Below are 121,896 nucleotides of genomic sequence, written 5' to 3'. Positions count from 1 at the left end.
ATGACCTGGCTTTTCTCTGGCTTCGCTGGAAATTGCTTGCATATTGCTCTGAGTTTGGATGGATGGTTGAATGGGTGGCTCTGAAAGCCATTCCCACTATTTCTGTCTGCAGGATGTGTGTGCTTTGTGAAGTTATTCACCCAGTTTGTGCTTCTCTCTGGGTTTATTGACTCAGTTCACTCACACGTGAAAGCAGAGGCAGATTGGAGCCACAGGCTCTGATCCAGGTCAAGGGATTTGTCTGGGCTGTGCAGGATGGGTGCTGCCAGATGACCTGGGATGCTGGTGACCCTCTTGGGGGAACCCATGCTGAAGGTGGAGTGTCCTGGGCTGTGTCTGGTGGGGTCAGCTACCCAAAGCTGCTGGGGCAAGGGGGCAAAGCCTGAGGGCACCTCACCAGGGAGAACAGCCAAGGCCTTCAGCCTCAGTCACCTGCCAGGGACCTACCTCTGTGAGCATGGACATGACCTGAGAAGCCAACAGAGGTGAAGCTGTGTCACTGACCTGCTCAGTGGGTCAGAGAAGGGGGTAAATCCTGCCAGATTGGGACACTCACCTGCTCAGTGGGTCAGAGAAGGGGGTAAATCCTGCCAGATTGGGACACTCACCTGCTCAGTGGGTCAGAGAAGGGGGTAAATCCTGCCAGACTGGGTCACTCACCTGCTCAGTGAATCAGAGAGGGGGTAAATCCTGCCAGATTGTGCTTTGGAGGAGATGGCTCAGGCTGCCTGATGTGTGTTCCTGTCAGGGCACCTCTGTGACCTCCTGCTCCAGCACAGCTGTGCTGCTCTACAAACACCAGAGCATCACAGGGAACTTTCACACAGATAGATGCTTGTTTTCCAGCTCTTGGCTTCCTGCAGGCACATCCCACCCTGCCTGTCCCCAGGGCAGCAGCTCCAGGGTTCTCCTGCCCTGGTACTGTCACGGGCTGGACAATGTTGGGCAGGATGCTCAGCCCCCCACCTGCTCCAGCTCTGGCAGCTCTGTCCCCTCTCCCTGCTCCGTGCCACCACCTGGATCACTGTGCTCTGTCCCCCTGGTCCCTGGGCTTTGCTCACAGCCAGTGCCAGCCCCCTGTGTCCCCAGCTCACAGTGAGGGCAGCTGGGCCACTGGGGGTTGTTGCAGGGCTTGCAAGGGTCTTCAGGGTGAAGAGAGAGGCAAGAATGTTGACCTCATGTTCAGAAGGCTTGATTTATTATTTTATGATATATATTACATTATGACTATACTACAAAGAATAGAAGGAAAGTTCTCAGAAGCTAGCTAAGCTAAGAATGAAAAGGAATTAATAAACAAAGGTCTGTGTCCCGGCAGAAAGCGAGAACAGCTCTGCTGTGAGTGGTCAGTAAATCCAAACATCCACCCGAGACCAATCACAGATCCACCTGTTGGATTCCACAGCAGCAGATAACCATTGTTTACAGTTTGTTGCTGAGGCCACAGCTTCTCAGAAGGGAGAAAAATCTTAAAGCAAAGATTTTTATGAGAAGAAGTCTGTGACAGGGGGTGGCTATCTGCCGTATATACAAACAGCAAAAGGGGAGGCAAGCAGCCTAATCCTGTCTGTGAACAACAGATTCCTCTGCTGGCTAACGGTGCTGGAGGAGCTCGGCTGGAATAAAGGGCGCGGGAGCCGGCGGGGGCTGCCCTGAACTGAGGGAGCGGCGGGAAGCCGGGCAGGAGGAGCAGGAGCAGCAGGAGGATCGGAGGATCGGAGGATCGGAGGATCGGAGGATCGGAGGATCGGAGGATGCCGGCGCTGAGCGCGTTGCCGTTCCTGAAGCCGGCCCAGCTGCGCTCGCCCCGCAGCCCGCCCGGGGGCCAGCGCCGGCACACGCTGCCCGCCAGCGAGTTCCGCTGCCTCGGGCCCGGCGACGCCGCCAGCGTGTTCGAGATCGAGCGCGAAGGTACCGGAGATCCCGTGTGCTGCATCCCCCGGGATCTGCTCCCAGCCTCTTGTGCTCCTTGTAGTGGTGGATTCCCCTGTGGGTGCCCTCGTGGTCCTGGCTTGGGGCCACCACGGGCTCCCCGATGGGGTGGAGGAATTGGGGTTAATGAGCTGGAGAAGCACGGCCCCAGCTCACCCTAGTAGGACCCCAAAACAGCCCTGTGAAAGACGGGATAGCAAAAGGGGAAGTGGGAGGAAGGACACCACGCTCTGCCTCCTCCTGCACAGGGACACTTTGAGGTGCCACTCTGGCAACATTTCCCCATTTCCTCCACCATAGCTTCCCTCACCCAACCCATTTCTCCCTCCTCTCCGAGGGCAGGGGCAGCCAGGGAGATGCTGAGAGATGCTCAATTCATCACCTGCTGCTGTAGCTCTGGAGCCAGCAGAATCAGGAGCTGGTTACTGGGCCATGTGGAATCTCACCTAGCCCATTTCTCCCTCATCTCCAAGCACAGGGGCAGCCAGGAAGATGCTGAGAGGAAGGCTCAATCCAGCACCTGCAGAGTCAGGAGCTGGTCACTGGGCCATGGGGAGCTGCCTCTGGAGAAGCAGAACTGCTCCCTGGGACCATCTGTGTCCCTCAGACCTCCTTTAGACCCAGCAGGCAGCAGGACACATGCCATCTCTCCCCATCACATCCCACTTTCCCTCCCCTACGTCAGTGCTGGGAGTGTTTCTGGGTTGGGTGTGCTTTGTGTCTCTCACTGTGTTCACCACTGCCCCCTCCAGCCTTTATTTCGGTTTCTGGGGACTGTCCCCTGCACCTGGATGAGATCCGACACTTCCTGAACCTGTGCCCGGAGCTGTCCCTCGGCTGGTTTGAGGAAGGGCGGCTCGTGGCGTTCATCATCGGCTCCCTCTGGGACCAGGAGAGGCTCAGCCAGGTATGACCCAGTCCTTCCCCCTTGGGCACCACCAGGGAGGGCACCAGCTGGTGTGAGGGGAGCAATCCAGGGCACCTTGGGGCACCTCAGCCTCAGGGGAGAAGGGGAAAATCCAGCCTCAGGTGATTCAGTGAAGGGTGGGATAAAGGCAGGGGTGACTCTGCCCTCAGGCAGGATCAGGAGGCTCCATGGATCCAAGGGTTTGGCTTCTCCTTCTGCCTGAGACCCTCCAAACCCTGTCTCCTCCCAGAGAGGGTTTGAGTGACCCAGCAGGGCACCAGCCCTGCCAGAGCCTCGGGACCAGAAGAAGCTCTCTGGGGCCCTGAGGCTACTCCCAAAATCTTCTCCCAGATTAACTGCTAAAGGGCTGCTCTGGTAGAAATGAACATTCTCATTAATTAATTTCAACCACGCTGTTAAAAAATATGCTAAGTAATTCCCCTCAACATTCATTTTAAAATTAAAAACTCTCTGAGGACGATGTGGGGAGGTGAACAGGCACGGGGAGGATGAGGACCCTGGTTATTTGGCTATTGGAATAAATACCAATGTAGCTGGACAGGACATGCCTGGGCTTGTCTGGGCCTTGCTGCTTGACCAAAGGCGGCAACTGTGGTGATTTCACCTCAGAGACACTTTTGGCCAGCTGTGTGCTGCAGCTGGGCACTTGGGGACAAGTCCAGGTAAGCAAGAGCTCAGGTTTACCTCTGGTGGAGAAACTTTAAGGCGATGGTGAAGGAAAGGAGTTGGTTCTGATGGAGGGTTTGGATCCAGAGCTTTATTCTGGCCCACAGGCCTCTGAATGCAGCAACAACTCCAACAGAACTCCAACAGAACGATGTGGGGAGGTGAACAGGCTCGGGGAGGATGTTGACCCTGGTTCTTTGGGGTGGGGAATAAGAAGCAGGATGGGACCCCCATGTCCTGCTAAGCTGTGTTTCCCCCGACAGGCAGCCCTGACCCTGCACAAGCCGCAGGGCTCGGCCATACACAGGGCTGCTCTGGTAGAAATGAACTTTCTGGCAGAAATTAAATTAATTTAAACCATGCTGTTAAAACATATGTTAAGCAATTCCCCTCAACATTAATTTTAAAATTGAAAACCCTCCGAGGACGATGTGGGGAGGTGAACAGGCACGGGGAGGATGTTGACCCTGGTTCTTTGGGATGGGAATAAGAAGCAGGATGGGACCCCCATGTCCTGCTAAGCCCTGTTTCTCCCTGCAGGCAGCCCTGACCCTGCACAAGCCGCAGGGCTCGGCCGTGCACATCCACGTGCTGGCCGTGCACCGCACCGTGCGCCAGCAGGGCAAGGGCTCCATCCTGATGTGGCGCTACCTGCAGCACCTGCGCTGCCTGCCCTGCGCCCGCCGCGCCCTGCTCATGTGCCAGCCCTTCCTCGTGCCCTTCTACCAGAAGTGCGGCTTCCAGGCGCTGGGGCCCTGCCAGGTGACCGTGGGGGACCTGGCCTTCGTGGAGATGCAGCACGCCGTGCGCGGCCACGCCTTCATGCGCAGGAACAGCGGCTGCTGAGGGCAGCTGCAGCCCCTCTCCATGCCCACATCCGTCATCCCCAGCTGGCCCTGGATACAGCTGCTCCCTCTGCCACATCTGCCTTGCAGCCACGCCAGCCTGGCCCCATCCCATCCCTGCAGGGCTGGGCACAGGAGCTCCTGCAGGGTCCTGTTGGATCCATCAGCTGCCTGGGCTGGGCACAGGAATTCCTGCAGGGTCCTGCTGGATCCATCAGCTCCCTGGGCTGGGCACAGGAATTCCTGCTGGATCCTGCTGGATCCATCAGCTCCCTGGGCTCTGCTTGAGTCAGGGATGGGCACAGGAATTCCTGCCAGGCCCTGCTGGATCCATCAGCTCCCTGGGCTCTGCTTGAGCTGCCCTGGCCATGAGCCCCCTGGGATGGGAAGGCTTTGCCCTGGGAATGACTGGGGGCTCTACTGGTCTGAGGACACTTGCACCCACCATGGTTTGCTGAGACACCCAGAAGAGCCCCTGCAAACACGTGCCCCAGCCTGGCACCCCTCCCACCATCACCACCACCATGAGTGGAGCACACCATGGCCAAGCCCTCCCTGAGCAGCCCCCAGGCCAGGCAGGGGCCGTGGCAGCCACCCCCTGTCCACACATATCCTTCCAGCCCCCTGAGCTGCACATTGCAGAGCCTCCCCAGGGAACCAGCCCAAACCATTTTGGTCCTCCCCTGTCCCAGACCCACAGGACAAGCCTTTTGCAAACAATTCAGGTTGTTGGAAAGCAGCAAATAAAGATGTGGTGGTGATTTTCTACACAGCCCATGTGTGTTCCTGCCCTGCTTTGATCAGATCTCACCACCATGGCCTGAGGGAGGGCACCAGCTGGTGTGAGGGGAGCAATCCAGGGCACCTTGGGGCACCTCAGCCTCAGGGGAGAAGGGGAAAATCCAGCCTCAGGTGATTCAGTGAAGGGTGGGATAAAGGCAGGGGTGACTCTGCCCTCAGGCAGGATCAGGAGGCTCCATGGATCCAAGGGTTTGGCTTCTCCTTCTGCCTGAGACCCTCCAAACCCTGTCTCCTCCCAGAGAGGGTTTGAGTGACCCAGCAGGGCACCAGCCCAGCTCCCTGCCTGCCACACCAGCCATCACCAGAACAACCAGAACCCCCCAAAAGTGCTGCTTCCCCACGCCCAAGAAGGGAGGAGAGACCTTGTGCATCTCATTAAATACAGGTAGAAATTTATTAAGGATGGGGGAAACCCACAGCTTTTTAAAAAAGTATCAAAAAAGAGACAAATGAGGTGAAGTGTCTGTCTTTGGCTGGAGCAGCAACTGGAGGGACAGAGTGGGGCTGGAAACTGGCCCAGGGTGGAGGGAGGGATGCAGGGATGGATGCAGATGCTCCTGGGCTCACTCAGTGGTTGTGGAGTGGGAACCAGGCTCTCAGCCCTTGAATATTCATCCCAGGACATCCTAACTGGGGCATCCCCCACTTAAAAGCACTGAGGCCTCCAGCACCAAAGCAACACATCTCAGGGGAGAGACAGCCTGGCAGCAGCCTGGGTCCAAACCAGCCCAGAGGGGTCACCTGGACCCCAGGAAGGACCTGCCTTCGTGCCACGGCTGGTGCTGAGGAGGAGGAGGAGATGCTGGGGAGAGCAGCCAGGACTGGGCAGCCTCGGGCAGGGAGAGGGGAGGTGACAGCCCCATCCTGCACTTCCACACCTGAGCAGCACCACTGGAGCAAGGAAGGAAGGGCTGCCTGGGTCCCCATGCTTTGCAAAAGGGAAAGGGGAACCAGCAGGGACTCAAGGCAGACGGTGACAGCTTCCTGAGAGGGCTGTGGGCTCCACAAGCAGCCACAGGAGCCCCCCAGGGGGATTTTCTCCACGTCTGCCTCCCACCATGGCACTATAAATACAGTCCCTGCCACTCCTCCCCTTCCAAAAGGAGAATTTCACTGAAATAAGGGAAGGAAAAGCCCCCTGCCCCAAGTCCTGCCTCTCCATCCAGTGAGGAGCCAGGCGGGAAGGCACAAGCCTCCTTGGGGACCTCAGGGGGAACAGGACTGAAAAATGTCTTTAAAGCTCAGCCCTGAACATCTTGGAGCCACGACAGAGACTCCAGAGAGCTCAAAAGGGGGAAACCCTGGGCCTAAAGAGCTGTGGATAAAAAAAGTGCCCCTGCAAAAAGGGGGTTGTGTTCACAGTATGAGCTGCAGCACTGCAGGGCACCGAGGTGGGACGGGGCCCCAGGCAGGCAGGGACACAGGCTGGAGACTTCAGCAACTTCACCCCAGGACTGGCAGTGCAGCCTGGCCACGGATACACCAAAATCCAGCCTCCCTCAGCCCTTTCCCCACACAGGCAGCAGCCAGAGTCGGTCCCCAGGCCAGTTACGGCTTTCCAGCATCAGGAGGGGATCAAGGCAGGGCTGGCTCAGCCCTACATCCCCAGCATTGAGCAAGGGGTACCCCAAACCCTCCCTCCCTGAGGATGGAGCCATGCCCAGAGTCTGCCCCATCCTGGAGCAGCCACCACCACGTCCCACAGGCTGGGCAGCACCCGCCCCATGGGAACATGGCAGGGTCAGTGCAGGACCTGCTCCAGCTCGTACTTCTCGCAGAACTTGCTGGTGAAGGGCAGGCAGGTGAGGTACTCCACCCAGCGCCAGTTGATGGGGTACACGTAGAGCCACACCACCAGCGAGGCAAAGAGCCCCAGGAAGACCAGCAGGGACACGATGATCATGGCGCGCTTGCGCAGCTTGTCCACCGTGCCGAAGGTGATGTAGGGCAGGAAGGCGAAGGACAGCAGGAGCCCGCTCAGGAAACCAAACAGGTGGGCAATGTTGTCGATCCAGGGCAAGAGGCCGCAGATGAAGAGGAAGAGGACGATGCCGAAGAGGTTGAGGAAGGCTTTCCAGGGTTTCTCCAGCACCTGCCAGCTTTGGAAGAGCTCCACGAAGAGGCAGGCCAGCAAGCCAAACTGGGAGCCGGCAGGGCCCACCTGCAGGGAAATGAGGGCTGGGCTCTGTGTCACCCCAGACACACCCCGTGTCCCCCGTGTCCCCTCTCTGTGTCACCCCAGACACACCCCATGTCCCCCAGGGATCACCTCCACCCCTAGCAAAGAGCATTTGGCTCCAGTGTGCCCATGCAGGATCCTGCATGGGGCTCAGGGGTGGGAGCCTCTCACAGACATGTTTTATGAAAAATCCTTTCCTTAGGATTTTTGCTCCTGAGAAGCTGGAAGGCCTTCAGGAACAAAATGTAAACAATGGTTATCTGCTGCTGTGGAATGCAACAGGTGCATCTGTGATTGGTCTCATAGAGTTGTTTGTAATTAATGGCCAATCACAGTCAGCTGGCTCGGGCTCTCTGTCTGAGTCACAAGCCTTTGTTATCATTCTTTCTTTTTCTATTCTTAGCCAGCCTTCTGATGAAATCCTTTCTTCTATCCTTTTAGTATAGTTTTAATATAATATATATAATAAAATAATAAATCAAGCCTTCTGAAACATGGAGTCAGATCCTCATCTCTTCCCTCAACCTGAGACCCCAGCGAACACGGTCACAGGAGCCCTGGCACAGGAGGATGAGGAGGAGAGCAGGGTGCTGCTGTTTTGGCAGAGCTGACACTTTCTGTGACTCAGCATCACCCCCTGGCAGACCCCAGCCCCATGGTGGCACACCTGTGGGGGGATTAGGGCCCTTGGCATGATCTCATTTAAAGGCTGACAGGGTTTGGCTGGCAGCAGATTAGCCATCTGCCTGCCCAGGGACCCCGCACGCTCACGGACACGTGGTGACATGTGACACACGTGGCATGTGCCAACACCACGCGTGGGGCAGGGACACCCCCTCCTCCTCTCCCTGCAGCAAACCCTGCCAGGGGGTGACAATCTGTGCTCCAGCCCCTTCCCAAAACCTCTGCCCAGGATGGGGATGGAGAGGGGCGTCCTTTGGTCCCTGGGAGCGCGCAAGACTTGGGACAGACCCCCAGACCCTCACCTCTGCCCTGTAGGGTAGGAAGATGGCACTGGCCAGGTTGCCCGTGATGCCACTGAGGATGAAGATGATGGAGATGCGGTGCCAGCCCGCCAGCTTCTCCAGGTCCCGCAGCACTGTCATCTGGAATGTCACCGACACCAGGCAGTGGATGATGCTGGGGGGAGAGGCCCTGGGTTAGAGACCCTGCCCAGCATCCCACCCAGTGCCCCAGGGCACGACACGGCTCACAGAACACCCCTGTCACAGACATCTTTAATGAAAAATCCTTTCCTTAGGATTTTTCCTCCTGAGAAGCTGAGAAGCCTCAGGAACAAAATGTAAACTGATTATCTGCTGCTGTGGAATGCAACAGGTGCATCTGGGATTGGCCCATGTTGGATGTTTCTAATTAATGGCCAATCACAGCCCAGCTGGCTTGGAGAGAGAGTCTGAGACAGCTGCCTTTGTTATCATTTTTTCCTTCCTATTCTATTCTTAGCTTAGCTAGGCTTCTGATGAAACCTTTTCTTCTATTCTTTTAGTATAGTTTTAATGTAATATATATCATAATATAATAAATCAAGCCTTCTGAGACATGGAGTCAGATCTCTGTCTCTTCCCTCATTCAAAAACCCCTGTGAACACGGTCACACACCCCCACTGAAGGCACTGTCACAGTCTGGGAGTGCCCTTCCCTCCTCTCTCCCAGCCCATCCCAATGGGCACTCCAGTGCCCAGTTCCCCCATCCCTGGGGATTTGGGGGCTGTGGCTCACCCGGCGTGCAGGAACAGGGACAGCCACAGGCGGTAGAACTGGTCAGGGACCTCCGGGTTCAGGAAGGGCAGGAGCCCACAGACCTCATCCAGGCAGTGCACCTGCAAAGGCAGCAGGGTGGTCCCCAGAGCCACAGGGAGCAGGGGATGGGTTACAGGGATGCCAATGATGTCATGTGGCAGCTGTGAGGGGATTCTGGATGGTGTGGGGCACCCACATTGCCCTGGTGCTGGTAAAGGTGCCTCCTGCCCCACGCCAGCAAGGTGGGTGTCACAGACAACTTTTATGGAAAATCCTTTCCTTAGGATTTTTCCTCCTGAGAAGCTGGGAGGCCTCAGGAACAAAATGTAAACAATGATTATCTGCTGCTGTGGAATGCAACAGGTGCATCTGGGATTGGCTCATGTTGGTTTGTTTGTAATTAACAGCCAATCACAGTCAGCTGGCTCGGACTCTCTGTCCAAGATGAAGCCTTTGTTATCATTCTTTGCTATTCTATTCTCAGCTAGCCTTCTGATGAAATCCTTTTCTCCTATTCTTTCAGTACAGTTTTAATGTAATATATATCATAAAATAATAAAGCCAGCCTTCTGAAACATGGAGTCAGATCCTTGTCTCTTCCCTGACCCAAGAACCCCTGTGATCACCGTCACAGGCAGGCACAGCAGCAGGAGCTTGGCCAACAGGCAAGGCCTTGCACTTTGCATCATTCCTGCTCACACCCATCCCAACCATGTCCCATTCCTGGTAGGACACTCTGAAGCCCTTTGACATCAGCATGGCTGCCAGCATTGTACCCCACACGCCCTGCCAGCATCCCTCCATGTACCCCACACGCCCTGCCAGCATCCCCCCATGGACCTCACACGCCCTGCCAGCATCCCTCCATGGACCCCACACGCCCTGCCAGCATCCCCCCATGGACCCCACACGCCCTGCCAGCATCCCCCCATGGACCCCACACGCCCTGCCAGCATCCCTCCATGTACCCCACATGCCCTGCCAGCATCCCCCCATGGACCCCACACGCCCTGCCATGCCTCCCTGGCCCCTCACCTGCGAGCAGAGCGTTGCCTCCTCGTGGAAGTAGCCGTGCATGAAGTCGCAGTACTCCCGTGTGGTGATCTCACAGCTGCCAGGGGCAGGAGGGGCTCATGGGGACAGGGCACACTCAGGACGCCCCTGAGCATCGCCCTCTGCCCCCAGCCTGCTGCCACTGTGCTTCCCACCCCCCAAGGCTCTGTAATCCCCCCCCTCAGGCACAGCTCTGGATGCTGATGGACAGCACAAGGGAGGAGTGCAGGGGGGGAGCCAGGCCAGGTGCCCCCTTTGCCCACCTGCCCTTGGTGCCGATGCAGCAGGGCCTGCCCTTGATCTCGCAGTCCAGGTGGGCCAAGCCCGTGTGGTTGGTTTTGGTCTCGTAGGTGCAGATCTAGGAGCAGGAGGGAAAGGAGCCCTGGTCAGAGCCTGGCCCCAGGCTGTCCCTGCAGAGCCCTGCTGGGCTCATTGGCACTGCCACCATGGAGCCAGCAGCTGATGGTGGCACCGGGCTCTTACCGGCCACTTGGTGATGTCGTCTGGCCACACATGGGGTGGGTTGGACGCAGGCTCCTCACACGTCCTGGCAGGAGGAGGGGGGTGAGTCGGGTGGGAGCCCCCAACAAATCCCCCTGCAGACCCTCATGCACAGACAGCTCTCGGACCTGCCTGGATCCTGCCCACCCATGGGTGCCCCACAACACCCCACAGCAGCTCCTTCTGCAGGTGAACCCCACAGAACTCAGGGCTGTTGCACAACCATGCCCATGGATGCTCCCATCCCAGCACAACACAACAGCATCACCTGCTGCTCCCTATGTTAAAGATAGGCCCTGCCTCAGTTTCCCCACTGATTCCCTCTTCTTTATCACTCTCCTAGTGTGCAAAAACCTCCCATCCCCTCAGACAACAGGAATCAAGGTACCCCAGCTGGAAAGGCAACCCCTTCTGCCGTGTCCCACACACAGCCAGGTGACAGGGCCACCTCCACCCAGCTGCTACATCTACCTGGGGTCCTGGTGACACACAGCCCCCGAGGTCCTCTTCTCTCCCGAGCCCATGGCTGGTGCATTGCTGCCTGGCCACTTGATGAACGTTGCCAGTGTCTCCTGCAGGGAACGTGGAGACACTGAGGATGCAGCAGGGAATGCATGGCTCTGATATGTGGTCTCCTCGAGCCAAGTCTCATAAGCTCTTGGAGATCTATATCACACCCAAGATAGCTCAGCTACCTTAGAAGGCATAAAATCAACAGGATGGCTTCTGTAGCAGTGTTGGAAAAATAAAAATTTTAATAAAAGGCAAAATAACAAAACTTTTTACAGAGAAAAAATGAGCCCAGTGCAAGAGGTTCTTGCTCCTGGTAAAACACCTCACAAAAGCAATTAGTTTCTTTGTTCCCTTCTTTTTCTAGTAAATTGCTTAGGCAGGACTTTTTGCCTCCTGTCCAATTGGCTATCCTTAAGTTGGAGGTGAAGCCCCCCAGGTCTTATGAGGTGTCTCTTTACCTAATCGAGGACAGAAACTTCTGGGCTTTTTTTCCTTTTTAAAAAGACAAAGGCCAGTTTGGTCACTCCATCAACAGGGAGCACATTCCTACAGGGCTCTGACCGCACCTGCATCCTGCCCAGGGGCAGAGCAGGGCTGAGATGGTTTCCCCTGGGATCCCAGCCCTTCCCGGGGCAGGGGCACGCACCGAGCAGTCCTGGGGCAGGGTCTGGATGCAGCCGGAGTTGTCGTTCTGCACGCAGCAGCCGGAGCCCCGCTCGCGGTCCCGCTCGCGCTGGATCAGCCGCTCCACCTGCCGGTCCTTGCGGATGCACGGCGAGAACTTGGCGCCCAGGTGGATCAGGTCGATCTGGCAGGGAGATGCCAGTAAAAAAGGGGATTTGTCTGTGCACCCCCCTTCGCTCCAGCTATCCCCAGGGAGAGTGGCAGGAGCAGGGGGTCTCCACAGGGAATAGACAAAGGTGTGTGTCATCCCAGTGGAGGGAAGGCAGGACTCTGTGATGCCACATGTCCCAGTGGGATGGGAGCATGGGACAGCAGGCTAGAGTGAGGAAGTCAAGCTGTGCCCCCCGGAGAAGAGGAGCACTGCAGAGATCCACCTCAGATCAGGGCAGGGGAAGCAGAAGGCAGAGCCTGAGACCAGGGGCCAAGGCTCTGGCAGGGTTCTCACCGAGCTGGGCCCAATCCAGAAGTTTTCCTGCTGGATGTACTTGACACTCTCGTAGACACCCTTGTTCCTCAGCACCTGCCAAGAGAGGCCAGGGTCAGATCCCACTGAAGGGACATGTGCTGAGGGGAGGGGGCACCCCTGTCTCCCTCCACTCAAAAGGGGCTGAGCAGCCCCTCCATCTGAGGGGAAGGGCTGTGGGTCCCACCAGCAAGGCAGGAGAGGGAACAGCTCTGCTCCCACCACATACTCTGCTGCAACATGGTGCTGCTCACCCCCTTGCCCTGGCCATATCACAGAGCCTCTCAAATGCTGGCTCCCAGTGTCCCACGGTGTCAGGCTCCCACAAGATATTCCCAGTCCTTGCAGGGAGCATGACACCATGGGACCCTGGTGGTTACAGTCCCCCCTGAAGGATGGCTCTCAAACTTACTAACTCTGTTGTCACGTGCTGGGCGAAGCCGATGGGGGCGATGCCGTAGGTGCCGATGACCAGCAGGGTGATGAGAATGTGCACAAAGGTGATCCAGTACGTGAAATACGGCCTGGAGGGGACAGGACCCAAAGCTGGAGCTGGTCAAAGATCTCCGGGCAAAGGGACACTGCAGTCCCCAAGCACTGAGGGGGACACACATCCGAGTGGGGTGGTCCTGCCGTCGGTGCCCCTCACCGGTGGCTGTCGGTGATCTCCAGCTGGGACTGCACGATGCTGCTCAGGCTGCGCCGGTACGTCCTGTTCAGCCACTTGCCCACCACGCCCAGCCCGTAGTAGCGTTTCTTGCGGTCAAAGGCGAAGTGCTTCACCTTGGAGGCGATGCGCCTGCCCCGCCGCGGAGCCGCGCCCGGCACCGAGGCCAGCCGGGCACCCTCCCGCCTGGCCAGAGAGGAGAAACCCATCACACCTCCCAAAGGAACAGCTGAGAAACACCCCACGGCCAGAGCTATGCCCTGAGCTGGGGCTCTGAGCACCTCCTGGCTCCCAGGATCATCATGGAAGTGCCCGGTGCTCATGGCTGGGGACACTGTCCTGCCTCCAGCAGGGCACCTGGGCAGCCTTGGGGGCAAGGCCTGCTGAGGGTTGGGACTCACGGGGTGGGCTGCTCCACCTCAGGGGACACCCTGGCTTCCTCTGCCACCTGGTGCATGCGTAGGTACGTGGCTGACAGAGGAGGCGACTCAAAGACGTCATCGGGCATGGAGTACGTCTCATCGTGCATGTCCATCTGGAAAGGGGATGGATTGTGTCGTTGGATATGGGTGATGGGTCAGAAACTGACTGAGCCCACACGCCCTGACTGAGCATACCCCTGGCCAGGGGGCGTGGGTGATCCCCAATGACACCCCACTAATGACACATCACAGGGTGTGAAATGTGCCCAGATGGCAACAAGGGCCATCACCAGGGCTGGGGCACAGCAGCCACCGATGCCTATGTCACTGCTGGGTGGAGTGCCAGCACAGGGATCCTCGTGAGAGCCCTCCTCCACACCGAGCCCCCTGTGCAGGGCCCCAGCTCCAGCAGCCAGCATGGAAAGGTGCTTGCCTTACTGAAGAAGGACGAGTCCAGGGTATCAGCAGCATCCACCATGTCCTCATCCATGAAGCTGGGGTACAGGAAGCTCCTCTTGCTCCTCTGCTTGGGAGCCAGTGGCTCCAGGACAGAGCGCCCCTTCGGCAGCACAAGCAATTGAAGGTGAGCAACCAGAAGCCCTCAGTTTTTGCAGCGCTGAGGGTTTCTCAGATCTTCCCTCTCCAACGCCAAGTGGCAAAGATTAAATCCCAATCAGCCACCATACCCCCTTGTGTGAGGAGGAAAAGGCAGAAGATGCTGCCTTTAGCCCCTCAGAATCCACACTGGACCATGGCCATGTTAGTCAGCATGACAAGTGACCTCTGAATTCATCTGGTCTCACACCCACAAACCCATCCCCAAGATTTGCCCTGGGCTCCTCAGAACCAAGAAAATTGCTGGAGAGGTTTCATTGCCCCTAACCAACGGAACCCAAAAGTTGTTTCTTTCTCAGATTGTCCAATTTCCACTAAAACTTCTACTTTTAAGTAGCGCTCAGGTTTAAAAAACCAATCTCCCCCCTCAAACCCACCCCGGAGAGAGAACAGTCTCCATGCGCAGCAAACAGACAACAAAGACGATGGGTGAAGGACAGAACTGAAACCCAGCTTAGGAAGGTGATCCCCCTCTGAAGGACAGAACTGAAACCCAGCTTAGGAAGGTGATCCCCCTCACACTCCCAAAACTCACACGCAGGAGGGCTGCGGCCGCCTTGAAGCTCATGTGGGCCACAGACTCCCTCTTCCTGCGCGGCAGGCGCCCGTAGCCCGAGCGGATGCTGTTGAAGGACGCCAAGGACACCACGCCAGGGGTGAGCGGGGGCAGCACGTGGTGGGGCGTGTGGGGACGGTCGGTGTCGTCGGGGTGGCGGAAGGGACGGCCCCTGGCCAGTGGGTCCACGATCTGCGGGAGGGAAGAGCTGTCAGCGCCGGGAGAGCAAGGCTGGCAGTGGGACCCCTCACCCCGAGCTCTACCTTGGGCATCTTGGCGGGCTTGGGCGACTCGGTGGCTTGGAAGGAGGGCACCTCCTGGCTGGGCAGCTCCATGTCGCGATAGGCGGGCTTCAGCTTGCCGTACCTCATGCTGCAGTGCTGCAGGCTCTTGCGCTGCCACTGCTGCCGCTTGCCCTCCCAGTCACTGCTGACACCGAACCACTGCGCCGTGCCCCTGCACACGGGGTGGGCACAGCTGTCACACAGCTGGTCCCTCACACCATGTACCACCATTGCACCCAGCCATCCCCTCTGCAGGGTGGGCACACCATGAACCACCATTGCACCCAGCCATCCCCTCTGCAGGGTGGGCACACCATGCACCACCATCCCACCCAGCCATCCCCTCTGCAAGGTGGGCACAGCTGTCACACAGCTGATCCCTCCCACCATGTACCACCATTCCACCCAGCCATCCCCTCCGGGCTTGGAGTGTCTCAGCCCAGCCTGCAGCAGGGCAGTTTTGACCTGGCTATGGGTCAAAGGTGAGAGGAATAACAGATTTGTCTTTACAAACCAGCTGTGGGTCTGCTGGTGGATAAAACTAGCACTGGGAGATAAAAGAAACCATGGGTAGGATTCCACTGATTGATGAATGGAAAAAGATATTTGCTTTTACAAATAACCTTTAGGTTTGCTAATAAATAAAATGAGACACTGAGAGATGAAAGAAACAATGGGGAAGAAAAACCCCTAAATTCTGTAAGAATTAAAAATTAAAAGGGAGGGTTATGCATTAGAGGGGAATCTTCAGTATCAGGTGTTTTGGGAAGTCGGAATCTCTCAAGTACCTCAGAAATGGGGAAAGAGAGAAGGGAAATGCGGCTGGGAAATTGGGATAAAAAGGAGGCTGCATCCTCCAAAAATTTGAGAGACCCCAGGGGAATGCCCCATGGCCTCTCCCTTTATTCAAATAAAGCCAGAAAGAACTCCTCTGCCCCCTTTTTGGCCATAAACCTCTGGTGTTTGTGGATTAATTTTCTTAACAAAGGGATGTGGCGGAAAGTGATTCTTGCGCTCCCTACTGAGACAAAACCCTCCAGCCCCACCCCAAATGCTCTGGCAGCACCCACAGTGTCCCCTGTGAGTGATCCAGCCCCGCTGGAGCCCAGCCCGCCCTCACTTGCGGATGCTCTGCGACAGGGATGTCTGCCGGCGGAAGCCGGGCCGGCGCTCCGGGCGCGGCTCCTGCAGGCTCTTGCTCTTGCGGTACACGGGCACCTTGTGGGGCTGCAAGGCAGAGCAGGGGGGCATCAGGGACACGGTGGCACCTGGCAGCCCCCCAGGCCCGGCGTGGCACGGGCACAGCTCCAGCACTCACCTCCTTGCGGGCACCATCCTCCTCGGCCTCGCGGGGCGGGATGACGATGGACAGGTTCGGGGGCTTCTTGCTCTGCAGGCGGCTGCTGCTGCTGCTGGAGCGGCTGCCCCCGTTCTTGTCCCCGGCTGACATCTCCGGCTGGGGCTGGCTGGCAGGCTGGCAGAGTGCAGGGGGTCAGCACAGGGGGACAGGGATTCCCCCAGGAGCTTGTGTGTGAGGAAAGGCTCAGTGAGAGACGGGGACTCATCAGTGGGACGTCACCAGACTGAGCGCCCTGAGTGCTGTGCTGGCCACCATGAACCCATCATGGACCCAAAACCCACATCCCAGCCCTGAGTTTGGGTGGGTAGCAAGGCTTGCATTAACCACTCACTGCCAGTCCCCCAGGGATCACCAACACCTGCTGGGAGTAGGGCAGGGATGACAACAGTGACCAGGTCAGAGCATCCCCATCATCCCAGCACATCCCAGTGGGACACCCAGGCTTCACACCCCGCCTGGATGAGCCTGACCATGTGCCTTGGAAACATGGGGGATCCCAGCAAGCCCTGCCAGGCCCGTGGCACACAGCTGCAGCACAGGGAACACCAGCACTCCCAGTTTGGCAAGGGAGCCAAGGGGACACAGCAGGGGATGTGTGCAAGGAGCTCCTCTTGCCTGGGCAGGGGGGGAAGGAAGGGGATGCACAAGGCCTGAAAACACCTGATCCACTTCCCCACATGCACCACAGCTCCCACGTGGACCTGTCACGTGTTGGGGTGCCCCATGAAGGGGAGAGGCAGGACATTCCCCTCTGGCACGTGCATGCACACACCAGGCTGGGACACTGAATCCTCCCTGGCACCATGTGCAGGGAGAGGGAGGCTTAACAGCCAAGATGTGGTTAATTCCTCAAGAAATCCCCTCCCAAGGGTCCCTGCAGCCAGCTCTGCCAGGCAGGGCTTGCTTTGCAGGGAAAGTAATTCCACCAAAGTGCAAGAGAACAAGTCCCAGATCCTATTAGGGACTATGAGGGCAATCAAATGGGAGGCACAGCCCTCTCTGACCTCTTCTGCTTGCCCATGTGCCAGTGCCCAGGGACTCACACAGGTCTCACAAGCATCTCTTGTCCCCCAGGACAGCCATGGCCATGGGAATGGTGTCACTTGCCACATTTGCACAGTGCCACTGGCTGCAAAATGCCAGCTTGATCTACAGGCCTGGCTCCTCTCCCTGCCCAAGATCCCAATGACCAGACTCCTCCAGCTCTGCTCCCCTTAGGCAACATCACTTGAGCAAGCAGATGAGTGACTGAGATCCCACCAACCCCTTCTGCAACAGGATCTATTGGCAGCCCATTCCCACAGCAAGAGCCAAGGACAGGGACACTTTAGCAGCTCCCTTGGCATTTGGAGTCCTGAACACAACCCTCCCCTTAGCCCACACCACAAGCAAAGTCTGGCTTAAGCAGCATGGGCTGCCCAAGGGATCAGCTTCATGGGGATGCAGGAGTCCAGAACCAGCCCCCCAAGGAGGGGACAGCCTGGAGTGGGCAGCACTGGCAGGAATTGCTGCCCTCCATCAGCTCCTGGGCCAGGTGATAATCTGCTCCTGCATTAAAATGGGTGCTGGGCTCCCTCTCCAGCACCAAAGCTGGGAGCAATCAACTCCCACATTTCTCCTGGGGGTTCAGCCAGTGCTGCTCTCCACGAGAGTCTCCTCACCTCATAAGAGTGACAGGGATCCTGTGCAGCGATGGCAAACACAGCAGCCTTCCTCTGCCTCTGTCCTTCACGCGTGGGAGCCCAGGACACGGCTGAATTCCTCCTGTGGGGAGAGGCTGGGATGAAAAACCCATCATGGGCTGTTTGGATTTATAAAGTAAGAGAGTTTTGAGAAAATGGTTAAAAAAGATAGCTGCAATGGGCAAGCAGGCAAGGGATGCAGGACCATCCAGGCAGAGGGAGAGCTGAGCTCAGTGCTGCCCAGACCCTGGGGACAGGGCTGCAGCTGGCTGCACACCAGGGACAGGGATCAGCCACTGGCACAGGGCAGCAGGAGGAGGAGAAGCCCCATTTACAGCAATGCTCCATGGCAGGGAATGACATGGGCAAGGCAGGGAGTTTTGGAGTTTTCCTCTGCTGCTGCTTTCCTGGCTCTTGGGAAGCAAGACACCCAGGAAGGGCAGGCAGGGACTGTGAGTGCCTCACTGGGTATTTCATAGCTGCTAAACTGGGAGAGTGCCAGCCCCAGCAAGTAAAACTTTCCATCCCATTGGTGAGCTCGAGGCTCTGTTTGTTTTCCTCCCAGGGCAGCCAGCAGTGAGCCTGAGATGGCAGCTGCTCTGGAGAGCTGGGAATGGGAACACACTGGGCTCAGAGCAACCCCTGGGGCACCCTCATCCTCCTCCAGCTCTGGGCAATGGCTCTGAGTGGTAAGAAGCACAGAAATTGGAGCCAAATTCTTACACTCCCATCCCAAAATCCCGTCCTCAGTCGCTCCCATTGTAGGAGCTTTGGGGGGGAGCATGGTGGGGATGGTGGAGATGAGAGATCTCTGCAGCCAGGGCTGGAACTTGGGGTTCATTGCAAAGGGCCTGGGTGCAGGGCCCTGCTGGGAGCTGCCAGCCACAGCTCAGAGCAGGCTGAGAGAAGAGAGGGGGAGAGAGGGTGAGAGGGTGAGAGAGTAAAAGCATAAGAGAGTAGAAGGGGTAAGAGAGTGAAGTTCCCGTTGCAATACCATAAATCTTCTTCTGTACTGAATATTCTGATTCTCACTAACCAATCTAGTACAATATACAAATCCTATAGCATTTACATGCAGCCTATAAGAATCATTACATCACCATACTGTGTTACATTTTAAACCCTAAAAACTCCTCTTTGGGCCCCTTCTGCCAAGCTGTAGGGTCTGCTCTGACCCTTGGGGCTGTCTGCAAGCAGAGGGTGTTGTTCCATCAAAAGGGGATCACCTTCAGCTGGCCACACCATTGTTTTCCAGTTGTTCAGTAACTGAGGTATCTCAAAGCTTGCTTTCATTTCAATCTCACTCTCAGTTTCCATATTCTCCAAATCTTTTGCCAGGCAACCATATTTATAAGGCTTTCCTGTTTCATCTTCCCCAACACCCATCACACCCCGGACAGCCCCAGATCTCTGTGCTTCCCAGCAAAGCAGGTTTGCAGCATAAAATCCCGGCCTGGCTTCCCCCCAGCTCCCCAGGCAGAGGGTGGAGGGCTGGGCTGGCCTCTCCCGAGGTGACTCAGGCCAGGGGAGCTGGCACAGCCTGCCTGGCACCTGCTGTCCCGTCACGGTCACGCGGCCGCAGCGCCGGTCACGGCTCTGTGCCCTGGCACTCCTGGCATTGAGAGGGAGGGGCAGGAGGGCAGCGGCCCCCGAGGGCTCAAGGCTGCTTTGCCACACAGCAGCCACCCCCTGAGCACAGATCCTGAGCCACAAGAGCCTTATCCTGTGCCAGGCAGAGAAATCCCCAGGGGACGGTGCTGGGAAGGAGTTTTCCATCTCACCACGTGCCTGGTGCTGGTGCCCAAGGCCTCTGGAGCTGGCATGCTCAGTGTGGGAATGGGCCAGGCAGTGCCTCCATCCACAGACAGCCTGCCCCAGGCTTGGCCCTCCAGATCCCCTGGGGTCCCAGGTTTCCAAACTTGCCTCTCCAGATCCCCTGGGGTCCCACATCCCCAAGCCTGGCCCTCTAGGTCCCCTGGGGTCCCAGGTTCCCAAACTTGTCCCTCCACATCCCCCAGGGTCCCAGCTCCCCAGGCTTGTCCCTCCAGATCCCCTGGGGTCCCAGGTTCCCAAACCTGGCTCACCACATCCCCCAGGGTCCCAGGTCCCCAGGCTTGTCCCTCCAGGTCCCCTGGGGTCCCAGGTCCCTGTCACCCCCCAGCCCCATGGTGGGCTCTGCCATCAGGAGCGCGGTTCCCTGCCTGGCAGCCCTGGCATCAGCCACCCCATCACAGGCACTGCTCAGCTGTGGGTGCCCAGGGAGCCTCAGCCCAGCCCTCGGACACTCAGGGTGCACGTGGTGGCTTTGTCCTGGGACAGAAAAAGGAAGTGAGAGGTGACGTGCGGAGCTGGCACAGGGGATGGCCCTGCTCTGGGGACAGGGCAGGTCACAGCATGTCCTGAGCTTGGTAGGAGCTGTGCTTTGGGCTGGAAGGCTCCTGGGGCAGCACATTGTCACTTTAGGCTGGAAAAAATCTCCATGCAATGGGGCTGCTGCCATTGTTGGAGTGATAAATGGGCAAGGGCATGGAGGGAGGAACACCAGGTCTGGTTGGTCAGAAGAGATCCCTCACTGTCACCATCTCCCCTCCCAAAGCTCTTGACCACTCAAAGTCACCAAAACGTGACATCCAGCAGTGAGGGACACAGCCTGTGTGAGGGTCCCACCCCTTCCCAAGAGGGCAGATGTGCTGGCATCACTGGGGATGAGCCTTCAGCCAAAAAAAGGCACAAGGAAGGTGACCAGGGCTGGCTCCCAGCCTCAGGGTGAATCACAACAAGCACTGACCAGAGGAAGCACAGCAAGGAAGAAAGTGATGGGAAAAATTGTGTGGTTCATACAAAGGGTCAGGCAGGACATGCTGGGATGGTCCAAGCAACACAAAAGGAGCATCAGCAAGGCCAGGTGAGCAGAGCTGGGACAGCCAAGCACAGCCAAGGCACAAGACAGCAGAGAAAACCCTGCAGAGCAGCCCTGGCTGGAGTTCTGTTGCCATTAATAAAGCACTTCCTTCCCAAAAAGACAATTATACATGCTTGGGCACACAAAGACATTTACTCATATGTGTTCTCCCAGATACAAAAACAGAGAGAGACTGAAATCTGTATGCATGCAAATATCAAGGAAAAGATAATAAAAAGCCAGAAGGTCCTCACAGTCAGAATTCATGTATGTATGGAAAAGTATGCTAAGTTGTTCTTATACATCACATTTGTAAGGTTTCATCTTCTTCAGACTATTGATATTCTGGTTAATAACACCCTAAATTTCCAGATCTTTCCAACTGTGGAATATGGATGCTTGGAGAAGGACCAGGATGTCTCTCCCTGACTCTGTTGGCACTGAGGGAAGGGACATTCCTGCAATAACACTGTCTGCATCTGCTGCAGCTCACCTGGAGGACAAAGCAGCTGTGAGCCACCCGAGGGTGTGGGGCAGGGACCCCATCATCACCCTGAGCATGAGGAGCCCCAGCTCTTCCTCTGCACAGGGCAGGGAGAAAGGGGCCAGCAGTGCCACAGAGCCCCAAACACCCCCCCAGCCTCTGCTGGCACCCAAGAGCCCATCAGGCAGAGCTGCTGCTGCCCATAAATGATTCATGAGCATCCTCTCTCAAGGCTGGAGCCACGTTAAAAGGTGCTCCCAGTTATTAAGAGCTCCAGATAGGAAACTCAATTTGTGCAGCTGCTCTGAGCATCGAGCTCCTGTGGGCTCACACCCCAGCAGAGACCCAGCACCTTTCAAAAAGCTTTTTGCCATTTTGCAGTCTCAAGTTTCAGGGCTGGAGAAAAGGAGCCAAAGCACAAACAGCTTTTGAAATAAAACCATATTATTATTGGAGAAAAAAAGAAAAACACTCTATTTTTTCCCCACGTGTCCCAATCCCGTCATAAGGGAACTGGATGGCAAAACTGTGAGATTTTCAGGGTTTTGCTCTGAGTCTTGAGAGAGGCCCCCTGTGTTCAGAGGGGGTGGTTGGCTGCCCTCTCCCTTATCACTGAGCCACACAGTCAGCATGGACACCCACAGGGGCTGAAATGCACCCCTCCCTGCTGGCTGGGGCAGGAAGATGGGTATGGATGAGTGCTGGGATCCTGCCTGATCCCCAGGGCGTGCAGGCAGCCAGCAGCACCTCACCCACACCACCACTAGAACATCCTCTCCCATTCTCCTCTGCCAGGAAGGACATTGGGCAATGGCAGCAGGTTTGCTGGGCTGGGAGCAGGGCACGCCTCAGGAGGAAGGAAAGCAGCTGGGGAGACAGAGCATGGTGGGGCTGCTGATAAGGAGAGCCCTGCATGGGGACATGGGGACACAGGGACACGGCAGCCTGGACTGGGCTTCCCTGCTGCAAGGCCTGGAGAGCCAGGAATGTGGCCCTGGGCTCCCTGGTAGGGAGGGTGACGCCATCCCCATGCATGGAGAGGGAAGGGTTTGCCTGCAATGCCTGGGAGTGGGTGGAAAAGCCGCGTGGAGGATTTCCCACAGCCCATTTCCCATCCTCATTAATGTTTTTACCAGAACAAAAACCCCCAGCCAGCCCAGCAGACAAAGGCTTCCCAACCTGCTGGGCTGGGGTCCCTCTGTGCCACCCACCCCTTGTGTCCCCACACCCCCTCCCAGCACAACAGCCCCAAGCAGGCAGCACAAACCATTCCCTGCTTCCTGCAGAGGTGCTGGGAGCTGCTGGAGTGGCTGTGGCTGCACAAGGGGACCCCCAGCCCACCGGCCCCTTCCTCAGCTGGAGCTCAAGCCAAGTGAGGAAGACACACGTGGAGATTTTGGGTCACCCCAGAGGCTTTGGGGACAGCAAAAGGCCAAAGTCTCCCCCAGCAGCTCCACTGGTGAACGTGCAGAGGGGTCACAAACACACAAGGAAAGCTCTTTTCCATTTTCCCCCAGCCTACCAGGATTGATTTAACTTGGTTTTACCTAAGAACTGATTAATTACTCGAATCTACTCCAATTCCTTATTAGCTGGGCTTAAACACAGAGAGCACAGACATGATGGTGCAAGTGTTTCAGCCCTGGCTGCACCTTCTGGAAGGGCTCCCAGGCTGGTGTTTACCCAAGGGAAGGGGACAGCCTGCCTGCAGCCACGTGCCTGCCATCCCCACGCTGCAGGTCATTCTGAGCTCACTCCCACTTCCCTCCTGGAAGCAAAATTCCTTGTATGAAAGGTCAGTGGGGCTGGAGGGGACACTCCTCCCTCTGGTTCTCTGCTGAGCACTCATTCCTCCAGCAGCTCTCAGTGCCAGGGTTGCCTTGAAGGCTTCCCCAGTGCCTGCTGCCTGCTCCAGAGCACACCAAGGCACCCAGAGCAGCTCAGGCCTGGCACAAATGCCCCATATTTACAGAGGGTTCCCTGCCCTGGGCTCTGGCCATCCCCACGCTGTGTGGGAGGAGGTGCTGAGCCCTGTGCAGGAATTTGGCTCAGCCCAGGGATGAGATGAGTCCTGGGCTGGAGCCCCCCCTTGGCTGCAGCTCCCTATCTCTGGGAACAGACTCTTATCTCAACACAGCCATTCCAAGGCTTTTACAAAGTGCTGCTCGCCCTGACAGGCCCTGTGCAAAGGGGGAGCCCTGGGTGGACACCAGCAGCCTCCTCCTTTCCCATTCCAGGGCCAGCAAAAGGGAAAAGGACCTTGTGGTGTCCCTTTGGGCTGTCATGGTGCCACCTCTGCTGGCAGGGGGCTGTCCCCAAACACCACATTCAGTGTCAGTGCTCCTGGCCCTGGGACAGCTGGGGGAAGCTGCTCCTCCCTCCTCCCAGCCAGCAGCAGCCGAGTGTGGGTGGGCCACTCCTCAGTTTCCTTCCTTTCCCTCCTGATTGCAGGAGAGCTGCAGCACCCAGACCTGCATCCTGCAGGGAAAGCCTGGCTGGGAACAGCTCATCCCACCCAGCACAGGGAATTCCTGCCCAGGTGTAGGAGCATTGTGGGGTGGGACAGTCAGGGATGGATGGAGATGAGAGATCTCTGCAGCCAGGGCTGGAACTTGGGGTTTATTGCAAAGGGCCTGGGTGCAGGGCCCTGCTGGGAGCTGCCAGCCACAGCTCAGAGCAGGAATGAGAGGAGAGAGGGTGAGAGTAAAAGGGTAAGAGGGCGAGGCTCCCATTACAATACCATAAATCTTCTTCTGTGTTGAATATTCCGATTCTCACTAACCAATCTAGTACAAGATACAAATCCTATAGCATTTACATACAGCCTATAAGAATCATTACACTACCATACTGGGTTACATTTTAAACCCTAAAAACTCCTCTTTGGGCCCCTTCTGCCAAGCTGTAGGGTCTGCTCTGACCCTTGGGCCTGTCTGCAAGCAGAGGGTGTTGTTCCATCAAAAGGGGATCACCTTCAGCTGGCCACACCATTGTTTTCCAGTTGTTCAGTAACTGAGGTATCTCAAAGCTTGCTTTCATTTCAATCTCACTCTCAGTTTCCATATTCTCAAAATCTTTTGCCAGACAACCATATTTATAAGGCTTTCCTGTTTCATCTCCCCCAACACACAGGGAATCCCTCACTCACTGAAACCTGTGCACTGTGATGCTCTTCCCACCACAGCCTCTCCATGGATCTGTGCCAGCCAGGCACTTTGCAGCCTCTCAGCTGCCCAGAGCTGGAGATGGGGGTCTCCTCAGCCTTCTCCATGCTCCTCCTGCCTGCTGTCCCACCCCTGGGATGCTGCTCCACACAGCTCACAGGGGCTGGAGATGCTGCTTTTGAAGGAGCCACCTCTGTGTCCTCCCCAGGAGAGCCTGGACTGGGTTAAGTCACCGTGTACAAGAGGTGACTGGCTATGGGATCACCCTTGGAAAAGCTGTGTGACAGCAGCACAGCCCTGCTCATTCCATGGAGGAGCTGAGGCTGGGCAGGACACACCAACACCGAGCACTGGGGATCCCCCTGGCTGCCCATGGGCACAGAGTGCAGCCCTTGGGCTCACAGGTGGCAGACAGGACGTCACTCCCAGCCCTGCCTGGCATTCCCAGGAATTCCCCCACAGGAATAACTCCATCAGGCCCCCAGCACAAGCTGCAGCATGACACATGGGGAGTGAAGGAGGTGTGGGAGGAGGCACTGCCACACTGGGCATCTTGGGGGGCACCAGCCACACCTCTTCTGCCCCAGGAGGGTCTGACAGACCAGAGGAATGTCACTTTTAAGCAATGAATCAATAAAACACAAAGCAACAGAGGCTGTTGAAGGTTGCCTGGGAGTTGCAGCAGCTGGGAAAGATGCCTGGAGATGGGAGGGATGGTTCTGTGGGATGGGGGGGACCACACACCACCCATCTGAATGGCTCCTCACAGGGCTGGGCATTCAGCACAGAGCCCATCTGCCCTCCACACTGGTGGGCTCCTTCCTCCCACCCAATGTCAGCAGCTTGAGAAAAGGCCAGGGAGCATCCCTGGGCACTGTCCTACTCCCTCCTGTCCCACATCCCCACTGCAGCATCAAAGGGGTTGGTTTACACCTCACTCCCCCTGCCCCGAGGCACAGCCACAGCATCAGCCCTGCTCTTGTGCTGCACAAACTGTCCCCGAGGTGACAAGCTGTGGTTTCACTGGACACCTCTGTGCTTTGTGGCATTTCACAAGTGGGGAAACTGAGGCGCTGCACTACAGAAAGGCTCCCTGCCTGCTCACCCTGCAGGGAGCTGGCTCCTTCTCCATCCAAGCCCACACAGCTCTCCTAGTTTTAAGTTCCTGGAGGACAAGGGTGGAGGAGGAAGCCCTCACATGCAAACCCCATAAATATTTGCTGCCCTGCCCTCCCAGAGCTATTATTTGGGGGTTTCCTCGGTTCTGTTCTCAGCTAACATGACCAGTGCCCTACAGTGCTTGACCTTGGAGTGTGAGTCCCCAAGGATGAGGGGACACAGGGTCCTGTGTGGTGGGCAAGCAGAGGCCAGGCTTAGCCTGGGGTCCTCCCTGGGTCCATTCTCCACCCTAAATGCCTCATTAAGAGAGCAACCACTAAACAACTGCTTTTTTGTTGTGTTTTTTTAAGTCAGAGGGATCAAGTACCAGCGCCGAGGGTTTCCTGCATACCCACCACCAGCACACACAGAGCTCTCCAGGCCGATTTGGAGGCCAGGAAATGACCACAACTCAAAGCACTGCACACTCCCAAATGACCAAACTCCTGGATGCCTGTAATTAACAGGGACTGTGCCCACCCCCGCTGGGAGCTGGCTGTGTTATCAGACATCTCAGGCAGGCAGGACAGCAGAAACCGAAAGTCATTAGGCAAAACGCGCCTCCAGAGGGGGAGAGTTCATGATCCCAGCACCTGTGGGCTCATAGAGGTTTAAGTAATTAATTTTCAGCTTTCATTAATTGACTCCTTCAGTGCTGAGCGCCTGTCAGCACCAAGCCTGCACTCGCTCCTCCGGGTCAGGTCCCTGCAGGACTCCCAATGCCCACGGGAAGTGTGGAAATGCCTCACGAGCCCCACGTTGGTCTGGGCAGCTCTGCCACCTCCCCACCAGCTGGTTCTCCATCACCTGTCTCCTACTTTCCTTGGCAATGAGCTCTGTTCTGATTGCTGGCTTGTCCCAGGGCCTGTTTTCAGCTCGGGAACAACATAAGGGAAGGAATAAGGCTGTATTTGGGGGATCCTCAGGGAAGGAATAAGGATGTATTTGGGGGATCCTCAGGGAAGGAACAAGGATGTATTTGGGGGATCCTCAGGGAAGGAATAAGGATGTATTTGGGGGATTCTAAGGGAAGGAATAAGGATGTAGTTGGGGGATCCTAAGGGAAGGAATAAGGATGTAGTTGGGGGATCCTAAGGGAAGGCATAAGGATGTATTGGGGGGATCTCTCAGCTTCACTGTAAGAGCTAAACAGGAGCAGCATCCAAGAACAAAACATAGAACAAGAGGACAGCTGCTCTTTCATCCCAGCCCACATTGCCCAGGTCCCCCAGTGCATCCCGGTGAGTGCATTCCCCCTGAGGCCACCCAGCAGTGCCCTCCCCACCGCATTCACGCCCCCCTGCTCCGCATCCCCATCTCGGAGCTGCTCTCCCGGCATCCCCAGGCATCCTTTGTTCCTCCCCCCCGCTCCGCTCCGGCAGCGCCGCTCTCACACCCAGCGCTCGCACACGGCAGAGACAACCCCGGGCTCGGCCCCGTCTCGCAGAATTTACATCAGGGCTCTGTTGTGGTGTCAAACCCCACTCTGTGGTTTGCCCTTTCTCACTCCGGGGCTTGCAGCACCTCCAGGTGTCCCAGCGCAGCTGCAGCGGTGCCAGAGAACAGCCACGAAGGGAAGTGGTGGATGGTCACCTGCTCTGTAGCTGATCACCCCATCGACTGCGAAGGAGCTGGGAAGGGCAGAGCCCAGGGAGCCACATGTGAAGCCAGAGCCGACCCGGGTAGCACAGGCAGAGGCAGCTCTGGTTTCTCCCAGGCTCAGCTGCAGCTGAACCCTCCAGCTGCTCATTTTGGAGGTGGGACGATTCCAAACTGGTTATTTCCCACTTGGGAAAAAGGCAGGAGCCAAAGGATGCTGCTTCAGAGGGCACAACGGAGTGAGCTGAGTGGGGGCATTTCCTCGCTCACAGCCCTGGCACTGGGGTGGGGAGCTCTCCCCAGTTCCCCAGCTGAGCTGGAGGCTGTGTGCCCAGGGCAGCAGCAGCAGCACCGTGAGTTCACCCTGGAAATCCCCGGGAGCAGCCATCCAGGGGCTGGGAACGTGCAAGAGGAGAATGCCCTGGCTCCTCGTGGCACGGATGACGCCACGCTGGGGAAGAAGGCGGACACTTCCTCTTGCCACAGGGACCCGGCGGTGACAATGCAGCCTCTCGGGTCCCCTTCCCCCTGCAGGACGGGCCTGGGGCCTGAGAGAGAACTGCAGGGTCTCAGATCGCCGTGGGCACCACGGCCTGGAAGGATGGTCTCTGCCCAGTCCTGCTGGCCGGGCCGCAAGGCAGGGCAGGATGGGGTAGAGCTCAGCCTCACCCCTCTATCCCAAACCTGCGTGGGTATTTTAGGATCAACAGCAAAAATTTGACCAAAATACCCACGCACAGCATCCCTCTGCTCCCGGCGGGATGTACACACCGACGGAGCATGACCCGAGCCCTGCTCTGTAAGGATTTTGTTCGCCTGCGAAGCGCTGGTGGCAGCACTCGCCACTCCAGGCAGCACGTGGGAGCGTCCCAGAGCCCGCAACCAAACCCCAGAGCAGCGACAACAACAAAGCCCGGGCGGCCGGGGGGCAGGAGGATGCCCGGGCTCCGGACCGGCCCCTCCGCCGCCCCCCTGCCCGAGGGGCGCTGCCAGCCCCGCTCACCTGGGCGGGGGGAAAAGCAGCAAACACAAACAAAAAGCACCCGCCCGCCTGGTTATCGGCGCCAGAAAGTAGGTTAGAGCTTGCCTGCCTGCCTCGGCAGCGGGCAGGGTTTTCTCTCCGGCCGGGTCACCCCGCCGGGACACGCACCCACTTCCCCCTGTGATGGAGAGGAGGAGGAGGAGGAGGAAGAGCGCGGCCCCGCCACCCGTCCGGATGCCCGCGCTGGAGGCGCCGTGCAGGACGCGGGGCACGGCCCCGGGCAGGGGGATGCGCGCAGAGCCCCCCGCCCCGCGAAGCGAGCGGGTGGGACGGGACAGACCCCAGGCAGCCCCGCGGGGCCGGGCCGGGCCGGGCGGGAGGCGCGGGGCGGAGGAGGAAGCTGGCGGGACGCGGCGCTCACAAAGCAGCAACAAACCGGGCGGTCACGGAGCGGAGCGGCGCGGAGGCACCGGGACCCCGCCCCGCTCTGCTCCCCTGCTGGCCCCGCTCACCTCGCTCCCGTCCTGCCCCCGGTGCCACTCCCGGTGCCGGTGCCGGTCCCGCGGCAGCGCCGCCGCCTCCACCTGGGCCGGGCGGGGCTGGGGGCGGGCCCGGGGCGGGGCTCGGCGGGGGCGGGGCCCGGGGCGGGGTCTCTGCCTGGGGTCTCCGCCCGCGCCCCGGCCGGGGCTCCCCCGGTCCCGCCGGGCCCCGGCACCATCTACGGGAATCCCCCATGGGAATGAGTCCGTGCTGGGAGCTGGGAGCCGGCACCGCCAGGACTGGGCGCTGTCGGAACCAGCCACCGTAAGAACTGGGCACTGCTAGGACTGGGCACTATTAGGACTAGGCACTATTGAGACTAGTCACTATTAGAACGGGCCGCTGTTTGGACTGGTAGTAATGACCATTAAGAACGGTCGATATTAGGACTGGTCAGTATTAGAACTGGTCAGCATTAGGACTGGGCATAATTGGGACCAGCCGCTGTAAGGACTGCTCACTGTTAGGACTGGATGCTATTAGGACCAGGCACTATTAGGACTGGTCACTATTAGAATTGGCCGCTATTAGGATCCGTTACTATTAGGACTGTTAACCATTAGGAATGGTCAATACTAGGAACAGCCACTATTAGGACTGGCCAGCATTAGAACTGATCAGCATTAGGACTGGGCATTATTGGGACCAGCCACTATAAGAACTAGGCACTATTAGGACCAGGCACTATTAGGGCTGGTCACTATTAGAATCGGCTGCTATTAGGACCCATTACTATTAGAACTTGTAACCATTAGGAATGGTCACTATTAGGACTGGTCAGTGTTAGGACTGGGCATTATTGGGATCAGCCACTATAAAAACTAGGCACTATTAGGACCAGTCACCATTAGGACTGGTCACTATTAGGACTGGTCACTGGTAGCATCAACCACTCTTAGGACTGATCACTCTTACAACCCGTCACCATCAGAACTCTCAGTATTAGGACCGGTCATTATTAGGAATGGTCACTATTAGGACTGGTCAGCATTAGGACTGGGCATTATTGGGATCAGCCACTATAAAAACTAGGCACTATTAGGACTGGTCACTGTTAGGATCAGCCACTTTTAGGACTGATCATTCTTACAACCCGTCACCATCAGGACTGGTCACCATCAGGACTGGTCACTATCAGAACTCTCAGTATTAGGACCGGTCATTATTAGGACAATCACTGGTAGAGCTGGCCACCATAAGGGCTCTAAGGGATGCCCCCTGACCCCACACCCCAGCAGTGGGCACTGCAGGGTGCAGGCAGGGATGGGCTGGCACAGCCCCGGGCTCGGTGGGCACTGTGGGGTGCGGGCAGGGATGGGCTGGCACAGCCCACAGGCTCGGTGGGCACTGCGGGGTGCGGGCAGGGATGGGCTGGCACAGCCCTGTGGCTCGGTGGGCACTGAGGGGTGCGGGCAGGGATGGGCTGGCACAGCCCCGAGCTTGGTGGGCACTGCGGGGTGCAGGCAGGGATGGGCTGGCACAGCCCACAGGCTCGGTGGGCACTGCGGGGTGCGGGCAGGGATGGGCTGGCACAGCCCCGGGCTCGGTGGGCACTCCGGGGTGCGGGCAGGGATGGGCTGGCACAGCCCAGAGGCTCGGTGGGCACTGCGGGGTGCGGGCAGGGCCGGCCTGGCACAGCCCTGTGGCTCGGCGGGCCCGGGCATGTCCCGCCCAGCCGGGCCGGGGCAGCGGGCAGCGGGGCCGGTCCTGTCGGCTTTCACAGCCTGACTCACCCGGGGTTGGCCAGCTCAGCCCCTCGGGAGCTGCACCTGCTCCATCACCATCAGCGCTGGGCTGTTCTTTTTCCACAACAGCCTCACTTCAGCTCCCTCCATCGCTGAGGGGGACACTTGGTGCTGGCAGGATGTGGGGGCTGAGGAGACACCTTTGCAGATCGGGTTTGGCACGGTTTTGTTGCTGAGGGGTCTATACAGGACAATATGCCCTGGATTTTGCCACAAAATAAATTCTTGATTCACAGCTAGCTACTGGTTCCATGCTGAATTTACAGCTGGGACCAGGCAGGATGAGGAATGTTATGCCTTGCTGTCCAAAACTACAATTTCCCCTTACATTTCTTTTCCCTGCACACCCAGCCTGCATTCACCGGTGCCTGTTCGGGCGCTGAGCTCGTGCTCTCATCAGCCCTCTCTGCCTTCCACGGCTTCACGCTCAGCAAATCCGAGTTCCTGGTGGAAGGGAGGGAGGGTGGGGGAGCTTTTGGCTGCTGCCGGCTCCTTTGAAGGCGTGGCTGGGAGCGGGTGGAGCAGGGAGAGCCGGGCAGGTGCCAGGGTGGGTGTCTGGGCACACACAGCCCGACGCGGGGTGTTCCCTGCCCGTGACTCAGGGGTGAGCAAAGGGTGAGGTGCAGGTGGCAAGCAGGGACCTGTGCCAAGGTGTCAGGTCTTCTCCTGGCATTTGGGAAGGGACACAGCAGCCTTTGGGTGGGATAAACAAACCTCTGGCTGTCACTGCTGTGCCCCTTCCTGCATCCTGCTCCAAACTTGTATCCTGTGGGATGTGTCTTTCCATGGAGGAGCCAGGTGGGATGACAAAACCCACAGAGGGGAGGAAAGGAGGGTGACTGCCACCTGTGCCAGCCCTGCTGAGCATTGGGCAATAAGGAAGCAAAAGAAATGACTGAAAAACCCCAAGGCAGCGAGGACAGGGTGTTGCATCACTGCTGGGGAGACGCTCTGCAGAGCACTTCCCTTTGTGGAGCAAATGGCTCCACGGCCTGGCCACAACTGCTCTGGCTGCTCTGTGCTCCAGGGAAAGCAGGGAGGGGACACAGCAGTGTGTGTCCCAGGGTTGGGAGACCATCCTGTGCAGGGTGATGTGCTGGGCCCAGAGCTGGGATCTCTCAGCAAGAGATTTTCCTCCCTCCTGTGCTATGAAACACTCCAGCGTGGGATCTGTCCCACAGCCCAGAGGCAGCAAGGTGCTGCTGCTCAGGGATATCTCTCAGCAAGAGATTTTCCTCCCTCCTGTGCCATGAAACACTCCAGCATGGGATCTGTCCCACAGCCGAGAGCCAGCAAGGTGCTGCTGCTTGCTGCCCACCCAAGGCTGGCAGGGGCTGCTGCTGGGGCAGGTCCTGTCCCTGGGTGTGGAGGAGCACTGCAGGAGATCTGAGCAGCATCAGGCTTCTCTAGAAACCACAGCAGGAAGGGTTTCAGGGGATTTAAAAGAGGATTTTCAGGGGCAAACTGAGCCCCGCTTTCCTTGGCCTTGTGTCCTGTAACAGCAGATGGGATTTGTGGTCCCTTCCAACCCAAACCACCCTATGATTCTATTGCTGTTCTGATATGTTGTAGGAAGGTATGGCAGCTGGTTTTTCCTCCCAAGGATGCTGCTGAACAAATCCAGGGGCCAGTGAGGCTGTGACGTGGGGCATCAACCCCGTTGTTGTGTTTTGGGAGAGTTGATGGAGCCAAGAGGCTCCTGCTCCCCGAAAAGGAGCTCTGCATCCTGTGGGTTTGATCTTCCCTCTCAACAGAAACAGAAAAGCCAGGGTTGGAGGACACAGGTGGAAAGGGCCAGTATTATGGGATGTGCTGGAACTGGATGGAATTGGGAATGGTGTTTTATGTGGGGCTCCACCTGCAGAGGAGCTCCAGGAGCTTGGCATCAGCTCCAGTGACTTTTCAGAGGAAGTGTCATGAGGATTCTTGGGACAAAAGATCCCAGTTTCCACAGCCTGAGAGTTTTTGTGTTGCAAAAACAGCACACTCCCATCCCAAGGCTGCAGTCCAAGATTTTCTTGTCTTTCCAACTTCTTCCTTAAATCTCCAGGATTCTTTCCTCCATTATTGGCTTTTTATGAACCCCATATGGATGTGAGACCCCTCTGCTTGCCTTGAGTTGCTCCCACACGAAGGCACATGGGTTTGGTTTGTGTCCCCACAGCCCCTCTGCACACCTGGTCCCCCCCATCCCTTCATCCCCTGATCTCTGGGACACAACCTGGGGGTGCAAACCTGCACAGAGGGGACAGACCTTGCCCCATGCCTCCCCCTGGTTCTCACCCTCCATGTCCCACTGTAGCCACATTTTACAGAGAAAAGCAAGGCACAACTTCCCAAGGATATTTCTAGCATCCACATTCTCTGAACCTCAGAGAAAGAAAAAACTATTCTTATCTCATTTACTGTTCCTGTGTTTTAGAACAAGTAGAATGCATTGAGGATTATTTACCTGAAGGAATTTGCTTAATTAGATTCTAATGTGAGTGTTTTAATTCGTTAACCAATTGAATCCACGTGTGTGTGTGTGTGTGTGTGTGTTGTGACTGTCGGCTAGCAGTCACAAAATTCTGTACAATTGAGTCAAGTGCTTGTACAAATTCAGTTCAGATGTAATGCAATATAATTTAGAATCATATAGTATAGCATAATAATAATATACTATAGTATATAGTATATTTATTATACTATAATATAGTGTAATAAAGTAATAATAATATATAATATGATATGATATGATATGATATAGCATAATGTAATATACTGTAATGTAATGTAATATAATATAATATAATATAATATAATATAATATAATATAATATAATATAATATAATATAATATAATATAATATAATATAATATAATATAATATAATACAACATAACATAACATAATATAACATAGCATAACATAATATAATATATAATATATAATATATAATATATAATATATTATATATAATATATAATATATAATATATGATATATTATATATAATATATTATATATAATATATAATATATTATATATATAATATAATATATAGTATAATAAAGTAATTAATTAGCCTTCTGGTACCCATAGAGTCAGACACATAATTTCTCCCCGGGGGCAGTGCCAGCAGCTGGATGAGCAGCTGGATGAGCCGCGCTGCTGTTCCCGCTGCGAACGGCAGAGGCCAGCCCGTGGCCGCGCTCCGAGCGGGACGCAAGGCATGGAATGGATGGGAGCTGCTCCAGCAGCAGCAGGGGATGCTCAGCCTCTGCCATCGCACCCTTCCCTCTCACCTCCTTCCCTCCAGTGCCACTCCGGCTGTCGCAGCTGCCACCCCTGCCCAGCTCCTGGTGGCTCCTGGTGCATCATGGACTGACAGAAGTTTTTCCTGCTGGGCAAACTGGGAGCTCAGGTCTGGTTCTGGGAGGGCAGAGCACAAGGAAAGCCCCTCTAAGGTCTCCCCACCGGTGCCACAGGGGTTGTGGCAGTGGTGCCACCTGTCTGTGTGGCAGTGGTGCCACCCGGCTGTGTGGCAGTGGTGTCACTTGGCTGTATGGCAGTAGTGTCACTTGGCTGTATGACAGTGGTGTTACCCGGCTGTGTGGCAGTGGTGTCACCTGTCTGTGTGGCAGTGGTGTCACCTGGCTTGGTCTCACCCGGCTGTGTGGCAGTGGTGTCACCCGGCTGTATGGCAGTGGTGCCACCCAGCTGTGTGGCAGTGGTGCCACCTGTCTGTGTGGCAGTGGTGTCACCTATCTGTATGGCAGTGGTGTCACCCAGCTGTGTGGCAGTGGTGTCACCCGGCTGTGTGGCAATGGTGCCACCCAGCTGTGTGGCAGTGGTGTCACCTGTCTGTATGGCAGTGGTGCCACCCAGCTGTGTGGCAGTGGTGTCACCTGTCTTTATGGCAGTGGTGTCACCTGGCTGTGTGGCAGTGGTGTCACCTGGCTTGGTGGCACATGGAGCTTGTGGTGTCATTCTCACCTGCCTCAGCCATCGAGGGGCTGGGACACGGGGACCAGCACCCACTGCCCACCATGCCATGCTCTGCAGCTGTCCCATGCCCCGGCACCCCAGCAGGGATGGGGATGCTCCTGCTCACCCCAAGTTCCCAGCCTGGGCAACTGGGGGACCCCAACACCCATCCCCAGAGCCGCTATTACCCTCAGATCCTCACTGAGCCACCCTAAGGCACAGATATCAGTGGGAAAATTTGTATATTTACCCTTTTCAAGCACTGCCTCCTCCTGCCCTCTGGGCCTCCCTCCCTCCCTCTTCGGCCAGCCTGCAGTGGGAAAGCATTAAGAAATAAAACAATATCAAATGTAATCAAAGGCAGGCTGGTGGGAGTTTGTCTTCTGGGGTTTCCTCCTCTCTTATTGCTTTCTCAAAGAATAAACTCTTGGGAGGACTCTGGAGTGATTTAGTGGAGCAGGAAAGGTCAGGAGGCTGGGAGCTGCCTGCTCCCTCAACTCAGCAAATTCTGTGACTCTGTGAAATAACCTAGCATAGCCCAGCCTTGGGAATTTCCTTCTAGTGAGTGCTCAGTCAGAGTCAAAGCTGGGAACAGCCTGGCTCTGTGGGGAGCTGTTTGTGCCCGCAGCTGTGGGGCTGGGCCAGCGGGAGCTGCTGGCAGTGGGGCTGGGGCAGGGGATGCTCCAAGGATGCCCTGGAGAGGAAGAGGAGGAAGAGGAGGAGGAGGAGGGATCCAAGTGTGTTATTGAAAAAAGGCTCCCAATATTACCAGTTGGATTGTGCCTGGGCCAGTCTGACCCTCGCTGCTGGGCCAAAGGCAGCAACTGCGGTGTATCACCCCAGAGATACCTTGGCTTGCTGGTGGTTGCAGCTGGGCACTGAACAAGTCCAGGCTTGTTGGAACCCCGTTTACCTCAGGAGGAATAGCTTCAGGTGATGGTGAAGAGAAAAAGGAGAGGATTCTGCTGGAGGGTTTAATGTCCAGAGGTTTATTCCATGGTTAAAGAGGTCTGAACGTGAGCAACTGCTCCAACAGAATACCGACCGCATGGTCTCATTCACCTTTTAAGCTCAGGGACAGGGGGAGGGGAGGTACAGGTGAGCCACCAACCAGGTGAGAGGGGCAGGGTCTCAGGGGAAGATGACATCCAGACAGGCCAATGACCTCTGGGCATAGGGGCATCCTTTGAACTTGACCAACCACACAACGCCTTGCTGGAATGTTAACCTGACTGACAGGACTCATTCAGCATGGGGGCAAGGGGGAAGGGAGAGGGGTATAGGCACACTTGGGGAAATGACCTGGAAGGCCAAAATGGGACATTACAGCACACCACAATATCGTGTCACAGACATCTTTTCATAAAAATCCTTTCTTTAGGATTTTTCCTCTTTCTGAGAAGCTGTGGCCTCAGCAACAAAATGTAAACAATGGTTATCTGCTGCTGTGGAATGCAACAGGTGGATCCGTGACTGGTCTCGGGTGAATGTTTGGATTTACTGACCACTCACGGCAGAGCTGGGTCTCACTCTCTGCTGAGGCACAGAAATTTGTTATTCATTCCTTTTCTATTCTTAGCTTAGCTAGCCTTCTGAGAACTTTCTCTCTATTCTTTTTAGTATAGTCATAATGTAATATATATCATAAAATAATAAATCAAGCCTTCTGAACGTGAAGTCAGCATTCTCGCCTCTCTCTTCATCCTGCAACCCTTGCAAGCCCTGTAACACAAGTGGGCGAGTTCACAGCGGCGCGGAGGAAGCGCTGACCTTTGCGAAGCGATCCTCCTCGCCCACTGCTATTTATCCAGCGTTCCCAGGGCTCTCCTGCCGGCTCGGCGGGGCTCGGCGGGGCCGGGCTGGCTGGGCAGAGGCTGCAGAGCCGTGTTCACCTCCATTCACCGCCGTGTTCGCCTGCATTCACCTCCCGAGAGCCTCCCCGCTGCCGAGCCCAGCCTCACCCAGCAGCTGGGCCGGGCAGAGGCAGAGCTCCATCAGCCCGGGGGGCCAGGGGGGCTCGGTATCCCAGGGGAAATGGGGGCTTGGTAGAGAGCAAGGCTGGGCTGCCAGGACAGGCACTAGCCCTGTGCATTGTTAGCAGCCCCACGTGTCTGCTGGAACCCCCTCTCTCCATGGGAACCTGTAGGCACAACACCTCTGCAGACACCCCAAGCTGTTGGGGAAGATGAAACAGGAAAGCCTTATCAATATGATTGTCTGGCAAATGATTTTGAGAATATAGAAACTATAAGTGAGATTGAAATGAAAACAAGCTTTGAGATACCTCAGTTACTAAATAACTGGAAAACAACGGTGTGGCTGGACTGAAGGTGATCCCCTTTTGATGGAACAACACCCTCTGCTTGCAGACAGCTTCAAGTGTCAGAGCAGACCCTACAGCTTGGCAGAAGGGGCCCAAAAGGAGTTTTTAGGGTTTAAAATGTAGCACCGTATGGTAATGTAATGATTTTTATAGGCTGTATGGAATTGCTATAGGATTTGTACCTTGTACTAAATTGATTAGTGAGAATCAGAATATTCAACACAGAAGAAGATTTATTGTGTTGTAATGGGAACTTTGCCCTCTTGCCTTTTACTCTCTTGCCCCTCTTAGCTTTTACCCCTTTTACTCTCTTGCCCTTCTACTCTCTCACCCTCTCATCCTCTCTCCCCCTCTCTTCTCTCATTCCTGCTCTGAGCTGTGGCTGGCAGCTCCCAGCAGGGCCCTGCACCCAGGCCCTTTGCAATAAACCCCAAATTCCAGACCTGGCTGCAGAGATCTCTCACCTCCATCCATCCCCACCATCCTACCCCCCGTCAATCCTACACCAAGCCTTTCTCTCATCACCCCAAACCCTCTGCCAGCCCCTGATCCAAAAGGGAGCCATGGCACAGGTTGTTCTCTGTATGGAGCAGATAACAACCACAGTCTCACTGATCTCCTCCTCAGCCACCACCATGACGATTATTTTTAAATTAGGTTCCCCAAACTGACAGTATCATTTCTAGGATCTGCTTCCTGCATTTTGCACCCTCCCTTCACCTCTCCACCTGTTGTGGATGTCAGCCAGTGCCCTGGCAGATGCAGGCCAGGGACTACATTTTATGTAGGTACATTTAAAATAGAAAAAAAAATTATTAAATCCTGAGTATAATCATAATTTGCTGGCTGCAGAGCCCTGAGTGGTGCGCAGCTCTTGGCAGACAGATGGGGCATGGGTTTCCTAAGTTCAAAATAAATCAATTTATCTTCCCGTGCACTGCCTGGCTTTTAGTCCAGCCAATCCTCTACCAAGAAAACAATGAAAATAAGTGAAAGCATTTGTGGTTATTTATTTAAATTTCCAAAGAAAGTAAATGAAAACCACACTATTCCTTAGAAAAGTATCCTCAAACCAAATCCCTCTGCTGTATAAATATAAACTATAGCAATGTGGCAGAGCCCGATGGTTATTTTAATTCAGGACCTGTTTGGAACATCAACGGGGCAGTTTTCCAAAGCTTTCCCTTAGAGAAAATACATTTGTCAATTCATGAAAAGGATTTGCAATAAACAGCAGTGACAGTCCCACCTATTTTGGGCTGGGAATCTCCTCAGCAGCAAAGTCCTTGGGTGATCTCTTGGTGAGGGATGGGGAGATATTGGGAAGGATGAAAGTTTGACAAGAAAGTCTCACAGATATGTGTGCTTAGCAGAAAGATTTTTGAATGTGGAGTCTGATGAAGGAATAGAGATGGAAGTAAGTTTTGATACAGAAGAAAGGAATTGCTGAGCCAGTCTTGCTGGAAAACCAAGGAGGCAAAGAGTGTGGTAGTTAGAAGGGGGTTTTATGACTTAGAGCAAAGGATAAACCCACCCCAAACAAGAAGATGTTTTTACCAAGCACAAAGAGAGCACAGGCAAACAAGGCAGCAAAGTTGCAAGAAGAAAAAAGGTCTCAGAATTTTCCACTGCAAGAAAACTGTAAAACAACTTCTAGCTTAAACTGCAATGTACTAACTTTTAGTAATTGGAGAATGGTAACATGAATATGGTAATTATAGTAGTTATGAGAGGCTATAGATAAAAGTTAAGGTATAGATTGGTTCTGCTGTATTAAGATGCTCAGCAAAGAAAAGTCTATAATGCATTGTAACCAAAACCAAAGGGTCTCCAGGCCTGCCTGCAGCTGGAGCTGACAGCTGTGGGCACAACTCTGTCACCCACGACCCTGGACTGCTGTGACCTCCTGAATACAATAAACTGCATTTTGGAGAGCAGCCTGGAGTCCCACATGTCTCATTTAGGCTCTTACAGGGATATTCAGCCAGAATGTGTTTTTTGGTGTTTTTTTCCCCAAGGAGAGGGCAGTGGGTGCTCATCAGAGCGGGGCTGGGAGTGGCCCCTGAGCCAAGGGGGAGCAGAGGGGGGTCCTGTCTGGGCATGGTGCCACCTCTCGAGGTTCAGGCATCCGGAGCATCCCGGTGTCCGGAGCATCACAGTGTCCTCGGCGCTGCTTCCTCCAGCAGCACCCGGGGGTCCTGGGGGTGATTGGGCTGGGCTGGGGGCTGCGGGCTGTGGCCTCACCCCACCGAGTCCCTGGCACTGCGGGGACAGCTCCTGAGCGTGAGGAAAGTGTGGTTTCCCAATCCTTCCTCTCCCTGCAACCCTCCTGCTGTTGCTGCTGGTCCTCTCCCCATCCTCCCTCTGTCCCCGGCTTTGCTCTCTCTCAAGAGTGCCTGGGAGAAGAGAAACCCGGCTGTAAATTACCCGGGAGGATTTTTCAGTCTGAGATGTGCACTCCCCCCTTTCTCCCCCCCCTCGCAGCGCTGTTATTTCATCTCGGCTGCCAAACTGCTGGGAATTAATCCCGGCCGGCGCTGACAGCGTTTACATCCCGCGCCGCTCAGATAAACCATATCAGCCGTGGCAGCTGAAGAGGAGCCGGCCGCGGAAGGAAGGGCTGGCTCCTGCTCAGTGTCAGCCCCTCTGGCCTGCCAGGGTGTTTTCCTGCCTTTTTTTCTTCTCCCTCAGGGCTGTGCTCAGAGCGAGGAGCCACCAAAACGCCCCCGCTGGTGAGGGTGGCCGTGGTGGGGTTCAAACAGGGAAACCTGGAGCTCCTGGCTCTTATCCTGGTGCAGATAACACAGAGGAAGAAGGGACATGTCCTTCAAGCTGGTGGGAATCTGCAAGCTCTGTCTCATCCTTCACCCTCTGCCACCCCCACACCCACTTCTCCTTAGTGCCAGCTTCCATGGGACGGGGTTTCATAGGAATTTCAATTAATTTGAAAGGAAATTTTTAAAAAAGGAATTTCAACAGTGCAGTTATTGCATGTTCTCTTTCCCAATCTCCCCTCTGCAGCTGCGTTCCTGCCTGTCCCTCACAGTGACCCCCTGGCCCTGCCCTCAGCTGTCACCAGATGTATCCAGCAGGATACAGACACACAGTGCAGAGGTGTCACCTCTGATCCCAGAACGCCTGTCTGATCCCAGCCTGTCACCTCTGATCCACCAGGATGGTGGGGCCACCATTCCCCAGCTTGTGACAGGCCTTGGGCAGGAGCACTGGGCCCTGTGGCCCCTGGTGTGGATGGAGAGGCTTTCCTGAAGCTGGAGCAGGGCAGGGGGACCAGGAGCACACCCTGGGCCATGGCTGAGCTGTCAATTCATCTTTCCCTCCATCTCCCAGCCCACAAAACACCACTGGGGCCACCAAGGTGCTTTCTCAGTGCTGAATCTCCACCAGCTTCCTTGCATAAAGGGTGGTTCGTGGACGGCAGCATCCCCAGGCTGGCACACTTGGGAACAAGGTGGATTTGGCACTCCATGAGCACAGGGCAGTGAGGGTGTGAGCCCATTGTCCCCTGGGCCGATTTTGTGGTGTGGTGTGAGCCTCATGTGAGCCTCAGGCTCCTTTTCCAGCAGCACTTGCAGAGCTCTGGTGAGGCCACGGGCTCTGGGTCAGGGTGTGATCGTCACAGGCACCCTGACGTGACAGGATCTGGGGGTAAATATTAGTATGAAGTGAAGGGCTGTGTACATATTTTCTCCCTGCAAGGTAATGCTGAAATTCCCTGCTCCTTTTCAACAAGCTGTTAGAAAAAACAGCCCCATTTTCGCACCCTCTGGCCACTGCTGGGCCTGGCCACTCTCAGCTCAGCGTGCAAAGGTCTGGGAGCTCTGGGTGCCCACTGCAGCCTCCCCACTGCAGAGCTGAGTCCTTCTGCTCGTGCTTTCCCAGCTGATGGCTCCCATCTGGAGCAGGGCAGTGTGCAGGCTTTGCTGACTGCTCACTTCTGCCTGGAAGCATGTACAGGATGTGGCAGAGACTCCAAGGATGGCTTATTAATCACATTAACAGCACCAAGTGGTTTTTTTGCCCCACAAGAAAAGACACAGCAGGAGAAGACAGATTGAACCAGACACTTATTCCCCTCCCCACATTCTCTGTGGCCACAGCTGGGCTCAGTTTTGTGGAGCTGTAGAGAAAGAAAAAGGTTCCTCTTGCAAGGCCACACTTCTAATTGTGGCTTGGGGACTCCAGAGTAGCTCAAGTGCCTGCCCATGCAAAACTGCACCACTCAACTGCTGTTATTTTCAACATGTGGGGCTGGAGAGCAGCATTGCTGCCCTCAGCCCAAATGGAGAAGTTGGCACCAGGCTCCCCAAGACCCTGAGCAGCCTCCAAGGCACCAATCTCTGCCCTCCTCCCTCTCAGAACAGTGTCCCCCCAGCCTCAGTTCAAAACTGGGATTGCTCCCCTTGAAATTGTTTGTGGTAAGGTGCTGCTGTTTTCTACAACCCTGGTGGGATGGGCTTTCCCACCCCTGGAAGACTGTTCTGGATTCAGGGTAAAGAGGAGCACAATAAACAGGATTGCTGGAATTTGTTTTCCAAGCCTTGGATCCCACGGCAACGGAGCTTATGGGACCATAGCACAAGTCTGTCTGTCTGTCTGTCTGTCTGTCCATCCTCTGCCAACAACTTTGGGAAGGCTGGCCAGTGTCAGCTGAACTTGAGAGGGGCTGTTTTGCAAACGAGGGAGCTGGAGAGACCCACGGGGGCAAACCACAGAGTGACCCAACCCGTCTGGGACCCATCCCCTGCAACGTGACCTAGCCTCAGAGAGGGGCAGGGGAGCCACCAGGGGCTGGGACGTGGAAAACTGAGCTGCTGCTGCTGCTCAGGGAGCTGTTTGTTATTTTTACAGGCTGGGAACAGGCTCACAGCCCTTGGTGGTCGTGGCTGCTGCACGTTGTGGCCGTCAGTGAGCACTTTGGACTGGCTGGGCTGCCAGAGACACAGGAATAGCTCCTGATCCAGGAGAGACCCTGCTGGTTTGTACTTGGAAGCCAAGTGAAGAGCCTGGAGAGGGGCAAACCCTTCCCTCCCTGTTGGGGAAGATGAAACAGGAAAGCCTTATCAATATGATTGCCTGGCAAAAGACTTTGAGAATATGGAAACTATAAGTGAGATTGAAATGAAAGCAAGCTTTGAGATACCTCAGTTACTGAACATCTGGAAAACAATGGTGTGGCCAGCTGAAGGTAATCCCCTTTTGAATGGGGGGATACAATACCCTCTCTTGCAGGCAGGTCCAAGGGTCAGAGCAGACTCTACAGCTTGGCAGAAGGGGCCCAAAGAGGAGATTTTAGGGTTTAAAATGTAACACAGTATGGTAATGTAGTGATTCTTATAGGCTGTAGGTAAATGCTGTAGGATTTGTATGTTGTACTGGATTGGTTAGTGAGAATCAGAATATTCAACACAGAAGAAGATTTATGGTATTGTAATGGGAACTTCGCTCTCTTAACCCGTTTATTCTCTTACCCCTTTTACTCTCTTATGCCTTTGCTTTCTTACTCTCTCACCCTCTCATCCTCTCAGGCCTGCTCTGAGCTCTGAGTGTTTGGCAGCTCCCAGCAGGGCCCTGCACCCAGGCCCTTTGCAATGAACCCCAAATTCCAGACCTGGCTGCAGAGATCTCTCGTCTCCATCCATCCCCACCATCCTACCCTCGATGCTCCTACACCTCCCCACAGGAATGCACTGCTGAGATGCCTCAGCCACCTCCACCACCCTTGCTGGGCACATCCACTCCCTTTGCTGCTGCTTGCCTGCCTGCCCAAAAACTCCCTCAGAGTGAGCAGGAACCCTCACAACCACGGGGCAGCCCTCAACACCCCTCATCTTCCCATCAGAAAGAAACCAAGCAGAGCTGGAGAGGGGTTTGATTGATTTATCCACTGAAGATACAAGTTTCAGTTTAATAACACCATTTTGTCCGGTTACAAACATACTAAAAACCTACAAAAAGAAAAAAACCAAAGTTACACCCATAAACACGGAAGGCAGGTATAAAACCAGCACGGAAGCGCCGAGGAACACGAACATGAACAGGATCTGCAGCAGGAACAGGAGAGACACAGGGTAACATCAGACCACACTCATGGCTGTGGGGCACGCTGGGGCTGGGGCAGACACACCAACACTGAGAGACAACTTCAGCTATGGAAAATAACTGGCAGCCTGGCACAGAGGTCAGGCCAGGCGGGTGGATTTGGCCCTCCCTTTCCCTCAGCTGGTCCAAGGTCAGCGTGTGGGTTTCCCTTTGATCCCTGTGCCTGGCATTGGTGGTGCTGGCCCCAGATCCCCACAGCAGGGCAGCTTCCCCATGGCCAGGGGCAGGCTGAGTTCTGGCACCAGAGTCCAGCCAGGTGGAATCTGGTCCCCATTGAAGTGTCTGAGCATCCCCTCAGACCCTGGGGGGACACTGTGACCTCTCTCCTGGGACAAAGGGGCAGAGATGTGAGAGGATCCCCTGGGGGAGCTCAGGCTGCCCTGGGGATTTGTCATCCCCAAGAGAAGATGAGGGTGGTGGCACGAGGCCCATAAGGGTTCTGGTGGTGTTGGGGGGTGTCTGCAGAGCTAAACCTGCCATGAATGTTGGCCATGGAGGGGGGACAGGGTGGGTGGGTCTGTGCCCCATCCCAGCCCAGTGCCCCCATTCCCCAGGGCTCAGCTCCCTCTGAGCAAACACTGAGCTGCAGCGAGGGGACAGGAGCTGGCTGATGGGAGCAGTGCTGCCAGAGAGAGCCAGGATGAGGGGCTCAAGGGGGGCACCAAATCCCCCCTCACTCAGCATTTCCCCACCTCTGGCAGGGGGCACAGAGGCGTTCCTACCTGGATCACAGCTCCAGGCCCAGCCCTGATGATAATGCCAAGGTGCTGGCAGAGCCAGGGGCTGGCTGGGTCTGGGGGTGCAGGGCAGAGACCAGCTGGGCCCAGCATGTGCTGGCAGCGATGCCCTGAGCCTCACCTTGTCACCTGCGAGCCCTGGGGAAAGGAGTTTGAGAGCTGGTCCCCAACTGCCACCCCCAAGGAGAGCAGAGCTCGGCCTAAGCGTGCCCTTAGCTCAGCCTAAGCGTGCCCTTAGCTCAGCCTAAGTGTGCCCTTAGCTCAGCCTAAGCGTGCCCTTAGCTCGGCCTAAGTGTGCCCTTACCTCAGCCTAAGCGTGCCAGGAGTGAAAGGCCAAGCCCCAGAGAGCAAGACCTGAACAAAAGGGGACAAGGGGCCCCCAATCAGCTGTGGTGGGACTGAGGGAGCAGTAGGTGGCAGTGACAGGGAATGGCCGTGCATGGGTGGGTGTGTGTGCCAGAGAGCCGTGCACAGAGCCAGGACATGCCCCCCCTCCCTCGCTGCTCTGCCACACGGCATTTATCAGCCCTGTCACTCTGGAATGGCGCTTTTCCCTCGCTCTGTTGATCTTTATCTCTCCCCAGATGAGGACGGTGCTGGGTTTCAGCAGAGCAGAGAGGGGGAGTTCGTTTCATCTCCATCTCCTCCTCCCTTCCCGAGCCCTGCCCCGCCGCCCTCCTGCTCCGTGTCACTTCCTAGCAAGCTGATAAAAATAAAAATAAACGTGGTTTTGTTTGCCTCTACTGGAGTGGGCTGCGATTTGGCTGATCGGGGGTGCTCCTCGAGGGACAGCAGCTGCACACATCTGGATCTGCTTTAGGAAAAAGTGCCTGGAAAAAGCCCCAAGCCCAGCACACACACACGTGGTGCAGGAGGCCGTGGGTCAACTCTTCTGGGGATGTAAAAAAAGAAAGGAGAAACCAAAGCACTGTTTAATGGGGAGGTGGGGGGACCTCCCTGCTGCTGCCCCCCCAAAAGCCAAGGCACAAGGGTAGGTTGGGTATGAACATGGAGAATTTCCAGACGCTCCAAAGTGGCTTCTCTGCAGACTGGGAGCCCAGTTTTGGCTGTGGGAAGGGAGGGGAAGGGTTTGCGCTGCAAAAATAAAATTCCCACCTGGAGATTATTAACCTCAAAGGTCAATGTGCAAAATTTTGTCTAAAGAGGAAACATCCCTGTACAGAAACACCCCTGGCCCAGCATGTGCAGAGCACAGGGAGTGCATGAACTGCTCAGAAATGTGTGATGCTGGCCCCCAGGCCTTGGCAGGAGCCAGCAGAGCTCGTGAGTGCCGTGGTGTGCGCACACACAGACATCACCTAACAGTCTTGATCCAAGGGATCCCTCCCAGCCCTGCACTGGAGGGGAGTCAATGGCTGAGCAGGCTTCTCCCATCCATCCCCACCCAGGCAGCAGCAGCTGTTTGAGGGCTGAGCAGCCTCTGTGACAGCCCAGGGTGAGCTGGAGCTGCAGCCATTGGCACCTCCACCAGGGCAGGCTGTGGGCTGGGTTCTGGGCATGCTGACTCTGACAGCCCCATGAACAAAGCAGCATCACTTGTCAGCCTGTGCCTGTCCCTTCCTTTCACACCCCCTGCACCCTGCCATGCCCAGGACAGCTGTGCCCAGCTGTTGGTGCCACCCACGAGGTGCCATTGCCCCAGGCCCCATTGCTCCTCTCCATCAGTGGCACTGTGGGATGCAGGAAGGAAAGGACTGCAAGGCCAGAGTGGCTGCAGTGACATTATTGGAGTCCTGGGGCTGTTTTGAGACACAATAAACCTGTTTTGTACCTGGGGGTGGTGGAAAGCACAGGTGAGCCAAGCAGGAGGTTCTGTCTGTCTGTCTGCCCTGGAGGAGGGAGGTCAGCCTGGGGCAGTGACCCACGGTGAGGGATGGCCCCAGGGTGGCTGTGGGGATGCCAGGTGGAGCTCTGGGCTGGCTGCCTGTCCAGCTGGCACCAGGAGAGGAGCTGGGCTCTCTCAGGAGCTGCCAACTCTCCAGGACAGCGGTGGAGCCAGGCCAGAGGGAATCTCAAAGGGAACCCTCCTCCCACTGCCACAGATAACATTGCCCTTAATGCCTGAGCTCTAAAAATAGCACAGGCCTTCAGGGAAATATTGGGTGCCAAGGATTCCAAAGCTTCCCAGCACATCTGGCATTTCATCCTCAATCCTTTGCCATTCAGTTCCCAGAAATGTTATGAATCCAACCACATGTGGGCAGGAGGACATGGGGCTGCTCCTCCTCCTCCCTTTTTCATATCTGCAGGGGAAACTGAGGCACAAACCAGGCAGACTGACCCGGAGGTTCAGGAGGAGTTGGTGTTGGAGGAGGGATGAGTGCTCCAAGCCCTGCAGCCACGTTTGGGGGGTGTGGGAGAAGCCTCTGTCAGGCACAGGCAGGAGCACTGCTGTCCCCAGGAGGGACTCAGCTCCTGCATGGGCTGATTTCTACCAGGCACTTTGTTTGGAGGAGCCCAGTCTGACCATGAGGGCAGGAATGTGTACAAGGTATTTATGGATGTTAACAGAGAAGGGACCTTTCCTCATAACCAGAATCCCTCCTGATGTGTCTGTGCCATCTTTCCTCCTCCTAATCACAGCCTGACCCCCCTTGTCACTGAGAGGACAGACAGACCAACACACAGCAGCTCCCAGGGCACACCATGCTCCATCCAAACCCCTCCTCAGGGAGCTGTGGGGGGACTCACCAGCTCCCCACCTGTGGCACAGGGATCCCACCCACACACCAAGCTCTGAGCCATGAGGGATCCCCCAAGGGCATCCCCCTCCTTCACATCTCTGGGGCTGTGGGGCAGCTTCTCTCCCAGCCCAGAGGGGCTGCAGCAGCCAGCCCAGGACAGGGACTGGGTGACTGCACAGGTGAGCTCTGCTGCCCACCTGGAGCACCCAGAGAGGCTCTGGCTGTCAGCCCTGCCAGGTGACACACAAAGTGCAAAGCAAAGCAAAGTTCTCGGTGCAGTCAGGGGCTCCAGCTTTAGCCGGGGGCCTCATGTGGAAAATGAGGGTTGTGTTGTTCATCAGTGAACGGGGCAGCAGCCCTTGTGCAAGGGGCTTTGAGATGGTGCAAGTGAGGTGCAGGTTTTGGGAGGTGGTGATGGACAGGCCAGGACAGGAAGATGGAGCCAACAACCAAAGCTCTCCCCTCACCCTCTGCATCCCCTTCCAGCGTCCCCTGCAACTGCTTCACCCCGACCCACCCACACCCTTCATGGTTCTGTGGCTTTTTTTGGCTTGTTTAGTTTGTTTTTAAACCCCATGGAGATCAAATTGTGACTTGGCAGCTGACAGAACTGGCCCTGCCGGGCTCCCCAAACCGAGCAAAGATCTTGAGAGGAGACCAGAGCGAAGTCCTGGGGTGAGCAAAGCCCTCCCTGCCCCTCTGGTGGCCCCCTGGGCGCTCACAGGGTGGCAGTGGGGTACTGAGCCCAGCCTGCCTCCTTGTAGGCTGCTGTCACATGGGTGCAGATGAGGGTCTTCATCTTGGTCCAGGCTCCGTGTGCCTCGGGGGTGAACTCGTTGGGGTATTCCTCAGCAATCACCTCCAGCATCACACCAGTGAGTTTCTGAGGGGAGGCAGACAGCAAGGAAGGGGTTAATAACTCGCCAGGGAGCTGCTCACAGCAAATTTGGCTTTTTTCTACAAAACTACTTGAATCCTGCTGCTGTCTGTAGGACACAGATGTGCCGGGGGTCTGTGACAGCCCTGGGAGCAGCCAGGACAGGCAGCAGAGCAGGGAGCTGCTGGCAGGCTGAGGCATCTCCCCAGTCTGGGCACCCCAAATTATTCACAGAATCACAGAATATTCCAGGCTGGAAGGGACCCATGAGCATCATCAAGCCCAACTCTTGAGTGAAATGGGGATCAAACCTGTGATTTTGGGGTTATTATTCCCATCAGAAAGAAGCCAAGCAGAGCCGGAGGGGGGCTAATTAGCCAACTAATTGAGTCCCTGCTATCGTGTCTAATTTCTAGAAGGGGGACACAGCCACAAACATGGGCACAGCCAGGTGGGCTTCCCTGGGCAGGGGAGGCACTGGGTGCTCTGGCACTGGCTGTGTGCGGGCAGGGTGGTCTCCACAGGACAGTGCCGCAGTGGGACACTCCAGCTGTGTGGGGAGCAGTCCCACACCCAGCCAAGGCCAGGCAGCACCAGCTCACACAGCTCCTGCTCCCCTGCCCCATTCCTGCAGAAGCCCCAAGGTTATTTTGCTCCTATCTGTCGCAGACATCTTTTATGAAAAATCCTTTCCTTAGGATTTTTCTTCCTGAGAAGCTGAGAGGCCTCAGGAACAAAATGTAAACATTGATTATCTGCTGCTGTGGAATGCAACAGGTGCATCTGGGATTGGTCTCATGTGGTTGTTTCTAATTAAGGACCAATCACAGCCCAGCTGGCTCGGACAGAGAGTCCGAGCCACAAAACTTTGTTCTCATTCCTTCTTATTCTATTCTTAGCTAACTGTTGAAGACTGCAATACAAGATGTTTTCATTACCATCTGTATGGCAGATTACCTTTGTCAGGTGGGCAGTTTGCCTTATCTCTCTCTCTGAGTGGCCACAATCACTCCTCCCTCAGGAGGGGACATCTGCTGATAACAGCTATTGAATGTCCCTGCATGGCTGATAAGAACTGCAGCATCCCATTGGGAGATGTGAGCCCAGAGGGAGCAGCCAAGCATTCCTACCTGGATAGAATCTGGAGATTCTGGAACACCAGCACAGCTTCTCCACTGCATTCCCCAGAGGAGCAGCAGCTGCCTCTTCTTCCCCTGGATCTTCAGAGGAAGAATACATCCTTCTCTACAGGATCCCTGCTCCAGCAGAGCCACCCCTGACACTGCAGGAGGGCTGAGCCACAATTCCAATGGGACTGCTGCCAAAACCCTGACCCACAGGGCGTCAGGTTGTGTTTTGACTCTGTCAGTGTTGTTCTGGTGTACTGCATTGTTTATTTTATCCTTTTATTTTTTTCCTTTCCCTATTAAAGAACTGTTATTTCCTGCTCCCATATTTTTGCCTGAGAGCCCCTTAATTTCAAATTTATAGCAATTGGGAGGGGTGGGGAGGGTTTACATTCTCCATTTCAGGGGAGGCTCCTGCCTTCCTTAGCAGACACCTGTCTTTTCAAACCAAGACACTAGCCTTCTGATGAAATCCTTTCTTCTATTCTTTTAGTATAGTTTTAATGTAATATATATCATAAAATAATAAACCAAGCCTTCTGAAACATGGAGTCAGATCCTCCTCTCTCCCCTCATCCTCAGACCCCTGTGAACACTGTCACACCTATCCTTTACCTTAAAGTAGATGGGCTCCACTTTGTGCTTGAGGGCATGGGCCTTGCCCACCAGGGCCAGCACAGAGGAGACCTTTTCAGCGTCGTTGAGGTTCTCCACCACGGTGTTGATGGCCCCCATGACCCTCCGGGCGTGCTTGCGCAGCTGCAGGCTCCTCTCCATCTCCAGAGGGTCCTCCATGTGCTTGAACTGGCTGAAGTACTGCTTGGCCGAGGGGAAGTTCACAAAAAACCTTTCAGAAAGAGCAGACATGAAATGCCATCAGCAGGGGGAGAGCAGGCTGAGGGGTTAAAGCAAAGCACAGGAGATGGAGATGGTGGAATCCATCCCCTGTGTCTCACACAGCCAGGGCTGATTTTGCTATCAAATTCCCCAGGAGCTGCAGCATTCAGCTGCCTGAAAACAAGAAGGTTGATGCCTTTTCCCCAAACCCCATCTGCTACAAGGTCATCACAGCTGGATATTCATCCTCAAAGCAGAAGCAAGACTGAGTTCTTGATGCCCAGAGATGCCACCCAGGCGTGCCAGATGCTGGATATGTGCCCACATATATCAGAACAGCACATCCTGCCTCAGAGAGCTGGAGATGAGCATGAAAACCTCTCTTTATCCCATCCAGCCTCTCCTTGCCCCTCTTCCTTGCCCCCATGGGCTTTATTTCTGCATTGCCACCCAGAACAGTCTCCCCTTGTCCACCTTTCATGGATCAGCCCCACCAGAGTGTCCAGAAGGACCTAAGGCCAGAGCTGATGTCACTGCTCATTTGGGACATTTTTCCCAGCACAGGGATACCCCAAAAACTCATCAGCCCCTCTGGGGGGGGGGGGGGGCTGGGGACCCTCTTTTCTGCAGGATTAAATCAACCCCAATGAAATGCAGCTGAAAGAAATGAAGCTGTGGTCACAGCTGATGTGCTGAGCTCCCCAGGGAGGCAGAGGGCTGGAGGGGACAGGGAATTGAAGGGCACAAGGTAACAGGGACCAGGGCTGGAGCCACCAATGCCAACACCACCCATGCCAGGATTGCAGCTGGGGCTGACACCTGCCTCACATAAACCACCCCTTCCACTGAATTTCTGCAGGAGAGACCACATCAGTGCTGGTTCCCCTCTGTCACCCAGCTCCCTCCCTCCTACAGGGCTCTCCCTGGCTCCTGGGCTGCTGGAGGATGCTCAGGAGGCAGCACAGTGCTCCCAGGCTGTGCCCATCATCCCTGGCTCCAGGCAGACTCCCTGCTCCCCTCCCCAACCCTGTTTCCAAGCACCATCCCAAACCACAGGAGCCTGAACTTATCCCACCTCTCTCTCCAACCATCACTCCTTCTCTCCAGAACCAGGTGGGATCCTCTTCCCCACTCACCACTCAGTGAATAATCACAATATTGAGTACCAGGCTCCTTTACCAGTTTGTTATCCTCCTTTTCCCCCTCCCTCCCTTCCTTCCCCCGCTCCCTTGGCTTGTGAAAGCTTGGGGGCATTGCCAAGGAAGCGGCTGAAGCTGTGCCTGAAGTGCACCACGGCTCCTGCTGCTTCCCCAGGCAGCTGGGATTCATCAGATGGCCCAAAATAGGTTTTGGAGGTGTGAAGAATGTGTGGCAGAAAGGGTGGGGGAGGAAGGAAGGTGGAAGGGGGAGATGAGGTGTTGCTTTTGAAACCCAGAGGGGACCCATGACAAAACTCCTCTTGTTGTTGTGCAGCCTCCTCCCCCCAGCACAGCTCCTCCTGACACATGTGGTCCCTGTCGGCAGAAATCACTCCCAGGCCTGGCTGTCTCCAGCTCCTGCTGCCACAGAGATGCTCAGTCCTTCAGCCCAGAGCTGTCAGAGACGTGCTGGGGGATGGAGCTGGCCAGGCCTTCACAGATAACATCAACCCAGCATCTCAGACTTCTGCTGCCCCACGCATTTCCCCACAGAAGGGCAAATGTTCCTCTCTGGCTCAATGGAACCATTTTTTCCAGCTGGACTCAGCATCCTTCAGTCCCCATCTCATCCCTCCCCACTTCTATTCAAGGTGTTGCAGCTGCAGTCACCCAGCAAAGCTCTCCAGCTCCAGCAGGGCTCATCCTGTGGGTTTGACCATCCCTTGGTGGATCTTCCCCTTCACAGGCTGCCCCCAGGCACTGGGAGCCAGGGATGGCCCTGGGAGTGGGACCTGCTGCCCCAGGCAGGGAATGGAGGCTGCCAGCTGCTCCCTGCATGCCTCAGCCTCTGCACCCCAGACCATGGGAAGCTCCCTGAAAAGCTGTGTTTGATCTCAGCTGAAGGGCAGCATCTTCTCAAGGCATGGGAAACGAGTTGAGAAAAATTCCTGGTCTGAACCACGAAGGGAATAGCAAGGGGTGACAGAGCTCTGCACCATGAGGATTCACAGTTTGTCCCCAACAAGAGAAGGGTCAAAAAGAGACCCTGGGACCATCACCTCCACCTCTCCCCACTTTGGCCAGCTCTGCCAGGAGCAAAGCCTGGTTCAACCATCAAAATACCCCAACCTGTATGAAACCAGACCAATGAAAGATCCAAATACTTGTTTTCCAACCTGTCCCTGCTTTGCAGACCCTCAGGCTGATGCCCCTGTGGGAGCTGAGCCCAGCAGCTTTCCCAGGGGATGTAAAACCAGCAAACCCTCAGCTCATGCGTTCAGTCCTGTCTCTGCCGGATTTCTTTGGTGGAGAACTGAAACAGAGGAGCCCAAAACATCTTCAGGAGCAAACCTATGGATGGCCAGAGACCTGCAGCCATCTCTCCTTGGAGTGCAGCAGGCGCCTGCAGCAAGGACTTCAGCCTGGAGCAAATATTTGAGCTGTCAAAGCACAGAGAAGAGGGAAGGAGGCTCACTCAGTGGTAGTTGTTAATAAACAGAGAAGATTAATTTAACACAAAGGTTAAGGAAAGGAACACAGAGGAAAGGAGGGGGAAAAAAAAGAAATAAAATACTCCAACAATAGTGAGTTAGAAGAGGTGTCTGTTGGGGTTTTTCCATCTGCAGAAAATTTGGAGAGTTCAAACCTCTCGGGCTCTGGAAGGGTTTTGGATCATTATGTGTTTGTGTGTGTGGTTTGGGCTTTTTTTTCCTCCATCAGAGTCATTAAAAGATGATATTTACCATTGCATATCACACAAAATGATGATTGATAGGAACCAGATGCCTGCATACCGATCTCATTAAATTTCTTTTTAAGCGATTCCATTCTCCACCCGCTAATTTGTACTCTGCCAGCTACATCTGGACCCAGAGGACAGGATGTCAGGATTGCTTTTCCTCTCTCTTTTGCCCTTGTAACAACTTTAAGGACACAACCATTCCCAGTAGCAGAGCCAAAGGAAATAATTAAGGTGCAAACCCACTGCAGTTACTGGAAACCTGTTTTCTGTTAGGGACGAGAGGCATCTCCTCCATCTCCCCCAGCTTCCTCCCTCTCCCCAGAGCACACAGAGCAAATCCTGCATGGAGGAAACCTCCAAGCCCAGCTGGAAAGAGGACACCTGGGTGCTGCCTGGTCCCCCCAAGCACCTGAACCCTTGCTGTTTCACTTCCCCTGTTTGCAAACCGTGGGGGAAAATGCTCATGAGCCCTCAGATCTGCTGGGAGGCTTCAGCAGAATCATTTAGGTTGGAAGCGGCCTTCAGGATCACCAAGTCCAGCTCTTAACCCAGCCCTGCCAAGCCCACCACTAAAGCACATCCCCAAGTGCCACATCTCCACATCTCCTGAATCCCTCCAGGGTTGGTGACTCAACCTACCAATGCTTTCATGTTTTCTCTCGCCTCGTCCCTCTACGTGGGAGAGACTCTAAGGCAGCCTGGAGCCTCTGTGTCCCTTTCAAACCTCTCCTTCCAGCTCCTCTCTGGGGTGCCCACAAAGCAGCTGATAAAGGGTAGGCAGGTGCTGTGTGCTGCTGCTATTTATTATTGTGCTGAGGGCTGGCTCACAGCTTTGCCTGCATGTTCCCCCTGCTCCTCCCAGCCACCTGTAGCCCATCATCCCCTTTTCAGGCTGCTGGGTTTACACAGCCCAGGGTGAGGAAGGTCTCAGCCATGTCGCTGCTACAGCTCAGCGAGGCAGAAAAAGGCAAATCCAGTGAGTAGGAAGAGGATGGTGCCTGCCTGCTGCTGTGTCCTCTCTCTGAAAGCTCCTGGACAGGTGGGGATGGTGGTGGGAAACATCTCCAGCTCTGCCACGGGAGGGTTGGAGGGAAAAGGGCCAAGTCCCCCTCCACACACTAATGCTAAATTCAACTTCTTCTGCAGCTGAGAGAAAGGTGTAGCTGGCCTTGCTCCAGGTGAAGCCCACACCCCACTGCAGAGCCTTGGGAGCAGAATCCAGCACGGCACTGAACCCTGCTCAGAGGCTGTGATGCCCCAGTGCCCAAGGCAGAGGGACCAGGACACCCCGGGGAGGCTGGGAGCAGATTCCTCAGCAAAGATTCCACCAAATACACTTGGACATGAGCTAGAAACCCCTGGGGCAGGTCCTGCTCACTTCTGTGTGCACAGCCCACACCTCCAAGTCCTCATTGCTGTTGTTTTTCCCTACACCACATGAGGATTCAACCGAAGCACAGGTGAGCCTTTAGGGCAGGGATAAGGACATCTTTCATAGGAGAAATGAATTAACAGCACCAAAGAGGCTTCTCCACATGTCTCTGGAGACCCACCTCCCTTGGAGCTGGAAGAACACCCCTGGCTGGGTACAGAGGGGGGTAAGACCCATCCACAAGGACGTGGTCCATGTTCCACTCACACTGTGAGCCTGTGTGTGGCTTTGCCCATCACCACCTCTCCCCTCCAACGCTCCCTTGGTGGTTTCCAGCAGGCTCAGCTCGGGCAGGATAGGCAGCCAGCTGGCACTCAGCGTTCCCCAGGCACCCTGCCAGCCTGCCCGGGGCTGTGCTGGCATTTCCCTGCCCTAAATGAGCCCCGAAGCTCTGCCACAGCCTCATTAATGGGGCCGGCCGGGGCTCGGCCCTCCCCGCCTGCCCTGGAGGGGAATTGTCACCGCTGGGACCGACCCATCCTTAGCCACAGGCAGGGAAACTGCCCGGGCACACTGCTCACCCCCTGAGCCTTTGCTCGCCTTGGTCACGGGTGTCCTGGTGGGTGCTGAGTGGGATTTTTTACCCCCGTGTGCCTTGGAAGTGATGCAAGGGCAGCACGGGGACAGGGGACGTGGGGAAGGCTCTGGATATCCCAAGAGCTGCTGGCAGGTTGTGCCACATTTCTCTTTAATTATCCAACCCAAACTTCTGTCATCCATATCAATAAATCCCCCCTCTAGCAAACCACCCATTGCTCCAAGCACTACCCCCTGAACCTGCCCATGAACCTAAACTTCTTTGACCAATTTTCAAGCCCATCCCTCCTAGGAATCCCACTAATCCTCATCTCAATAACATTCCCAGCTCTCCTACTGCCATCCTTGGCCATGGGGAAGGCTCTGGATGTCCCAAGAGCTGCTGGCAGTGCCAAGGTTGTGCCACAGGGTTCCCCACACAGCTGCCTTGGGAGCTGTGCTCAGAGACAGCACAGCCATAGAAGAAGGGGCTGTTTTGAGACTGAGCTTGTTAAACCCTCACTTGCCTCCTCAGTGCTCACAGAGTGGTTGTTAGCTGGGAATTGTCCCTTATGTGCACCTGTGTCCCTCTCTGGCTCTCCTTGTCCCCACAAAAACATCTCCCAAAACATCTCTCACCACCATTCATGAGTGTGGGACAGGGACACTGCTGCTGGTCTCCACTGGGCCCTTTGCAAGGAGAGATTTTGCATCTCCCTGAGCCACTGTGCCCTGAAATGCGTCCTTCATCAGCCTGTCCCCATGGATGCCTCCACAAAACACGTTGGCTTTGGGGGCAGCTGCGAAATCACTTCTTTAAATGCCATTTTTGGATAGATTCAACCCATACATTTTGATTCAGCTGGAAAAAAAAGAAAAAAAAAAGGTTTTTCTGCATTGCCACACTCATTAGTCAGATTTTTTTGCTATTTTAACCTAGAACTCAAAATAACATCTGGCATCCAAGGAGTGCTTTCATATTTTAAAGCTCTTTGCAAAGTGTCTGAGTCCAGGTGTGTTTGCTCAGACTAAGCAGCAACCAAAATCCAGGGGCCTGATCCTGCATTGGCAAACATTTTGCTTCCCCTCCTACCCCTCTTGAGGGGGAAAGAGCACATCAGGAGCGATGGAGAAGGTGGAAATTTGGAAAGCTGATGGCTCTGAAGTGCAGACAGAGGGAGCAGAGGGATGGAGAAGCCCTGTGGAGGTGGCACAGCCTGTGGTGGCTGAGCCAGCTCGCCTTGCATGCACTTGGCATGGCATCACCGTTGGTCCAGACTCTCCTGGGATCTATAGGAGCTATCCCTGGGTTTTATCCCCTCTGGAATCCATCAAGTTCTGTGCTCTCACATCTGTGCCTGTGGTACGTGTGTGTGGGTGTGGGAGCAGGCTGAGCTCTCAGCCCTGGCTGCTGGGATTAGCTGGGCTCTGCAAAGCTCAGGGGGTCCCAAACCCCCTCTGGTGTTCACCCCGGGCTGCTCCCAGCCCCTGTGTGCTGTGGAGGGCTGAGCCACCCCTGGGTGTTGGCATTGCCCAGCCCTGTGCCACAGTATTGGCAATAAACTATTGGAAGGAGAAAAGGGGGACCCTGGGGAGGGACAACCACAGGCTGAGGGCTCCTGCCCTGCACAGCAGGCTCTGAAGGCTGCCCTGGGAGCTCTGTGCTGAGGGAGGGGTCAAAAAGGACTCATTACTGCATAACAGATGGGGAAACTGAGGCACAGCAACGACCCCAGGGGCATGGGGAGGCTACAGAGGAGCTTCAGCCCAGGGCTCCCAGCCAGCCCACTTGGGAACCACTCAGAAGGAGGCACAGCCCCAGGTGAGCAGCTCCTGCTCCTCCTCCAGCTTCAGCTCCTGCTCCAGCCCAGCCCCAGCTCCTGCTCCAGCCCCAGGTGAGCTGCTCCTGCTCCAGCTCCAGCCCAGCCGCAGTCCCAGCTCCATCTCCAGCCCCAGCTCCAGCCCCAGCCCAGCCCCAGCTCCAGGTGAGCATCCCCAGCCCAGCTCCAGCCCCAGCCCAGTCCCAGCCCAGCCCCATCTCCAGCCCCAGCTGCAGGTGAGCATCCCCAGCACAGCTCCAGCCCCAGCTCCAGCTCCAGCCCCAGCTCCATCTCCAGCTCCAGTCCCAGCTCCATCTCCAGCCCCAGGTGAGCATCCCCAGCACAGCTCCAGCCCCAGCTCCAGCTCCAGCCCCAGCTCCATCTCCAGCTCCAGTCCCAGCTCCAGCCCCAGCTCCATCTCCATCTCCAGCCCCAGCTCCATCTCCAGCTCCATCTCCAGCTCCATCTCCAGCTCCAGTCCCAGCTCCAGCCCCAGCTCCATCTCCATCTCCAGCCCCAGCTCCATCTCCAGCTCCAGTCCCAGCTCCAGCCCCAGCCCAGCCCCAGCTCCATCTCCAGCCCCAGGTGAGCATCCCCAGCACAGCTCCAGCCCCAGCTCCATCTCCATCTCCAGCCCCAGCTCCATCTCCAGCTCCAGTCCCAGCTCCATCTCCAGCTCCAGCCCCAGCTCCATCTCCAGCTCCAGTCCCAGCTCCATCTCCATCTCCAGCTCCAGCCCCAGCTCCAGTCCCAGCCCCAGGTGAGCATCCCCAGCCCAGCTCCAGCCCCAGCTCCAGCCCCAGCCCCAGCAAGGGTTAAGGCCGCTGTGAGATGGAGCCTGCAGAGGCCCCAGAGCTCCCGGGGAGGAGGAAGATGAGCGTGGCGAGGAGCCTCTGCTTCCTCCGGGGCGAGGCTCCCCACCGAGGAAATTGTCAATTAGCGACAGCGTTTGAAGCACAGAGCGCACATTCCCAGGATCCGGTGGCTGCTCAGCCACAGTCCCCATTTTCCCTGTTTGTGTCCCCCGGGCTCCCAGAGCTCTGTGGGATCAGGGACTCGTCGTGCTAGGGCAGGACCCCGGGGTTTGCTGTGGGTTCAAGCACCAGCAGCAGCCACGAGGGATGGGAACATGGTGCCCAGCTCTGTGCCTCAGTTTCCCCACCTGCAAAGCATGGAAAGGCTGGGGGTGGAGGGGTGGGATGCTGGCTGGGGACAGAGGGAGCTGGGCTGGGTTCCTGCAGGATGGCAGCACTGCAGATCCCCCATCACTGCCTTTGGGTGGGCATTGCCCCCCTGCCTCCAGCCTCGGAGCACAGGATCAGGCCCCAGATTCAGTTCAGAAGTGCTGCAACTCCCCAGCCCTTCCCACAGGGGAAAATGCAATTCCCTGCCCTGAAGGGATGGGGAGGGGATGGAGCAGGTAAGCAGGAGCAGACCCTCTGCCACCAGGCACAGCCAGGTCCCCGGTCACAACCCCAGCCACAAGTGCTGACAGATTCGCCTGCTCTCACCACTCTGCCCATAGGGGTTGCACTAAAAGGGGTCCACAGTCATGCAGCCCCTTCCTTCTCCCTGGCCACACCTGTGCCAACCCCTTTCTGCCTCAGTTTCCCTCGCGAGGTGAGCAGGAGCACCAGGCTGGCTCTGGTGAAGCAGAGGGGGGCAGCTCCCAGCCCCTGTTGTACCCACCCAAAATGTTCTGGGCGGGTCACCTCGCACCGACCCCTCCCCAGCCCCGACCTCTGGAGCTGCTGAATCACGGCCCGGGCTCCCGGCGGCCCCCACGCGTGACCCACTTCCACCGCGGCTCTGCCAGATGTGAGCACAGCTGGGGCAGCGACAGCGCGGGCTCCCGGCCCCGGCCAGGGCTGCTCAGCTTTCCGTGCCCCTGCCAGGGCTGCCGTGAGCTCCCATCCCTGTGCTCCCATACCCGGCCAGGGCTGCCCTGCTTTCCCATCCCTGCTTTCCCATCCCTGCTTTCCCATCCCTGTTTTTCCATCCCTGCTTTCTCTGCCCTGCTCTCCCATCCCCGGCCAGGGCTGCCTTGAGCTCCCATCCCTGGCCAGGGCTATTCTGCACTCCCAGCCCTGCTTTCCCAGCCCTACTCTCCCATCCCAGCCAGGGCTTTTCCAACCGTGCTTTCCCATCCCCGTGCTCCCAGCCCTGGCCAGGACTGTTCTGCACTCCCATCCCTCCTTTCCCATCCCTGTGCTCCCATCCCCGGCCAGGGCTCCCCTCCTTTCCCATCCCTGCTCTCCCATCCCTGCTCTCCCAGCCCCGGCCAGGGCTGCCCTGCTTTCGGCCTCCACGTGCTTCTTCCCCAGGAAGCTCAGGTGCAGCTCAGAGCTCACAGGGGGCTCAGAGCAGCGGTGCCAAAAGCTCCCTGGGGACAGGGATTGTCACCGTGGGGACACAAACCGGCTGTGCCGTGGCTCCAGCCAGCACTGCTGGAGGGGATGGTTCCTCACCCAAATGGCATCACTATGCACAAGGCCAGACCTCACTTTAAGCATCCCAGGGAAGCTCTGGCTGAGGGAGCAGGTGATGGATTTAGCTGGGATGTGCAGGGCACGTGCCATGACTAAGGATGGAAAGGCTCCTGAAGAGCCAGGGTTCACCCTAGCAGGCAATTCTGCCCTGCCCTGTTGTCACAGCAGGAGAAAACCTTCACCACAGTGCATTAACTCTGCCTGCATTAAAAAAAAACCCAAACTGCACCAAAAACTTCTGCTGGGAAAGTTTGACTTGGGACCAGAGCTTGGCCACCCCATCCCCACTGCCACACCTCGATTCTCCTCGTGCCCAGCCCTGCCCCAAGCACTGTGGGGACTCCAAAAGCAATGAGCTGCTCTGGGTGAATCCCCCATGGCATTGCCATGAGTCCCTGGGTGCCAGCCACGGGCACAGAGCCACCTTCCCGGTGTCTGTGGGCAGTGGGCACCTGGAAGGGCTGGCAGATGGGGCCGTGGCATGACCCAGCTGCTGGGCAAGGGGCTGGTGGCCAAGCCATGAACTGAACCTTGTGAGATGGGGCTGAGGGGAATCTTATAACCCCCAGATTGCTGCAATTTTTGCTTCAGAACCAGCCTAGGTAGGTTTGGTGTCCCAGCCATGGAGCTGTCACCCCTCCTGACTGCCCTGACTGCCTACACAGAGTGGGAGCCATGGGAGAATGGGCTCAGCCATCAGCTGGCTCTGAGAGAAGGAAATGTTTGTGAAGGAGGTGGAGAGGGGGCTCCAGTGTCATTTTGGAATCTGCAGAGGGGTCTTGGTAAGAAAATCCCGTTGCAGTGCCGGCATGAGCCCGGAGGGGAACTGGCTCTGCTCATTGTGATGTCCAGGGAGTCTCTGCTCCCTGCAGACCCTGTGGGCTCAGACCTTTGGCTCAGTCAATTGGAAAACTTTCAGATGATTATTAGTGTGCAGCACGTCCTTCCAAGGGGTTCCCTGCACACCCACAGTGCCCTGGTGCAGGAGAAAAGGGGGGAGACCCAACCCATACCTGGGGTGCCTGGTTTTGGTCCAGGTGGGGTCTGACCAGGGACCTCCCAGCATTCCTGACCCCAGGGATGAGCAGTGTGGCTCTGGACAGGATCTTTGCTGTTTGGCCATTGCAGGCATCTCACCTGCCCCTCTCCTTGCCCTCCTCAATAAGGGAAACAGTTGGTGCCATACCCCACTGATACCCCAAACTCCCAGTGCCTGTGGGATTCCCACTTGGCTCTTTCCCGGTGTCCCTGGGTATGGTTTTACTCTCAGACAACACAAGAACCCCCACCTCCAGAGCATCTCCCCTGCTCTGGCTGCAGGTGCAGAGCTCTGAGCTGCTCTCTGTGCCCCACTGCCTTCGGGAGATGCTCCACACCCCCCTCGAGGGCTGCTGTCCCCCCCTGCCCCTCTCCCTCCTGTGCCCCCCACCTCCCTTCCCAACTTCACTGCTCTCCTTCCCGCCGACGCTGCCGCCGGAGGGACAGATGGTGCCCTGGGAGACACACCTGCTTGGCTTTTATCTTGGCTCCCAACTCGCATTATTTCACCCGCCAGCCTGCTCCGGACCCGGGGGGAGCCAAGAACCGCGGAGCCCCGACCCGCCCGCACCGGGGCTGAGCTGCCCCCGCCTCCGCCGCCCCCCGGCCCCGGGGTAAGGTGACCTCAGCACGGAGCATCTCCCCAAAGCCCCCGGCAAGGCTGCCCTGCTCCCCCCGGCTCAAAGGTGTGGGAATCCGAGGAACGCTGCGAATCCCTCCCTGCTCCCAGGCAGCAAATACACCCAGCCAGCTCCCCACTCGCTGTCATTCATCTCCACTCAGTTCTATATATTGTTCTGCCTCTTTCTGAGCTATATAGAGATTCAGTTGGATTTGCTGCTTCTTTTTTTTTTTTTTCTCGGTTTGTTTTTTTAAATACCTGATGAGTATGGAGACCCCAACGTCCTCGCAGTTTGCATATACTCTGCTCCATATCTCTTGAATAACCTTTTTTTCTGCGTCTGAAATTTCTTCACTTCTTTCCCATCTCTCAATCTCCATTTCTCCCTGGACTTTCTCCATGAAAAACAGCCGGCAGGATCCTCCGGGAAGCCAGGAGGAGATAAAGAGAGATGTGTGTGAGCGGGTATATCCTGCGAGAGGAGAGACAAGGTGTTTGCTCGGCGGCTCTGCGACGTGTGGATGTGTGTGTGAGTGTGTGAGTGTGTGTGTGTGTGAGTGCAGCTGCTGTCAGCGTGTTTGGATGTGGAATTTCAAGAATATCCCGGAGGAATGATGCGTGCGATTAGATGTGAGATCTCCTAGTGCTGTCCATGGCTGTAGTTAGCTTTAGCTCGCCTCGGATGTATGTGGCTGACTGATGAGGAACTGCCTAAAAGTAAAATATTCAAAGGCATTGCAAGACCAGCCTCTTCACCAATGTGTGAACGTGAGCTCACTTTCTCCCTCTCTCCTCCTCTCTCCCACTCCTCCCTCCTTTCCTTTTTTTTTTTTTTTTCCTCCCTGAAAGGGAGGGATGAGAGAGATGTTCTGGGCAATATCAGGACGGGGCTGGCGGGGGGGAGGTAGTGCTGGAAGTTTTTTTTCCAGCCCTTTGTAAACAGCTCAGAGGAAATTCAGAATCCAGAGTGCTGAGTTAAAGTTAGCCCAAGTGCTGGCTGCGCCCCGGCTCTGCTCTTCGCACTCCCTGATTTTGCAGGAGGTGATGTTTGGAAGGACAGACCGCTCACCTCCAATTCTTGGGCTGAGAAGAGATTTGGGTCGAGAGGGGATCTCTCTGCCCCCCAAAAGAGATCATGGTCTGTCCCACGGGGACATTTTAATGCTGAGATTTTGCTCTCCCTTCTCGTGGCACGATCCAGCTGAAAGGGATGCAGAGTTGAGGCACTGGTGAAATGAAGGCATTATTGTGGATTGCGTGGCTCCTGGCAGCGCCTTGGCAGGGAACACCTCCACTCCAGGCTTCCCGCCGCCTCCGTGGGTGTGATTTTGGGGCTGCTTTTTACCCAGATGCCATTCCCAGCTCGCTGGCAATCCGGTACGTTAAACCCACAGCACAGCCCATTAGCACAGAGGGCAGGAGAATCCTCCAGGGACTTGTAATGACCGCGAGTGCTCCAGGGGGATCAGAGAGCGGAGCTGCGGGTGTGCCCTGCACACCCTGCCAGGACAGACGGGCAGACAGACGGACAGACGGGCTGTGAGTGCTGCCCTGGCAGCCTGGGGGGTGGCTGAGCCCCTTGAGGAGCTGCAGCTTTGTTATTGCAGAGCTGTCGAGGCTCTTTTGCTGTATTTCTCCTCCAAACCAGCCTTGGCCACGTCCCCATTAGCAGCCGCCAGACTGGTGGTGTCAGCAGATTTGCTCTTGCAGAGCTGATGGGAGCTGGTGGAGAACGTGCTGCCCACAGATCCCACACTGTGGGTCCCCCAGGCAACACGTCCTGGGACAGACTGGGAGCTCCACGCAGCCTTGAACCCCTTGGTTCGAGAGCAAAGCTCAGCTGGGAGTGCTGACAGGGTGACAACAGAGCAGTGTGGCCAACCCAACCCTGGCAGAGGTCAGGAATTGTTCGATAGCTCCACCAGCAGCTGCTGAATCATCAGATTTTCACCACGTTTGCATTTGCCTTTTGCCCATAAGCCACTGGGATGAACAACCATGAGCCCCAGCTCAAATAATGTCACCAGGTGGTCACCAGGCAGCAGAGAAATCCCTCTGGACATAGGATGGCACAGCTGAGCTTATCACCTTCCCTTGAGGTGCAGGGGAAGAGCTGCGTTAGACCTGGCTTAAACCCAGGGAGACCTGGCTTAAACCCTGAGCAAAATTGCAGCACAGTGCAAAGGGAAAAAATGCTCTTTCAAAAAATGAAAAAAATCAAATACTGACCAATGCGAACACTGGGGGGATAATCTGGGTCAGGTTTTGGTCATCACTTGCTGAGTGTTTAAAGAAAAGAAATCTTTGAGCTTTTGTACCTGGTGTCTTATCCACCCTGTGCTCAGAGCCTGGCATGTGGTGCCTGGGTGCAGCAGGAGCTTTTCCTCACTCCCAGGAGTCAAAATGTCTGGGCTCAGAAGTCTCAATTTAGAAATATTAGAAAGCATTAGAAAAGCAAGTGAGAAATCCCCCAGCCTTTTCCAGGTTTCTGCCTCCTTCCCTGGGCTCACCACGTCTGGCCCTGGCCGGAGCCCAGCCCTGCCCTCCGGCTCCACAAAGGAGGTGGGGAGTGAAGCAGTGGTGATTCTCCACTGCCTCCCAACCCCAACCCATGCCAGGAGCCCTGCATTTGTGCCTCTGGTCCCAGAGGTGGGCCGTAAATCAAGGGCAGGAGTGCAGCACTTGCTGTCACGTGCCGGCCGTGGTTTCCATGGTTTCCCATGACTGTTGCTCTCCAGGGCTTGGGGTTAGGAGGCGACTCCTTCCACAAGGAGAGAGATGCTGCCCTGACACCGCTGCAGCCTGCTGGCCCCAGGGGAGCTCAGCTGAGCCTGCTGCCCACACAGGGCCCTCCAGGGAGGGGGACAGAGAGCTCTGTCCCCATGGCCAGTGCGGACACTGAGGTGGGGTCAGCCTGCATGATCCATGCTGAGGAAATCAATCCATCTCTCTCAGGTGATTCAACACCCTGATGTCTCTCCCCTCACCAGCTGAGCATCACAGCCCTCCTGCTTTCCATCTCCTTGCTGTGGTGCTGTCCCCGTGATGGGGTGGCACTGTGGTGCCCTGTCCCTGCTGAGCCTCACCTGCTTCTCACAGAGCTTCTGCACAGCAGGAAGAGATCAAGGGCTTGTTCCAGCCATCCTCCGTGCCAGCTGCAGAGGGTGAGGATGGGTTTCCAGGCCCTCCAAGCCTCTGCTTGTGGCATGCCATGTTCCTGAGGGGTCTGTACCCACCTGCTGATGGCTTCTCCCACTCCTCCCCTGCCCTCCCACGTTGCCTCTCCTCCTCTCATGTGCAATGAGAAATGTACTTGGCTCCTAATCCTTGAGTGGGAGGTAAAGGCAAAAAATCCCAAGACTTCAGCTCCACAGCGTGTGGGATGTGGATGATGGCAGATCCCCACCTTTGACTTCTCCACTGTCTCTGGGGTGAAGGCAGACACCCCAAATCCAGACCTTTGGGTCTGAGTCCACCCTTCGTGGTGCTTGGGCACAGCCTTGTCATTTGTTTCCTGGAGAACACCAGGCCATTTCTTGTGCCCCTTGCAGTGTCAGCTCCCTGGGGCCTTCGGACAGCCACCATTACTTGGGGTGGTCCCAGGAGACACCCCATGAGATCCAGCAGGGAGGGCTTTGGGAAGGAGCTGCAGGAGCTGCCCCAAGGCCTTGGTGCTGGTGGCATTCTCGGGCTGCAGTGAGAATCCCTCTCCAGACCCTCAAGACACCAACCTGGCCAGAACAGGAGCAGTCCTGGCATTCTGGCTTCAATGAGGCTGAAGGCACCAACTCCTCCTTCATTCTCCTCCCAGGGCCATTCTGGGCTGCTGACCTGGAGATGCTGGATTGTCACCCTGACCTTTGCTGGTTGCCAGCCCAGCTCACCCAGCTCAGCAGGCCAGGCCTCTCTCTCCCCTTTCTAATCCAGCCCTGCTGCCAGCTGCAGTGTCCCAGCCTGAAAAGGAATAACAAGACTCCAGGAAAGAGCTTTGCAGTGGTGCTACCCAGGGAGGGAAGGATTTAGCCTAAAGCCTGTACAAATGCTCTGTGCTTATTGCAGGTTTCCTTCCCCCAGCTTCTCTGATCCCAGGAGATCTGTGTGCAATCCTGATGCTCCAGCTCTGTGCTGGCAGTACCTGTGGCCTGAGCATCTCTGCAGGGTCAGGATGGAGGCAAAAGGGGCTGCAGGCAGCAGGACACCCTCAGATCCAGCTGGGGTTGGATTGCTGCCTGAATCTCCTTCCCAAGGTGGGGAGTTTAATCATGCAGTCATTGTCCCCATGGCTGGAAGGCTTGGTCACCAATTTACTCAGAAATACCTGAAGTACTGAGAAACTGGGATTTCCACAGTTCCATGTCTGCAGCTTGGCTGGGAGGAGATGTGCCAGCAGAGTGACAATGAGGGAGCTGCTGTCCCCTCCCAGCTCTGTGACACCTGGGCTGTGGTGAGGAGCAGACATTCCTGACTGATGGAACCCAGGCTGCAGGAGGTGCTGCTGGAGCTGTGGGGAATCTGCTGAAACCAAACCAGCCCAGATGCTCCTTCCTACATGGGAACAGGGCTGCTCAGCTCTGGGCTCCCAGTGCAGCAAATGTGGCTTTGTGCAGACTGAGGTGCCACCAGAGCAAACCTCCCAGTGGGACCCCCAAGCTCCCAGAGGGACCCTGTGGCCACTCCAGCCTCAGTTCACAGCCCGTGTGTGGGAGCAGGAAGGTGTGGGGTGCTGGGGGATGGGACAGCAGCAGCACTGAGGTGATGCCTGGGAAGGGACAATGGGCTGGAGACCCTGGGCAGCAGCAGGCAGGGTGTGATGGGGACAGCACAACCTCCCCATGACTGCCTTATGACAATTTTTCTGGTTTCCTGCCCCAAAAATCCCTACCAACCCACACAACGTAAAAATCCCCAAGGATTAGGAAATCCAGGGCAGTAGGAAGAAAGGAGCCCTGGGAGAGGGGCTGGTGCTGCCCAGGGCTCTGTCAGGACAGGGCAGGGCAGGGTGAGACAACCCTGGAGAACGCTTCCAACCCAGATTAACCTGTTCCTGGACTAGGAATGTTGCAAAAACTCCCAGTTCCATACTGGGATTTGGAAGAAACTGAAACCTTGTGATGCAACTGGGAGAGATGAAGCAAGAGACACTCAGGAAGCAGATGACAGATCCAGCACCACAGGGCTTCATGAACAAGGCATTAGCCAGCTGGTAAATCTCCCCAGATCCTGAACAGCCCCCGGTGTCACCCCCAGTGCCCAGCTCTTCCCCCCTGAGCACAGTCCCTGTCACAGCCAGACCCTTCAGGGGTAAGCAAGAGTGACAGGGTTATTGGCAAACAAGTTGACATTTCCAAACTGATTCTCTTTGCTGCTCTTTTCCTTCCTGAAACTGGTCTGAGCATGGCAGGGGTTGCTCAGGAAAGCCAATAAGCTAATATATTCATATCATCTCACATTTGGTGCCAGGACATGAAGTAAACACCATCAGGGACTTCGCTCTGGTTCAAAGACAAGCCGTGATTCTTATTCTGATCACATCATCCCTGCTCCTCGTACAGCTCCATTGATTCATATCTTAACAAGAAAAGCCTTCAAAACCCATTGTCTGCCCCGTCATTCCAGCCCTGCTCTCAAGGGCCAGGCCAAGAAGCATTAACTAATCTGCTCACATTACCTTGCCTTTGAACCAAGCACCTCTCAGCATCAATCAAGAGTGTTTGGAGGTGACACAATCCCGCACAGGGGGCGAGTGCTGGCTGCCAAGGTCACCCAATGACCTCAGTGCCAGAGTTAATTGATTCTAGAAGATGTGTTTGGCATTGCAGAGGCCACCCAAGTGGGTGCAGGGGCCAGCACTCAGGCATTGCCCCCTGCACCAGGCTGGGCACCCAGGGCTCGAGCAGCCCAGTGATGATGCCCTGTTTTGTTAGGGAGGGCTGTGTGCTTATAAACAAATCCCTGAAGGAGAAAACTCAGGGGCTCAGGCAGGCAGCATCTGGGGTGCAAGAACGGGGACTTTGCTGGTGTCAGCCTGCAGAGGAGAGTTTACAAGCAGCAATGGATTCCTGCATGGAGTCCTCACAGGGATTACAAAAGCCCGGCTGCCGATGGCCAGGGAAAGGCAGGTCCCTGAGCCTGCTGGGGCTCAGCTCAGCCAGCAGCCGCTGTTTGTTTGGCTCCAGTGAGCTCCCAGCACAGCAGGACGTGCTCCTGGGGGCTCAGCGTGCTCGGGGGTGGCTGGCAGGGACTCGGGGCTCGGCCACCCCCAGCCCCTTGCGCAAGGCAGCTCCGCTCCTCCGGCCGCCTGACTTACGCTCAGGAAGGAATTAGTCACTCCTGTCTCCATCTGGCTGCAGGACACACTTGGGATGTTTCTTCCACGGCTCTCACAAAGGTTTCCCATCCTGCTGGTGCCAGTAATGAGGTCAGATCCATCCCCTTTGCTCCCGCCGACACCAGGTTCAGGAATGGGGGCCGTTTACTGCATTGCCCTAGAGGAATTTGGTTTTTCTGACGTTTCAAGAGCTGCTTGAGACTGTTGTTTTCAGGGTTGGAGTACTTTGAGAGGACATGTCCACCAGGAGAGAATTAACCACAGCTGTCCCAGGCCCCTGCCATGGCTGGGCTCAGGGGGCATCTCTGGCCCTGGCTGGATGGGCATGGAAAGCCAGGCTTCCTGGAAAGCTCAGTTTTGCTTTCTTTCAGACTCAAGCACTCAATGAACCCAGACCCTTCCAGGTTGCTTGGATTTGGTTCTGGTTTCAAAACCCTTTTGCAGGAGGAAGGGGTTTTCTGCCTGAGTAATGGGAATGCCCAGACTGGGGCTTTTCTCAGCTGCTCTGCTGAGACCAATGTCAGCCCCTGTCATTGGGATGGATGGACATGCCCCAAATAATTGGGATGGATTGACATGTCCCAAAATGTCCCTGGATGGACATTTGGCCCTCGGGCCAAAATGCAACTGGGTATGGGGAGAACCCTCAGGGTTGTGTGCACAGCCCCAAAGGGAGACACATCCCAGCTTTGATGAGCACCAGTGTTGGACTCCATGGATCAGAGCCCATGCCATGGTGTCCATGTGGGACAGCCAGTGCTGAGGGTGGGGGCAGAGAGCATTCACTGCAGGACCCTCATGGTGAAACCCCACTGGGGGCAAAACCCCACAGCCACAGCTGTCTGCAGCTCCCTGCCTGCTCTGGGGCTCTTCTCCAGGTCAGCACCATCACCACCATCAAGCCCCATGTGTGTGCCCACAGAACTGCATGGCACACACTGCTGTCTTCCCCCTGTCCCTCCTGCAGAGGGGCTTGCCAGTTGTTCTCTTTAACCAAAACCCAAAAAGTCACTCCAGAACATGTTCTGCTTTGCAAAGGGCTGAGCTGGGACAAGATGTTTGAAGGAAATTCACTGCCCATGGAGCTTAGAGTGTAGGGAAAGGCTTCCCTGGCAGGAGAATGGGATGGGCAAGGAGATCTGGGGGAGAGCACAGGGCCAGGGTGGCTCTGTGAAGACAAGTGAGTGTGCTGCTGAGCTATGGGAGAGCAGGGAGGAGGAGGCACCAGTCTGGGTGAGGGAAGGATGCAGACAAGGTTTGGGATCAGCTGGCTGAGACGAGTCCACAGGGAATTACAGCAGGTCTGAGCCTGTCAGATTACTGGAGCCAGGGAGGGGGGACGGGTTGAGGCAGGTCTGGCAGGAGGAGGGATGGAGGAGCTGGAGGGAAAGAGAGGAGCAGGGCAAGGTGGGCACAGATGGGAAGATGAAACAGGAAAACCTTATAAATATGATTGCCTGGCAAAAGATTTTGAGCATATGGAAACTATAAGCAAGATTGAAATGAAAGCAAGCTTTGAGATACCTCAGTTACTGAACAATGGGAAAACAATGGTGTGGCCAGCTGAAGGTAATCCCCTTTTGATGGAACAACACCCTCTGCTTGCAGACAGGCCCAAGGTCAGAGCAGACCCTGCCAGCTTGGCAGAAGGGGCCCAAAGAGGAGGTTTTAGGGTTAAAAATGTAACACAGTATGGTAATGTAGTGATTCTTATAGGCTGTATGTAAATGCTGTAGGATTTGTATGTTGTACTAGATTGGCTAGTGAGAATTAGAATATTCAACACAGAAGAAGATTTATTGTATTGTAATGGGAACCTCGCTCTCTTTCCCTCTTGCTTTTATTCTTCGCTGTCTCGCTCTCTCTCTTTGGGGCTCCTCTTTGGGCCTGCTCTGAGCTGTGTTTGGCAGCTCCCAGCAGGGCCCTGCACCCAGGCCCTTTGCAATAAACCCCAAATTCCAGCCCTGGCTGCAGAGATCTCTCATCTCCATCCATCCTGACCGTGCTACCCACTGTCAGTCCTACAGGGCACAGAGGGCAGGGAGGCACATGGGAAAGGGGGGAGAAGAGGGCAGCACCCAGCCCTGGTGTTGTGGGGCTGCTGGGGGCAGGAAGACAGACTGGGGGTGCCATGAGGTGGATGAGGTGGGAACTGGCCTGGTCCTGGACACGTCACCCCCAGCACCCACCTGGCCAAGGTGCAGAGCTGGGACCAACCAGGACAGGAGCACCACACTCCAAAACCAATTAAATGCTCAAGGGGTCACAGACCAGCTCCAGGGCTCCCTCCCATCCAGAGGTCAGAGGAGAGCGTCCTCATTTGCTGCCTCTTAAATACATCTGATCCTGCCTTAATTCCTCCTAAAACCCTCTCTGAGATCTTTCAGGTGGCTGCTGGGGAGAGGTGCCATGAGCTGGGGTGGCAGGCCAGCCAGGCACGGGTGACAGCCCTGGGCTGAGCAGTGCTCCAGAGGGATTGAAGGTCTGTGGTGGTGATGGAGGAAGCGCCATGTGCACCACCATCCTGATCCTGGGTCCACTGGTCCTCATGCTGCGGCGCCGCTTCTGCAACAAAGTCGAACCGTACGTGCTCTGCTGTCCCCCTCCTGTCCCCCTCCTGTCCCCCTCCTGTCCCCTCAGGGCTCTGGGGCTGGGGGTGGGACAGTGAGGGGGGCTGGGGGGGAGGATCTCACTCCTCAGCCTATGGAGATTCATGGAGATATTTGGGTTCCTGCTGGTTTTGGTTCTCTGGATGACATTTGCTCAAGCTGGGTAGAGAGGAGCCTTCTGTGATGCGCTGTCACCTCCTCGCTGATGCACCAGTGCCAGTAAGGAGGAAATGCAGGACTGCTCCTCCTGTTTGTCTGGTGTGAAGGGCCAGGGATAAACCACTGGGATGCTTTTACATGCACTGAGCAAGGTGTTTCCCAAAAGGAGCAGTGCTGCAGCCTGGCTGCCTGACTCTCTTCATACCTCAGCTTGGGAGGAGAGTGAGCAGTGACTTCAGCTGTGGGGACATCATCAGGCTGACATTGACACTCAACTGGTCTTAAGCAGCTCTGAGGAGGTCCCACTCCACCCTTGCTGTTCGGGGAGCTCGGATGAGTGTCTGGCTGTGTGGAATGCTTGAGAGCACCGGCTGCATGAGGGCTCTGGGGACAGCCAGCAGCCAGCGCCCCACACCCTGTTGCGCTGCGCTCACACACTGCTCCTGGCTCCGAGGCGAAGGCAGAGAGCAGATGGGAAGGGACTTGCTGCAGTCCCACAGCGAGGCAGTGACAAAGCTGCGACAGGAGGGCAGGGTCACCTCCTGCTCGGTGCGTCACGGGCACGGTGCCGGCGGCTGCGGCTCCCGCTACCTGCAGCTCCCCGAGCCTTTGCGGAGGAGCTCCGGCTCCGTCCTGCTCCTCTCAGCACTCGCTTGGCTTCGGCTCGGTGGCAGCAGGGCCGAGCTCAGGGACAGCCCGAGCATCCCCCCTGTGCCTGCTCCAACGCCAGGCTCAGCTCGGGAGGTTCCTGCTGGAGACACACAAATCTATTTACCGGTGCAGACTGGAGACATCTGAGAGTGGGGAGGTCAAATTGGCACTTAATGAGCCGATTGAATCAGGGGAGGGAGAAACAAACCTCAAAGCAGGGAAGGCATCTCCTGGCCTCTGTGCCCCCGGGTTTCCCTGTGCTACCTGCAGCACTGGCTGAATGAAACACTCATTAAATGTCTGAGCAAATGAGCTGCAGGGGTGGGGGCTGTCTCTGGGCAGAGGGGGCAGGGATGGCAGGCGAGGCTGGCAGACTGCAGGTCCGTCCCTTGGGAAGCTGCAGGAGGAACGGGCAGGTCCATGGCTGGGATGATGGCACAGAGCTGGCAGTGTGCAGGCAGCCCAGTGCCCCAGCCCTGGACAGGCAGACCCAGCTGCAGCACAAGCCCTGCCCGGGGAGCTGTGTGCAGGGTCAGCTTCAAGGAACGAGCAGTGAATAAAGCACAAATCTGTGTACGAGGAGATGGGAGGGAGCCTGGGTCCTGCCCTGGCTGCATTCACTCAAGGCAGGATCAGCACTCCTTCCACCACATTTAAACTGCAGGCCTGTAGCCTGGTCAGTTCTTTCACCCGACTGGCTTCATCACCACCACCATCATCATCATCAGCCCCAGCAGCAGCAGAGCACAGAGGGAGAATATGCCTTGTGCCAGCACCAGCAGCAAAAACCTGGAATGAGCACAAGGGATCCCATCATGGCATGGACCTGGGAGCATGAGGGAGCCTCAGAGATGGATGGACAGGAAAAACTTCCTCCAATCCCTGCTGCAGTCTTCAGACAGGCACCTGGTCTGGATGCAGCCCATAGAAAAGCTGTAAACTCCTAGATTAGTTCTTTTGGTGACTAATTACTCTCACCATTAAAGACCAGTGGCTATTAACAGCTTTTCTACTTGATCTATTTTGGACATTCATCTACTCGCCTTACTTGGTGTTGGCATAAATCAGAGCTGTTCCACTGACAGCTTTACACCAAGAGAGATTCTGTTTCCAGACTTTCATGTCCTGGAAAAGAAAAGCAGCAGGAGCAAGAGAAAAATGTGCTGCTGGGTAGGGCCTGGGGAGAAGTGGTGCAGGAAACCAAGGCACAGTGGACCTCATGAAGAGCAGGCAGCATCCTCAAGACCAGGAACAGACCTGAGGCACCAGAGCCCCACTACTGTGTTGATCCAACTGGATTTTGGCCAGCTAGATGACCAAGCTTAGGCTGCTTGGACACCAGGACCCCATACAGCAACAAAGACTAGGATTTTCCATGTTTGCACTGTTCTGGATGACTGCTGGATTAAAGACATCCCTGAGAAACGGCACATGTGAAGGAGAAGTCAGGAGCCCACACGTTCCACAGGATAAACCTGGCTTGGTGAAGGATCAACCCTCTGCCTCTGACGTCCCCGTGTGCAAAGCAGGGCGGGCACCCTGAGCAAAGGACACAAATGAACAGCACAGGCAAGATCAGATTATGTGAAATCCTCTGCTCACTTGACCTCCTTCACGTCCCTGTCTTCTATTTATATACCTTGGGGCTGCCAGGAATGGCACAGGTTGTCCTTGGCCCACCCTCACAGAGCTGGGGTGCTCAGCCATGGATTAGTGGTGGCCACTGGAGCTGGCTGCCAGCATCTCAAAAGGAGAGGTTTGAAGGAATTCCTCCCAGCACCCCAGCTCTGGGGCCTGCTCTCCCCACCCCTTGCTGCAGCTGAAAAACAAACTGGAACACTATCCTGGACTAACCTGCTGTCAAGAGACAGGAAGGTCAAGAGGGACTCCTTGTGCTTGGATTTCCTCACAAGCAGTGATTTATTCTTTGTTTTGTGTGATATTTAAGGAGAAGATCCTGGCTGGGGGCCAGAGCTGGCTATGGATGTCTGCTCTGTTTGCCTTTCTCGTGTTTTTCCCCTCCAGCCTCTTCCTGGCAGGAGCTGCTCATGGCCTGCTCCTGGCTTTGGGGAGCTGGAGATGCTGCTGGAACACAGGGTTTGGTCTTGGTGCTGGTCTAGCTGGGGTGATGCAGGGGACTGAGCACCCAAAGGGGCACAGGTCACACAAAGGAGCCAGCTGGAAAGAGCCAGGTTTGTGAGATGTCCTCCACGGAGAGCTTTTTGAGAGGTCTCAGGTTTGGAGGGGCAGTGCTGGATGATGTCAAAGCAAAGGAGCTGGTTTGGGAAGGGAAATGTGGGTTTGCCTTACTGCTGTTTTTGAGCCCCCTCCCAAAAGGTTGGACATGAATCCCCTGGGCCCCAGAGGGGTTGTTTTCCTGGGACTGGGAGCCAGGGCCATGGAGAGAGGGACTGTTCAGTGCCTTTGCTGATCTGCCCCCAGAACACCCTCGTTGTATCCCACACACTGCTGCAAGACAAGAGCAGACCCTGTGCACTCCAGGCTGGGGAAAGCAGAGCTGGTGGCCTGGCATCATCTAGATCAACCTCCCAGCTCATTTCCCTCTGGGAAGCAGGAGATGACCTCCTCATTTCCACTGGCCAGGCACGGCTGGCAGCTGGCAGTGGTGGCACACAGCTCTGCCTCTCCAGGCTGGAGCAATCAGAGCGCAGCAGGCAGGCACAGCCAAGTGCCAGCCAAATCTCTGCACACTTTAAATACATTAGCAAGGACACAAACACAGCCCCAAAGTGCTGCAGGCACAGGAGAGCCAATAAATAACCCCCAAACCCACCAGCAAGGGAACACCCCTGCGCTTTCCACTGGAGATAGGGCTCAGCATTGCTTTCCCTCCATATCAGCACAGCAGCTGAGCAGATCCTCTCTCTCCCTGGCTGTTTTCAATCCAGTACCAGAAGGGTCAATTCTGTGCCACTTCTGCGGAGTCATTATCCTGTTGGTTATATAAATGTCTGGGCATGCACAAAAGGCAGTGCTGATACAGTGGCTCTGACACCAACTCTCTCCAACACCTGCTTTTCAGCTGGGGAGAGAGCTGAGCACAAGAACATCTCGAGAGCTGTCACACAGAAGGCTGCTGTCTTTCAAGCTGAATGGAGGTCTAAATAGCTCTCACTTCTGCTTTAGAATCTCATTTCTAAATGCAATTAATACTGGCACATGCATAATGAGAGACTGACGAGTGAATACAGACTCCAGCAATAAAGAAGCCAGCCCCAAGTGCTATGTAAATATTACAAATCCTCACAGGGAGCTGACCTGGGGAAGACAGCTCTCTGATGATTAAACCCCAGTGACAATACGACTGCATTCCTACATCTGTCACAATACTACCTGCTGATACATAATGAGCCACGCTACAAGAACTTGCTCTTGCTGCTCTTCAGTGCAGATAAAATGTCTATTTGTAGAATGTAATTAATCTCTTCTTCAAAATCAGGAACCTTAGTGTCCTTGGTAACAACATGCCAGTGACTCAGACAGCGTCTCTGGCTTTTCCTTCTGATTTTGGAGTGAGTTACTGAAAGTGACCCCAAATTCTAGCACTGCAAAGGAGCACAGGTGGAGAAGCCAACAGTATCTGGAGATAGGGATAGGTTTTACCCACCTTTCTGGTCTCTGCAGTGCTGCTTTGGGAGCTTAAGGAGGTTCCTGGCCTTGTTTCAGCCACGTTCCCTGTGATGAGACAAGCTCTGTCCCAAGATCTGCTCCCCAACCACTGAGAACAAATTCCCTTTTACCATGGGGTGTAACAGGGCAGAGAATAAACTGTCAGGACAGCAGGGGCACAATCAGAGGATGAAGCTGCTCCCTCTTTTGCCTGGTTTCCCCAGCAGTAAGTGCCTCTGCTCTGTGTGTGTGTGTGTCCATGCCTGCTCCCCTGATGGCTTTCAAGCCTGCTGGCTTATTTCAGCCAAGTTTGGTGGGGATGGAAGTTCAAAGACATCCATTCCCCACCAGGCAGCGAACATGCAAAGCCATGAGCACCAACGTGGCAGAGGGAAGCAGGGAAGTGCTGCTGGCAGATCCCCTGGTCCCTCTGAGGGTTGTGCTTGGGCATGGCCTGCTCCTCCAGCCCACCCCAGGCTGGATGAGATTTGTGCTAAAAAGGCAAAGTTGCTCCAAAGCAGCCAGGGGCTATATCTGCTTTCTATGAATTGCAGTGGGAAGAAGCAGTGCTGGATGTTGCTCACTGACCCAGTTCCAAAGCCCAGGGGAAGCACGGGCCGTGGTACGGGGACAGCTGCGTGGAGAGGGGGTGATGGAAGATTGCATGATTTATTTATTTCCTGGGAAATAAAAAGGAAGAAGAAAAGAATTGTTGGATAAAATCAGCATATTTCAGGCTAAACTGTGCTGCAGCAATTCCATGTGGGGCTGGAGCTGAGCTGCTTGGTCCCCTGTAAGGGAGATTCATCCCTGCTGCTGCAGGATGCTCTGCAGAGCCAGGGGGACGTGGGGAAAAGGAGGGTTTGATGTTACTCTGCTCTTGAGTGCAAAAATGCCCTTTACTGGAGCAAGTTCTCACTTCCCTTTAGAGAGGGGCTTCAATCAGCACCACTGCCCACAGCTCACCCCATCTCCTCTGTCCCCAGGCACTCGGAGGGAGAGGAGGAGATCAGGAGAGAGGCTGGCTCTGACCCTCACGCCACGTAACAGCGCCTGGAGCAAAGGCAGGTGGGATGCAGCATTTACCTGGGATGATGCAGCTCTGAGGAAATTGGGGGAAGAACATGCAAAAAGCCTGGATTTAACCTTCAAGTATTTTAATGGTGATTTTTTTTTGGTGTTTTACCAGGATTTATTGTTTTTCCTGCCTATTGGTGAGGCTGTGAAGTCTCAAGAAAAGTGTCTTGCTCTGGAGAAAAGAAATTAAACCTGGAATGGCTGGATTGGAAGGGAAAACCCCATTTTTCCATTACTTTCAATAGCATTTCAGTTCCCAGGTGAGGGCTCACAGAGACATTTCTCTCTGGCTGCCTGGATGCCAGGAGCATCTCACAGGGACAGAAAATGCAGCAGAGCCAGGGTGATCCAGCTGCAATGGGGTGCAAGGGGTGGGTGCAGGTTGCCCAGAGAGGATGTGGATGCCACACCCCTGCAAGTGTTGATGGATGGTTTGGACGGGGCTTTGAGGAACCTGAAGAGGAGGGTTGGAACAAGATGGTCTTTAAGGTCCCTTCCCACCTCAGCCATACTGTGATTCTGTGTGGGATTTGGGACTGATGTGGCTTTGTGTCCTGCTCAGTGACCCCAGAGGGCTGGCTCTGTGGTGTCCATGTGCAGCTCCCAGCAAAGGCTGGGTCACTCACACGCCACTGCCTTGGCTCTGGCAGGGAATCTTCACATCAAGGGTGAGGGGACACTGGATTGGGTTATAGGGAGAAACTGGGGCCAGAGCTGGCTTTCCTAATTCCCTCCCTGGGCACTGCTGAATGCCCAGAGCAGCTCAGGGACTCCCTATCCCCTGCAGGCAGCTCCCCCAAGTCTTCTAACTTCAGCTCTCGACAAACAATTAACCACAATTCACCAATTAACCACGACTCCTTCTCGTCCTGCAGCTCCCCTGCGCTCTGCAGCCGGCACCGAGCACACCCCAGCCTCAGCACCTGCTGAAAGCCTCACCAAACAACCCGTGACAGCAACAAACCCACACCACCCAGCTGTCCTCCCACTGCCCAGGGCTAATGCTGGGCCAGCAGGGAGATTTGCCTGTCTGAGCCCTGGCTGGGGCCAGCTGTGGGCACAGAGCGATCCCTGCTCCGAGCCATGGGCTTCTCACGAGCCCTGCAGCTTTCCCATGGATATAAACCCATTAATAAAAGATCAGTGTGCACACAGCTCGCTGTGGATGACAGCATTAGAGGCACATCAGCTTCTCCTAAGCACCAGTCTCGTGCTGGGCTTATTTGGTCTGTTTGTGGCAGGGGAAGAGTTGCTTTCGGCATTCAGAGATGACTTGTGTCTGGGAGAAGTAGCAGGGTGAGTTATATTTTTGGCTCTATTTAGCCACAAAAATTTGGGTTTAGAATAAAGAGAAATATTCCTGTTTGCTGCCAAACTGAGGCAGACGATTTCTTGTGCAAGCCTTCGTTTGTTTGAGGACTCAGTGTCCTGCTGTAAAAATAAATGCTCTGATGGGAAAAGTCTATCAGAGTGTGCTGATCAGTCATTGGGAGTGGTGGGCTCACAAACATCAGCTTCAACCTAACTGGAAAAGCAGCTCCCAAGGCTTCTGCAAATAAATATTAGACAGAAGGTCTTTGGATTTTGGTGAGTGAAATAGTCACAAGCTGAATATTTTCCACGGGCACTTTTGTGCTGGCCTCGCCATGGCTGGCATGAATTTTCAGTGCCAAATACACCCAGTTTGTACCCAAACCAGGTTGTTTGCTCTTTCTGAGGGCCAACCACAGGAATGGGGGAAGGAGAGAGGCTGATGGTGGGGAAGAAACCCGGGATGTGTCTCCTGCCCAGATTGTTCTGGTTGATGCCAGCCTCTCCCCATCCTGCAGCTGCAGGGTCACCTCCCTGCCTCACAGGTAAGGCCAGACACACGGACAAGAGCTCCCAGCAGCTTGGTTCTCCATACTGAGAATTTCACAAATGTCTATAGAGTTTTCCTAATAGTTTTTTTTTTTCCCTGTAAGATTTTAAATTAAGCTTCTTCATCCTCAACTCATGTTAAACATTTCTCTTTCTTCTTTTTGGCAAAAGAAGTATTATGATCAGGAGGAATAAAACTGGTTTTACCTGGAGTTAACTTCATTTTATAGCAGATTAAAAGCAAGATATAGAGTCAATAATGCCAGGAAGGGGAGTCAGGGGATGAATACAATGATGTGCTGAAGGCAGCACAGAAAAGATTGGAATTTGAAAAGGCAAAATCTTGCCAGGATTGAGCCTCAAAAGCAGAATCAGCTCTTTGGTGATATGAATCACCTGAGTTCCCCTGACACGCTGGTATTGCTGTAGAATGGCTTTTATGTATTGATTTAAGGGAGAATAAAGGTCAAGGGCTTAGCTGCAGAGGTGCTGTTCAGCCTGGGTGGGCAGAAATGAACAACAAGGAAAATCTGCAAGGTCAGAAATAGGATGGAGAGGAGCCCCAAGAATGATAGGTGCATGCTGGGGCTATGAGACCCCCAAAGACTGGAGCAGAGCCTCACTGAGGGGAGCCCATGGAGCCTTGATCTGCAGGGTTAGCCCAGGCACAGTTATTCTGGGCTTAGTGAAAATCCAGATTTCAGTCTGGACCTTTCCATCAATAACTCTGACCTCTCTCCCCATCTGTACTAGCACTCAAAAACTCCCAGAAAGTACGACATGGGGCCAGATGGAAATGGTGCCTGCAAATGTCACAGTGCTGCTGGGACAGGGTCACTGCCCTGCACACCCGGGTGTGCAACCAGCGCTTGCTAAATCAGCTGCGGGGCAGTGTGGTAGATTTGGGGGATAAAGGTTTCCTGAGCCATGGAAAGGCCAGCCCTCTGCCTGGGGACCTCAGAGAGGGTGGATTTCGTGAGAAATGTTCTTTATTTACTCAGGCAGGCACAGCCAGCAGCTGAGCTCAGAGCTGGTGAGCGCCTGTAGCCAGCGGCTGCGCGAGGCTCGCTGGCCATGGCGAACTGTTTGCTGTTTGCACCGAGATTTGGGATGGTCCCACAAGGCCTTTGGTGGGTGGGAGTGGGAATTTGGTTAATTCGTTCATTGTGTCCTCTCTGCTGGCCAAAACCGCCCTCCACTTCATGAGAAACACAGAAGGGGTGGTGGCAGCCCTCACAGGTCAGGAATGGTGTCACCAGTGTTTTTCCGAGGAATGCTGATGGACACGGTGCCCTCATCATGGTCCCACTGAGGAGAAGCTGTTTGAGGAAGAAGGAAGGATTGTGACATCTCTGCTCTTCTTCTTTCCATCTCTGCTCTTCTTCTTTCCCTCTCTGTCCCCACTAAAATGCAGTTTGGGAAAAACTAAAAGGGGAAATGAAACGTTGAGTGGATGACCCCAGCTGTGGGACCAGCAGTCCCACACAGCCTGGAGGAGGGGGTGACACTGTGGGGCCTTGCTGGGCCCCACTCCCCAGGGTTTATCAGACTGTCTGTTTTCATCATTTCTCTCTGAGAAGGGAAGTGGACCACACAGCAGCAGAAAGTCCTGGAAATCTGTGAGGGAGACTGTTCCCAGCACCCTTCCCTCTGCTGTTGTCCCTGTATTCAGCTGGCCATGGAGGATGTATGGCTCTGTATTGCTCCAACTCAGTGAGATAATGCCTCAGAATTTCAATTCCTTCCCAATTAAATTCCTAATCACAGCCAGAATGTGCACTTTCCCAGCTCTGACCCTCTTGTCTCAGTTGCACACGTGGTCTCCCTGACAAACCAAGTGGACCAGGACAGGGGTCACCTCATCTCAGCTGCCCTGTCTGATCCATCCCCTCCACATCAGACCCTGCTGTCTCTCCTCTGCTCCCACTCCTGAGGCATCCTAAAGGCTGTGTGTGGCCTGTAACTTTTCATTTTCTCAAAAGAAAAAAAAAATCATCCAAAAAACGACAGTAGAAGCAAGTAGAGGAAATTGGTTCAAGTTTCTTAACTATCTCATGGAACAAAAATGCTTCATGAGGCTGCTCAGGGAAAGAGAGGGTCAAATGTCCCTCATTAAGGCTGATTTACTAAGAGGGCTGGGAATGGAAGGGGGAGACAGTCCAGCTGCCTGTCTCAGTGCACAGGGGTCCTGCTCTGGGATCCAGGCTGGGATGGGTGGGCTGGACCCCCAACACAGGATTGGAGTGGTGGGTTTACCAGCAGAAGGTACAGTGGGGTGCAGGCTGCTGTGCACCCACACCCACAGAGGACCCAGCCCGCACTTGCACGGCAGAGAAGCAGCACAGCTCCCTCAGCTCATGAGCAGCTCAGAAATTTCATGGCTTTCTGAGGAAAAGAGCAGAAGTTGAGTCCATTCAACCCAATTAAAACTCCGGAGGAAGTGCAGAGAGGCAGGATGTAATTACCCGTGCTGGAATCCCAGTTTGGAACAGGAGGCAGAGCTCTCCGGATCAAATTAATCCCTGGTGTAACTCTGCCGAAGTTACACAGGGCTATAATTGGCCTGAAACATTTTAACTATCTCATTTAATGTTATTCATGCTCTGCTGGAGATGAGAATGTTTATCCTAAATGAGGGATTCTAATGCTCTAAAGCAATAATAGAGTGTGAGGCTTATGTGGTTTCTCATTTACAAGGATGCTGGGGAGGCCAGATTGCCACAGAAGATGCAGTAAATCTGGATTCCCCAAATCTTTAGCAATTCCTACAGCTCCTGTGGTGGCTGGCTGTGCCATTGTCCTTCCTGCAGTGTGTTCACCCTCCCTACACCCAAGATACTTTTCCATCTCTTGGAGATATTGGGGGCTTGTACCCCATACCCAGCCAGAGGCAGGAATAGCAGGAGATGTAAAGTGAGATGAGAGGGAATGCAAAGCACTGAGAGAGGCCTTCCAAGATGAAAGCTTCAATAAATCAGCAGCAGTGAGATTTCCCAGGGACAGACTGATTCCTGTGATGCTAAAAGAGGGGATTTCCATCAAAGAGGGCTGGCTCCCTGAGTCACTGCAAGGAAGCAGGCTCCAGGCTCCTGCAGAAGGAGCAGGGTCAGTGCTGCAGGTGGCTCAGCAGGCACACAGAGCAGGACACCCCATGGACACTGTGCCAGCTGCCAGCCCCGGGTTATCCACCAGGATGATCCCAGGACTCTTTGAGGTCCCATGCCAGAACAGAGCTGAGCATGTCCCCTGCAGTGAGAGAGCAAACACAGCCCTGCCACCCCCCAGGAGGGACATCCCCCAGGAACCACGAGCTGTGCTGGCGATGCCATCAGTCAGCCGAGCGCACATCCTGCCCCTGCCAAAGCAAAGCCTGCAGGTTACATTCCTCCTTTAGCCAGCTGTACTCTGGCTGGTGCCCGCCTGCCAGGGATGCCATGGGGCCCCAAATCTCTGCTGTGTGCCCTGAGTCTCCCCTGACCCAGCCCTGGCAGGTACTGCTTGCTGTGGGCTCTGCACCACCATCACCAGGCTTTTGGAGATTGCAGTTATCTGTCTTTAAATCACACTTCCAATCCCCAAGCTGCTTTTAAGCCAGACCCTTGGTCTTTCCCTCTGCTCTCATGCCAGTGGAAACCACAGGAAAGGCAGATCTGTTTGTTCTGAAGCAATTTTTTACTGCCCCGTAGCTTAAAAAGCTCAAGCATTACAATTCATTCCAGTTCCTTTCTGCTCCTCAGAGAATATTAGATTCTTCTTTTGATACTTCCTCACTCTTTGTAGATGTTACCCTAGTTTTAATTTTCAGGGCTTCCAGATTGTTTTTAACAGTGCTGAGCTTTCAAGTTGCTTCCTTCAAACTTTCTCCAGCCATGCTTTCTCAGAGCCTAAATAGCTTTGATTATTCCCAGATGTTTTTGGTTTGTTAACCCCAGAATAGTATTGTGTAACAGCTTGGAAAGAAGACTGGCAGCAGGGGTCCTGGGTTCTCTTTCCTTCTTCACCAAATCACTTCCCAAGCAGGACATCTATGGGGTTTCACCTACAGAAGAAATGTCATTAGCTGCAACAGGACTGAAGGTGGCTGAAATCCTCCTGTTGATAAAGATAAACCTCTGAAGGCACGGCTCATTTTCTTCACCCAGTTCCTCCTTACCCGCTGTGCTGAGATTTCCAAGCAGGATGACATGTTGGGCAGCAAATCTGCAGGGAACAGGCATTCCTGAGGCTGCCAGGCTGCACTAAATGGGAAATTGCTCACCTCCAGGCCAGGCTGGGCTCAGGCTGTGGCCACCCCTCCTCGCCAGCCACCGGCTCTGCTCTGCTGGGGCCAAGTTTTCCTTGGCCCGGGAGGGAGCGTGCGTATGTCCTGACAGGCCAGAGAGGGGGGAGTGAGGAGTTTCACACAACTGGCTGTGCTCCTAACAGACCTCTGCAGCCCTCCTGACCCCAGCAACCCTACCACTCCCATGTTTGAGCCATAGCATTGCTAAACACTCATAAAAAACATCCCCATTCCCACTAGAAGAGAGCCAGGGTGTATCCGATCTGGCAGGAGATTCTTCTCAACCATCCATAAATCTTCCCAAGGTCACCCCAAATTTTCCATATTTTCTGGTACCTCCACCCACTCTGCTGGATCCTTGCACTTCCCTTTCTCAGCCCCGTGCTCAGCTTGGTGAAGCCCAAGGTTCCTGGGACGGATGTGAATACATCCCATGGCATCTGCGTCCCATATGCCTGAGGGCCACACCTAGGCAGGGCAAGCAGCAACAAAAGAAAGAGGAAAACAAGAAGGGAAAAAGAAAAAGAGCATTAAGAAAGAATATTTTTTTAGCTGAGGGACAAACGGACCTACCCTGGCACGTCCCCATGACAGTGCTGTGGTACCCCGCCTTGCCACCTTGTACCAGCTGCAGCTGGGAAAGCAGGTGAGGGACAAACCACCACTGTTCAGCCCTTGGACAGCCAAACTGACCTGCTGTAGGAAGACTCTGCCCCAAGGAAGACACCCATACCTCTGCCTGGGACACTGAGAGTCTCAAAAACCCATCCCCATCACAGCTGGGCACAGCTTGTGCTGAGCAGATGTGCCTCAGGCCAGCCCCGTGTGAGCTGGTGGGACCAGGGCTGCACCCAGAGCTGCTCAGGAGAGCAGAGGGAGGAGGATCAGCAAGACAAGCTGTGAGTGAAGAGTGTCAGTGCTTGGAAAGCGCAACCAATTTGCTTTTAGTACAGTTCATGCCTCTCCAACAGTGCCTAGAATAACAAATTCCTTCCACCCTCCAAGCCTGAATGCTGGAGGAAGCTGCTGAGAAACTTAATTGATTAGCTGGATGCGTGCACAGAAAAAAATTGCTCAGCATCAAGGAAATCACTGTCTTGACAGTTAATGCAGATGCTGGTGGAAGATTAGAAAGACCAGCTGCAGCTTTTTATCACAAAACCCCTTCTTTTAGTCTGGGAACAAGGCAAGATGTGTTTTGATGGGACGACCATTTTGCAGTGGCACTGAGGGGCTGAAGAACCAGGGCTGTGCCCCACACTGCACCCATGCAGGGCTCACTGGCCCCATCACCAGTCCTGGCATCTTCAGCTGCTGGAGGGCAAGGAGACAAGCTTTGTGCTCCTCTCACCCCTCACTCTTCAGCCCCAGAGGTTCCTAGCAACCCTGGCAGCCCCTGAGCAGCAGGAAGAGATGCCCTGAGAGCAATTTCAGCATCCAGGATGCAGAGGACAGAACTGAGCATGCTGGAGGAGCTGAGTTTCCAGATGCCTCACAGCATCCTCTCTAGCCCTTGCAGAACATCTCCCCATCCCAGACCCTGCCTAGGCTTTCTGCTTTGCTCTCAGCATCTCCAGCTCTGCCCTGCCTGCCACAAGGTCACCACACAGGATTGCTTTCTCCGTTTGGCAAAAGAAAACAGGAAGGCAAAGGCCTGCAGGGGCTGTGAACTTGCCTGTCATGTTCTCTGACAGTACCAAAACCTTTTGCTGCTTGTGTTTTTCCCAAACTGTCGCTGCTTGTCACACCCCTTGTTTAAACCTCTGATCTTGAAAGCTTTCCTGAGCCCTCAGCAAAACAAATGGAGAGAGCATGGTCTGTTCTCCACAGGGATCAGACACCACCTCAAAAGCAATGAGACTGACAGTGTCAAAGCTTCCCAGAGCAGCAACAGGCAGAGCCAAGCGTGCATGCCTGTGCTCTGGGGCTGCCAGAGGTGGGAGGAAGCAGCCTGCTAACCCCAGCTTCCTCCTCTCCCTCCAGCTACTCAGCTCCTGAGGTATTTGGCTCAGGGAAGGATGAAAAGGGAATGAAAGGGCTCAGCCCTCCTGTTTGCTCTCTGCTGAGCAGAACTGCTCTCCTGTTCCCCGTTTCCCCTGTTGCTGCTATTTGACCTGAGCAGCCCAGAGGCATCTTAGTCACGGTGCATTCCTAGCACAGCTTCAGGTTTCTGGAGCAAAACGGGAACAGCTGTCAATAAACAAATCTTCCCCTGACGCCTGGCACTTCTCATGGGTGGAACAAAACTTCTTGAAACCCCAGGGGAAAAAACCCACCAGATCTCAGCCACAGCAAACCTCATCCCACTCCAGCCCATCCCCTCCAGGGATTTTGCAGCATGAGGGGGCTCAGACAGAGACTAATGAACATTGTGATCACATCCATACGGCACCACTGTGAGAGCTTTGAGTCAAAGAGGAGGTGAAAAGAGTTCTGATCTTTAGCTGAAAGCAGTGCTGTGGGGAGCAGTGCACTCTGGCTGAACCCCCCCAGCATTCAATTCCAGCTGTGTCCAGTGTCCTCCTACCTGCCCAGGCCTGCTGTCACTATTGTAACTGGGCAGGGTAGAGGCAGGTAGGTGGTGCTGATATAGAGCACATGAAGTTCACACCTGGCTTGCTGTGAAAGAGTTTTTGAGGCTTGTCAGGGCTAAGAGAATTTGTCCCCAAGTGCTGTGAGGAAATCTGGTGCTATCAGTGTCAGACTGGTGAGGAGGGAAGCACACAAGGGGTTGCATGGGGTGAGTGTGGATTGCATGGAGAGGTATCTGTGTCCATGGGATTTCTGTGTGCTTGAATAGCAGAGCTCCCAGATGAACATAACTCTTTCCCCATGGAGGTTAGTGTCTCTCCCAGGTATTAACCAGATCTGGGATGGAGCCTGCAATAATCTCCCTGCCCTGCTCACCAATTTCTTCATAGATTGCTGTGGTTTAGCAGGGAGATGGTTAGAGATAGCCAGAAGAAAATTGAGAAGTGTTTCTGGAGGCCAGGAACCTGCTGAGACACACAAGCAGCCTCAAAGCACATGGCTTCTTGCCCCTTTCAGCTGAAGGAACAACACTTGCTCTGTGTTCACTCACATGTTGAATGTGATAGATGGAATAAGGACAGAAATATTGGCAAGCCAGTTTCTTGGAGGGCTTATGCCAGCTGACACCTGCTCCTTGCTGATAACAGAGTTCCACCCTCAGTCATGGTGCAGAAGGCAGCCTTCAGACAATATGAAGGCAATATGTTTTTCTTGTTCATCCTGATTGAGACTGAGGCTTATCTTGAACTCATCCACTGCAGTTAGTGCTCAGCAGTCTCAGTCTGACAGAAATGGGTCTGATGGAGGTTCAGCTTCACCTTCTCAGTGATGATTTTAGCAGGATATGCAGGAACAGGCTGTCAGCAACACCTCTGGTTCACTCAAGTCAGGGCAGTTTCTCTGACCATGAGGATTTTTAGGCATGAAGCATGCAGAGTTCACAGCTAGGACAGGGGCAGTGCTGATCTGCTAAAGCCTAAGGCAGCAACACCAGGTTAGCCCCACTTTAGATGCATTAAGGTTTTCTGTGAAGGTAACATGAAGTTCACATTGCAACACGCATCACCTCCCTGCTCACTGAGATTCCCCTGAGATTGCCAGGAGTGCTTCAGAGAGACTGGAGCTGCTGACTGCAGGCAAGTCAAGACAGTGCTTTAGCTTGTAAGCTGGAGATGACAGAGACACCAAATCAACGAAAAATCAAGAATTCCTTTGTGATCCAGGCTTTCAGGCCAGGTTTACACAACAAGCCAGTTCCAGCAAGCCTAGACTGCAGCTTCTCTTTCTGTTTCTTGGCTAGCCCAGGCCGTTCTGCTACAACAACACAAGCAAAGTCCACTGTCACAAACACCATCTGCTGAAGAGGAGGAAGGTTTCACACTGTGTCAGTCTCTTTTATCTCAGTGTAGGCTCTGCACAGGAGCTGGCTGAAGTTAGAAAAGCAAAGGAGACCCCAGCAACAGCTTTTCCTGGTGCTGTCTGTGGGCAGTTACTGATTTGAGTAGAAGAGGACTCCAGGGAGGCAGGACAGCACACAAGCAGCTGGTCCATCACATCACTCTTCAGGCTTTGGTTGAAAATAGCATCAGAGTTTTCCCCCCCAAACTCCATGAAGTCCCAGGCAACAGGAGCAGCCCTGCTCAAGAGCTAAGCCAGCACAGCTGAGCTCAGTCTTTCTGTTTTGGATCAGGTCACTCCAGAAACAGAAGCAGCAAGAGCCAGGCTGGGACTGGCTGTATGAGGAACCATCATTTACATCCTCCTCCCGTATCTACAGAGGAGCAGCCACCCACACCTCAGCAGCAGCAAGGCTTTTTTAGCCACCCAACAGGTACTCGAGCTTCTCTGGAAACAGCATCTTCAGATCACAGCCCAGCACCATTGTCAGAATGAACAGCTGAGGCAGGAGTAGAGGCTGTAGAGCAAATACGGGAGAGCAGAGCACATTTCTGTAGCACTGCAGCTTGCACACACTGGACAAAGCAACTCAGAGCAGAGAGCAGCCCCCCAGCCCTGGGTGCTGAGGGGATCTACACCTACAGCTGGGCATGGGCTGAGCAGGACTGGGCCACAAGGACACCAGGGCAGCACAAGGCTGACCAGGAGCACAAAGTCCTTCCCTGGTTGGAGAGGAGCAGAGCAGGTAGGACTGGGCAGAAGCAAGCCCTGACTGGGTGCTGGGGACAAGCTGAGACCTCAGGCAAGTTGGTGGGGAGTACGGTCCTCCTCTGCTCCCCAGAGACCTGTTTCTCATATGTCTTCCTCATGGATGAACCCTCTTTTTTCCCAGTCCAAAGTGTCCCTCATGCTGGGCAGGATGCCCTCCTTTCCCTGAGAGCACAGATGATGATCCTGCTCCAGGACCAATGCTCCAGGCTTTGGGATCTGGGACCCAGGGCATCAGATCTGCAGGGAGGCTGCAGAGCAGCCATGGATCTCCAGCAGCCCACAATGCCCAGTGCTTCAGATCAATTTCCTCTCAGCCTGGAGCCAAACCAGGATGCAGCTCCAGCTCTTCAACAGCAAAAAGCTGAATTAGTTGAAGTCATGGTGCCAGCTGTGTATTTAAACAGGAATTACATAGGGATTCTGCTGTGGTAATGCAGCAGGTGCTGGCAGTGCTGCTAAGGCAGATGAGGAAGGAAGGGCAGTGAGCTGGACCTGGGAGAGGTCAGGGAACGGGGAGGCTCCTGATTCCTGCCCTGCTCAGATGTGCAAAGTATCCCAGCAGTCAGCCAGCCCATAGCACCTTGCTGCTTTGAGCTCCCTGGCTGCTGCTGAGCTTTGGCCACCATAAATCTTCGGTCTGGGAAAGCAAAACATCACTGAGAGTGAGTACTCACAGCCACTGACTCCTGGCTGAGGTGCCCTGGCCATGAACAGGGATCCTTTGGCATGAGGCCCTGACCAAACACAGGCATCAAAGGTGGTGCCCATGCCAAACTGCAGCCTCTGGAAAGAGGATATTTGAGAAGTGATTGTGAATTTGCAGTCTCCCAAAGCAGGCTAGCAGCTGGATCTTCTGGATGAATAAAACCCTGCCAAAAATTAAGATCTGTTTCTGCAAAGCTGAAACAGCAAACTTGTTTGTCTTTCCTCCTTCCCCTCACAACCACGTTGTTTTAAACATTTACAGAGACCTTTAGACTGTTTAAATAATGATTGGGGTGGAAGGGGGCTGTTTCCAGGTTTTTTGCCAGCTGCTCCGAGTCTGCAGCACTTTGCATGCAACCTCTGGACAACCAGGTGCTGTGGTTTGTGACAGCGCCACCCGCGCTGTCCTGCCTCCCCCTGCCTCCCCTTGCCTGCCCCAGCAGAAGGGACCCCCGTGACCCCCCTAAACCAGAAGAAAGGATTACCCTGAGAGTTGCAGCGTGCTGTGGGATCAAGGGGTGCATGTCCAGCTCCCCACACACCCCCCAACCCCCCCCCCAGCAGCGCTTCCCAGGCAGCCACGGTGGGGCTGACCTTGGGAGGAGAGGAGGAGGAGGAGGATGCCGGAGCAGCTGAGCGCTCCCATCGGGCGCTATGGAAGATTAGCGTCTCCCGCGGAGCGTGCTCGCCCGCCCACCTCCTTCAGCAGCGAGGAGATGACAGCTGAGCAGAGAGAGCAGAGCACTCGAGAAGTGCAGGGGGAGACGGCTAAAGACACGCCGACCTTGCAGCAACAGCACGGCGGCAGTGCGGTGGCAGCTCGATCAGGGAGAAAGGCGTGTGAGCAGGCAGGGCTCCAGGAGTCTGGGGGCTGTGCTGGGCTCGCTGAGCTTTATTTGCGACCTGTGGGGAAAGGGAGTGAGGGAGGCTGTCCAGCAGGGCTGGAGGCTTTCTGCAGGATGTTTGGATTGAGTGAAAGGACAGAGAAGTGAATGTGAGACATGCTGTGGAAGCAGGATGTGGGATGGAGAAATGTTTACATACAGTCAAACTCAGGCTCTAAAGCCATGGGAGGCTTTAGAGACCATAAAAGCCATCTGCAAGTGGATGGATCACATTCTGGAGGAAAACAATGGTTTAAAACAACACTGCCCTCTTTGATCTACTCTGAAGAAATCACACTTGTGAGCCTGGAGACGGAGCTAGGATAAGTAGATCCATGAGTTCTGCCCTTACAGTGAGGGCTGACAGCAAAGGCCATTTATGGTCTCTGCCTGTACAGGAACTTGGGGCCACCAAACAAAACCACCAGGAGCCAGACATGGAGCAAACAAAAAGAAACTGGTCCCTCTCCTCCCCACAGGAGGGAATGGTTGCTACAGATTCACTGATCAAAGTTAATGAAATCTCTGTTCCAGAGCAGACTCTTCAGCAGGGGCAGTGAGCTGACCTCCAGCTCTCAGAATCTGCACCCCTCAAGTGGCTGGTGGCTGCAGAGGTGCTGGGAGAGGTACTGTGAGTAATCACTGCTCCTGCATTCCCTAGGCATTCATTTTGGACATCTCTTGGGAAAATAACATGAGTCTGGGTGGCCTTTGATCAGATGCCCTGCAGCAGGGCTCCTTCAAGCAGATGTCACAGGGAAACTGTTCTCAAGAAACCTTTTTACAGGCAGCAGGAGGAATAACCACTGTCCTTTCACCAGCTGTCCTCTGTCATCTTGAAAATCCTCAACTTACCTTCAGACTTGGTCAAATTAGGCATTTGGCCTGCTTTCCCTGCACAAGGGCAAGAAAAATTAACCAAAAAGTCCGAAATGATGTGACCTTTCATCATTTAAAGATGTTTTTTCCCATTAAGCAATGAAAGCAGCAGAGATGCTATTCTCAAAAGTACCTCAAGACAATTATCTCCTTCCTCTGGAATAAATGGTGGGAAGCAAGAGGTGAGCTGGAGATATGGCATTTGCAATTCTCCATTTTCCATCTGCAGCAGGAAGAAATGTTGATTTGCATTGTGCTCTGACACAACTGCTTGACCTCAGTGCAGCTTATGCTAATTACTTGCAAGAAAATGTTGTTTGCTCCGTGTGTGCCCAGCATATTTCTGGTATCTGAGCCTGATAGATGAAATATTGCTTACAGCACAGTGCAGACAGGGAGCGCTGAACCAATGGCCAAGTAATCCAAGCAAACAGAAACACTGATAAAAGAGGACCTGATAAGTTTCCCATTAATATTACCTGGGTATTTTTATACCAACTCACTCCCTTTCTGCTTACTAAGCAGTAATTGCTCAGGCTGACACAGAAAATAGAGAGAGGATCCATCTCTTTGCCCAAAGCAAGGACAACTCTCCTTTCCTTGCTCATCTAAGTTGGCCTAAAAGGAAATCTCTCTCCTGGCCTCAGTAGCTTTACAATGTTAAAGTTTTCCTGCTACCTTTGGGAGCATTTGCGTAGCTGTACACATCTCTGGGTATGCTCAGAGGGTGTATATTTCCATTAAACATGCTCATCCATGAAGAAGCTGGATTCCTGCTGCTAGTGTTCAACAAATGCATCAGTCTGGCCCCAGGATTTATCTGTGCATGCACTGCCATTGGAACATTTTGTGTGTGTTCTCTGCTCTGGTTGCTCCTCCAAGGAGCTGGGAACAGAATCTGGCTGGCTCCCACTTTGCCTGGCTGGGACACAGACCTGAAGGATCAAAAGTGTTGATCAGCTTGACTCCACCCCACTGACACAATCTCCTCAAGATCCATTCTGTGTTGCACTCAAAAAACAGTACCTTGAGATTGGCTTTATTGCACTGTGCCCAAAACTCAGGTGAGAAACAGGGGGAGAAGCAGGAGGAACAGCTGAGTGGCCAGAGCTGCAATTTCCTCTGCACCATCAGGAGAAAGGGGAACATTTTCTCTTCTCAACCTGCAGAATCCATCCCAGAGAAGCCATCCCTTGTTTGCACAGATATTCTGGAAGCATAAAGCTCTTGTTATTCAGTGCACAGGCCTCCAGTTACAGCAGAGCCTTCCTGAGCCTGCTGAAGTTCCACATAAGCACACGAGACATGCTGAGAAATGGGCTTAGGTTTAAACGTGTATTTAATATTAAATGAAGGCTTAAGAGCTTTGCTGCCAGGAGCAGGGAAGGATGTTTTGTTTGCAGTGTGCCTTGTCCTGTGTGGGAAGACATTGCTTGTCTGCTGCTGAGCTCCAAAGAGCCTTTCTGCCATATCAGGGGGCTGATTTGAAGCAACTGACACCAGGATTTAAGACCTTGTGGCAGGTTTATTTTTTTTTTTTTCCTTTTTAAATAGTATATATCTTTTCTCTTGGAAATCTGGCACCTGAAATACCAGCAAGCAATCTCCAGCCTTACCCAAAGGGACTGTTTTTTGTTGGGCACCCAGCATTCCTGACAGAAACAAGCATCAATCCCTGCACTCAGCATCTCCTCGTGCTCTGTGCACTGCAGCCTGGCAGGGGGCTGGTGTCTGCCTTCAATGGGTTCAAACACCCTGGCCATATGTCAAAGATAACCACAGCAAAGCATCTCTGAAGCCCCAGATGTTTTGTTTCTCCAGGCTTTGTGGAGCCCTGTCTGCAGGGTGGGACCAGGGCAGGCAGAGGGGAAATCAGGAGGAAATCAAATTACTGTCAATAAGCATGGAGAGCTTCTCCCTCGAGGGATTTACAGGCAGCTAAGAGAAGAAATGGGTGGAAAACTGAGAGATGACCTTGTCCTTCAATCTGAGCATGGGATCAAAGCCCAGCCAAAGATGGAGTGGCTCTGTCATTGATTTCCATTTGTTTTTCCATCCTTCCCTCTTCTGTCAGATACTGATCTCTCATATGATTTATGGGAGGAAGCAATCCCCTCCAAATCCTCTGCAGGGAAATTGAGAGCAGCCCCTAGAAGTTCATGTGTAGATCTACATGCCCTTTTCATAGCTTTCCTTACTTGTTCAGCCTTTCAGAGACCGGAGCAAGAAAATACCATAACTGATGGAGATTGGAAAGGAAATCCATCCAAATCATGTCCAAGCTGCCCTTGGGAGCAGCCCTGCAGCTGCCTGAGGAAGGACAGTGTGTTCAAACACAACCCTCAGACCAGGCTGTAACTTCCTCCACGTCTCAGAAGGTTCTCAGAGCCTCAGAGAAGCCACCACATCCTGGTGACCTCGGGGAGGCTCTGCCTTACCCTGCAGCTCCCGGTGAAGGCTCCATGCCGGAGATCTGTGGGTCATGGTCGCCCTCTAAAGGGAAGAGCTGAGAAAATTCCATTAATTCCCACCCAGGCAAAGCTGCAGAGAATTAGTAAAGCATGGGCGAGGCAAGGGCTATCCCCCTTCATCCAGAGTCTTTGTTCTGACTCCAAGATATCCTTGGAAACATTATCCGTGCACTGCAAACATGAATTATTACATCCAATCCACTGCTCACATAGCTCATGCTGTTCTCCCGAGTTTTAATTGTTGAGTCCATTCATTATTTGGTACCTGGCAGAGCTTATCCTTTTATAGGCACACACGGGCTCTGTGGGCTGAGCAGCTCCCACCAAAAAATCAAGATAATGGCAAATCCCTCAGCACATCCACGTTACATCTTCTCTCCTTCTGGGATCTGAACTCTGCTTAAGGGGGATTTTAGTTTTATTTTTTAAAACTTGCCTCCCTTGGGGCCTTGAAGGGCTAATTCTCATTGAATTAGATGGGTTATATTTGCTTTTTTAGGAAGCTGAAGGCAGCCAGGCAGGTTGCCAGCCAAATCTTCACGGAGCAAAGGCTGCTTCAACGAAGGCTGTGTTAATTACTGCTGATCTCTACCATCATCTGCCTTCCTGCCAGGCCAAACACTCAATCCACAGCTCCTGTGGGGCAGGGAGACTCCTGTGTGCTCATATCAGAGCCCAGGACTCTCTGCATACTGCTCTTCCCAGCCAGGACAGCATTTGGGGTTTCATTTTTTGGGGAACACCACAGCCAGCTGCTGGTGCTGGGAGCAGCTTATTTATTTATAATAGCATGTTGGTATCTCCCTACAGTCTTCTTGCAATATTTTTTTAAAGCTTCCTGCAACCTGTTGACTGTTGCCACATTTCTCTTCACAGATAAAAGCAAAGCACAATTCTTCTCAAGGATTTCTGAGATTCCCATTCTCTGAACCTCAGAGAAAGGGAAAAACACAATTCTTATCACTTGCTGTGCCTGTGTTGTGCCAAAGCAGAATGCAATATGGAGACTGTTTATCCAAAGTGAGGATGTTTTGTTTCCTTGGCCTGTCAGGGCCGGGAGTGTGTGTGTGTGTGTGTGTGTGTGTGTGTGTGTGTGTGTGTTGTTGGGTGAGAATCACAAGATTCAGTGCAGTGTGAGCAGATGTGTGCAGAGTGCGTGCTTGGCAGATTTAGTTTAGATGAAATATATATAGTATAGTATAATAAAGTAATTAATTTGCTTTCTGATATCAATAGAATCAGATGTATCATTCTCTCCCCTTCGTCGGAGTCACCTTTGATTTACAATAGTTGAATTTTTGAAATAAACTTTAAGAAACAGCATGGGCCATTCAGGAGGGCAAAGGCAATGTGGCAATTTGGGTGAGCACACCTCTGATCCAAACCCCCCAAGGGACCAGGAATCCTGCACTTCCCAGACGTTTCAGGGGTGGCACTGGGGTTGGCATCTGTGCTCACACTTGGCTGCTTTCAGATTCTGGTTTGTTGTCTCTCCATTCCCATTCACTCCAGTTCTTTATCACAAGGATGGATAAACCTTTGGGGCAGAATGTGGATGTTCGCAGTTCTTATGTTTCTTCTCATTGGTTCTGTTTGCAGTTTGTTGATGTTCACACTGACTTCATATACGAGCTAAATAGAGTCATCCATAGTTTCATATATTTTATAATTTCATTTATAGTTTCATGTAGAAGCTAAATAGGATCCTGTGGATTTCACATCAGGTTTTAACAGCAAAGGACAATCAAAGAACATCCTGGAATCACTGCATACTCAAAGCGTGGCACATACATTTACTAACTAATCTCTGACTAATCCCTGATTTCCAGCTAATTAGCCCCTTCCTCCATGAGCTGATGCATGTTCAGCCTTTTGAAGCATTTGGCCTATTAAGAACAATTGTACGTGTGTCCCTAATGAACAGGAGACATGAAGAATTAATAAATAATTAGTAAATCCCATTAAGGAGTGGGATGAGGGGGGGCAGGAGCGTGCTTTACTCCTGAGGGACGGGACTACACTTCCCGTCAGCCCTCGCGCTCCTCAGGGGGCCGGACTACAATTCCCATGCGCCCTCACGGCCCAGGACTACATCTCCCATGAGCCCCCGCGGCCGCCCCTCTCCCCGCGATCTCTGAGCCGGCATGGCAGCGAAGCTGCGTGTGGTGAGTGGGCCCGGCCGCCATCGGCCGCCATCCGCGGGCACGGTAGCCTCGAGGGGCGCGGGGACGGCCGGATGGTGTGCGGGGAACTCCCGCACGCTGTCGGAACCGCCCGTACGGTTGCGGCGAGGGCTCGAGGGCTGCATGGGGAGGCGGGATAGTGGCCCCTCTCCCCGCCATGGTGGACGGAGAGAGCGAGGCCAGGGGGGCTCCGGCCCTGCCGTGACGGGGCTGCGCCAGGAACCGCGGGCTGGCCGAGCCATGCTCAGCGTTTTATGGGCAGCGGGTGCGCCTCAGCCGGGGCTGTCTCCCGGCACCCCGAGGCGGGTTCAGCGGGCCGGGGAGCCGCGTGTACCCGCGGGCATCGGTGCTACCCGGATGGGCAGCGTGACAGCCACGAGGGCAAGAGCAGATTTGCGATTTGGGGTGGCCCTCTACTCTTTAGCTGTTCTGGAAGCTGAGCTAGTGATGATGATAAAAGTTATCCCTGTCTGAATTTGATCTTTCCTCTGTGGAAGTGTAAACTCTGAGGCTCAGTGTTAGAGACACAAAGGTAAAGGAGTGATTTGGTACCTGAACTAACTCTGTCCCCTTTCTCAGTTTCAGAGCATGACACCGTGTCAAGAAGAGGTAGAAACACTCCCCTGGCTGGGGAGCTGATTTACCCACAGTGCACCTTCACAATGGTGAGAAACAGCAGCATCTGCCTTGGCATAGTCTGGTTTTCTTTTTCTCCTCTAGGGGGGTTATGGAAGAAAGACTCGCTCTGCTGTCTCAAATTATACCCTCCTGAATTCCTGGGAGGGGATATAAAAGCCCAACAGCTTGATGAATGTAATTAAGCCAATAAAGGCTGTAGCTTTGTCACAGCTGCCACCTGAGTGTGCTGCCCTTTGCTGGCACAGAGCACAGGCTGAAAAGCAGCATGGATTGAATGGGAATTTTACTGGTGTTGGTGCCCAGCAGAGCACTTGCTTGTCAGCATGGTCAGAGATGAGCCAGAGTAGAAGGATGAGAGGTAGGAGGGATTGGATGACAGCCCATTATGGAGACACTTGACACAGCTCATCTCATAACTGTATCTGTCACAAAAATAGACCTAGTGACAGAATAATTGCTCTGTTTGCCTGCCTGGAGGTGCTCTGGGACAGTTTCAAACTTGCATCAGGTTGCTGAGGCTGGGGAGGTGCAGCTCACCTGCCCCAAAGGGTCACCCTGTGAAGGACACACCCTGAGGAAGCTTTCACCTGGGGGGAAGTGCCTGTCCTGATAAATGCATTTCTGGAGATAAACCCATAGACCAATTACACCATGGATGGATGGGTTATTCTTGTGTGCAGGGAACAAGTTGGGCTGGGAAGTTTCTGGAAGATGAGGAGAATGTCAGGTTGAAACAGCTTAAAAGGGTCCAAACCCCCAACATCTCAGAGCTTCCCTAAGCAAGGATTTAAACAGCATCCACCTCCCAAAGCTTCTTGTCTGTGAATGAGACAGCCCCCTGGCAAACATGCTCCTCTGTGTCTTGAGGGACAGGTTTCTGCTCTGCTAAGTTTGTGACACAAAAGTTTCCTGTCTTTGAATGGAGAATTTCTGTCTAATTCTTGCTCTGTGATCCAGTGCTGGGGTTTTTTTACTCAGGAAAGGTGAGGAAAAGAAAATTGACTTTATTTAAAGTACTTTTGCTAACAGTGTTCATTGCAACATATATTTAGGAGGAAATGGTCCTGCAGAATGCTGGGGCTGCTGTTGCCCAAGGACAGCTTTGGCCAGAGGGCAGCTGCTGTGTTTGGCTTCAGGCTGGTAAGAGAATTGAATTCTTCAGTGTTGTGTGTTGTTTATTTTTAATTCATTAATTACATGCCAGGCCTGCAGAGCCTAATCTCTGAAGGTTTCCCAGGAAAAATCCCAGGGAGAACAGCTGTGTATCTGCACTGTGTGTGTGTTTTTGGGGAACATGAGGGGTTTGTGCAGCCAGGGCTGGGACAGACACTGAGCCTGTGATGTGCTGTTATCCCTGTCTGACACTCAGCTTGAGGAGGAAAGTGTCCACTGAGGCTCACATGCTTCCCTTAGTGGGTCCCCTGTCCCTTGCAAAGAGTCCACAGGTGTGAGTGGCACCAGTGTGACACAGTTGTAGGTGTGAGTGGCACCAGTGTGACACAGTCTGTCCCCTGTAGGTGTGAGTGGCACCAGAGTGACACAATCTGTCCCCTGTAGGTGTGAGTGGCACCAGAGTGACACAGTTTGTCCCCTGTCCTGCCACCCTGTGCCATGTGGCAGCTCCAGGTGCAGTCCCAGGCACAGCTGCAGAGCTGCTGTTGTCATAGCACAGTTTAGAGCTGCAAAAAGCTTTCAAGTTCCTTGTGCAAACATTGACAAGTTGAAGGGCAGATAAGAAAGGCATTTTTTATCTTCCCTGCTGTACAGTCACTGAACACACAGGCTGGAACAGCACTTTGTCTTGGGCAGCTGACAGCTGCCTTCTGCTAAATGATTTTATGCTTTATTGAGCAGAATTTGGTTTTGTTTGCAGAAGGTCAATAACAGCTTCTGACAGGCCGGCAGGGCTGGTGACAGGGATGTCATTGGGACTGTGAAAGGGGAGGGAATGGCACCACAAATCAGGCATTGGGGTGCTCTGACAGCACACCTGTCTCCCAGACAGCATCAGGCACTGGGACAAGCAAGCACCTGGAGCTTTTGACTTCCAAAGGAAAAGAAAGTGGAGAGGCAGCCTGAGGATAAATGGGACAAGTAAAAGCTACTCAGTGCTTTGAGATCAGAAGGGCAGGGATTGTTTCAGAATGGACTTTTTTAGGAAAACAGTTACAGCCTTGGTTTGTGGTTTCCTACAGATCTAGAAGGAAGACTGTTCTGGACTGGATGTCACAAATGACTGCTGATATGTCATGAAATGGCCACTTGTGTGTAGCCACAGGCTCCTCCTCACTGCTCAGTGGTTGCTGCAGCCACACCATGGGTAAGGGACCACTAAAACTAAAAAGGATTTGGGTACTGGTGCCATTGGCCTGGGTGGGAGCAAAGTTTTGTCTCCTGAGACCTGTACTCCAGATTAAATAGTGCAAATCAGGAACTTTTCAGCTGTTCTGATACTGTTGTTTTTTGTTTTTTGTTTTTTGTTTTTCTTTCACCAGGACCTGATCTACAGTTGGCTGGAGGAAAAAATGGTTCCCTGCTTTCTTCTGTTCCAGAATAAAATAAGTTGTGGAAAATCTTACGAGTCGAAGTTGGGTTTTATTTGGTTATTTCTGTAAAGGTTGGAGTCCATGCTCTTAAAGGTGTTTTCTAACTGTAATGATTCTGATTCTTCTTGGACAGAAATGGTTTTGTGCAGGTGTGAAGGATTTTGGATGAAAACCCTTCCTGAAACGGCAGTTGTGAGCTTATGCTTCATTGCAAACCTGATAACACAAAGACTTCAGTGACTGCAGATTCTGTCCCAGAAGTGTTCATGGGAACAGTGTGACAAAACTAACTTATGGCTAAGGTCTGGTGCCAAATGGTTCTTGTGGTGTGCTTGGGAATACAGCCATGAACAAGTCCTTAAAATGGAGTTAACACCAGCTCCACCCTTGCCTGGGAATGTCCCTTTTTGAGAGAAGAAAGGAAAGTGCTCATTGTGGTTCCCAGTGTTTGGTTCCTGGTGTGCCTGTGAGCTGGATGATTCCAGGCAGGACTGCAGCACCACGACAGCACCATCCTGCTCCTGCCCTGAGTGTCACCGTGCTGCAGATGTCACCTGAGGCCTGGCCAGGGCTGGTTTGAGGAGGTTTCAGGGTGTCTTGGCCAGGAGATGTGAGGATCAGGCTCATTCGTGTCACGAAAGGTTTTGCTGAGTGTTTGGGAACACAGAACAGGCCTGACAGGCTGCTGTGGTACCAGTGTAGGGTGGCTCTGATGGGAACAAAGGTTAATTTGAGACGTGGGAACACAAGATGGGCCCCAGGCTAGAGATTACATCTGGAACAGGGTTGGAGCCTAATCTGAGTCTGTGAACCAGCTGGAAGCAGCCTGCTGGAGCTTCAGGAGGTTTGGAGGTTCCCTGGCTCAGGGCCAGGCTATCTTTTGCCATCTCTGTGCACCAACCTTGTACAGTAAATAGCATTCCAAGTGGAAAAGGGCTGTGCTAAGAGCTAAAAGTCTTGAGTCTCCATGATTTAAACTGGTTTCCATCCCTGTCTGCCTCTGAAGCAGTTGAAGTCTCTGCTCCCTGTTACTGCTCCTCTGCTGTGGGAGGTAAAGGGGGGGGGGGGGGTCTCACCCCACCCAGTTCATCAAAACAACAAAAACAGGTGTTAGGGAAAACAATCATTCAACATTTATGTAATTACACAAAGTGGGAAATTGTCTTGGATTACATGGCTCTGTCTCCAGCCCCCACCAGCTAGAGAAGCCTCCCCAGGTGGGTCTCCCTGAGCAGTGCTGGTGTTTGAGGGACAGCTGAAGGGTTCAGGACCCTCCCTTCCCTTGGGGTTTGGGGAAGGAAATTAAGAGTGACCATCACTTTGACCCACCTGGTGTGGGGCTGCCTCTCAGAGGCACCACGCAGTCCCTGTGCAAGAAAAGGCTGACAAAGCCAGTGCCACACACACATGGCCCAGGCCAGTGTCACCTCTGGGCTGCTCAGAGCCTGGACGTGATCCTGGTGTCCTGGCTGAGCTGCTGTGACCCTCCTTGGAGCTGATGGCTTTTGAGCCCCTTCCTTGTCAGAAAACACCAAACCTCAAGAAGGGAACAGTGACAGGGCCCTCTGTGTCTGTCCTGCTCTCTGTGCCACTGACCAGGGAGGCAAACATCCTTCTGGAACGTGGCACACATCCACACACAGCTGGGACTTTGCAGTCTTTCTGGAGAGAGGTGTTCCCCAGACATGTCACTTCTTGTCACCTGAGCTCCAGTGCAAGGATTTATCCTGCCTGCTGCAGTCCCACCATGGTGATGAGCATTTAAAGTGAAGGGCATTTTCCAGCATCCTCTTCAGCATCACCCTGCCCCTCCTGTGCTCCACAGGGGCCACTGCTGCCCCAAAGCCACACTCATGGGGCTGGCAGGGCACAGCCACGTGCTGTGGTGCTTCTGGCTGCCCCAAAGGCCACGTTCCATCACACTGATCCCCGAGGAGATGCAACATTCCTCCACCAGCACCAGCTTCCCCGTTATCCTCACATCACTGCTGGCTGTGGTGCAGCAAGCCTGCTCCGTGGGCTGGCTGGCCAGCTGGGGAGAGCCCTCAGGAGGGAGAAGGTGACCCTCAGGAGAAAGGAGAAGAGCCACAAGAGTCCTTGGACCTGGCCCTGTGGGCAACACCCGGCCTCAGCGCTGGTAGAGGGTGATGATCCCTGCACGGTGCAGGCTCCTCCAGAGCGCTGCCTCCAGCATCATGTCATGGTTGGCATAAAACACCAGAGGTTTCTTCTCCACCTCGTAGTAGTGGTCTGAGAACTGCTCGTAGTTGGCTGTGATGAACCCATAGGCACTGACCTGTGGGGAAGGAGGTGAGGCAGACACAGGAAGGGTCAAGGCTTCACCTCAGGTGGTCCATCACCACCAGCACTCCCTTCAGGCACAGGGGACTTGTAGGACAGCCACCACAGCAGCCAAGGGGGGGGATTCCCCTCTCCCCAGGGGAACAGTGGCCCAGTGGCCCCTTACCTGGTCGCAGGTGTGGAGCGCGGTGAGGAGCATGAGGGCGCCGGTGCTGGGCATGTACAGGGAGCTGTACTGGGTGTTGAGCAGCTCTGAGCGCAGGAACCTGGCACAGGGGGACACAGTGGCTGTGGGGATGGCACAGCCCTGCAGTCCCCAGAGCCAGCCAGCCCTCTCCCGTGACACCAGTGCCCAGTGAGGCAGGAGCACTGAGTGAAACGAGGGCTCTCATTTGCTCAGAGGTTGGTAAAAGGCACCTCTCTGCTGTTTGGAGCCACCCCAGCATGGGCACCTGCTTTCATAAAAGGCAGGAAGAGACCATCCCGTTGGGCCCTACCTTTGCTCCTGTTAGACTGGGACAAAATGTAATTTGTTTTGGGGAAACAGACCAAGGTGTGCATGGGGAGGTGTAGGAGGGGGTGTGAACTGTGCTGCAGTGAACAGGAATGGCAGGAGACTCCTCTGCCCTGTGTGCAAACAGCAGGGCAGGGTGGTTCCAGTGTCTGGGAGAGACTGGGACTGCACTCTGGTGCTGGGCAGCTACTGGTCTGCACTGGAATGAGCAGAGGGGGAAGCAGATGGTCTGAGCCCAGCCCAGAGCAGAGCCAGACAGCAGCCACAGTGCTCATCACCCTCACCTTGCTGTCAGGTACTGCAGGAAATCAGGATGCAGCAGCTTGAACTTCTCTGCAGATGCCTCCGGTCCAAAATACTTCTTTGGGCTGCAGCAGGGCAAGGAGAAGGGCAGAACTTTGTCATGGGAGTCCTGGAGCTCCTTGGGGTTTATCCCAGGAGGGACAGATGTGGGGAGAGGACAGGCAAGTCATGCCTGCATCACTGGGGATGCTGGGGGGATCTTGGGGAGGTACTCACTCGTCCCCCTTGTCCGAGCCCTCGGGCACCGGGCTGCCCTGGATGGCCGATTTCAGCATGACGTAGTCCCGGATATCCGAGGGGATGAAGATATACTTCAGGTCCTGCAGCAGGGACACACACAGGGCACTTGGAGGGGGGTTTAGGGACACGACCCACGCTTGAGGGCTCCCAACATGGGGGGAAGGTGTTCCAGATTGCAAGGCAAGATGTATTCTGTTACCATCTGTATGGCAGTTTTTTGTCAAGTGGGCAGTTTTCCTTATCTCTCTCTGAGTGATCACAATCACTCCTCCCTCGGGAGGGGACATCTGCTGATAACAGCTATTGAATGTCCCTGCATGGCTGATAAGAACTGCAGCATCCCATTGGGAGATGGGAGCCCAGAGGGAGGAGCCAAGCATTCCTACCTGGGTATAATCTGGAGATTCTGGAACACCAGCACAGCTTCTCCACTGGATTCCCCAGAGGAACAGCAGCTGCCTCTTCCCCTGGATCTTCAGAGGAAGAATACATCCTTCTCTACAGGATCCCTGCTCCAGCAGAACCACCCCTGACACTGCAGGAGGGCTGAGCCACAATTCCAATGGGACTGCTGCCAACACCCTGACCCACAGGGTGTCAGGTTGGGTTCTGACTCTGTCAGTGTTGGTTTGGTTTACTGCATTGCTTATTTTATCCTTTTATTTTCTTCCCTATTAAAGAACTGTTATTTCCTGCACCCATAATTTTTGTCGCCTGAGAGTCCCTTAATTTCAAATTTATAGCAATTCAGAGGGCGGGGGGGGGTTCATTTTCTCCATTTCAGAGGAGGCTCCTGCCTTCCTTAGCAGACACCTTTCTTTCCAAACCAAGACAGAAGGTCTCAAGAAGCAAGCCCAGCCTGAAGGGACAACTTGATTCAAGTCTCCAACAAGCCCTCAGGGTCTCACCTTGCCCTGGGGGACCTGGGTGAAGCCGTACTCCTCGTAGGAGATGAGGGAGTTCTTCATGGTGTTCACTGTGAAGCCGTAGAAGGAGACCTTGGTGCCCACATCCTCCTCGAAGCCCTTGATCACGGCACCATTGAGCCTGCAGGAAAAGCAGAGAACACGTGTCCAGGGCTAGCATCTCCCAGCACCCATTGTTATGAGTAGAAAAGTTGCCCATTTTTTTTAAAGGTTGCAGAGTTCACAGGTTGGGCTAGTTGCTGCCAGGGTGGAGTTCTAACTGTTTGTTATTGTAATCACCTGTCATTTTTGTTCACTACCTGTCCTTGATGGTTAAGAATTCCTTGATGGTTAAGAATTCCCCCTTTTGTCAAGTGGCACCCTACTGCTTCCTGGAGGATGGCACCAGGATGGTGAAGAGGAGGAGACCTCAGAACCAGCATGCAACAGGAGAAGCCCCTCACCAAACCTAGCCAAAAACCCCTAAAAACAATGAGCTAACATGAAATAGATGTGATGCCTAGATGTGAGGAACAGAATCTAGTATCTGCTAAGACCCTTTGACCCCTCACCCTAACATTATAGGATGTCAGCTAGACAGAGGACCTCAAATGTTAAACCAGAAAATTAAGGGAATCTCCTGGTGCTCATGTGAGGATGGAATTCCCAGCTCTGCCCACAGACCAAAGGAAAAACTCTTCCTCCTCCTCCAAGCCACTACTGGGAGCAGCGGCGGTGTGAGCGCGGACCTGTCACTTCTCCCCACCCGAGCTGATCACTTTTAATAAAGGCATTAAAAGGAGAAAGGTCTCCTGCCCGTGTTTATTTCACCCATGGCATTCCCCCTCACCTGAAGACCAGGTGGTGGCTGTCGATGGCCTTGCCCTGCCGCGAGCCGTTGAGGATGCCACCGTTGCCCACCACGGCACAGCGGACGCAGCCCCCGGGGAAGGCGGCCCTGTCGAAGAGCTGCCGGTTGGCCGAGGCGTTGAGGAGCTGCAGGGTGCTGCCCACCACTGGAATGGAGCAGGATGGGAGCAGTCAGCAGGGAAAAGGTGTGTGCCAACCCATGGGAGCACGTGCAAGAGCTGGCACGGCACAGCCAGGAGCAGCACACACTCCGTGCAGGAGAGAGGTCTGCGGATGACATATGGGGGCACCAGATAGGCCCAATCTCTCCCAGCTTGGTGTCACCTTGTATCTCTTATCTCCCCATGCTCCTCACCCTGCTACAAACAGTGGCCACCCACCCAAGGCTGTGCAAAGCACAAGGATGCATCCAGGTATCTCCTGCCCCAGCCCTACAGATGCTGCTGCCTGTGCTGGCCACATCCCCTCCTGACAATGTCTCTGCAAATGCCACTGGTTCTCTCCTGCTCGCTGTTCCCAGCACTTCCCAGCCCAGGGATTGAAGCTGGCAGCTGCCAGGAAAAACAGAGAGTGGGTTTGGGGTGGGAAGGGAAACAATCTCCATGCACAACAATGGAGCTGGTTGTCTGAGCTCCTCCGGCCCCAGTTAATAATCAAGGACAACACTGGAGCTTTTATTCAGGGAAAATGTCACAAGATGCAGCAAGAGCCGCACCCTGTGCCCCAGGAGGTGGGGTGAGAAGAGATCAACGTTCCTGGCTCCTCTGCAGGGCTGCTTGCCTGTCCCACATCTCCAGTCCCTTCTTCTGGGCTCCCCAGTCCCTTCAAGCTGCCCCACACCCCAGCTGGGTCTGTACCTGCGAGGGACAAGCCCTGCCAGCCATAGGGGACGTGTCGTGTCTTCAGCCTGTTCCAGGTCTCCAGGGTGAAGTGCTGGTCCCACATCAGCACGGGGGTGTTGAAGTGGAAGATCTCCCGGAACTTGGGGTCTGCCTTTGCTCTGGCCATCACAGAGTGGAGGCAGGGGCTGGGCTGGGAGGGAGGAAGGAGAATCCCTGCTCAGTCTCCAGCCTGGGTCTGCCTTCCCTGTGACACCTCCACCCCTCAGCAAGGTGAGAACAAACCCAGGGACAGAAATGCTCCTTGTCCATCACATGTTCTGCTGGGTCACCCAGGCAGGGCATTGCCTCCTGCCTTGGTTTTGTGCTGCAAAACTGCCTCTGGCAGCCAGCTCAGTGGGGCTGGCAGAACTGGGGCTTACAGAGTCACCTGAGGGTGTGAAAGATTCAGCACCTTCAGGTGTGGGCAACACATTAAAGGGCTCTGCTCTGTGAGAACAGAACAGAAACAGCTCCCCTCAGGGCCTGGGTCCATCCCCATGAGTCTCCAGCCTGGGCTGCTGGCCCAGGAGTCACGGGGCTGGAGGGGGTGGTGATGCTGCTGCAGCCTCCACACTGGGCAATGGCAGCAGGGACAATCACTTGTGTGGATGGACAAGGTTGCTCCTCTGTAAATCCCTTCCAGAGGATGCTGCTCCTCCTCAGCCTCCCCACACAACCCTTCAAGCACCCAACCCAGCTGGAGGGGCACCATGGACAATACTGTGCTGTGCTGATGATTACCTGCTTCCTGCTGGGCTCCGGCTCCTCCAGCTCGGCAGAGGGCTCGAAGGAATTCCCACTGGGATGGGGGAAACATATAACATATGGAGTTAAAAATCCATTGCTTGGGCACTGGGGAAGCCCACAGTGGGCAGGGCCTCCCAGTTCCTGCCAGGATGGCTGAGCATGTCCCCTCCTTACCTCTCCAAGCTGCCTCCAGGAGCCCACCTGTGGCTGCCAGCTCCCTGTGGTGTCCCTGAGGGAGCCAGGACCAGCGGCCCTGGCTGCAGCAAGCTGGGAGAAGACAAGGGAGAGCTCGGCTGAGGAGGTGACACTGAGCACCCTGACATCCTCCCGTGTGAGAGCCACAGGGCAGCGCCACGACCTCTCCATTTATCTCCTCTTCACCACTGCTGTGCCCACCCATGCCCCTCTGCAGGTGGAGAGATGAGGATTTGCAAAATACAGGGTTTGTGCAGCCACCATCTCCTGGACTCCCATAAAGCAAACACCACACCAAGCACAGCCTGCAGCCTTGGGGGAATCCTGCTGAGACCTCTCTGTCTCTTCCCACCATCCCACCATTCTCAAGTCCAAGAGGACCGGGCTGGAATAAACTGGACAGGTCAGCAGGACACATTCAGTTGTTCTACCACAGCACCTGGGCTCTGGAGGTTCTCGGGGTGCATGGGACACCCTCTGCCATGGGAGCAGCTGGGGCATGCCCTGATCCTTCATTAGCAGCAGGGCTTGAGCAGCTTGGGGTGCCCTGAGCCCCACGGGGCCAGGCTGAGCTGCCCCAGCCCCTGGGGGGGCAGTGGGGTGGGCAGGGGGCAGGAGGTGGGAGCCCACCGGAGGGGAACAGGCTGCCATTGATCCCCACACAGAAAGGCCCTTCAGAGCCCCCAGCAGCAGGTGCTGCAGCCAGAAGGGGGCTATTGTGGAGCAGACAAGGGCTCCTTGTTACAGGATCTCTGCTGGAGCCTGGGGACAGGTAAAGGCAGGTGGGGAGCAGAGCTCACCCCCCCAGCCCTGCTGGCACGGCATGTCCTGGCACAGGGGCACAGCAGGAGTTGGGTTTCTGTCCCTGCCACGGCCCCTGTCAACACCAGCAGCACCCACAGCCCTGCCCAGGAGCAGATCCAAACCTGTCTGCCACCCAAACACTGCTCTGTGCCACTGTGGGGGCATGGCCTGACATGGGGGGACAGCCCAGCACCCTGCCTGGGGGCTGGAACCGGGGCTGCAGCATCTCCCCAGGCGTGGATGGAAGGGCAGCACCAAGCAGGTTTTGTTCCCAGCACCTTCCTTGCACCATCCCAGCGCTGGCAGCTCTGGGCAGGGCATGCTGGGGGTGCTGAGCCCCAACAGTGGAGCAGGGCAGCTTTGAAATCAAGCCTGTGTGTCTTGCCTTGGTGCCTGATGGGAAGTCAGGATCCCAGCAGGAGCAGAGCCCTGCAAAGCCCCCACATCTCCAAACAGCCCAGGGGACAGCACAGTGGGACCCCACCAGCTCACCCTGAGGCTCATCCCGACACCACCTGAGCAGGCAGAGAGAGGAGGGAGGGGAAATGCTCAAGACTGAGCCATCCCAGAGAGATGCAGTGCTGCAGCTTTCTGCAGGGCCTTTTGGTGCTATCTTGCATCATCCAACTCATCCCAGCCTGAGCAAATGTTCCCTTGGCTTGCAGGGGGCAGTGCAGGGTCTGCTCACAGAAAGGACAAGGCCACCAGAGGCTGTACCAGAGGTGCTGGTGATGCTGGGATCTGCTTTTCCAGCCCTGGCACTGACAGCATGTCCCCCAGAGCAAAGCTCTCCACACAAGTGTCCCACAGCTCTGCACCCTGAGTGGGCTCAGCCCTGAGAGCTGCTCTGGGGTGCAGGGAACTGCCCCTGGGGTGCAGGAGCTGCCCTGAGTTGCAAGGAGCTGCCCTGAGTTGCAAGGAGCTGCCCTGAGTTGCAAGGAACTGCCCTGGGGTGCAGGAGCTGCCCAGCCCCACTTGCTGCCTTTTATCTCCCAGTGCAGGTGATCCCCAGCCCATGTGCTCAGCAGCAGAGCTTATCAACACCTCCACCACCCAACAGATGGACCAGGACTGGGGAAACCTCCCTGCTCCAACCCCGAGCTGGCTCCTGTGAAGCACTGAAGCCCCTGTGTGCAAAGCCCCTGGGTTTGCCACTCATCCATTTTCTGGCCACAGAGGGGCAGCCCCCATCAAACACTGAGGCTGCAACCCTCACCCACCATGTCCAGGTTTAAGCTGCAGCCAAGCAGCCTCTCCCAGCCCTTCCCACGAGGCTCACAAGCCCCAGCTGCACATCTCTGCCCACCCAGCCCCTCCCCAGCTCTCCTGCTCCTGTTTCTTCCCTTTCCCTTCCCTGGCAGCCAAGGCAGAGCCCTGGGCAGTGGCTGTGTGAGGGTGCTGCACTACTTTCTGAGCTGCCAGGGATCTGTGGGAGCCCCAAGGGGCTCAGCCTGGCTATGCCCAGGATGGAGGGAGGTGGGCACAGGCAGCCTGGCACCTTGGCTCCTGCTGACCTTCCATGGAAGCTGTGCCCCAGCCCCACCCATGGCCGGACACAGTGGGTGGCACCTGCTCATCGTTTCTTCCAGGCTTTGTGCTGAGCTGATAACTCAGTGCCAGCACCTCCCTGCCCTTGCTTGCCAGCTGTGGGTGCCGAAGCCAGCTCCCCAGCATTGCTGCTGCTGCCCAAACCCTGCTGGGGAGGCCCCCAGTGCACAGCATCGCGGCGCTGTGACGGGGAGCCCAGCGCTTTGACGTCACCTGCAGGATGTGGTGAAGCACCTCGTGCTGCTTGGTTGACTCAGAAGATGACAATCCTGCCCAGGACCGACAGATGGACAATGGGGCTGTGGGAAGGAGTGGCTGTGGCTGCCCAGGCACCAGTGGTGGCAGCAGAGCCGGCCAGGGCTGGGTGCTCCCTCACCACTGTGACATTCACAAATGTGACGTTTCTGGTCCAGGGCCATCCCTCATTTCCGGAAGATAACGCTGTGTGTGAGTGTTGTGAGCACACACTCCAGCCTTACCTTCAGCAAATACTCCCAGGGCCCCACAGAAACATTGGAGGGAGCCAAAACAGCAACAAGAACCTGCTCTTGCTCCATCTCCCCACGAAGGGCTGAGCTCCAGCAGCATCTCTGCCTGGTGCAGAGCAGGAGTGGCACAGCCAGCTGGGCAGAGCTCTGTGCTCGTCCCATCTGCCCTAAGAATAAAGCCACAAGGGCAGCCAGCAGCTCCCCAGTGGGTTTGGGAGAGATGGATGGGCAGGGAGTGGGACAAACCACAGGGGATTTGGTTCTCTCCATCCCAGCTCTGCAGGGAACAGGGCATTTGCCCACTTCCATGGGGCCACCAGCTTTGTGCAGAACTGCAGGGGGACTTGGCATTGCTGTGGGGGCCCTGGGGTGAGCTGGTGCTGGCAGCAGCCACCATCCATCAGAGATCATCTCCCTCCTGATGCCCTTCATCCCCCTGTACCTCTGCATGGAGACACTGCTCGCACAAACCTCCTGTTGAAACCAAGTAACCTGCACGCCCAGGTGAGGACTCTGAGCCTCCTGTCCCTGCTGGCAGAGCAGGAATGAGTGCTCTGTGAGGGCACCTCAGCCTTGTGAAATGGCCAGCCCAGTCCCAGCTCTGGACTCAGCCAGCAGGGCAGCACCAGCTCCTGCAGGGACACAGCTCTGTGGGATGAGCAGCACTCATACAGTGCCATGTTTCCCAAAGACAGGGAGCTGAAGCAAACAGGCAGCCCTCTGGTTAGGGTTTAGCTTTAGGGGTTGAATTAAAGCCAAGAGGAGAGTCCAGGAGGGCTCTGGAGCACAGGTCAGCTCTGTGTTACCTCCCCCCTGGACAAGCTGACCCTTGGTCCCATCAGTCAGGGCTGGAGCTGCGCTGGCTTTCCAAGGAAGGTGACCTGGAGCTGTGGCAGGTCCAGGCAGGTTAACCTGGCATGTGGTGGGGGGATCCTGCTCCCTGCTTCATCCCATGGGTTTTCTCCAAACCCACAGACACTGTGTCAGGGCACAGCTGGTTTCCATTCCCAGCTCCAGCGTGGGCCATGGTCATGTTCTGCTGCCCTCATGGGCCTCAGTTTCCCCTTTTGTGGACATCAATCTGTTTGTGGGGAGCTGCTCCCACTCCAGCTGTGACTGCCCTGGGCAGGTTTTGATAACGCTGGCACTGCTGCCATGGTGAGGGTGCAAAGAGCCAAGAGCCAGCCCGGGCTGCTGCAGGTACTCCTGACCCACCATCCTGCCGGGAGAGGGGACCTCTGCTTTGGCACGGCGGCATCGGGCAAGGAGAGCTCCCAGCTGGGGAAGAGAGAAGGTCTGAAGCCCAGGGCAGCTCATCCTGCTGCACCCTCAGCAAATCTCACCCTGCGCAGGACCGGCTCCGGTCCCACAGCATCCCCGTTCCGGCTGGGCTCTGTCACACCGATGGCACCCAAGCACCCAGGGGGAGGTGTGGGACACCCGCAGAGCCCTCCTGGCCCAGCACCTGATGCTGGAGGGGACAGGGCAGCGAGTCCCACATCCCGAGAGCTGTGCGGGCTCCTTCCCCCGCACCCACCGGGGCTCCCCGGCACCACCATGGCGGGGCACGGGGAGGCTCTGAACGGCTCCGGGAGGTTTGGAGGATGCAGGGGAGGCAGACAAAGGGGGAGCCGCAAATCGCTGGAGTTTGGGGAACGCTGCAGCCCCGAGTTCGCGAGCGGTGTGGGCGATCCCAGAGCGGGGCAGCCGTGCCCTGCCTCTGCAGGCGGGTGGGTGCACTCCCTGGGGGCCATGGCAATGTTCGTCCTTGGGATTGTGCTGCTCGCCCGGGACAATCGGCGGGCTCCGGTCCCGCCCAGCCCGGCGGGAACACGCGGCGGCTCCGCGAGCGGCTGGATGCCCACGCTCGGCCGTGCCTGCTCTCAGCAGGGGCTGCTCCGCACCGCGATGTGCCGAGCCCTTGGAGGGGCTCAGCCCAGTGTGGGGACCCTTGGGGAGCCTCCATGGCTTGGGGTGCCGCTCTGGGCAGCGCTGGGGGCCGCGGGCAGCACCCAGGACCCCTTCGAGCACGCTGCCAGCCCATTCTCCAAACCGGCCGGGGGCAGAGCTGGGATCACCAGCCCTAAGGAACCCACACCGGCACCCCGATTCAGAACAGATTCACAGCTCCCTGCCCTCTCCCATCCCCGCGCCCCTTACCTTGCCATGATCCTCGGGCTGCCGGGCGCCTCCACCGTAGCGCGGTAGTGACTGTAGAGGAGCAGGGAGGATGTTAAACCCGCCAGGAGCAGAAGGCAGAGCCTTTTCCAGTGGGGAGACCCCATCGTGGGCAGTTCAGCCCCCGGAGCCGTGCAGGGCAGCGGGAGTGGCAGCCAGCCCCGGGCACAGAAACTTGCCGGCCCCTCTGCTCGCCCTGCCCCGGGAGCCCGGCCGCACTTCGGAGCAGGCTGGGATATTCCTCCGGAGCGATGGGAGGGAGGGTGAAAGCCGGAGGGAGGAGGCACCAGGCTGACTGGTTCAGACTTGCTGAGAAAAAAACCACTTTTGAGCTGCATTTTCTGCGAGCTGGGGATTAAACATTTACCCAGACCAGAAGGGAACTGAGAAAAATTTTTTTCCTTTTTTTTTTTTTTTTTTTTTTTTTTTTTTTTTTTTTTTTTTTTCACCTCTTAATGTCACTTACCCACGGCTCGTAAGCCGGGTTTCCCCTTTTTGTAACTTTCTTTTTCGACTCAAACACGTGCGTGTTTGGGCTGCACCGCACGGACGCCGGGCGGCCCCGCGGTGCTACCCCCGAACAACATCATCAATCATCATCATAATCAATAATTTTTACTTTTATTTTTATTTTTATTTTATTACATTTTTATTATATTTTATTAACTTTTTATTGTATTTTTATTATTTTTATTTTGTGCTCTGAAACTGCAGGCTCTGAAGTTGGCACCCTGATAGCAACATCCTGTTGCAGCCAACCCCTAAACCTTCCAGGATGTGGGGGAACCCCACAAATGTGAGAGAAAAGGGGGGGGGTGGCAAAAAAAACCTCCCAAAACTGATGGGGTTTTTTGGCACTAAAGAGGAGGGGGAACACAGTCGGGGTGGTGCCCCCCGGTCCCCGGCCACTTTCTGGCTGAATGGATCGCCTGCATTTGCAGCAAACAAAACCTTTCAGGGCTTTGTGGGAAGCTCGACAAAGAGTTTGGGTTGGAGGAAAGGAGGAACGGGTTTGGGGGAAATTTTGCATGAATTATTTTGGTATTTTCGGAGAGGATGTGCTCCAGTTTCTTTTTTGAAAGAATATCTTGGTGTTATTTTAGTTCAACTCTGAAAGAACCAGCCTGTGAACTGAAGGATATGCATACCAAAATGTTTGTGGCAGTGGGGGAAGGGACTCAGCAGGCAAACAAGCCTTTTCAGTTGAGCTGTAGGGATTTTGGGGGGTTGGATTTTTAGGAAATCACCAGACTTGGGGAGCAGCACTTGGTGAGCCCTGCTCCATCCAAACCCTTTTCCTATGGCTCCCTGAGCACTTGTGTGTTGTTCCAGGCTCTCACACACTCCAGCCCCTCCACAAATACCCTCTTGCATTATTCAGCCCCAAAACCTGGGCCCAACCCCTGTCCCTGAGTCCCACTGTGCCTGCATTTTCCCCAACACTCCTTTATCCCCTCAGATCCAACCACTCCCCACTTCCTTTCCAGCCTGCCCAGACAGGTTCAAAGGAAGACAAAAGCAAAGCACATTTTAACAGGAGTTGGCTTCAATCTCCACTTGCTTCCATTACTACAGATCCCTCCATTGCCAGCCCTGTTCCTCTGGGAATTTTGGCTCTGTGGGGATGGCACCGTGGTGGCATCCATGAAATGCCAAGGCTGTGGTGTGAACACAGGAGCAGCTCAGTGCTGTCACTGCTGGCCTTGTCCCACTGGGAGAGAGGACCCTGGACCAGGGACACCACAAAGGGATGGTGGCCAGGCTGATTTTAAAGCAAACTTGCAGGGAACCCCTTGATTTTAAAGCGAACTTGCAGGGGAGCTGTGGCAGGAAGGCTGGCTGGGCATGGGTTATCTCAGGAAAGGAGAGAACAGCTGGAAGGACAGGACAGACCATGACCACTTGGACACACAGGGATGAGATAGAGCTTAAAGCTCAGCTGGAGCTAGAGCTGAGGAAGAACAGGCAGAAGGAGGGGGTCACATATACCCCAGTAGCAAAAGGCAGCTCAGGGAAATGGGGGTGCATTGATGGAGGGGTTTGATGCTTTTTCCCTCTATCACTAAAAGCTGCTCCCAGCCTTCAGGGTACAGGCATTTTGTTGAAAATTCAGAGCCAGCAGAGCATGGTTGAGTCTGGGGTCTTGCTCAGGGTCCCCCAGAGCTGTCCCCATCCTGTGTGGCCCAGGTCTGCCTTGCTCTGCCTTGCACATCACTGGATGTGCTCCCTGCTATCCGGTGCTTTGGCTCACGTGCTCTTGACTCTGGCCCTTCGTTAACCACAGCTAATTATTACCAACTGCTCGAGTCAGTCACAAGGGACACAGCAAGGCTTGGCTCCAGATGGATGACCAGTGGTCCAGGGGAAATGACCTGGGGAAAGTCAGGAATTTACCATTTGGAAACAATTATGGCCCAATCATGCAAATGCTGGTGGAGTGGCAGCTTCAAGGGCTGGAGGAGCTGGTTTCTTCACATCTCACTGTTTCCATGATAGATGGTTTTCTACTGTTGGTTTTATTTTCAGCGGGGTGAAAATGAGATGCACAGTTCTTCATCTGCTCTACTTGTTTTGTGCTACAATGCATTTTGGACTATGCCCCAAAATTAAGTGGTGCTTAATTTAGAAGTTAAATAAGTGTGAAAAACCTTTTAGGGTGGTAGTTGCCAAATAAAGATTAGGAAAAGAACATAAAAGAAATTACAATGGAAACCAGCAAGTATCATTTTTAGCTTGGGCTTTTTATTCCAGTGATTACTTCTTGGAAACAGAACCCAATCCCTCCCCATGGCTAGAGAGCACAAGAGGAGAATAAACATATTTTGCACCAGCTGGCTGCCAGCCACAGGCTCGTGGAGGAAAATCTCATGGTCTTTGCCATGATGAACTGTGCAGGTGGGAGAATGAGATCTCCAAAAATCTCCTGGAGGATTTATACATCCAAATTCATTCAGCACGGGTCAGATGTACATTGAAGAACGTGCCAAAAACCTGCTCACAGAGCAGCTCCCTGAAAGGCAGAGCTGTGTCCCCCCAAGAACAGGGGCCATATGGCTGCTGTGGAGTGGCAGCATGAAAAATTCATCAGCAGATGTCCCTGGAGGTGACCAACAGATGTCCCTGGAGGTGACACCTGGCCTCTGCTTGCAGGGCAGGGAGGGCAACGGGAGCTGCTTGGCCACAGCTCCCCCTGCCCTGGGGGAAAAATGGGTCAGGCACAGCTCCCTGATACTCCCTGCCCAGCTTTGGGGTGGATTTGTAGGTGTTACTACAACCAAAGGCAGGAGAAGTGACTACACAGAGGGTGCCTGGAGATGGAATGACAGCAGGGTGACAGCAGGGTGGCAGCAGGGTGACAGCAGGGCACTGTCTGTGCTTGGCAGAGTGATGTTATGAGGGATGTTAAAATCAGGGCTCATTTGTGTCCTTTTTTTGTCTAGGGGCATTTTTAGTTGTTTTGTAACTAGATTGATAAACCATAGTTGGAGGGTTGAGAGTTGTTTAGTAATTCATCGATTGTCTAGGGATGGTAGTAGGAGAGCTGGGAATGTTATTGAGATGAGGATTAGTGGGATTCCTAGGAGGGATGGGCTTGAAAATTGGTCAAAGAAGTTTAAGTTCATGGGCAGGTTCAGGGGGTAGTGCTTGGAGCAATGGGTGGTTTGCTAGAGGGGGGATTTATTGATACGAATGACAGAAGTTTGGGTTGGATAATTAAAGAGAAAGTGAATCATGAAGTGAGCATGATAAAAAATCAGGGGCTGGGGTTGAGGCATATCATTAAGGAGGGGGGGAAACCCTCTTTCTTTATTCCTTGCTGGTCTGCAGGACCAGAGATGCTCAGGGCTGGGCGCTGCCCTCCTGCCCACACCCCCAGGCTGCAGGGGGATGAAAGGGGCTCGGGGGTGCAGCAAAACTGCTCAGAGAAGGGCAACAAAGCTGGTAAAGGAACATAAATGCTGTGAGGAGAAGCTGAGGGAGCTGGAGTTGTTTAGCCTGGAGAAAAGGAGGCTCTATCCCTCTCTATAAGGCCCTGACAGGAGGGTGTAGGTCTGTGATGGTGTTCACAGGGGTCCAAGGATGAGGGAAGAGACGAGGATCTCACTCCATGTTTCAGAAGGCTTGATTTATTATTTTATGATATATATTACTTTAAAACTATACTAAAAGAATAGAAGACAAGATTTCATCAGAAGGCTAGCTAAGAATAAAAAAAGAAAGAATGGTAACAAAAGCTTGTGGCTTGGATTCTCTGTCCAAGCCAGCTGACTGTGATTGGCCATTAATTAGAAACAACTAACATGGGCCAATCCCAGATGCACCTGTTGCATTCCACAGCAGCAGATAACCATTGTTTACATTTTGTTCTTGAGGCTTCTCAGCTTCTCAGGAGGAAGAATCCTAAAGAAAGGATTTTTCATAAAAGATGTCTGTGACACCTCTCCAGTGGCATGGGGCAACCTGGGAGGCTCTGAGCTGTGCCAGGAAGGGTGCAGAGCTGGGAAACACCTCTGAGAAATTAGGGTGATGATACAAACCACTGCCTTCCCCCTTCCTGGGGGACCAAGAAAACATCTTGGACCAAGATGTCATCTGTGGACCAAGCAGAGCAGATATCAGCTGATCCTGCCCTGCTCTTAGCAGAGCAACCAAAGGATTGAGGTCTGCTCAAAGCCACACATCCCTGGGGTCAGGCCATGCTCTGTCCCCAAAGCTGGGGAGAGGGGACACCATGTGTGAGTGTGGGTGGGTGACCCAGCCCCTTGTCCACCCACCTGTGTGGTCCTATCTGACACTGAGGGATGGAGGGAGCCTTGGGATGTCCCCAGCACTCAGGAAGTGTCTTTCTAGAATTTACCACCCCAAGGGCTGGCCAGGCCAAGCTGGGAGAGCCCTGCAGCACCCAAGGTGCTGTTGCTCAGCCTGGCAGAGGAGCCCTGCTGCACCCCCTGGAGCTGTTTACCTGCAGGGCCCTGCTCCAGCACCTGGAAGTGAGGGCTCCTGGCAGGTCAGCCAGTGCTTTTTGCACAAAAAAGCCACGGGCTGCTCCTTTATCTTGTTCTCCCTCCCCTATTATCAATAGTTTTTCTGGTCCAACTGGATTTACCTGCTACCACATCCCCAAGAAAGGGAGAAGGTCCACACAGAGGAGGAGAGGAGGGCAAACCTCCCACCCTCTGCCTCCAGGCCTGCCCCAAACTGAGGAGCATTAACAGCAACTGCACAGAGTTTTTTGTGCTGGCCTGGAGCAGGCACACAGCTCTGCCACACTCCCACAGCATCCAGCAGCCACAGAGGCTGCAGAGTGACACATCCAGAGGGAGCAATGCTGGAGTGCTGGGTGCTGTTATCCAGCTCTGGCTGCTCGGCTCCCTCCCTGAGACAGGAGTGACAATGTGGATGTGCCACCATGGCACGAGGCTGCCTTGGAGCTGTGTGTGGCTCCCTCCAGCACCTGGTTGGATTTGGGGTTGGCTGCCACCTTCAGAAGGTACCTCAAACCCCAGAGCCCACCTTGTCCCTGCTCCTGGCAAGGCCAAACCCAGAGAAGACCCAGAGAGCAGGGCTGCACTGACAGGAGCAGGGACCTGATGGGCTTTGCATCACTCACTTGTCCCCAAAATGCATCCCTGTCTCCCAGCAAGCCCATGTCTGCTTCATCCACTATAGTAGGAGTCCTAGTAAAATATATATATTGTATAAGTGGCTTTGCCCCAATCCTAGTTGTTCTAAATGGGCTGCAGCTGTGATGTCCTTAATTGGGTGGCAGCTGTAGCTAATGAAGATAACTGGGATAAAAGGGGGTGGGTTGACTGGTTAGGGAGAGTCTTGGAGGAGCCCTGATGAAGAAGCAGGAACAACACTGCTGTGAAGAGCTGTGTGTGAGAAAACCACCCAGAAGGTACAGGACTTTAGAAATATGATAGCAACAATATGAATACAACAATCCACAGTCAAAGAGCTGTGAACACTCAGCAGGACAGGGTGAGCTCTGCTCCTGCTCTACACTGGAAGAGGTGGAAATGAAGCAGTAAATTTGAAGCCCTGCCAGGAAGGTGACACCATGAGAGCTTCTGGGTGACAACTGGTTTTGGTTTCTACAATCTGGTGGGGAATATTTAAATGCTGTTAACTCTTGAGGAACCCCAGGAGGAGTCTGGCACGGCTGTAATAAAGTTCATGGTACTCACCAAGAGCTTTTGAAAAAAGCAGGGCTGACAAAACAGCAACTTCTGGACATGCTGAGGCACATGGTTTATTTATCCCCCAAATGAAATGTCTCTGTTTAAATCCTGCAGCCCTCAGAGCTCCTGGCTGGCAGTGGGAAATCCACTGGTTGCTGGCACTGGGTATTGTGTCCAAATAATGACATTGTAAATGCTGATCATTGCAAAAGACATCTTTGTTCCCTAATCAAAAGTTTAAAAATTTCAGCTCTATTAAAAATTAAAATATTTAAACCTTGGTTCAAGAAACTATTCTGTTGTGCATCTAAGTTGAAAATCAACCACAAATTCAAAGACTGAATTTACAGCTCGCTTTGGTTGTACTCCTTGAATAACACTTCTTTGATGTTCTACATGGGTCATTTTCAACCATGGCTGATGAAATACTCTAAATATCCATCTTAAATAATGAATACATTAACTCAGATATGCTTCATCAGAAGATATACTAGAAATCAAAAGTGATGCAGCAATCTGCACTATAATACAGAGCTAAGAAACCCCAAGCCCCAGTCCATATTTCAATGTGTAACTCCTGTGTGTTATAGGAATGGCTGTACCTGAGCATCCCTGGGGATGCCAGAGCTGATCCCACACCAGCTCCCTGCCGTGCTGCAGGAGCAGAGGAGGTACCAAAGGTACCAAAGCTGTGCTCTGTGTGTCCCCTGAGAGCCCAGGGAACTGCAGGGCTGTGCCCAGCCCCCGACACGGTGGCACTCCAGGATGTGCCAGCCCCGGCACAAGGACAGATCCCTGAACAGCAGCTGCCACCTGCTGGCACAGGGACAGTCTTGGTGTCGTGCCAGCCATGGAGACCTGGATTTTGGGGTGTCCCTGCACCGTGGCACTGGCTGGGGCTGCTCCAGCAGTGCTGCTTTCACCCTGGGACCCTCACCCTGCTGGGAGCTTGCCCAGCCCTCAATTCTGGCTCTTGCCAAGGGTGCTCCAGCTGTAGCTGCTCTCCACAGGCTTTGTTCCATGTGTTTGTGCCAGGGAAATGCCACCTCCAACGCTGCTCAGCTTCCTGTGGCCATGCTGGAGCGCAAGATCAGGTGGCTCTGTGTGGCACAGCTGGACTTGTGCCCCAGGGGATGTGTCCCAGTGTGTGCCACACACACAATGGGACAGTAGGACAGTGTTCACAGGGGTCTCAGGTTGAGGGAAGAGATGAGGATTTGACTCCATGTTTCAGGAGGCTTGGTTTATTATTTTATTATATGTATTACATTAAAACTATACTAAAAGAATAGAAGAAAAGGTTTTCTCAGAAGGCTAGAGAAGAATAGAATAAAAAAGAATGATAACAAAGGTTTGTGGCCCGGACTCTCTGTCTGAGCCAGCTGACTGTGATTGGCCATTAATTAGAAACAACCACATGAGACCAATCGCAGATCCACCTGTTGCATTCCACAGCAGCAGATAATCATTGTTTGTATTTTGTTCCTGAGGCCTCTCAGGAGAAAAAAACCTAAGGAAAGGATTTTTCATAAAAGATGTCTGTGACAGGACAGGATGCCTTTGTGCAGGGGGACAGGAGCAGAGTGAGGAGGTGGGGGGGACCATCACATCAGAATCACTTTTCTGGGATCAGGAAGGATGTGGCTTTGAGCTCCTTGGGAAACTTCAGGCCACACCAAGATTGTCCCTGATAACATCAAACTCAGCTGTGCTGAGAGAAAAGCCTGGAGGGAACAGGGAAAGCCTCCTGGGAAGTTTGCTTCCTTTGCCTCTGGGAAGCCTCAACACAAGGGAAAAGCGTGGGCTGGGGGCTGTGAGCCCACCCCAAAGCCCCCTCAGCCACTGGGGAACCCTTGCTCAGCGGGACTCAGCCCCTTCCTGCTTCCCAAAGGACAGAGGAACAAAAGAGGAGGAGGGGGAAGGGAAAGGTCTGAGAGAAACTTCTTCCAAGTTGTTGGGGAGAGAAAAGCCCTATTCAGGCAGGAAGAATGCCCGGTGGAGCTGGTCACTAAGCAACCCTCAGCAATGTGGTATGGCCTGAGGGACAGGCAAGGGACAGAACTGCCTCACTGCCCACCCATCGCCCATCGGGGACAGCCTGCAGGGCCTGGGGACAGGGGACACCACCAGGGCCACAGTGCACAGCCACCATGAGGGGCTGAGGCACCCAGCAGGCCCAGAGCTCCTGGATGCACTCTGGATGGAGGCCCAGCCTCACTCAGGCTTCCCTGTTTGCTGCTCAGGAAGGATTTCTGGCCTGCTGCAAAGCCCGTGGCTCCCTCTGGGCCTGTCATTCCCACAGGGCTGCACCATTCCCAAGAGAGGCATTTGGGGCAGCTCCTGCTCCCACAGACATTGGGGACAGCTCCCTGCTGCCACAGGCATTGGGGACAGGTCTTGCTCCCACAGGCATTGGGGACAGGTTTTGCTCCCACAGACATTTGGGGACAGCTCCTGCTCCCACAGACATTTGGGGACAGCTCCTACTCCCACAGACATTTGGGGACAGCTCCTGCTCCTACAGACATTTGGGGACAGCTCCCTCCTGCCACAGGCATTGGGGACAGGTTTTGCTCCCACAGGCATTTGGGGACAGGTCTTGCTCCCACAGACACCATGGGCTCCTATGGCCACAGCAGCCAGGCACAGCTACATCCTCTCCAGGGAAGCTGAATCCTGCATTTGGATCCTCAGTGTGGGTGGCTGTCCTTCACAAACAAGCTCAGTGAGACATGAGAAACTGCCCTGCCTCTCTGCTGCACAAGGAAAAAGGGGAAAAGGAAATCAAGCCTGACCAACCCTGCTGATAATTCCAGCTGAAATTCCTTCCTTGGACCCCGGGAGTCCCTGGAGACATTGCTGCCCCCAACAAAAATGCTGCAGAAATGGAAAAACACTCCCAAACACAGCAGGTCTGGTGAGTGTGCAGCTGGTTAACCCAGGGACGTGTGGAACACTGCATGTGGCTTTTTTGCCTGTACAGTGTCATGGGGGAAACACCCAGCCCTTCCTGCATTTTTCTTGAATATCTGATACACCTGGAGAGCAGCTGCTGGGACAAGGGCAGACTCACCAGGTGTTCACCCACTTCCTCAGGGAGGTGTTGGGCTGGTGCTGATCCCTGCCCTGCAAGGTGAACAGGTGGGGGAGTGTGAAAAATGCATGTATTTTATGATAGGCTTTTCACAAATATTAAAACAAATATTATATGTGTTGCGTTAGAAAGGAATGCTGTATTAATTCTCTTAAGTAGTGTGTTAAATATAGTTTTAGGTTATAAAAAATGTTAAAATAGAAACGCTGCTATGTAGGGTATTTTTTTTAAGGAAAGGACTTGCAGTGAGATAGCAGCCACAGGACACCTGAATCTTTCAGAGAAAAAGAATTTCTTGCCCTCTTATCAGAAGAAACAAACTTCTTCCCACCTCAAAAGTGCTGTTAAGATTCAGAGGAAGAAGTTTTCACTGACCAGACAGAACCCTGTGTGTGAATGGAATTTATGCATCATGTATGAGATGTATGAATATGCAACAGGCTGTTGCTTTTAAGGGTTAATCCTTTGTGAACGTGGGCCCTTTATCGGGCTCGTGCTGCCCAGAAAAAGGTACCCAGACATCTTTGTCTTTATTGTCTCATATTGTCCTAATTCAATTTGTCCAAATTATTATTACTCTAATTGTATTACTATTTTTATAACCATTTTGTTACTATTAAACTTTTAAAATTTTAAAAACAAGTGATTGGCATTTTTCACAGGGATGCTCGGGTGTGTCCACACAAGCTGCAGAGCTTCTCTAGGTGGAGGTAATCTCATTATCCCTCAGTCCTGTACTTCCCTGGCTTTGCCATCTGCTGTATCTCAGCCTTTAAAGCATCAATTCTGGGTGCACTAAATAACCACAAGCCACAGGGCTGCTGAAAGATCAGCTTGGCCAAAGCAGTGCCATTTATTTTGCTTACAAAACCCCTTCCAGGAGGCCACCACACCCCAGGTGTGCTGGCTGCAGCTGGGCCCCTCTCAGCACCGTGGGAGACAGGCCCTTCAGCCAGCAGCAATGACACCTGGCATCCATCCCTGGGCTTGGAGAGCTTCCACCTCCAACAGGACAAACACAGCTGGGAGCCAAGCATGACCGAGTCCAGCTGTGCAAGGACTTGGCACATCAGGTCCATGCCACAAAATTCACATTTTGTGCAGCCAGGGGAGCCCTGGGGCAAGAGGCAGCAGGTACAGGAGGTGTGCTGCACCATGGAGAGCAGCTGCCTGCCCTGAAGTTGATGGCAGTGCTGCTCTGGAAGTGTCAGAGCAAGGCCATTCTAGGTAGCAGAAGTGAAACTCATTCTCTCCCAACTTGGTCACCTGGAAGTGTCCAGTCCATCCTTTTTATCTCCAGGGAGCAGAGTGAGTGCAGCCCCCTCCTCCCAAGAAATAAAGTCAACCTGAAACAGAATCTGTATTTCCACCTCCATCCATTCCAGCTCCTCAGGGAGTTTGTTTAGACAACACCAGCTCCAAAATGGGCATTGCTAAAGGAGAGGATCCACGCAGAAGAGAAGTGGCCCCAGCCTGAGGAGCATCTCCTTGCAGAGAGAGAAATTACACACAGGACCATATCCATCCTGGATTCTGTTCTCATAATGCCTACAACAACCAGCAAGAGCCCTGCAGCACAGCCAGGTGGGATTTATTTGCAGGCTGCATTTCCTGTTGGTCTTTGGGTCTGCAGCATTCACACATTTGTTGAAGTGTTGTGAAATTACAGAGCTGCTGAAGGAGGGAAACGTCTTTGTGGGGATGAAATGTGCCTGGCAGTGCAGAGCTGACCTTGGCTCTGGGGATCCTCTTCTGTTCTCTGTGAGGTGTTGTTGAGATTTCCCAGGCAATGGCCCTTGCTGCAGTCAGGTTCTCAGGTAAAGTTTCATTATATTCTCATCATGAAGCCTTTTCCACAGCTGCTTCTCCAGGTTGAAGTCATGGTTAATGTAGAAAATCAGCTTTTTCCACTCCTTGTCATAGTAGTGATCTGAGTACTTCTCATACCCCTCTGTGATGTAGCCATAGGCACTGACCTGGGGAAGATGCAGGGCTCACTGGGCATGGGATGGAGGGAGCAGGGGGAAATACAGGACAGAGATGCCAGATGGGACTTCTCTGGGGGTCCAGAAGGACCAGAGTGTGAGCACGGGCTCCAGAGATCCTGCTGTGCCCTCACTGCCTCCCCAGGAGATGATGTGCTCCAGGACAGCAGCCAGCCCTGCTCTCCCCTGTCCCCACTTCCAGACAGCTCTGGGTGCAAGAATCACTGTGCCCTTACCTGGTCACAGAGGTGGAGGGCAGTCAGCAGCAGGAAGGCCCCTGTTGTGGGTCTGTACAGCCTCCAGTAGTGCTTTTGCAAATTTTTAGACTTTAAAAACCTGCAGCAGGAGAGAGGAAAGCACTGAGGAGTTGCTGGCTGTGGTGTTTCAAGCAGGGCACACCTTGTGGCTCATGTGGCATCTCCCCTCCTGCAGCAGCTTGGGGCCACATGAGGCATTTCAGAGAAACCACAAATGTGCTCAGAACTCTCCACCACCTTCATTGCAACCTCAGCCCAGCTCTGCCCCAGCTTTGTTGAAGTGGTGGGTCTTAAAGCAGTGGGGGTAAAGGATCTCATAGTTAAAGCCCACTACTCTTAAATCTGCCCTTTGCTTTGCAGTGCAGAGGTGGCTTTGGGGCTCCCTGGTATATCCTGCTCCCCACCCACATCTAGGAGTGAAAGGAGACATAAGGAAGGTGCAGAGGAGTCACAAAACCTGCCAGGAGCTGCACTGTGTCATGCCAGGAGTTGTTGGGAAAGCAGGAGTAAACACTGGGAAAAAAATAGCATGGAGTCCTCTTGGTGCTGGAAATGCCCCAAGTCAGAGGGGGCCCCAAGGCAGAGCAGGCAGGGAGGGCTGGCCATCTGCTCCAGGGAAGGCAGGAGCTCTCAAGGACACTGAAGGGTACAGGCAGCCAAAGCAGGGCCCTACAGGAGCCTCTGTGCCTCCTTCTCTCAGCCATGTGTGGCCCAGGAGGGGCAGATCTCATGGTGGCAGTGGCCAGCACAGATCTCATGGTGGCAGTGGCCAGCAGGCTGTGGAAAGGGTTGGAGAGGCACAGAAGAGCAGCAGCCAGGCCAGGCAAAGGAGATGCTGAAGAAAAGCCTGTCATGCTTGAGGGTACAACCAACCTCCTGAGTCTAGAAGGAATCTCTGGAGAGAAAATCTGTCACAGAGCCTTCCTCCAAGGTGCCAAGCAATGGGGAACATACAAGGCTGGTCCTGAACTAGAGATCAACTGTTCTGGCACTTCAGCAACTTTCTTCTTACACCTAAAGTTGCAATTGGCCCTGGGTCTCTTCTGGATGCAGAAAACCAAACAGTTTGATGGCTGTTGCTTCTCCAGCTCACAGGTTCTGGATGTTCACCCACCACAAGCATCCACTGCAGCACCACAGAGAGTTTCAGCTTGAGAGGTTGGCATTTCATGAAAGGAGGAGTAAAGAAAGTTCTGGGGAAGGGGTATGGATAGGAGGGGTGTAGAACTTGGCAGGGAAAGCTAGGTAACAAAAAACCAACACTTAAATAAACTAAATAACAATAAAGGAACAAGTCTAGTTTTAAAAACATAAAATACAAAATGGACAACCTGTGCTACTCTAAAGGCAGGGAAAAGGACAGCATGAGGAAATTACAAAATTACAAATTAAACAGTAAGCATATTAATACAACTAAAAAGCACACAACAACATCAGCAGAGCTCAGGCTGCTGGTGTGGCTGAGCTGGGGTTACAGGGAGGGAGCTGGGAGGAGAGGCCAGAGACAGAGAGAGATGGTGCTGGCCAGGAAAAAGGAGCCTGTTAGAGCACACAACCTGCAGCTCACCTGTTTTTCATGTATCTGAGGAAATCAGGGTGAGTCACCAGGTATTTGTCCATTGTGAAATCTTCATCGAATTTCTGCCGGGGTTTCTGCCTAAGGACAGGAATGGGGAGACTCAAGACAAGCAAGCTCCCACACCTCATCACAGCTGGAAAGGATCAGCCCTGATGCACTTGGTGGTCAGAGAAAAACCACAAACACTGTGAAGATATTCTGTAACATTTCCCACATTATGACAAAGCCTCCATAGCCTGTGTGCATTGCAGAGGAGGAGATCAGGGAGGAGAGGCAACAAAAGGAGATAGGAATATCAAAAGCATGTGTTTGTATAGGCAAAAATTAGTGAAACCAGGCCTTCATCCATGAGCAGGCCACACCAGACCAGCCAGCAGCAAGTGTTCATCCCCAAAAGTCACAAAACTTTCCCTAAGCTCTGGCCACACATCATTGAAATCAGCTGATGTTGGGGAAGATGAAACAGGAAAGCCTTATAAATATGATTTCCTGGCAAAAGATTTTGAGAATATAGAAACTACAAGCGAGATTGAAATGAATGCAAGCTTTGAGATCCCTTAGTTACTGAACAACTGGAAAACAATGGTGTGGCCAGCTGAAGGTGATCCCCTTTTGATGGAACAACACCCTCTGCTTGCAGACAGGCCCAAGGGTCAGAGCAGACCCTGCCAGCTTGGCAGAAGGGCCCAAAGAGGAGTTTTTAGGGTTTAAAATGTAACACAGTACGGTAACGTAATGATTCTTGTAGGCTGTATGTAAATGCTGTAGGATTTGTATGTTGTGCTAGATTGGTTAGTGAGAATCTGAATATTCAACACAGAGGAAGATTTATTGTATTGTAACGGGAACTTTGCTGTCTTACCCCTTCTACTCTCTCACCCTCTCTCCCCCTCTCTTCCTCTTTGGGCCTGCTCTGAGCTGTGGCTGGCAGCTCCCAGCAGGGCCCTGCACCCAGGCCCTTTGCAATAAACCCCAAGTTCCACAACCTAGCTTCAAAAATCTCTCGTCTCCGTCCTTCCCAGCCCCCAATGCTCCTACCAGCTACCTCTGAAGGAGGTGTATTGGCTACAGCAGTGCTCAGAGCTGTGCAGGAAATGAGAGATTTCTTTCTGCAAGTCTGCCAGGGGAGGGAGGCTTTACCCTGGGCTGGTCCTCACAGGGCTGAGCCCTGGGAGAGGCAAGGAGCCCCACAGAGAGCTCATCACTGAGGGGCAGAGGGGGCTGGAGTTGGCTTTACCCGC

General features: G+C 54.4%; 5 protein-coding genes and 1 long non-coding RNA gene across 7 annotated transcripts in view; 2 read left to right on the top strand and 4 right to left on the bottom strand.

Moving 5' to 3' along the window:
* The first annotated feature begins 1,723 nt into the window (after nt 1-1,723).
* Nucleotides 1,724-4,613, top strand: AANAT (aralkylamine N-acetyltransferase). Its single transcript, XM_059485936.1, has 3 exons — nt 1,724-1,911; nt 2,685-2,839; nt 4,067-4,613. Exons 1-3 carry the CDS (start codon nt 1,755-1,757, stop codon nt 4,370-4,372), a joined length of 618 nt encoding a protein of 205 aa, XP_059341919.1. The 5' UTR covers nt 1,724-1,754; the 3' UTR covers nt 4,373-4,613.
* Nucleotides 4,614-5,547: 934 nt separating this feature from the next.
* Nucleotides 5,548-28,808, bottom strand: RHBDF2 (rhomboid 5 homolog 2). 2 transcript variants are annotated; one of them, XM_059486043.1, is made up of 19 exons: nt 28,714-28,808; nt 17,892-17,994; nt 16,189-16,394; nt 15,991-16,097; nt 14,850-15,042; nt 14,566-14,778; nt 13,849-13,974; nt 13,395-13,528; nt 12,976-13,179; nt 12,739-12,850; nt 12,309-12,383; nt 11,826-11,987; nt 11,138-11,238; nt 10,649-10,712; nt 10,429-10,523; nt 10,148-10,223; nt 9,092-9,192; nt 8,338-8,491; nt 5,548-7,333 (listed from the first exon to the last, which is right to left on the bottom strand). In XM_059486043.1, the coding sequence occupies exons 3-19, from the start codon at nt 16,318-16,320 to the stop codon at nt 6,914-6,916; spliced, it is 2,469 nt and encodes an 822-aa protein (XP_059342026.1). In that variant the 5' UTR covers nt 16,321-16,394; nt 17,892-17,994; nt 28,714-28,808; the 3' UTR covers nt 5,548-6,913. The 2 variants fall into 2 exon arrangements, with proteins under 2 accessions (XP_059342026.1, XP_059342027.1); XM_059486044.1 differs by having other exon boundaries at nt 16,189-16,344; nt 28,714-28,739.
* Nucleotides 28,809-42,661: 13,853 nt separating this feature from the next.
* On the bottom strand, nt 42,662-60,747 carry CYGB (cytoglobin). Its single transcript, XM_059485654.1, has 3 exons — nt 60,236-60,747; nt 48,959-49,190; nt 42,662-47,222 (listed from the first exon to the last, which is right to left on the bottom strand). Exons 1-3 carry the CDS (start codon nt 60,376-60,378, stop codon nt 47,058-47,060), a joined length of 540 nt encoding a protein of 179 aa, XP_059341637.1. The 5' UTR covers nt 60,379-60,747; the 3' UTR covers nt 42,662-47,057.
* A 31,591-nt stretch (nt 60,748-92,338) lies between these two features.
* On the top strand, nt 92,339-95,610 carry LOC132082039 (uncharacterized). The gene is made up of 5 exons (XR_009419762.1): nt 92,339-92,378; nt 92,976-93,061; nt 94,088-94,175; nt 95,231-95,355; nt 95,531-95,610. It is a non-coding gene; the product is annotated as an uncharacterized LOC132082039 (long non-coding RNA).
* Nucleotides 94,941-107,773, bottom strand: ST6GALNAC2 (ST6 N-acetylgalactosaminide alpha-2,6-sialyltransferase 2). The gene is made up of 10 exons (XM_059486091.1): nt 107,538-107,773; nt 102,517-102,609; nt 102,337-102,394; nt 101,572-101,746; nt 100,695-100,860; nt 99,848-99,986; nt 98,916-99,019; nt 98,681-98,764; nt 98,049-98,148; nt 94,941-97,877 (listed from the first exon to the last, which is right to left on the bottom strand). Exons 1-10 carry the CDS (start codon nt 107,660-107,662, stop codon nt 97,710-97,712), a joined length of 1,212 nt encoding a protein of 403 aa, XP_059342074.1. The 5' UTR covers nt 107,663-107,773; the 3' UTR covers nt 94,941-97,709.
* A 10,013-nt stretch (nt 107,774-117,786) lies between these two features.
* Nucleotides 117,787-121,896, bottom strand: part of ST6GALNAC1 (ST6 N-acetylgalactosaminide alpha-2,6-sialyltransferase 1) — a 10,998-nt gene continuing 6,888 nt past the window's right edge. Inside the window, exons 6-9 of the mRNA XM_059485873.1 lie at nt 121,893-121,896; nt 120,644-120,733; nt 119,056-119,155; nt 117,787-118,810 (exon numbers count right to left, since the gene is read on the bottom strand). The exon at nt 121,893-121,896 is cut by the window's right edge and continues 100 nt beyond it. Coding sequence (XP_059341856.1) covers nt 118,640-118,810; nt 119,056-119,155; nt 120,644-120,733; nt 121,893-121,896 — 365 coding nt within the window. The 3' untranslated portion in view covers nt 117,787-118,639. The remainder of the gene's footprint in view (nt 118,811-119,055; nt 119,156-120,643; nt 120,734-121,892) is intronic.

This window comes from Ammospiza nelsoni, chromosome 19, assembly GCF_027579445.1.
Source record: "Ammospiza nelsoni isolate bAmmNel1 chromosome 19, bAmmNel1.pri, whole genome shotgun sequence".
In the NCBI taxonomy this organism is placed as follows: Eukaryota; Metazoa; Chordata; class Aves; order Passeriformes; family Passerellidae; genus Ammospiza; species Ammospiza nelsoni.
Note: the sequence above shows the minus strand (reverse complement) of the source record. Positions and strands in the feature narration are given on the sequence as shown.

Coding starts and splice junctions, on each gene's coding strand:
- AANAT (XM_059485936.1), top strand. CDS start 1,755: ATGCCGGCGCTGAGCGCGTTGCCGTTCCTGAAGCCGGCCCAGCTGCGC. Junction 1,912..2,684: donor GTTCGAGATCGAGCGCGAAG/GTACCGGAGATC, acceptor TGCCCCCTCCAG/CCTTTATTTCGGTTTCTGGG. Junction 2,840..4,066: donor ACCAGGAGAGGCTCAGCCAG/GTATGACCCAGT, acceptor TTCTCCCTGCAG/GCAGCCCTGACCCTGCACAA.
- RHBDF2 (XM_059486043.1), bottom strand. CDS start 16,320: ATGTCAGCCGGGGACAAGAACGGGGGCAGCCGCTCCAGCAGCAGCAGC. Junction 16,098..16,188: donor AGGATGGTGCCCGCAAGGAG/GTGAGTGCTGGA, acceptor TCTGCCTTGCAG/CCCCACAAGGTGCCCGTGTA. Junction 14,779..14,849: donor AGCCCGCCAAGATGCCCAAG/GTAGAGCTCGGG, acceptor TCCCTCCCGCAG/ATCGTGGACCCACTGGCCAG.
- CYGB (XM_059485654.1), bottom strand. CDS start 60,378: ATGGAGAAAGTCCAGGGAGAAATGGAGATTGAGAGATGGGAAAGAAGT. Junction 49,191..60,235: donor GGGGTCTCCATACTCATCAG/GTATTTAAAAAA, acceptor TCTTTCTGAAAG/GTTTTTTGTGAACTTCCCCT. Junction 47,223..48,958: donor TGGAGCCCATCTACTTTAAG/GTAAAGGATAGG, acceptor GCCTCCCCTCAG/AAACTCACTGGTGTGATGCT.
- ST6GALNAC2 (XM_059486091.1), bottom strand. CDS start 107,662: ATGGGGTCTCCCCACTGGAAAAGGCTCTGCCTTCTGCTCCTGGCGGGT. Junction 102,610..107,537: donor AGCCCGAGGATCATGGCAAG/GTAAGGGGCGCG, acceptor GTCTTCTCCCAG/CTTGCTGCAGCCAGGGCCGC. Junction 98,149..98,680: donor CTGCAGTACCTGACAGCAAG/GTGAGGGTGATG, acceptor CCCCTGTGCCAG/GTTCCTGCGCTCAGAGCTGC.